Source organism: Glandiceps talaboti, chromosome 20 (genome assembly GCF_964340395.1).
Source record: "Glandiceps talaboti chromosome 20, keGlaTala1.1, whole genome shotgun sequence".
Classification (NCBI taxonomy): domain Eukaryota; kingdom Metazoa; phylum Hemichordata; class Enteropneusta; family Spengelidae; genus Glandiceps; species Glandiceps talaboti.
Window position 1 is genome coordinate 8,370,859 of NC_135568.1, and position 135,421 is coordinate 8,506,279.

The 135,421-nt window shown below is 35.9% G+C and overlaps 7 protein-coding genes across 16 annotated transcripts; 5 read left to right on the plus strand and 2 right to left on the minus strand.

Annotated features, from left to right (window-relative positions):
• Window positions 1-224: 224 nt before the first annotated feature.
• LOC144451043 (1-phosphatidylinositol 3-phosphate 5-kinase-like) lies at window positions 225-46,252 on the minus strand. The gene is made up of 44 exons (XM_078141801.1): window positions 46,060-46,252; window positions 45,104-45,372; window positions 43,950-44,130; window positions 42,919-43,105; window positions 41,602-41,734; window positions 40,201-40,358; window positions 34,736-34,847; window positions 34,347-34,485; window positions 33,830-33,961; window positions 30,807-30,899; window positions 30,428-30,539; window positions 29,516-29,630; window positions 29,061-29,201; window positions 28,438-28,542; window positions 27,688-27,828; window positions 27,098-27,221; window positions 26,563-26,657; window positions 25,483-25,613; window positions 24,602-25,055; window positions 23,951-24,283; window positions 23,277-23,377; window positions 23,097-23,168; window positions 22,546-22,717; window positions 21,966-22,144; window positions 21,410-21,523; window positions 20,561-20,669; window positions 19,630-19,744; window positions 19,098-19,188; window positions 18,254-18,353; window positions 17,301-17,604; window positions 10,743-10,961; window positions 9,979-10,080; window positions 9,340-9,484; window positions 8,712-8,804; window positions 8,368-8,555; window positions 7,588-7,629; window positions 5,908-6,105; window positions 5,163-5,414; window positions 4,864-4,967; window positions 4,209-4,337; window positions 3,204-3,300; window positions 2,770-2,931; window positions 1,884-1,958; window positions 225-1,243 (listed from the first exon to the last, which is right to left on the minus strand). The coding sequence occupies exons 1-44, from the start codon at window positions 46,250-46,252 to the stop codon at window positions 1,122-1,124; spliced, it is 6,633 nt and encodes a 2,210-aa protein (XP_077997927.1). The 3' UTR covers window positions 225-1,121.
• On the plus strand, window positions 36,629-39,191 carry LOC144450438 (E3 ubiquitin-protein ligase TRIM45-like). Its single transcript, XM_078141039.1, has 2 exons — window positions 36,629-37,347; window positions 37,579-39,191. Exons 1-2 carry the CDS (start codon window positions 36,629-36,631, stop codon window positions 39,056-39,058), a joined length of 2,199 nt encoding a protein of 732 aa, XP_077997165.1. The 3' UTR covers window positions 39,059-39,191.
• A 1,844-nt stretch (window positions 46,253-48,096) lies between the features above and the next one.
• LOC144450857 (NEDD8 ultimate buster 1-like) lies at window positions 48,097-57,933 on the plus strand. The gene is made up of 11 exons (XM_078141600.1): window positions 48,097-48,484; window positions 49,314-49,555; window positions 50,083-50,194; window positions 50,775-50,889; window positions 52,436-52,622; window positions 53,361-53,470; window positions 53,922-54,106; window positions 54,524-54,765; window positions 55,162-55,357; window positions 56,415-56,571; window positions 57,240-57,933. The coding sequence occupies exons 1-11, from the start codon at window positions 48,353-48,355 to the stop codon at window positions 57,398-57,400; spliced, it is 1,839 nt and encodes a 612-aa protein (XP_077997726.1). The 5' UTR covers window positions 48,097-48,352; the 3' UTR covers window positions 57,401-57,933.
• Window positions 57,934-60,951: 3,018 nt separating this feature from the next.
• LOC144450412 (thioredoxin domain-containing protein 3 homolog) lies at window positions 60,952-94,731 on the plus strand. 10 transcript variants are annotated; one of them, XM_078141000.1, is made up of 27 exons: window positions 60,952-61,048; window positions 61,973-62,082; window positions 62,799-62,902; window positions 63,573-63,761; window positions 64,383-64,479; window positions 66,050-66,132; window positions 66,584-66,676; window positions 67,143-67,297; window positions 67,858-67,932; window positions 68,083-68,201; window positions 68,526-68,670; window positions 69,354-69,461; window positions 70,573-70,724; window positions 76,096-76,240; window positions 78,161-78,399; window positions 79,010-79,066; window positions 79,986-80,060; window positions 81,172-81,237; window positions 82,406-82,462; window positions 84,285-84,560; window positions 89,254-89,292; window positions 89,417-89,473; window positions 90,263-90,316; window positions 91,063-91,110; window positions 92,151-92,204; window positions 93,676-93,717; window positions 94,514-94,731. In XM_078141000.1, exons 2-27 carry the CDS (start codon window positions 61,992-61,994, stop codon window positions 94,585-94,587), a joined length of 2,694 nt encoding a protein of 897 aa, XP_077997126.1. In that variant the 5' UTR covers window positions 60,952-61,048; window positions 61,973-61,991; the 3' UTR covers window positions 94,588-94,731. The 10 variants fall into 10 exon arrangements, with proteins under 10 accessions (XP_077997126.1, XP_077997127.1, XP_077997128.1 ...); XM_078141001.1 differs by lacking the exon at window positions 70,573-70,724 and adding an exon at window positions 71,086-71,231; XM_078141002.1 differs by lacking the exon at window positions 93,676-93,717.
• A 1,490-nt stretch (window positions 94,732-96,221) lies between these two features.
• On the plus strand, window positions 96,222-104,252 carry LOC144450748 (uncharacterized). Its single transcript, XM_078141451.1, has 4 exons — window positions 96,222-96,313; window positions 98,695-98,824; window positions 101,910-102,628; window positions 103,230-104,252. Exons 1-4 carry the CDS (start codon window positions 96,290-96,292, stop codon window positions 103,548-103,550), a joined length of 1,194 nt encoding a protein of 397 aa, XP_077997577.1. The 5' UTR covers window positions 96,222-96,289; the 3' UTR covers window positions 103,551-104,252.
• A 1,226-nt stretch (window positions 104,253-105,478) lies between these two features.
• Window positions 105,479-110,425, plus strand: LOC144450727 (uncharacterized). The gene is made up of 4 exons (XM_078141419.1): window positions 105,479-105,682; window positions 107,310-107,439; window positions 108,134-108,852; window positions 109,395-110,425. The coding sequence occupies exons 1-4, from the start codon at window positions 105,659-105,661 to the stop codon at window positions 109,713-109,715; spliced, it is 1,194 nt and encodes a 397-aa protein (XP_077997545.1). The 5' UTR covers window positions 105,479-105,658; the 3' UTR covers window positions 109,716-110,425.
• A 16,753-nt stretch (window positions 110,426-127,178) lies between these two features.
• LOC144450443 (tripartite motif-containing protein 2-like) lies at window positions 127,179-132,421 on the minus strand. Its single transcript, XM_078141044.1, has 2 exons — window positions 132,093-132,421; window positions 127,179-128,799 (listed from the first exon to the last, which is right to left on the minus strand). Exons 1-2 carry the CDS (start codon window positions 132,419-132,421, stop codon window positions 127,179-127,181), a joined length of 1,950 nt encoding a protein of 649 aa, XP_077997170.1.
• Window positions 132,422-135,421: the final 3,000 nt, after the last annotated feature.

Here is a 135,421-nt window from a genome sequence, read left to right on the forward strand (position 1 = left end):
AAACCTGTAATTGTCTTGTGCAAATATAGTAGCATATAACATCTTAGAGGATTTCCCCATACTATCTGTGAACATACTTTGCAATACATGTGTTAGTATTAGTTATTCACATATTTATTTTCTATTATACTGTCTCTAAATCACAATAACAACATGACCTATATAAATAATCATTTACCCCCCCCCCCCCCCCCCCCCCCCCCCCCCGATAACTGTGCCACATAAGAAACCTGTGACTTGTGTATATGCAGCAGACAAGTATGCATGTACACGCGCTTAAATTCCAGGGTTTCAATCCCAGGTTCTCACTTTAGTGTTATCTTATCAGTGGAGCTTAAAGGCCAGGGTTTCAATCCCAGGTTCTCGTTTTAGTGTTATCGGTATCTTATCAGTGGAGCTTAAAGGCCAGGGTTTCAATCCCAGGTTCTCTCATTAGTGTTTTATCTTATCAGTGGTGCTTAAAGGCCAGGGTTTCAATCCCAGGTTCTCTCATTAGTGTGTTATCATATCAGTGGAGCTATGAGGATTACATAGGAGTATTTTTTTGTTCTGGGCCAACTTTTTGGTCAGACAACTGTTTTTCACACCTAATGTTTAATCCTTTTTCAAAGTGGGTCTTTAAAGTCCCAGTTCAGATTAAGATTAAAATGTATGTGAAAAACTATTATCTGGCACAGCTATCGAAAAAGTTGGTCCAAAACAAAAGAATAGTCTCGCATAATCCTTATTAAGATCACTCTAATGTGACAACCCAGGACTGAAACACAGCCCTTTAACACCCTAATGGCTATAAAATGGCCATCTAGAATACTCTAAATCTACACAGCTCCAATCTGTTTTGCAGGCTGCCGATACAATATGCACTGTAAATAAATTCTCCAAACTTTCAGGAAATAGTCACATATTATATCTTCAAGACATCACATTCCATGTAGTAAATTTCTTTACTTTGAGGTAAAAATCACAATTCGTTCCACTGATTACATCACTGGAGTACAATGTTCTGGTATATACAGGTAGAGTAGATTCTTCTCGGCTATGTACATGATACAGTACTTAGAATTCTACAGACTTTCGCAGTCTTCCTCGTCTGTATACTATCCATATAACTTTCCTTGAAATCAACAATCAACATCTCTTCCCAGTCCTGTCCATCTATCTGGTACCATCAGGAAGTACTTTCCCATGGCTTCCAGGAATCGGGTTCTGTATAATTCCGGTGAAACTACCGTAGGCATTTTACCTGCAATGTGAGTAACATGATATACAGCACTTAAAAAAAAAACATAAAGTATATTCCACCATACAATATAATGATTCTATAGTCATCATGCCTTCTGTTTCCAAACCTTTTCATTTAATACTTCACCACAGGTCAAAGGTCATGTCAAAGGTGACCCTATCAAGAACTTGATGTTAAAATTCAAGGATGCTATCAAAGCGAAATAACTTGTTCACATCTCATTACACATATAGATCGTAGAATGTAAAATAGATGTATGTAGGTGTGCATTGTGTAGAAGTAGAAGTTGGATACTTTAGGTTATGTGGTTCAGCTGAGTTGCCAAATAAATATATGAAGTTTTCTGGAGATGTACATACAAGTTATACTTTCAGAATACAGTAAATTTCCTACTGGAATATATCTACATATGCTCTGTATGATCTACTTTCGCATCAAATCTGTTTTGTATTGAACAATTTTCTCAGGTGTTTTTGCTACTCAGCTCTCACAGTCAGACATGTCTACATCTACAGCACATTTAATTATTGATCATAAAACTAATATATTCTTTAGAATAATATTCGACTAAGTATCCTGTGATATTTTTAAAACTGCACAGAGCATGTCAGATCAACAGAAATGAAAAAGAAAATGTTACCTTGTCCTCCAAGGATTCCTGAAGACTTAACAACCATCTCAAGTTTTTTATCCCATGTAAATGTACGAATATAGTCTATAAAAGTAGTCAAAATAATAGAAATGGAAATATTATTTGTATTGAGCTGATAATACAACTGTTGTATGAAAGCTGGTCAATAACTATTGAGGAAGAATGTGTCTTAGTGTCCAATTGTTTTGAAAATAGAAGTTGTCTGAATCACTCAAAACTTTGCAAAAGGAAAACTTGTTTGTGGTCTTATTGAAATCAGTACAGATATTTGGTTATTCACTGTCTTGTTTTCAAGGAAATTATCAAAGTATTATTTTTCACAGCCATTTTGAACTGTAATATGGGTAAAAAATATCTCTAGTATACACTTAATTGCCTGGCTATGAGGGCACGAGTAGTTTATTATCCTGTAGGCTGTTATGTAGCAACTAATAGTCTTTCCCCGAGGCTGAAAGCTGAGAAAAATAGTTGCTACATAACAGCATGGGGGTAATATGATGTCTACTAGTGCCCAAATAAGGCCAGGGAATAAGTGCTTTATAACACATTACATTCTCAGACACATATTCTTTCCATTGTCAAAGCAAATCACTGAAAAGGCTCTTGTGCTACATGACCCTAGGGAAAATATAACATGACTAGTGCCTTGCTCTATGCAAATTAAGGTCACTCTGGGTCACTAGCCCATATCATGTGATTCAATCTAAGCCAATCACTGAAGGGTGTATGGAAGTGATGTGTTATAATCAAAACTATAGAAAGGGGACCCATCATTTTTCTTGAAGACCCACTACTGATATTTGTTGTGCAGCTAGAATTATACAGGAACTAAAATATGTAATGGTACTCAGTAAATTTCTACTACGGTACTCACCAATGATTCCGACCACAAGTTCCCTTTTACTTGTATCAATCCCAACTAACAAGGAATAATCCATGACAAGACGACCGGATAAAAATAAAGTATCGTTGTAAATGGCAACGGTCAACGCTGTCTTGGAGTGAGTACGGATATACAATGGATAGTCCATGATATCTGTAAGGCAAATGTAGGCAAAGTTAGCAGAAAACAAAGGCGAGGCTGATTTCATATTTCTGTGTGCTTACATTAAGGGACCCCAAAAAAGCCATTTCCATAAATCCTTTCGCTGTGCGAAATCTCTCAAACAGAGTAATTAGAATTGGCAAATCTGGCTGAGATGATGCCTGCGCTACATTTGGGTGAGGCATTATGGGAACTAAATAATGTTAGGAGCTTTCTTTTATAGCACATCCTTATAAGTCATATTAGGTTTAAAACAAACTTACATTTGAGAAGGTTCTCATCCAATAGCACCAGATCTTCAGTTTCTTCACCGGATACTTTAACATGACGATTGCGTACAGAACCTTTCAGATCAAACACCTGAAACACATACAAAGATAACGTTGACCATTTAAGCATCACCCACCGTACCATGGATATGTTTGATATGAACATTAAAATACAGATTGTAGCATTCTACACTTCTGTTGGTTAATATCACATGTTGGGAGGTTGGGAGGTTGGGAGGGCTGAATAGATAATTATTAGCAGACTGGTTTGGATACTCAATCAGGCAATACATATTTTATTATTGCTACAGGTTCTTAATTGCAACAGACTGTCGATATCTGACATACACATATATAGTAGCTAGCAAACTGGTCAAACTTATCACTTGAAGGCCAAATTAGCATTTACATTTAGGTGTAAAAATCTGTTGTCTTTTGGGGGCTATAAAAAGTTAGTTCTGAACAAAGAATGGTTCTATAATTATAATCCATATGGTTCTAATGATGAGATAGTATCATAATGTGAAAATATGGGAATGAATCATATGGAGACTGTGGGCTTAGGACCTCAGACAAGGTGATATTCTAGTACTGTTCAAGGACTGAATCATGGGCCTTTAAGGGATGGGGTATTTGGACAAGGTGACATCCTAGTAACGATCTTTATCTAGGATTGAATCATAGGCCTTTAAAGGGGGTGGGGGTGATGGGTGGGTGGGTGTTTGGACAAGGTGACATTCTAATATCTTTAAATCTTTATCTAGGACTGAATCATAGGCCTTTATGGGGGGGGGGGGTGTTTGGACAAGGTGATACTCTAGTACCAATCTTTATCTAGGATTGAATCATAGGCCTCTATGGGAAGGGGGGGGGGGTGTTTGGACAACGTTATATTCTAGTACTGATCTTTATCTAGGATTGAATCATAGGCCTTTAAGGAGGGGGGGGGGTGGGGGTGCTCACATGAGGTGACACTCCAGTTCTGATTTTTTACCATACCTGAGCCATCTTCCTGCCATAGAATAAGTTTTCCATGACCAGTAAATCCTGCTTCATTGTATTATTAGTTTGTGAGTTACGGAATCCAACTCTATAAACACCAAGTATTTTAGCCAAAGCTATAGGTTTCTGTAAGAATAAGTTAAGATATCAGGTAATCTGGAAATCTATCACATGTAGTTGAAATCCTAAATCATTTGAGAACACTCACGCTTACAATTAGCCAATGACAGATTGATTGAATGGTCAACAACAACAACAACAACAACAACAACAAAAACAACAACAACAACAAACACAAACAACAACAACAACAACAACAACAACAACCACATTCATTAAATTTCCGACTGGAAATTGTTCACTTTATTTTCATTATTAGACATATTCTCTAAACATACTCTGTCATGGAACCACTACATTCATCGGTTTGTCTAAAAAGAAAGACTGCTGCCAAGCTCGAGTGATCTACATCACCTCAGTCCACCCAGTAAAAAATTACATTTTTAACACTGACATACTCTGGGCTAATTATAGCTATAACTTCCAAAGAAGCAGATAGCCTTAAATGTAATTTAACTCCCGAGTCATAAATAAATTTGACAAAATCATATGTGAACTTCGAGTCTAAAATGCAGTTTGAACTTTGACCTACCTTATCTTCAGATGATATCTGGACATACTGGAAATAGTGTGGCGCAAACTCCGAGAAAGACTGAACTTCCAGACGTGACATCTGCTTCAAGATGAAACGATCGTCTGAAATGAAAATACAAAAAGTAACACTGAAGTAAAAAGTACTTTCTCTATTTGCTACACTCATTTATAGCATTCATATCAAGTATAAAAGTATTGGTTTATTTCCAAGCCAAGTGTTATCAGTCCAATTCAGTTGTTTACTTTGTAACAGGTTCCATTCATATACGGTCTGATGTCAGCAGTTGTAATTCTTACCTGAAGTTTTCAGAAATGTTGATCCCGATTTTCCACCTCTTGCTATCCATTGTATACAGTGGGAAAGAGACCGGATATAAGCTTCCTCTCCGGCAGGAAAGATAGTTTTCCGAAGAAGTCTGAATTGCTCAGCAAAGTAAACCCTACAATAGTACTTGGCCGTGTTATCAGAAAATTGTAATTCTATGTGTGGATTGGGTGGGTGATGTCGTGACTTCTCTTCTCGGCGAAACAAACTAAAATCTGTCTCATCTGTAAAAAATAGAGAAGAATAAAACTTTCTTTGGATGTTACTTATTATAATCAGCAATAAACAAAACTTTTGGCTCACACATGTAATGGGTTATTGCCATTTTCTTTGTGATTATTTCTTATTTGGCCATAGAGGGCGCATTTTAAAAAATCGGTCAGGTTCCATTGGTAAATATAGGGTTGGTTGGGTCATGAGAAGCATAGGGAAAAAAAGAGCAGGGCTCAAATTTCACTTCAGTCTATGTTTGGTAGTTAGATTTAGTGAACTGTTTCAGCTACAACTAGTAATTCCCATTCGTTTAACAAACTACTACCTTAGAAATTTGGTAGTCTAGATACAATGTTTAATAGTCTATGTGTCCTGGACTACTGCTAATTTGGTAGTCTAGATACAATGTTTAGTAGTCTATGTGTCCTGGACTACTGCAATTTTTTGAGCACTGAAGGCCCACCATAATTTGCATATACTGCCACTAAGAATCTGATAACTCACCTTTCTTATCTTTATTACTATCCTTGCCATCATCAGATGGCGAATCTACTTCATCATCAACTCTGTAATAAACTCTATCAGCTCCTTTTAACTGATTGCTATCTGTAGATACTGTGTTCTTAGCTTTACTGAAATGTGGTAACTCTGATTTAGATAAACTGCCTTTCAGGAATGCCAACACTTTATTGCCTCTGTTACCTGGAATTAAAACATATCAAGATCATCACCATTATGATCATCTTCATCACACTGCAATCACCGTTCATCATCATGATCATGATCATTGTCATCATTGTCATCTTCGTCATTGTCATCATCATCAATCATCATTCTCCTCCTCCTCCTCACCACCACCACCACCACCACCACCACCACCACCACCACCACCACCACCACCACCACCACCACCACCACCACCACCACCACCACCACCACCACCACCACCACCACCACCACCACCACCACCACCACCACCACCACCACCACCACCACCACCACCACCACCACCACCACCACCACCGCCCCACTGCTGTCGTCGTCGTCCTCCTCCTCCTCCTCCTCCTCCTCCTCCTCCTCCTCCTCCTCATCATCATCATCATCATCATCATCATCATCATCATCATCATCATCATCATCTCAAATCAAAACATGCTTATTAGCAAATCAAACCACCAGATTAACTTGAAAGAAGTGGCAGAGTGGCCCATGGCAGTGACAGAAAATTATGCAAAATATTTGTGTATGTCTTGCCATTCAAATTATATATTAGAACAAAACACTCTGTAAGCATAACAATAATAACAGAATGACACAGAGTCAATCAAGGTCACAGCATCAAAGTATCAATATAATATAGATACATGCAATATAATCAATGGTATGGTTACATGAATACTTTGGTCATAAAAAGATGGCCAATATTTTGGCGAATGAAAAAGTAAATGACCAAACATCTGACATTCCATCTTTATTGTTGATAAAATGGAAGAAAGATTGTACAAAGATGTAGTAATATCTTGAATGGACCTCCATGCATACAAAGGTAATGCTCTATTCACTTTGAACATATTAAAGTGGAATGCCACTCCAGGAAATTAAACTTTAGGTTCTGAAGAGTCATTTTATGACTTCACATCACATAAATTTCACAAAATTGCCAAGAAATATCAAACTGAAATTTGTCTTCAGAGTCACTGTCCTAGCAGTGGTCCAGCATTGCCCCATGGGAGTAGGCCGGCATGCATATGTATGAGATGAATAATGAATATTAATGATTCTCAGTGCTTAGTACCTTCAGATAAATAGTTACTGGACCAATGTTTGGACAATGAATGTGAAAACAATTTTTAATTTGGTGTTTCTTTGTAATCGTGCAAAATGTATGTGGTGTTAAATCATAAACTGACTTTCCAGAATGCAAACTTTATGAACATGCCTTCTGGAATGGCATCCCCCTTAAAGTTATAGTGAATCTAGAAGTGAAAATTCTGACAGCAGTTCACACAGTGTTCTGGTGAATAGTAAATTGAGTTATAGTGCAATACTGTATGTAGTCTGAGAGGTCCAGTTATTGGTCCACTTAGGTAACCATTTTCTATCCATGTTATATAAGTGGAAAAATTCCTAGATCTTTCACACTATACTGTATTATGACATAAACATGTCATAAAACTCACTCACCCTTTTCATGGCTGTTTTGGAGTTTTCTATTGTATTCTAAATCTAAAACAGTAAGTGTGAATATACTCTTCTATCACTGATAATTGTATTTGTCATATAATAGAGAACAAGTTATCTCAACTATCATGCTTTGCAAAGGTAAGAGGATCTGCACTTTGAAGTTTGCCAAACAAAAGCCAAGGATGATAGTACCTCTGGTGGGTCTCAGGCAAGCCCTAGACAGAGCCCTTGACACTATTTAAAGTTAGTAGAAATGGCTGAGAGTTTAGCATCTAGACTATATAAGGTATAGAGTATCACTAAGAGATACATTTTTGCATTTTCTTTCTGTGTATTTATACATTTATGGATTGAGAAGATACTAAACATACAACAATGGCAGTTGGACTTTCAACAAACTAAAACAGACACAAACTAAAATTATCATCATGACATGTTGATATAGTCTATTATTAGACATTAATGTAATTACAGTCATGGTAGGGTGGCCTCTCTGTAATACTCTCAGAGCAAATGTTTCCTCAAGTAGTTGCACATTCTGCCTCATTCTGTGTGTACACCATTTTGAATACAAGGTGACTATATCCACATAACCACACCATCTGATGTCAGTAATTTACTACATGCAACAGCAATAGTTTAGTTTGTGTCTGTCTTATTTTGTCGATACCACATTTGCCAAGGTAATATTATGCAAATAAGTACAAATGAAACTGCTAGGTTAGGTCATAGGTCATAGGTCATAGGTCATAGCACATTCAAGGATCATTAGAAACTTACCAGTTACTGGTTTCTGAGTTATGGATTTTTCTAACTCTTCTGTGTTTTTCAGTATTGATGGTTTTTCTGATTTGAGTCTCTGCTGTGGACTGGAGTTTGTTGAACTGGTTGTTGATGTAGTGGTCAGTTCTTTGAACACCTTCAAAGTTTGTTTGAACTCTCCTAACTTCTGGTCATACGTCTTGCAGCTAAGGATGAACATTAAGAATGTTATAACTGTCATTTGATGAGCTTTTCCTGTGTACAAAGAGCACAGTTAGTCAGGATAGTAAATGATAGAGTTCAATTCTTAACTGTCCATCTGTGATATAGAAAAGTCATAACAGACATCCATTGCTACTTACCTCAAGGCATAGGCAATAATTGAGCTTGGTTCCGTATCTATGACGACAACTGGTATTTTGAAGGGTGGAAGCATGTAATGTTCATCTAATGAACTAATAATAAGAACAAAATTAAACATTCTGTTAGGAGTATGAATGATATATGATTGCAAATGACATTAACCCATCATTTTGTATGTGTACCATGATGGACAAATGGTCTAATACTAGAATGACAAGCCTGGAATCTGCAAACAGCTTGTTTTATCCCTACCACTTGTTTATAAATGGCTATACATGTAGTACGTGAACACAATTTGAACCACGATTGTGCCCTTGTCAACCAAGCTGTATAATTGGGGACCTGGTAGGACAGTGGTTGCTAAGTGAATGCCTTAATCTTATGTCCTTACATAGGCTGCAGTCAAGTGTATTCTCCCAAGAGACTTGAAGAAACATACAGAGAGATATTATGTCACCCATAGATCCTTGCAAGGGGTAATAATAATTAATGTAAAGTGCTTGGAGCACAGTGTGGGAAAGTACTATCTTACATTTATTGGGTAATTTGTTGAGAATATATTCTTTCTTTTCACTTTAAAATATTCAAAAAAAATTTTGTATTTAAGAAAATATGTTTCAAACTTACTATGGTCCAGTAAGTGGTGTAAACATTGGTCCTGACAGTAAGTTTTGGAATAATGTTTTCATAATGGCTCCCTTTTTGTCACTTTGTTTGGAAGATGTTGAATCATCTGAATTAGTGATAGCTTCTGTGAAGTCACTACTGGAAGCTGTGGATAAAATATAAAATGTCTAAATTAGTGATACTAGCTTCTGTGAAGTCACTACTATTATTATTATGGAACTTGTCAATGTATTATTGCTACTAGAAGCTGGTTTTATAAATGTAAAATTAACAGTCTGGAGCAGTTCATTATGTTTTCACTTGAAGCAGCTGTTGATAAAATGTAAATCATATGAAACACCATATTTTCACTGGTAGAAGCTGGTGATTTGCCTGGATAACCTGTCTTATTCTCTGTCAATAATATCAGCAGAGTTCCAATCGGTGATGTAATTGTTTTGTGCGACATGGTTCATGATAGCGGATTTGTTGAACACTTTTGATGTGCCTAGCCTAGCAGTAAAGCCAGCAAATGGACAGTTTTGGCAAGCCAGTCAACTTGAACAGGTGAAACATTACTATAAAGTAATAAGAACACTTGGTTGTTGTTGGTTTTACCAACCTGATGAAAGTGTTTAAGGATATTTGATATTAACTTACATTTGGTGAAGTTGTGTTTACCGTCCAGAGATCTAACTCTTCTATGACCTGGTTTATCACTTACTGACCTCTCAACTGCTTCATATAACTGTCTGGAAGATTCTGAAAACAAATCAGAAAGTGAACTAAAAATTGAAACAGTGTGTAGTGCTGTGTGGATCCTAATTTGAATGAAACCTGTGATTTCCATTGAAACTTATCGATGTTACATAACTGGGGAAATTGATCATTATACTGATGTGCAATCAGACTAAAATCTGATATGGGAAAGGTAGTGATCATCTGGAGAAAAACAAACGACACAAAACAATGGAAATAGAGGTACATAGCGACATCTAGGTGCTTTCACCATATCAGATTTTAATCAGATTGATACATGTATTGTTGATTAGAATGTTATACAATTGAAACTATAGTCATACAAATAGAAACTAATGTATGTGAGTGACGTCAAATTAGTTATGACGTCACCCTGTTATCTTTGTTTAGTACAGTGTTGGTATTTTATATTACAATGTGTTTATTTTGTGGTATATTATTTGGTATATTCTTTGTGTTATTAATGAAGGTGTTCTGTACAGAGTAAGGCGATGACATTGTAATGACACTAAGTTGACTTGGAATACATGATGGTGTAAGTTTATTTCAAGAAACTATTTTAAGTTGAAACAAAGCGTGACCTGCTTTGACAAAAATGTAACTAACATTGCAACATTTCATCATCTGGGTCATCAAAATTACATTTGAATCTTTGAACTACTTACTTCCATTTGAACCAGGCACTTCACATATATCATACTCTGATAAATCTGGTAGTTTGGGTGTTTTGTCTGGTACACTTGCTGGTTCTGATATTTCCTCTGGTTGGCTTGTTAGTTTTATGGTTTGTTCTCTTCTGGTTTGTCGTGGGTTGTTGTGTAATACAGCCTGTATACCAGGTGACACACCATACTCTACAGGTGCTCCTATACTCGAGATTCTCCCTACATCATGTGAACAAATAAAAACGCACCATTTTATTTTCTGGTTTGATTGTATAATTTTGATAGACTACACAGGCATGTAACACCACTGTAACAATGCTAAGACAGAACCCCATGATATGCGAGTGCAAGTATGGGTGTACTTGGCATAATTGCATTAGTACTTGCAGCGTTCTCTGTGGCAGTATGTTCACAAACAAAGTGAGTGAAAGTGCAACAAAAAAAATAGCACCAATAGCATTGTAGCACAACTGTTTCATTTGGCTGTTGCTATGGGCATGGTCTTGGTGCTAGGTATATTTGCATATATTTTTTGAATGTTTATTCATTTGTCTATTAATCCCTGTTGTTATCTTCGCAATATACATGATCATTTGGCTGTTGCTAAGGGCATGGTCTTGTTGCTAGGCACATTTACATACATTTTTTGAATGTTTATTCACTTGTATAAGAATCCGTTATCTTTGTGAAAGACACCATTATTTGGCTGTTGTATGGGCATGGTCATGGTTGCTAGGGGTATTTGCATACATTTTTTGAAGGTTTACTCACTTGCCTACTACTAGATGTTGTTATTTGACCAAAATATACTGCTATTTGGTTGTTGCTAAGGGCGTGGTTATGGTTACTAGGGCCAATTGTGTCAAATATTTTGAAGAAAATCTGCAGAATAACACTTATAGAAACATCTCACCAAGTTTCAGTCTCATTAACAAATTTGAGATAAGTTTTTTAACCAAAAATCACATTTTTACACCTAATTTGCATATCATTGATGAGATCATTATATGCTGAATATGTCTTCATCTATACACTCCTAGATGCATCCCCATTAAATTTCAGCCCAACCTTTTTAGTAGTTTTGGAATTAAAGTTTTTTGACCAAAAATCACATTTTTTTTACCCAAATCACACACCGATGGTAAGATCATTTTGATTTGAACAAATTTCCCAACTAGACATCCAAGGTAATACACCCACCAAATATCATGGCAATTGGTCCGGCAGTTTTTGACATAAGTTGTTTACACACACACACACACACACACACACACACACACACACACACACACACACACACACACACACACACACACACACACACACACACACACACACACACACACACACACACGCGCGCGCGCGCACACACACACACACACACACACACACACACACACACACATACTTTGCCATGTATAACACTACTGAACCTTATCAGTTCAGTTGTGCTAAAAAACACACCTGTCCACCATACAGCAGGAAGTAAGATATACATGAATATACCACGCAGAAGTAAAGAAAATGAAACTTCACAAAAAGGGCACATATCTATATGAAAGCCTATGTGAGAGCCATTATTACAACGAGTCAGATGATGAAAACACCCAATGATGTCATTGTTTCATAAAAGAAGTGACCGGAGTACAGCTTTGCACATAGTCAAGATAAAACTGTGGCTTACATAAGTAAGGAATACAAGATCTGGGAGATTTATTTTTCATACAGCCTATGGTGTTCTCTTTTGAATAACCAATGTGACAAGATGTGGATAATGTACAAACTATATGTTGTACTCCAGCTGGGGTTCCTACTCCTGACTGTTGATATTCCTGTGGTCTCTTCAGATGCAACATGTAAGGTGTACAACCAGTCATATGTGGACTGTAGTGAGAGAGAATTGGATAGCATCCCTGACAATTTACCAACATTCGTCACACATCTTAACTTGTATGATAATGTGATTGTATCTTTACCACCAGGCAGTTTAGCAAGTCTAAAACAACTGGAGTACCTCAAACTTGAAAGCAACAATATACAAACTCTCCATTCTGGCTCTCTACAAGGACTTCATCAACTGAAAGAACTGATCATGGCAGACAATTCTATTTCCTGTATTGAAGCACATGCTTTCAGAGATGTCCCTAAACTAGAAATTCTTGACATGTCTTTCAACTATGACCTCAGAGGAATTCCAGATTTTGTGTTCACACCCCTGAAAAACTTGGTGACACTTGACCTGAGTTATACCGGAATTGAAATGTTGTCATCTACATCCTTGCAAGGACTTGTCAGTTTACAAGAATTATATCTTGCTAGAAGTCCAATAACTGAAGTGGCAGATGATACATTTAAAGACCTGGAGAAATTAAGAATATTAGAATTCCTTGATCACAACTTTGTCTGTTTTCCAGGTCAATCACTCAAACCTCTGAGAAATATTGAAACGCTTCTTTTCTCACGCATGGACATAACATTTGATAGTAATTGTGGGGACATTGATCTGAGAGACTTTCAAAAACTAGAAGTAGTTTCTCTTGATCATAACAACATCAATGATTCAAATATACAGAGTATAACTTTTGGGGATATCCAACTGCAGAAGTTGGATTTATCAAGCAATAATTTGAAATGTCCAATTAATGGTACATTTAATGCAGTTAGAGCTACAATGCTGGACCTGACTGAGAATCCAATTAATGGTGAATGTCTGGAGAAGTTATTGTATGACCTTGAACATTCTGATATCAAAACTCTGCATTTGGGGATCAAGCAACCAGAATTAGCAGTAAGAATCACAGGTACTACTTTCAAAGGTTTACGAACATTAAAGTTAGAAGAACTGTTGATACAAAATATGTATGTTAAAGAAACCAACTTGTCTGCTGGAGTTTTCCAATGGATGCCATATTTAAAAACCTTAAAAATAAGTTTTCAATCTAAACTTCCAAGAACAATCTTCAATAGATTACAAAATTTGAAAACTTTGGCACTACATAATAATGACTTTGATGACATTGCACTTGGAGTTTTTAATGATTTGACATCACTGACTACACTTCAAATACAGTGGAATACCTTTAAAGGTTCACATGCAAAACAGACACAGGCAAATGTGTATGCAATGAATGACATTTTAGAAAATTTACAGAATCTCACCACATTACGATACCTGTATCTAGATAACAACTACATACTATGTGGAGATCTTTCATATTCTTTAAGTCACATGACTTCCCTGATAGAGTTGCGTATGTTCGATGACAGTGCAAATGTATTATTTTCTCCCCAAAGCATTGGTGTGGAAACACTTCAAACTCTCCAAGCATTATCAATAGGTGTTTATCCTTGGGAAAAATTTGCTCCGAATCCATCACTTAAAGTGTTTTCTTTAACCAGCATATTACAAACAATTGTTCGTTCAAAACTTGCAAAAGGTTTTACGCTTTTTTTTGACAATACAAGTTTGGAAACTTTGACTATCGAGAATATACAATTTGAAACTATTCCAAAAATTTCAGTCCCTTCTTTAGTATCATTAACACTTAAGGATGTCTATTTTAAAAACCCAGCTGATGTTTTTGAGTTCATTAATCTATTCCCAAATGTAAAAAAATTGTCTCTGACTGGTGTACAAGGTCTGACAAATAAATTCATGGTGGACTTGCTGCCGACATTTTCTCATTTAGAAACACTGACAATTATGAATACAAAAATCAATGACATTAATACACAGGCAGTGAGAAATTTACATAATTTGACAAATCTTGCTTTTGAGGATAATTACTTAGACTGCTCCAAATGCAAAATGAAGGAATTTGTAGATTGGATGAAAACTGACAGAAAAGTCCATGTTAATCCATCCATTACCAAATGTATAGACCCATACAAAATGAACGGAAAGTCTGTCTTAACTTTGACCTTTGGATGGGAATGTAATCTAGCATTTATGATTTCAGTACCTGTTACTTTTATTTTTGCCTTTTCTGCAATTTGTATTGGACTTTGTGTTCATTTTCGTTGGTATATACGCTATGGTTGTTTCCTCATCAAACTAAAGCGTGGCGGTTATCAACGCCAACTCAATGATGAGGAGCAACCATTGAATATCAGATATGATGCATTTGTTTGTTACAATGAAAATGACAGAGATTGGGTCATGCAGCAATTAGTTCCTCATTTGGAAAATATTGATCCACCTAATTTCAAACTTTGTTTACATGAACGTGATTTTATGCCAGGTATCGATATTTTTGACAACATTCTTGAAAGTATAGAGACTAGTCACAAAACTATGTTGATACTGTCACCTGGCTTTGCACAAAGTGAGTGGTGTTATTTTGAGATGAGAATGGCTCAAGATAATTTATTTCGACAGAAGAGAAATCTTCTCCTCCTTGTGTTGTTACATGAAATTCCAGATAATGACATACCAAGAGTTTTACGAAAGATGTTACTGACCCAGAAATATATCAAATGGACTGAAAATGCAGTTGGTCAGAGACTTTTCTGGGAGAAATTAAAAGTTGCATTAAAATCTGACAACAAAGTTAACAGAGTGGCAAATATTTGAGGTTTGGAAAGTGTCTTTTTTGCCTTTTAAACATCTAGGGGTGATTTTAGACAACATTTTTTACGCAAGTCATTATATAGTCTACAAAATGAACTATGTTAGCCACCTATAACTGATAAATTCTGGAAAGGCATTCAAGGAAAAGTCGAGCAAGACTTAAAAGTCCAGTCAGACTTATTTCTGTCTTTAGTAAGCTTGTATTGATTGCTGCTATCAAGTTAAAGTAAAAGTCCAGTCTTATTTATGCCTTAGTATACTTGTATCACATTATTAGTAACTTATATATAGTTTGGTCACTTTTTCAATTTTGAACCTTGTAAAGGAGAACTGCTACACTAAATATGTTCAACTTCACCCATCTTGGGGATTTCCTGCAAGTTTGTTCAGTAACTTCAATATTTCTGTGGACTGAGTTCAGATATTTCAAAAATATTTCTGATTGATTGTGATTTACTGTTACAGTAATATCAGCATAAAATGTCAAATATTTTTAAGAACTTGAAAAAAATAGTAATTTAGTTGAATTCATTGGAGTATTTAATATTAGTATAAACAATTATTGTAAAAAAAACAAAACATTTCACCGACACTTTTTTTAACAGTGATTTTGTTGCAAATAGTTTGTCAGCGATTTGGTCAAATTTAGAAAATAAATAATTTGATAATAAATAATTTGATAATGGAACACAGTGTCACCCATTGTTTGTCACCTTTGTGTCAGGTTTGAATGAAATCATCATTGAATGTTAGAGGTATGGCTGTGGACAGACAGTAGACCCTTTGTAATAGCTTCCTTTCTGATGTATATCATGTGTAGATTGATTCAGAAATTTTGCAGGCCATGTCAACATACTCTCATGGCTTTATCATTGAGATTGTGTGGTACAGAATGATCACATTTCCAGAATATTGTCAGTGTAAATTTTTATGACTTTCAAAAAATTTTAATGCATAAGATATTCTACTGACATTCATCCAAAACTTAAAGACCAAGGATTCAATCCCAGGTGTTTTTGTAAATAATGCTACATCATCAATAAAGCCATAAGGATTACATAGGATTATTCTTTTGTTTTCCCAACTAGACACTCAAGGTAATACACCCACAAAATATCATGTCAATCGGTCCAGCGGTTTTTGACTTTAAGTTGTTTACACACACACACACACACACACACACACACACACACACACACACACACACACACACACACACACACACACACACACACACACACACACACACACACACACACACAGTGACACACACACACACACACAGACAGACAGACAGACAGACAGACAGGCACTTAGCAATGCCTATAGCACAACTGAACCATATCAGTTCAGTTGTGCTAAAAACTGCAAGCAGACTTAATATCGGCAGATCTCAAAACTGATATTTTGAATAAGCAAATGATTTGGCGATCACAAGTAATTTATTATACGTAATTCAAACTTTGTGCTAACAGCAGAATACGATTTCAGTGTCATCGACAGTATGCACTGATATCAACTTTATCCTGCACCAAATATAGTTTATTTATATGGTGTATATTTTCACTTGAGTCAAACAACTGATAAAGCTAAACCAGGCAGGGCATGCCAGAAGACTATATGTAACATTTACATTCACGATCTGAGTGAATAGTTTTGCAAGTTTAGGTTGTTGTTTACTTGATAGATAACAACAGTTTTACTATCGAACACAGCATGAATGTTATTGAGGGGAGTCTAAAATGCTGAATTAACGTAAACAAAACTCATTCTTCAATCACATCCTGCTGTGTTCAGTAATCAAAGTGCCCTTGTCTAGCAGGTAAAACAACAACTTCAACTTGATATGTTATGTATAGGCTTCTGGGGAACAGTCCCTGTTTTAGATGTAAACTCAGTTTGTGCCACTTGATATGATATTATTAGTACAAGGTCAAAGGTTATGACATATATTTTACATATTTTAAAGACAACATTGATAAATGTACCTCGAATTGGTACTTGTTGACTAGAAGCCTGTGGTCCCCATGTTGATGCCCTTTGTAAAACTGGTCTGGTAGAACTGTTCACAGATTCCTCTTGTTGTACATCGCTTTCTTCATCTGTAGTTGCTATGGTTTCATTTGTAGCATCAGCCATGACTGATGTAGATGTTGTTGAGATGTCATCTGTCAGTGTACTGCTGTTTTGCCTTGTTGCTTCATCTGTTATGCTTGGCATGTTAACTGTAGTCCCTGCATCAATGGTTTGTGTAGATGATGACATTTCCTCAGTAACAACAATGGTGACAGGCTATAAATAAAATTTAAAAATTCAAACATAAGGCAAAAAAAAAAAGAGAAGAAGAATTGTGTCTGGTTACCACGTGCATCACTTAAATACCCTCACGTCAGTCTATTTTTTTCATGTTTGTCCAGCCCATGCAGTCTGCAGATCCGTGGGGAAGCACAAAAATAACCCTCCCTACTTCAGTGAAGACAACTCCAGAGCCAATCATAAACAAGCAAATGACATCTGACCTGCCCCACTTACACACTTGCTCTAAATTACTAAATAACAAGAACAGTAACTGCCATAAATAGTAGATTGAGTGACAGGTTTGTTGAGAATAAAAAAAAAAAAATTGTATCCTCGTACCATTTTAGACAAACTGTCCTGATCAAAACAATTCTTTTTTGGGGTTGCCTAAGAAAACCCTATGGCCTCACAATGGATGGTATGGCATAAAGAAGTCATTTCATGAATAATGTGGTGTATCCTGTGTCTGGATTTTAATAAGTAAATTGAAAATAAAGCAGAATACGCCACATCACCAGAAAACAAGAGACAATCACATGTTTTCTACTTCTATGCTAATTCTTGTCAAAGCCTATTCAGCAACTGGACAAGGATGTTACAATATTTGTTGTCTGACTATCTGTAAAATCTTGCATGTACTTACAATGTCTGTTGTTTGACCATCTGTACCATCTTCATTCTTCCCTGCATTGGAACTTTTATGTTTCTTGGCACTTCTTTCCTGTTGTTCTAAGTCGTACAGTCTGATGGATTAAATAAAACATTATCAAGTGAGACATGTAACATGTTAAAATGTTCTTCATCACTGCATTACTTTCCTGATTCAAGAGGTAGAACAGCAGTAGCAAAATACAAATTCAAATGAATGGTAACAAAAATATTGCAGTACTTTTCCTAAAGTTTAGAAGCCCAATAAGGAGGGGGAGGGGGAGAGAGAACTGGTCAAGCTTTTAAAAATTTTATAAAGATTTTAAAAATTCATTAAACTACAATTTTGTGGAAACCCTGGTAATAAACTGAGGAAACTCTGGTAATAAACGGAGGAAACTCTGGTAGACATTACCTACTGTTGGTTCCCTACCTCAGCTCTTGATTCATGTTCTATAGTAGTAATGAAGTCAGAATGTAGATGAGGTAAAGAATCAAAGCTCTCAGTTCAGAAGTATTATAGAATACCTTTAAACTACCCTCACAAAATACTGGAAACTATGAGTATCTACTTTTTAGATACTTAATAACAGCACCAGGTTTGGGTGTATGTACATGTAGATCATGGTTGTATGACACAGTCACCAAACTACAACAATCACTGAGGTGGTAAAAACATATTCACAACCTACTTTTCCATTTTCTAACTTTCTCTTCACTATTTTCAGCCATTTTTGACCTTACACAGTTACCCCTGCCCTGCCCCTCCCCTCCCCACACATTTTTGATACCACCCTATCTCTATCTTCGTTTCTTGGGTTACAACTAACAATGCTTACCTATCATTCCACAATGCAATATCTTCACATATTAATTTCTTGACATGAAATACATCATCCAATAATTTGTGAATAACACTATGGATTTCAGCTGTAAGTAATAAACAGAAAACAAAATATTATTATATTAGTGAACAAGATGGAATGCATATACCCAGTAGAAATGAAAGTTCATGACCTCCTGATTTCCTGAAAGTATAGCTGATGTGGCAAGTTATTTAGGCATTAGAAGATAAAATCCATGGCTGCTGGTTTCTACAAAATCACAGTTGATATACAAAGACTTTTACATTTCACAAAAACCCATGGCCACCTTGTTACTGCAGCATCATAATTGATGTACAAAGTCTTTTTGGCAACACAACTTTTCTGTGTCTTCCTTTTTTAACAAGTTTTGAAATGACTCCTTTGTTACAGCAAACTTATGACAACACAATTGCATGTAAAATGATACTGTACATTGCACTTTACACATATACACACTCATAATGTTCTAATGTACATTCACACCACGTTACCAATGTCAACTCACTTGGGTAGTCATCTCTCAGTTGCTGCTCCTTATCTTTGGCATAATATTCCAACTCTCCTGTTGTTAGGGAAGTTTGTAGTTTGTCTATCATTTCTCTGAAGTGCGTTTGGTCCAGCTAGAAAGGGTGCAGAAATAGAATAGAGAGCCACTAACAATTAATTCACAATGTATGGTTGATTATTTTTACAATATTTGGTCATGGTTTATAGGAAGTTTACATAAAGGGAGTAGAAAGTCAGATATAGAATATTCATATTGTAAAATAGTCAAGACATGATGGGTGAATGGTTAGCATGGTTGGCTTGGAGTCTGCAGGTTGCAAGTTGTGGAGTCATGATGGGTGAATGGTTAGAGTAGCTGGCTTGGAATCTGCAGGTTACAGGTTGTGGAGTCATGATGGGTGAATGGTTAGCATGGCTGGCTTGGAATCTGCAGATTGCAAGTTGTGGAGTCATGATGGGTGAATGGTTAGAGTAGCTGGCTTGGAATCTGCAGGTTACAGGTTCAAGCCCTGTCACGGCTATTTGTTTCTGAATGGCTAAAGTCCTTGGGCAAGATTTGAACCACAAATGTGCCTCAGTCAATGCAGCTGTATAATTGGGGACCTGGTAGGATAGAGGTTGCAATGTGAATGCTTTAATCCTATGTGCTTATAAAGGCTGCAATGGATTGTATGCTCCCCAGGGAGTGTAAAAGAGCTACCGTACCACTATTGAGCCATACCGAGGGTAATTTTGTCAATATGATAAGCATTGTCAATGATTATCTATTTCACAATGGTGATATGTTGACGATATTTACAAGTTTTATGTTCTATGGTTGGGGTATGTATACATGATGTCGCTGTTCAGATGGGGGGGGGGAGCTGATTTACATATTCAGGGAAATATATGCAGTACACACACGATTGTCAGTTTGTGTATAATCTTACCGTCTGTTGTGTGATGAAATCTTTAAGACGTCTATCTCTACTGGTTGATCCAGATTCACTTTTCAACGTCATAATTCGTTCTAAGATATCACTATACACTTTATGACCACTGAAATATATAAACAATCAAGTATGAAATACTGAATAACCACTGAACATGTATATGAAATACTTTATGGCCACTGAACATGTATATGAAATACTTTATGGCCACTGAACATGTATATGAAATACTTTATGGCCACTGAACATGTATATGAAATACTTTATGGCCACTGAACATGTATATGAAATACTTTATGGCCACTGAACATGTATATGAAATACTTTATGGCCACTGAACATGTATATGAAATACTTTATGGCCACTGAACATGTATATGAAATACTGTATATGAAACGACTGAAATGTATTCTCAAACTAAAATAACAAATCAAAACAAGTCTCTATAAATAGAAGACATCCTCCTCAATGTTTTGTGGTGTCAATGGTACATCAACCTTGGTGACAAGTTAGAATAAAACTGGCCAGTGTGTGTCTGTGGTATGACTGCATGGACCGATGGACAGAAACCATTACAACAGCCCCCTCTCCTTCCATTTGGCTGTACTGAATGGACCGATGGACAGAAGCCATTATAAAAGCCCCCTCCCCATTCCATTTGGCTGTACTGCATGGACCGATGGACAGAAGCCATTATAAAAGCCCCCTCCCCCTTACATTTGGCTGAACTGCATGGACTGATGGACAGGAGTCACTGTAACAGCCCCCCCCCCCCCCCCCCCCTTACATTTGGCTGTACCAGAGGGAGTTGCTAACAATAAAGTCAAGAAAACAGCAAGACTTACTTGAATGCTAGATGTTTCACTTCTCTGTAGTAAGCTTTCCAACATTTGAAGGTTTGGGAATAACTAACAATGATAGGTGGCAGGGCAATCTCAAACAGAGAGATACGACTGTACCTGTATACAGAGGGATTAACATTTTATTGGCATCAGTTCATATTAGTGGGACATCTTTTCTCATATTAGTGGGACATCTTTTCTCATATTAGTGGGACATCTTTTCTTAAAAATACTACTGCTTAGTGCTTTAGAAACATTCAGTTCTTTGAAGTTAATTTTCATCAGTAATTTACAAAAAAAGAATTCTTGATATTAATATGTGTCAAGACAAAGAGATTGCAGTAGATGTGATGTCATCAGCAGAGATTTTCCTGTAGACTCTTGCTACAAAATGACCGAACACATGTCAAGTGGAGTAGAGCTACATACATGATGTCAAAGTTGAATAAATTTACCTTAGTTATTTTATTACCCCAAATCATATGTAAATCGATAGCAATTATCAATGAAAATTTACTAAAGGCAGAAATAAGATTGACTAGGAGAAATTAGGACTTACTTGAAAGAAGCCACCATATTCTGCAGACCAAAGTACTGATAATGATCATGATGTAAAGAATGTGGGCAGGGATCTAAACAGGCACGGCGGCCATATTTGTCACCATAGAAACGAAGTTCAAGATACTTAGCAAATGACAGAGACCAGCTGTCTTGAGTCAAGGGAACAACAGGTGTGACCTACAGGTAAAAAACATTGTTGGATTGTTCAGTTCAGGCTTTAAAATTAGTTTTTTAGGTTCCATCGTAAGAAAACACATTCAGAATGTTCATTAGCCATTTTCTTGTAAATGTAATCATGCTTTACAATTTGCCATTACCAGCAGAAACTGGGAATAGCTAGGTCAAGCAATGTCTCTATAATTATGCAATGCATCATGCATGACAATGCACCAACATTGCCATTTTAGTTCTCAAGCGAACTAACAAAAGAGGTGAACTGAAGAACGACTTATAAACTTATGACATATAAACTTTAAAAGACTTAAGTTAAAGTATAACTGATCTGTCAAAGTCGATAATCCTCTTCATAATGCCAGGAGAGAAGAAAACACACTATATGGTAAGCAGCAATCTCTTACCTGTTTACACTTTCTACACCAGCTCCACATCAAGACACTATCCTGGTATCCTGGTATTGGTGTCTCTAGACTACGTAGTACAATCTGGATAGACCCATTACCATGGGAAAATCGTCTGATATGGTCCACCATAGGAGTATCGCAGTTAGGGTTGGGACACATGTACGAAGGTCTGAAATATCACAGAAATAAAAGAAAAAGTAAACGACTGATCTGCACACAGATTATGTCAACTATTCAAAGGCTATAGAGCTAAAACTTATTCAGGTCATTTGGATTTTAGACCTCTGTGACGAATTGAGGAAACTTAATTTTTCTCTCTTAGCTATGATCATAATCCTACCAGGCAAATGAGTCACAGTTCCTTGAAAAAATTTCAATGGTGAAGGTAAGTGGGGTCTAGATCATTTCCCTGATTATCAGTTTTCTTGATAACATTTTTATTTTGACAGGGAAGTCAATAATTGAGACGCAAAAAATATCAAATAATATTATCCTGCCCAATCCACTGATGAAAGGTACATGTATTCCACCATTTCCATGTAACTTACCTAAAGCAGTATCTTTCTAAGAACGCTCCCAAAGTGATATCATTCCTTCCACAGAAATCCATAGACACGACCCTGAATACATTAAAACAAAAAATATGTTGTGTTTTTTCATTACAATTTCTTTCACAAACTTGCACCTGAAGTTAACTCACAATAATAGCTAACTGAATTGTATCTTACCATGGAGGTATACAATAATTGGGTGCATTTCTTGACTTGCTTGAGTGACTACCAAATAACACAACTATGTGTTGATGAAAGTATGGATCCAGACAGTCCATCTAAAAAAACACAAAATAGAATTTGGAAGACAATGTTAAACAATGAAAATTGAATCCTTTCTGTATACAGGAAACATGTGAACATGTGCTATTCTGAGTTTTTAAGAGATTTGTAGAAGATGATTCATGTTTGGTTGTATCTAATCATGTCATTGGCTATCAGTTTATCTTTATGACTTTGTCAACCAATCATTAACACCATACCAATGTTGTGAAATAGTACCAGTTCAATAGTTAAAAACGTTTAAGCCTATATCCAAGAATTTCAAAATAAATCTAATATTGGGTACATCTGCAAGGATGGATTGAATATTATTAGCAGGAAAACAGTAAACAGGAAAACAGGTCCCTTAAAATTTAAGTGTGAAAAACAATTGTCTTGAAGCTCTACAAAAATTTGGTTCAGAACAAGAGAATGATTCGGTCTAATCATTATGGCACCACTGATAAGATATCACTAATACAAGAACCTAGGATTTAATTATGTTTCAACAGTAGGGCAATTATGCAAACACTTTTTTTTGCAATCTGCAGCATCCTTTTTTATCAGATGATTGATAACCAAGTAAATACCTTTCTTGGGTAATATGAATCAGATTCAGCTGTGTCTCCATCTACTTCATTTTTATTCTCATCCAGATTATCTTCTTCATCAGTTTTGTTCCTGTTATCTCTCTCAAACTGATAGAGTTTCATCCTGCCTCCTCTAGCTCTGAAATCAGCCATCAGAGATTTGGTATTGTCATCGGTCACTGGACATGTCAGACTTTCTACCACAAATTTATGTGATTGGTCAATTTTGACATTGGTGGGGTTATATTTGTGTCCGAAATATACTCCATAATCTTTGTATAATGCATTGTCATGTGGAGACATGACTGTTATGCCATTCGGTGTACTGTTCTCCTGTAACTCATTTTCATTGTGTGGAGATGCGACTGTCATGCCATTTGATGTGCTGTTGTCCTGTAAGCCTTCCTTGTGAGATGTGACTGTTACACCATTAGATGTGCTGTACTCTTGTAACTTGTTTTCATTGTGTGGAGATGTGCCTGTCATGTTATCTGAGATGCTGTTGTCCTGTAACTCATTTCCATTGTATGGTGATGTGACTGTCATGCCATTAGATGTGCTGTTCTCTTGTGTCCCATCACTGTTGTCTTGTGATGTCATGACTATGTCATTTGATCTATCTGGAGACGTGACTGTGATACCATCTGATACAGTACTGTCCTGTTCTTCAAACTTTGCTGACCAGTAGATTTGGTCTGGGAAGAACTGTCTAACTGGACACTTCCGGCCATGTGGTGTGATAAGGTATGGCACTTTATATGTCAAATAGGGTGAACTTGATAAGTGTACTTTATTCTCCAAGGCTTTCCCAAACATATGGCTTTCTAGACCATCATCAACATCAAAATCTCTCCTGGCATCATCTTTCCTGATATTCTTGTCTACTTTGTCTTTAGTATGTAGAACTACATCTGAGTTTACCTTGTCCTTTTTAGTAATGTTAAAGTCAGTAACTAGTTCTTCACTACTAGAAGCTCCACTCTCATTTCTCATATCGACATTAAGCACATTTTCCAAGCTGCTATGTTTTGATAACACTCCATCTGTCATGTCAAAGATTTCATCAAGTTCACCACTGACGGGAGAATTCAGGTTTCCATCACTGCTACTCAAATCTGTCAGAAATCAGAAACACAAAAGTTCTACATTGGTGGACAGTTTTTTCTCAAATAACCAAGAAAACTAAGTTACAAGTTAGCTACTTAGCTAGCTAGATTGATGTTAACAGATAGATTGATGGAAACAGACAGATACACGGACAGATAGGTGGAGATAGACAGCCAGACAGACAGACAAACAGCCAGACAGACAGATGGAAGGATGGACGGACAGACAGACAGACAGAGAGACAGATAGATAGATAGATAGACAGACAGTTAGCAAAGATTGTAGCAACTATATAGTCATTTCCTGCAAGGTTTTCCCACACTTCCTTGCAGAAATCCCCAGAATGGCTCAACACATCTCAACTGCAGTTGGGCTTCTTTACAAATTTCAAAGTTGAATAAGTTACCAAGACGCTGTTGGTATACTTACTGTCATCTACAGATTCTCTATCAGATTGTGGTGGTGGCGGTGGCATACTATGTTCATCCATCAAATATGATATCTCCAGTCTAGAATTACAGGCAGCAAACAGTACAAACTGCATCACTTTCTTCACCTATGTGTACAATGATATATTCCAATATCAATGAAATCATGTATTGATGGGACAACCAGTGGGTAAATCTTGGTAAGTTTCTGGTAATACACAGGGACCAAAAAATAACAAGTCTCAATCACATATTAAAGTTATCCTCATTCAGAAGCTCCAACATCAAAGGAAAGTTTTGTGTTTATCAAATGGAGAGTAAATGGTATCATAGAGACTTGCACACATGATAAGTTTGACATTTGAATTAGACCAGGTTATTCTCTGAAAAATTTGATGGGGTCCTTCAGTTCATACCATACACACATCAACACTGACATCTCTCAAATTTAACTTTTACTTGAGGAATGTCTATCTTCAATTTCTCTTAATTATAACTAACTAATAACTATGATAGACACAGATTGCCACTTCCCCTTGCCTTTACTAACCAGTAACTATAACATAAAAGGAATAAATATTGCTAGTTTTCCTAACATTAGCAAAGTATAGCTAACCAGTTACTATGTTATAATAGGAATGAATATTGCTCGATTCGCTTACCTTTAATAGCTAAGTACAGCTAACTAGTACTAGGTTACAATAGGAATGAATATTGTTAGGTTCACTTACCTTTAATAGCTAAGTACAGCTAACTAGTTACTACGTTATAATAGGAATGAATATTGCTAGGTTTGCTTACCTTTAATAGCTAAGTACAGCTAACTAGTTACTACGTTATAATAGGAATGAATATTGCTAGATTCGCTTACCTTTAATAGCTAAGTACAGCTAACTAGTTACTACGTTATAATAGGAATGAATATTGCTAGGTTCACTTACCTTTAATAGCTAAGTACAGCTAACTAGTTACTACGTTACAATAGGAATGAATATTGCTAGTTTTCCTAACATTAGCTAAGTACAGCTAACTAGTTACTATGTTATAATAGGAATGAATATTGCTAGGTTCGCTTACCTTAGCTAACTCTGTCCGAGATCCACCTCTCAGTATAACAGAACAACCTAGGTGAGTAGCACAACCTTCAAAGAACATCAAAGTCTTGGTACAACCTGTAATAATTATAGAAAGACTGACTTTGGAGCCGATAAATCCTTAGCTATTAATGTCAATGTTGAAGCTATAAAAATATGGTAATTTTACAAAATGTACAAATGTTATTGCTATATAATTCATTCACCATGACTTGGTAATGGTTTGCATATTAGCACTAACAATTAACTGATTAAACTTGTAGCATATACAACCACTGCACATTTGAAATGTGATATTAACTGTTATGAGTGTTACTTTCTGAATGTTCAATTCCTAATCTGTAAGGTATTGTCAGGGTGCTCTCATACAAGTTTGCCAACCCCTTTCACCAAGTCAAATGAGAATGTAGCAACATATCTTATAGTCTACTACTAGGCAATTTTCTTAATCAGCACCTGAGGAAAGGTGTGTTTTTTAAAACAGTGTAATACATAATGCATGCATGACACTAACTCACCGTCCTCCATCTTGAAACTCTGTAGTCGAAATGAATGACAGAAGCCCAGTCTTGGTTTAGTTACTTGTTCTATAGACGGTGTTAAATCTGCTTGTGTCATCCGTGCGACTCTCTGCATCACTTGCTACAAGGTACAAGGTATAAATGGATTAATACTCTTTCTACCTTGGGGTATTTGAAGGTAGACAAAAACTACAAGTTGGGAAAAATATGATGTAAGTCTAGTTTTAGGTTTTAATAGATGGTGACTGTGTTACATCAGCTTGCGTCATCCGTGTGACTCTTTCCATCACATGCTACAAGGTACAAGGTATTAAAATGGTATGTAAATTTATATCTCATGCTCTTCATTGATTGGGCTAGATAATGACAAATGGGTATCTAGGTCACCACAGTTTCCATGGCTACTATGAGAGTATTTGCAATGATTGATGTCATAATATACAATATAATCTATACAGTGCACAGTGACTAATGCACAGTGTTACCATTCCATTGCATTTTAGCAGCCATGTCATTGCTTCTGGTGGTTGACACAAAAAATACAAATCACCGAGATTTATAATGAAATGAAGGATATATAGACTTACTGGTTTGACATTGAGTACAAGAGTAATACCAGCATGGTGTAGGAAATCTTGAGCCAGTCTAGCCACACTCTTCTCTACCAGTAATATCTCTGGCTGTACATTTGCTATCTTAGCTATACAGTTCTTTAGATATTCATGTTCCTACAAAACAGACAGTAGAGTTCATCATTGCAATGTTAGTATATGAGATGTCATAATACAATGTACATGTTTCATCACATCTTTGATAATCACTTACAATTTGTCCATCATTTACAATCATATGGTTTTTAAGGAGATATCTTAGTCTCTAGTCTTCCATTGTCCAGTATCTCTCCTTCCCTGTGTTTCCTTCACTTTGATATTCCAACTTGCCCCGTATCTTCCTTCTCATCCTTATTTTTGTCATCTCCCTTGCTTTCTCCAACTTCCACCAACCATCAACCCTTCTCTTCTTTCCCTTCTCCTCCCTTATCTCCCCTTTTTTTTATCTCTCTACCCTCCCACCTTCCACCCATCCCCTACCTCCCCCTCCCTGTTCCAGCACATTCAGGCACTAACCTATCAGCACCAGTTGCTCCTAATAGAAGACATATTGTCTAGCCCCTTCTTTGCTCTCCCTATCTTCCGTTTCCCTTATCCCTCCCCTTCCCAGCACACTCACCTGTAGGACGAGTGGATCCAAGGAAAACATCTTGTTTTCATTTCCCCTCCCCTCCCTTCCTTATCTTCTCCCTTCCCTGATTACTCTTTCCCTTCCCAGCCACTCACCTGTAGGACAAGTGGATCCAAGGAAGACATTTTGTTTTCAACACGTTGATACTCAATAGCAGCTGTCAGTAGTAGAATCTTAGGATTAATAATGTGAGTTCTCATCTAAAAACATAAATCATATGAAATGGTTTGTATCATAGTTAAGATTATTAAGATTTGTTTTGTACTTAATTACGACATTAAATGATTTCAAAAAATTAGTTCTCAGAAAAGTCAAGTCATCAATTTGTTTGTTTAATTCACCTTTATAAGATAGTATAGTATATTTTTAGATATGTACCTGTGATTACTTGCACTGGTGTGCATACATACCAGTGGTATTTGCACTGTAGTGCGATACCAAAAACACTGCATACCATTATGCAAATGATATGCAAATGAGGGTTGGATAGTTTCTTGTGCATGAAATTGTGGGGTCACACAGAATGATTTTTATATAAATTTGCTGTTTTGCATAAACATTATTATGTACTAAATAATAACAGAACCCTATGCAGTGTGAGCGCCAGTATGGGTACTCAGAGGCACTTGCAAACTTATAATTACTTTTTGTTCCCTCTAAGATAGATGACACTGTCTATCATGATCAAATCAACATTTCAGATTCTGTATTTACATACCTTTTTATGTGCAACATTCTTAGTACAGACGACACCATTCACCATACAACTATCCGTCTTCTGACCACCTGGTACTTTCTTAAACTGGACATATTGTCTTATATCCATATCATCATCATCATGTCGTACATCTGGTTTCACCTATCAATCGACCAATGAAAATTAAGTCTTTATATCTTTACAGCTAAAGTGCTTAAAATCATACAAAAGTTTATGAAACACTCCAAAAACTGATACCAGGATAGATATTTGCTATCAAGTTGAAAACTGTACGCCTGGTTTCACCTGTCAATTGACCAATGAAAATTAAGTATTTATACAGGTGCTTTGTAATCATCCAAGTTTATCAAACACTTAAAGAATTGATGTCAAGTAATTGACCAATCAGCTCATGACAGACTATACTGTATACATGCCAGTATCAACCAATGAGCCTGAGAGCCAGTACTACTTACCAATTCACTTATCTTTCTGACCAATGGTAAGACAATATCAGCCCACGACAGACATAAACCTTCAGCGTTGAGTTGTTGTGTCAGCAATGCCACCAAGTGACTATAGTGGGCAGTACTGGTGAGAACAAGATAAAAACTTATAACAGACAATGTCTATATCATTATTTACCTTCTAAAAAGAAGTTAAAAACGTCATTTTATTTCACATATTAATATAATAATGCATTGATAGTTACACAGCGCCCTCTATAGACACTCACTCTATAGACCTCTACATATATCCTTAAAAATTAGTCTTTGAAATTACCATATGACGTCATTTTCATCGCATATTAATAATTCTAACATTTTTATTGCATAATGAAATATTGTGATCACAGCATCATACAATTATAATCCCAAACACAGATATGTAATGATGACACTACATTTCATACTCTTGATTCCTTGCTCACCCAGAGTACTGTGGGATTAAATCCATAACGTAACAATTTCATCCTGCCAGGTGCCAATTGATACAGTTGTATAAACCAAAGTACATCTTAGTACCCAATGAATGGCCAATTGGTAACAAATGCCAGATGGCATTTACCAGTAATGTGGGGATTCTATGTAAATTAACCCCCCCCCCCCCCCCCCCATACAATTCTTGGTACTTGCAATAGCTTATCATGCTAGAGGGTCAAAATAGAACAAGAAGGTGACGCACACCTATAATAATACATGTGAAGCATGTGGAGCTGAAGTTATGATGTTGACCAAGAAATTGAATGTTTGTTATTTTTATGATGCACCTAGGCAGTAATATTCTATTTCAGGTACTGAGAATTTGACCATCATAACACCAGTGTTGTGTATCTTTGCTGATTGTACTTACAACCTTGCCAGTAAATATACTAATACCCTATTTACCTTAGTCTTTCCATAGCTAGTCGTTCACCACTGTCTTCTCTGAGGTGTTCCATGCAATGCCAGCCTTGAGGAGTTTTTTTAGCTTCAGCCACAGTCACAACTGACAAAGCACCTAGCAATGCAAAAAAGGTAAACATGGGGTGTATCACATATTAGCTCTTTCATCACAGTGATATTCACTAGAAATTCTAAACATAGGCATTTTGAATAAATATGCAACATGTAGTTTGTCGATGGCTAAAGATCACCTGCTTTTAATTTCCTGGAGTAAACCACTTTACTCATACATGTATATCAACATATCAAATAAGAGTAGCCAACAGACAGACATATAGCTAGATAGATAGATAGACAAGAAAGAGGTAGTCTGAGTGCTTACCTTTTAAATCATCTCCCATGCTGGTGGATACTGAAGAATCTTGCTGAAAGTAAATATCCCATGATCCTCCACTGTCTCTTTTGTTATCCCTGACTGTAAAAATGACAAACAAAACAAGATAAGTTAAACATCAAAATCACCAAACGATCAGCTTCAAAGTAAACTTGAAGCACTGCAGTATTACCAATTAAGATAGCTTATCTGACTCTTGCATACCACTGTGTCTAGATGTAGATTTCTTAGGTCTGTAATTGACAGTAGCTTACCTGATTCTAGCATACCACTGTGTCTAGATGTAGATTTCTTAGGTCTGTAATTGACAGTAGCTTATCTGATTCTAGTACACCACTGTGTCTAGATGTAGATTTCTTAGGTCTGTAATTGACAGTAGCTTACCTGATTCTAGCATACCACTGTGTCTAGATGTAGATTTCTTAGGTCTGTAATTGACAGTAGCTTACCTGACTCTAGCATACCACTGTGTCTAGATGTAGATTTCTTAGGTCTGTAATTGACAGTAGCTTACCTGACTCTAGCATACCACTGTGTCTAGATGTAGATTTCTTAGGTCTGTAATTGACAGTAGCTTATCTGACTCTAGCATACCACTGTGTCTAGATGTAGATTTCTTAGGTCTGTAATTGACAGTAGCTTACCTGATTCTAGCATACTACTGTGTCTAGATGTAGATTTCTTAGGTCTGTAATTGACAGTAGCTTATCTGACTCTAGCATACTACTGTGTCTAGATGTAGATTTCTTAGGTCTGTAATTGACAGTAGCTTATCTGACTCTAGCATACTACTGTGTCTAGATGTAGATTTCTTAGGTCTGTAATTGACAGTAGCTTACCTGACTCTAGCATACTACTGTGTCTAGATGTAGATTTCTTAGGTCTGTAATTGACAGTAGCTTATCTGACTCTAGCATACCACTGTGTCTAGATGTAGATTTCTTAGGTCTGTAATTGACAGTAGCTTACCTGACTCTAGCATACCACTGTGTCTAGATGTAGATTTCTTAGGTCTGTAATTGACAGTAGCTTACCTGATTCTAGCATACCACTGTGTCTAGATGTAGATTTCTTAGGTCTGTAATTGACAGTAGCTTACCTGATTCTAGCATACCACTGTGTCTAGATGTAGATTTCTTAGGTCTGTAATTGACAGTAGTTTACCTGACTCCAGCATACCACTATGTCTGGATGTAGATTTCTTAGGTCTGTAATTGACAGTAGCTTACCTGACTCTAGCATACCACTGTGTCTGGATGTAGATTTCTTAGGTCTGTAATTGACAGTAGCTTACCTGACTCTAGCATACCACTGTGTCTGGATGTAGATTTCTTAGGTCTGTAATTGACAGTAGCTTACCTGATTCTAGCATACCACTGTGCCTAGATGTAGATTTCTTAGGTCTGTAATTGACAGTAGCTTACCTGACTCTAGCATACCACTGTGCCTAGATGTAGATTTCTTAGGTCTGTAATTGACAGTAGCTTACCTGATTCTAGCATACCACTATGTCTGGATGTAGATTTCTTAGGTCTGTAATTGACAGTAGTTTACCTGATTCTAGCATACCACTGTGTCTGGATGTAGATTTCTTAGGTCTGTAATTGACAGTAGCTTACCTGATTCTAGCATACCACTGTGTCTGGATGTAGATTTCTTAGGTCTGTAATTGACAGTAGCTTACCTGATTCTAGCATACCACTGTGTCTGGATGTAGATTTCTTAGGTCTGTAATTGACAGTAGCTTACCTGATTCTAGCATACCACTGTGTCTGGATGTAGATTTCTTAGGTCTGTAATTGACAGTAGCTTACCTGATTCTAGCATACCACTGTGTCTGGATGTAGATTTCTTAGGTCTGTAATTGACAGTAGCATACCTGATTCTAGCATACCACTGTGTCTGGATGTAGATTTCTTAGGTCTGTAATTGACAGTAGCTTACCTGATTCTAGCATACCACTGTGTCTGGATGTAGATTTCTTAGGTCTGTAATTGACAGTAGCTTACCTGATTCTAGCATACCACTGTGTCTGGATGTAGATTTCTTAGGTCTGTAATTGACAGTAGCTTACCTGATTCTAGCATACCACTGTGTCTGGATGTAGATTTCTTAGGTCTGTAATTGACAGTAGCTTACCTGATTCTAGCATACCACTGTGTCTGGATGTAGATTTCTTAGGTCTGTAATTGACAGTAGCTTACCTGATTCTAGCATACCACTGTGTCTGGATGTAGATTTCTTAGGTCTGTAATTGACAGTAGCTTACCTGATTCTAGCATACCACTGTGTCTGGATGTAGATTTCTTAGGTCTGTAATTGACAGTAGCATACCTGATTCTAGCATACCACTGTGTCTGGATGTAGATTTCTTAGGTCTGTAATTGACAGTAGCTTACCTGATTCTAGCATACCACTGTGTCTGGATGTAGATTTCTTAGGTCTGTAATTGACAATAGCTTACCTGACTCTAGTATACCATTATGTCTGGATGTAGATTTCTTAGGTCTGTAATTGACAATAGCTTACCTGATTCTAGCATACCACTGTGTCTGGATGTAGATTTCTTAGGTCTGTAATTGACAGTAGCTTACCTGATTCTAGCATACCACTGTGTCTGGATGTAGATTTCTTAGGTCTGTAATTGACAGTAGCTTACCTGATTCTAGCATACCACTGTGTCTGGATGTAGATTTCTTAGGTCTGTAATTGACAGTAGCTTACCTGATTCTAGCATACCACTGTGTCTAGATGTAGATTTCTTAGGTCTGTAATTGACAGTAGCTTACCTGACTCTAGCATACCACTGTGTCCTGATGTAGATTTCTTAGGTCTGTAATTGACAGTAGCTTACCTGACTCTAGCATACCACTGTGTCCTGATGTAGATTTCTTAGGTCTGTAATTGACAGTAGCTTACCTGACTCTAGCATACCACTGTTTTCTAGATGTAGATTTCTTATATATATAGGTCTGTAATTGACAGTAGTTTACCTGACTCTAGCATACCACTATGTCTGGATGTAGATTTCTTAGGTCTGTAATTGACAGTAGCTTGTTGTACATCAAGTGAGAATTGTGATGTTTCACTTTCTTTGGTGGTAGTGGAAGAATCACTCCCAAGACGAGCCCTCATACTACCCTCTGCAAACAAAACACAAAGCCATATACTATCCATGAATACACAGCTACCTTCACCACACATTGCAGAAATACAATACAACCTGCAGAAAACAAACAGTTCTTAAATTATTTTCATTTTAAACAATTTGCCCTTTCTTAAACCATGTCAACAGCAGTATGCACTGTATGTGAATGGCACCAGTCACTTATAACCAGCACTAAAAATGCAACCCTTAAAGGTTTTACCATGTCATAGTTGATTTTGAGTATGCCTCTATCTGAAGACTGTGATTGACAGCATTTGATATTCACACTCTTCATAAGTATTAATGTACATACAAATATCAACGACTGACCAGCACACCTTTGAGGCTGGGGAGCACCCTGATAATAAATGTTTGTTTACCATCTGCCTCGTCATCTTCTGAACTATTGCCTTTTTCTTGTAGATCGATCTCCTTAAACCAAGTCGGTTCCCAGTAATCTTCAATAGATACAGTATCATCGTCTGAGACAGAGTAGTTTTCTAACTCTTCCCTGGCAGTCTGTACAAACACATCAATATCAAATTATATCATTCTCATACAATCAAGCTATCAATCATAAATTACATAAATCAAATTATATCACCATATTCTCAGAGCAATAGATTTGCATATTGCATTTATCAATGGAAAGCTTTATATTCAACAACATCTGAAAATATTTATGGAAAACGAAAGTGACATACAGTGCACATCTTTCTGTCTAGCTATGTCTGTGAAAATAAGACTTAAAGTTTGTGGTTAAACTTACCTTTCCTGGTCTATAGAGGGCATACTCATCTCTGAATATCCGGTCTGTTCCAAGTACACTTTCTAACAACATGGCATCCACCAATGCTTGACCAATAGCAATGCCCTGATATCTGTAAAACACACGCAATATTTGGCTGTATTCTGGAAATAGATGTCTCAGTTTCCTTCCCTATTTGTATTACAATACACTCATACTTTGTGATAGGATTTGGGGTTGTAGGTGGTTATAAGTGTTTAGCTCATCTGCCTCTTACCACTACAGTCTGGGATAGTTTGATCCTGTCCATGCAGAGTAGACAAGCGGTTTGGTTAACATCCACTTGACCTGTTTCACCCAAATGAACAATGCAGGTGTTCACACTGTACTCAGATCTGTACTCTGGTTTCATTCTGCTTCAACACTACGGTACTTGGAGTATTGAATTTGGATTTAATAGTATATATTAAATTATCATATACATAGACCCTCATATTATTGTTATATATATATCATGTTCTTAAAAATAAAGGAATATATGCAACATGACTGTACACATGATTCATACACTGTTATAATTGTCATTATACCATGCAAGATCCAAGTTGAACAAAAAATATGGAATCATATACTCTGGTTGTTCTACGTCACAACAACGCACGTCTATATCACTGGTTTTGCTGTGTTAGAAATATGAGTCAAATTGTTCAAAACTGTCATTACTTTCCTTGATTTTTCTTTGATATTACTGGCACTGGTATAATTATGTTATTCTCCAATATTTTTCTTCATTCAGTCAGAAAATACTCATGACCTAAAGGTTATCACTACAAGTCACTAGATGAGTAGTGACAAAGGCCCCTTAGGTCAAGAGTAATTTCCTTGGCTGAACAAAGAAAAATATTGGAGAATAACATCTAATTATTTTGTCATAAGGAATATCATTTTATAAAAATATATCATAGTTCTGTAGTCCTTGGTATGATTAGAAGTAGTTTGATTGTTGTTGTTTACACTAAGTGTATATGGCATATGTTGATTGTAATAAATGTAATAATAGTCTAATTCTATACGTTATAACAGGACTATAGTCAAGCTTACAACTATCTCATTATCAGGAAATCAAAGAAGGACACAGACTGAAATTTAATATATTTCTATTTGCTTTAAAGGGGAACAAGCTGAGTTTATTCATATTTGGGTATAATTGTTGCTGCATATTTTAAAGATACTTGCAGTATTATACGTACTGAAGCATGCTTAACCATCTTGCAATTGACTGAACTCAAACCAGGAATCAAGATATAACCATCTACGTGATCCAATGATGTAAGTTATCATAAATTATTGTAGGTATCAAAACATATTAAGCAAATTCCTACTATGTATTCAACTGTTCTAACAAAGCAAGAAGAGAATCATAAGACAAGCATCAACATTAATGTTACACTGCAATCTGACATTTTTACTTGAGTAAACAGCTTATAAACTCAGCTTGTGTCCTTTTAATTTATAGTGTATTTAAGATCATATAAAACAGACTTTGTACATGTATAGAATACTTCAGGTGTGTAGAATAAATTGACTTCACACCATGCCATGCTTCAGTTATTATGCAAGCAACTGAATAGTGCAGCTTTGTTGTACAGATAACCTTTGACCTGTTGGGATATGTTGACTGCATTGTTCAATTCCTAGAAGAACATTCAGTCCCACAATTCTTTGCAGTGTGAGGTCTGCCATAGAGGAGCCCCTAGGTTGATGAAATATCTATGATCAGAATTCAATGTATTTACTTGTAATAATGGAATGGAACTTTAAGATAAATAATGGTATTAATTTAGAACTCACTAGGGAGTTAAATGTACTGACTTAGTAGTACACCTACTTGTTAAGTTCATACAACCTAACAACATGGCTGTGTCCGTTGAATCTAAAATTTTGGATGAAGTTGGTGAAGAATTCCTATGTTGTACAATCTGTCTGGATCAGTTTAAGGATCCTAAAAGTCTACCATGTCTGCATACATTCTGTGAGAGTTGCTTAGAGACACTTTATAAGAAGAAAGGGTCCCTGGAATGTCCCTCATGCAGAAATGTATATCCTCTCCCAATTGGAGGCGTGTCAAAACTGACGACTAATTTCTTCATGAACAATCTGATTGAAATCTATCACAGACTACTGGAGTCATCTAAGGGTGGTCCAATCCAGTGTGATGGATGCGAAGAGAATACAGCCACTCACAGGTGTGTACAATGTCAAGATTATCTTTGTAGAAGTTGTATGAAAGTACATAAAAAATTGTCAATGACAAAGTCACATCAACTTCTCACCATTGAAGAATATAGAACAACAGAGTTAACCAGACCAATAGTTCAACAAACAGAGTGCTGCAGTATCCATCCTAAGAATGAGATTGAATTCTACTGTGAAACTTGTCAGGTACCTGTCTGTACAGCCTGTACTATAGTCAATCACCGTATACCAGAACATTGCCACAGAGACTTGAAAGATGTGGCAGATGAATATCAGAAACAATTGAAAGACATGGTTGACAAATTGAAAGTAAAAGAACAGGAAGCAGAGAAGAGTAAAACTCTAGCTAAGATGACACACACTCATTTGAAAGATAAGTGGAAAGGTGAGGAGGTCAAAGTGAAAATAACGGCAGATGAGAAAATGAAGAAAGTGAGTACGAAAGCAGATGAAGAAACAAAAAAGATGACGATGACAGCAAACAGGGAAGAGACGGAAGTGAGAATGAAAGAAGATGAAGAAGTCAAGAAGTTGAGAATGAAATTTGAAGAAGATGTGAGGAAATTGAAAATGAGAGCAAATGAAGAAGTGACGACATTAAAAATGAGAGCGCAACGAGAGGAAAAGTGTCTCACAATGAAAGCTGAAGAAACCATTAGCAAAATGGAGGAAGAGAAAAAGAGATTGGTAGATGAGTTGAACAGAGACTATGGAATGAAAATAAAAAGTGCAGCAGTGGACATTGATGAGTTGGAATTAAAACATGGTAACATTAAGAGTACATGCAGTTATATAGAAATGCTGATGCATCATGGGAATGCTGTTCAACTTCTGTCTACCAAGAAAGAAGCTACAGATCGTATCCAACACCTCATCACCATGGAAACCAAACCACTGCCACAGGAGGGAATGGCAGAATTCCATCCTAGTACTGATCTTGTTGAACAAGGAATTCTGGGATTTCTGAGATATGATGTCTGTATGTCACACTGTACAATTGAAAACATTCCTAAACAACTCCTGAAAGGTGACTCAGAAAACCTACTAATCACAACCAGAGATTCTAAAGGAAAACAAGTCATACCCAGTCTAGAAGTCAAAGCCAAAGTCAAGAAACCTAATGGATCATGGGAAGACATCCAATTAACAGATAACAGTGATGGTACACACAGAGTGACAATGCATGGACAGATGGTTGGTAAATATCACGTTGCCATGACAATAGGAGATCAAGAAATACCAGGCAGTCCTGTCATCATTCCTGTCATCAAAGGATTGGTGAAGACTATTGGCAGTCAAGGAAGTGGGGAAGGACAGTACAATGATCCCTGGAGTGTTGCTATTAACAGAGACAGAGACATTGTCACAGCAGACAGGGGGAACAACAGATTACAAGTAACAACCAGAGATGGAAGATTTAAGAAAATCTTAACATTTACACAATTTAAGAACAGTTACAGACCATGTGACATTGCTGTATCAAGTGATAATACATACTACAGTGTAGATGATAGTAACAAACAAATAGTAGTTAGTAGTGAGAATGGAAATATCATCAGATGCTTTGGACAAAATGAACTGAAAAACCCCTATGGTGTAGCTATCAGTCCTGTAGATGGTAGAGTTTATGTCACAGACTATGGTGGGTATTGTGTTAGGATGTACACACAGTATGGCAAGTATATTGGGTCATTTGGGTCAAAGGGCAAAGGTAAATGTCAATTCAATTACCCCAAATGCCTAGCTGTAGACAGCACAGGATGGGTATTTGTAGTAGATGGTGAAAATCATAACATCCAGGTGTTTACACCAGATGGCAAATATTTGTTTAGTTTTGGTTGCCATGGTAAAGGGGGTGGTCAGCTGAATTCCCCACGAGGGGTGGCCACTGAGAATGATAGATATGTGTATGTGAGTGATGAGCATAGAGTACAGAAGTTTGACATCACTGGTCAGTTTGTGTGTCGTATTGATAGTGATAAGGATGGGTTGAAATGTCCCTATGGTATAGCATTGACAGATGATGTCCCTTGCAGGATTGTTGTCGCTGACAGGGACAACTGCTGCATCAAAGTGTTTGTACAGTAATAACACAAAAAAGACAGTGTGTACAGAAATTGTACTACACGTGTAAACTGACTGAGATAAAAAATATTGACAGATGGTGTACCTTGCAGTGTAACTACGGCAACCACTGCATCAAAGTGTTTACAGTACAGTAATACCATGACAAAATAGGTATGTAAAGCAAAGGTCAAAAAATTGGCAAAGTGCTCGATTAAGTGCTCGATTGAGCACTTTGCCAAAAAAATGACAAACTGTGCATCAAACTGCTCGATAAAGTGCTTGATTGAGCAGTTTGCTAAAAACAGCAAAGTGCACATACAAATGTATGGTGCCTCCAATAACATGGATGGGAGATATCTTTTCAAGTCAAATTCCCATGCGATATTACAACTGTAATGGGAAACTCACCATATGTTAGACAATTTATGAAATAAAATACATTATACGATGAATAACCAATGTCTGAACTTGTATCCCAATTAGACACATTAAAGATCCATCGAAGTAGGTTATAAGCTAATATAATAATTACTGGTGGATAATCTTTGCAGTTTCTGAAAAAAATCTCTTTTCTCCTCCAAGAATGAATGTGAATTCATTCAATTGTGACTAATCAATGAATTTAATATTCTGATCGGCTTCTGAACATTATCAAGTATCAAGTAGAATCATAAGGAGATCCAGAAAAATCATAACTAGAACTTTTTGAGTAACTGTTCCTCAATTACCTGTAGAGAAACATGTACAACTTTAGTGGTGGCAAAACCCACCATTGTCTATGTTAAAACCAATGGTAACTCCTTATTTATTTGTACATGCTATTAAAGTGTTGGGAGTTTTATCCCTTTGTATCAACCAATATAGCCCAAAGACTTGGCTACTCAGCTTGACATTGTCACTTGCCAGGAAAGCCAGTATGTTGTGTCAGGTAGCCAAGTCTCTGGGCTCTAAACCATAGACAGTGGTGGGGGAACTCTATATTGTTTATGTTATAACCAACACTACAATCCACTCTATTAGTATGCTACAACAATTTTATCTCTTAGCAGTTTTATCTCTTTAAATCAATCACAAACTAACAATACAGCTTCATTAGTATGTTGTGCCAGGTAGCCAAGTCTGTGTGTTATAACCAACAATATAAACCTTATATATAGATTTACCTGTTAGCAGCTTTATCACTGTGAATCAACCAATCAACCAACTCACTACCAACGATACACTCGATATAAGTACGCAGACGGTAGCGATGATTTTGAAACTGTATTCCATTATGAGGGTGTTGAATTTGTAACCATATCTCTCTCAGCTGGGCTGAATCCTAAAAGAAAAGAACAAAAAAATATAATTAATTCAAGATCTTGTTTGAAGTTTTCATATTATATTGGATAGTATTATAACCCTTTTCATCAAAAGTTGAAAATCTGTCATTTGAATTCCAAAGTTTTCTCGTTTTCTTTCCTAAATTTTACAACCATTTTACATGCAAATCTCGACAGAAGTTTTTAAATTCAAATCTCGTCATTAAGTTTAATTTGTTTTACTATACTATGGTTTTAAAGGGAGACAGGTAAAATATGGTGTCAAATCACATTCACTGAATGTTCATGTGATGAACTTTGTAATATATTTGAAAATATTTTACCTTCAAAATATTCATTGAATTGTTAATTTTACTATAGTCTGGAGTTTTAAAGGATGTGTGAATTTTCTTTTACATCTAATTCATTTACTAATATATGACAATGAGTACTTTGATGATTATACCATGCATGAGCCAAGGTTAACAACACTGGTCGTTTTATGTCATGACAACATGCGTCTATGTAATGATAACGCATGTCTATGTCACTGGTTCTGCTTTGTTCTAAATATCAGTCAAAATGTTCAGAATTGCCATTACTTTCCCCGCTTTTTCTTTGATATTACTTGTGCTGGAATAATGATGTTATTCTCCAATATTTTTCTTCATTCAGCCGAAAAAATACTTGTGACCTAAGTATATTTCGCTTGTCCAGTGATGTGAACATAGTGAATAAATCATTTCTCAGCATCTAATGAAATCCTTCCACCACTAATCATTAGAGATTCCTCATTCTGGAAAATTAGATTCTAATTCTATGAACATTTAGTAGATGTGCCCTTCAACTGTCTTTAATTCAATAAATGTACAAGAAATTCCAAAATTTAATTGTATTGTCATTCTTGTAATGTATTAAATTTTATGGAGAGAGAGAGAGAGAGAGAGAGAGAGAGAGAGAGAGAGAGAGAGAGAGAGAGAGAGAGAGAGAGAGAGAGAGAGAGAGAGAGAGAGAGAGAGACAGAGAGAGAGAGACAGAGAGAGAGAGACACAGAGAGAGAGAGACAGACAGAGACAGAGTGACAGAGACAGAGACAGAGACAGAGAGCAAGAGAAAGAGACCGGGACAGCGAGAGAGACAGACAGAGACAGAGAGAGAGAACGAGACATAAACAAAAACAGAGACAGACAGACAGACAGACAGTAGTGTAGGGAAGGGACGTGATCCATGGTTCATAATTTGATATCTCTAATTTATCAATACCTGAATCAAGAGTTTTCTCTCTGCTTCTGCTGTGACAGTATGTTTCCTTTGGTAATCTATCATAGGTGTTATAGCTATCTCAAATGGATTTGGTCCACCACTAGGTGAGTCAAGACTAGCACTGCTATGTGTTCTAGTGAGAAGAGAGACAGATACATAACATTAGTCAAATATGTTAATAATTGCTGTGTTGCCTTAGTGGAACAACAATGCAGAGTCACTCAATAATGCCAGTATAGACACCAAAATGCTCACTAAATAATGGTATAGATAAACAAAATTATGGTACGCTTTCATTTGATTCTCACCTCCAGTTTTAGTCTCTATGCAACTGTAATAGGTCAGCATGAAGAAAGTTAGACATCAACCATAGGCCCTCTAAGTTGGTGAAGGGTCTATGCATCAACTGACGTGATCATGTGACTCTGGTGGGACGTCATTGTAGAGTCAATCAATATTGCCACTATAGACAGTTTAGTTTTGCGAAGTTTCACTTTTATATATTTTGACAAAAGAGTTTATTCTACAGTGCATACTTGACATGTGGTTTACAACCTACAGGAGTAATGTAGTTGTTGATTTGTGTAAGTGTCATAAAATGCCTTATTTATCAAAACTGATTTTTTTTTTCTGTTTTAGACTGATAAGCTATGTCAATACTGTCAAAGAAATGTTCAAATGCCAGTCACTGATAAACTATTACATGGACTGGAGCAAACCTTTGATAGACGAGCTGAGTTTATATATTTGTGGGTTGTAATTTTAATGGCTCAGCTGCTATACGCCATTGACACAAAATGTGAATCAGCTGTTACAGAAAATGCATTCTTTGAACAGAAAATACAGGATTTATTTCTGGTCAATTCTACATCCTGAGAATACATATCTATGTCACTGGTTCTTTGGTACTGAATTACATTCAATAGTTTTAGTTTATGTGTATCACAGTTAAAATGGCACAAACTGAGTTTTGAGCTTTATACTCAAGTGAAAACACTTAAAAAACTTTGATTAAACTATTCAAGTATAATGTTGATGTCAATGCATACCTTCTGGCATTGTTAGAACTGTTGATTCCATAGTAGTGAGTTCCGTAACATTTTTTTTGATATGTATAAAAAATTACGTCATCAGATCGTTTATAACTTATATCCTAATACCAGGTTTGAGTTCAGTGAAATGTAAGTGATGGTTAAATATACATCAGTGAGTAGAATACTGCGAGTACCTTTTAATATGCAGAAAATATTGCATCCCAAAAATGAATAAACCCAGTTTGTTCCCCTTTAACTGAAAGTTTTAATTATTCATTCTAACCTTGTTCTTGTGAAGTCTTCCTCTTTGAACAGAGTACCTCTCTTTCTAAGAGATGGCGTAAATGCAGGATCAGTTGACATGTCTTCTACACAACTCAAGTCTTCTTGTAAAGCCTTCAGTGTGCCATCAGCTGACTGAGCATAACTTAGAACCACTTTACAACAATATGTGCACACTCTTAGATTACCTGTGAAAATAATAACCATTTAAGACTTACAAAAATATCTGACTTACCAGAATATCTGACTAACTAGAATATCTGACTATTAAACAAGAATATCTGACTTACCAGAATATCTGACTTATCAGAATATCTGACTTACCAGAATATCTGACTAACTAGAATATCTGACTATTAAACAAGAATATCTGACTTACCAGAATATCTGACTTATCAGAATATCTGACTTACCAGAATATCTGACTAACCAGAATATCTGACTTATCAGATAATCTGACTAACTAGAATATCTGACTTTAATACCAGAATATCTGACTTACCAGAATATCTGACTTACCAGAATATCTGACTAACTAGAATATCTGACTAACTAGAATATCTGACTTACCAGAATGACTTACCAGAATATCTGACTAGAATATCTGACTTACCAGAATATCTGACTAACTAGAATATCTGACTTAACAGAATATCTGACTTATCAGATTATCTGACTGACTAGAATATGACTTACCAGAATATCTGACTTATCAGATTATCTTACTAACTAGAATATCTGACTTACCAGAATATCTGACTTACCAGAATATCTGACTTACCAGAATATCTGACTAACTAGAATATCTGACATCAGAATACTTGACTTAATACCAGAATATCTGACTTGTCTGAATATCTGACTTCAAATATCTGACTTGCAAGAATATCTGACATATCAGCATATTTGAGTCATCAGAATATCTGACTTTAATACCAGAATATTTGAGTGTCATCAGAATATCTAACTTACCAGATATCTGACTTATGAGAATACTGACTTACCAGTCAGACAGAGCAATGTAATGCTTACCTGAATATCCCATAAATTTTCCAGGAACTTCTTGATTACAACATCGACTACAGAATATCTGACCACAGACCCTACAATGATGTCTTCTTCTAAATGTAGTAAATTTATCACCACAGTCATAGCACTCCTTACAGTTACTATCTGGCATCCAGTATTGTTTGAAGTCTATATCCCTGTACACCTAAACCATTATGATAAGACAAAAGGAGTAAACACGAAATTTCTGTCTGGTATATATATATTAGATTTACATTGCATTAATTTTGGATCAGAGGCTCACTAAGTATGTTAGAAGCAGCATCGGCAGAAAAATGAAATTTTTTTTTCTCGACTTTCATTAAATTATAAAGTTAAACATAAAATTACTGTCTGCCTGGCATCTGCTTAAAAATGTCCAGACAGACATAGAGTAAACTGTCATGTCAACATTGATTTGAGATAGTAATGAACACAACTTGCTACATTTGTAAGCTATATAGTAACTGCCTCAGTGCCTGACAATACTGTTTAGTAACTCTCTCAGCTATATAGTAACTGCCTTAATGCCTGACAATACTGCTTAGTAACTCTCTCAGCTATATAGTAACTGCCCCAATGCCTGACAATACTGTTTAGTAACTCTCTCAGCTATACAGTAACTGCCTCAGTACCTGACAATACTGCTAAATAACTCTCTGAGCTATATAGCAACTGCCTCAGTGCCTGACAATACTGTTTAGTAACTGTCTCAGCTATATAGTAACTGCCTCAGTGCCTGACAACACTGCTTAGTAATTCTCTCAGCTAGTTACTAACTGACATTTATTGCCAGTCATTTCCTCTATTATTTGTCATATTCCTTGATTCTTATCAATTTTTTTCTCTCACAGCAGTTTTGAGACCTCATCTTCGTTTACAGTGAATACAGAGTACATATTAATCTTGTACAGTTTCACAATGAGACTCACTCATTCAAACGAAAGCTGTAGTACAGTACATATAAATTCTACATTGCAGTGACCAAAGACAATAGACAGCTTTTGAAAAGCGTATGATTTTGTAATGATGGATCAATGATTTGAATGACTATGGAATATCTAGAAATTAAATATTCATAAAGTATCTGAAATCTTGTGGCAAAAAAACCCCAATATCTAAATCATGCTTCAGCTTACCTGACTTCTACCATCCACTAGATTACTAAGTCTCTTTAAAACAGTTGACAAAGTTCTATTAGGTCCTCTAGGAGTTTCACCCTGGCTTTCACTACTACTAGTACGTTTTCTGTCATAACCACTTGTATCAAAGTGTAGTTGTTTTGGTCTTGTTGGTATGTCTTGCTGTGTTGGTGACAGAGGATGAGATTGAGACTTTCTTTTAGTATCTGGGGAAGGTTCATCTTCAGATCCTGACACTACATTATGAAGTTGGACTTCCCTTGATTCTGTAACAAGATGATAAATTGATGAATGTATATTATGAAATATGTATCAATGTGTAGCAAATTAGTATTCCTCTTACAATATACATTTGGCAATCAAAATTGAAACACAGAGAACCATCAAACAATAACATTATTGTCTGTGCTCTGCACTCAAGCTCTTTTTGAACAGAACATTCTGAGGTACTAGCTGTACATGTACTCATATGTTTCGGAGACTCACGTACTTTGCATTCTCATTGGTTGAGTAAATCCACTCACTGCATGGGATTTGAATGTGAACTCATATGGTATCAATAAGAAACTTGTCTGTGGTCAGATGTAGGAACAAGGCATCCACTCACAGAACAAAAACGAACAAAAGACAATAAAAGTAGGAAACAGGCGCTAGGGGTAATACAGAAATTGTGCCAGGTTCACTACAACAGATCATAATCAGATTGAATACATTCCTAATATTTAATACAATACAGCTGGTTACTACGATAGTGAAATTTGTCAATCTGATGTCAATGAAATAGATACTGTTATGCAGTACAATAAACTTTATTTTGTCATTTTTATGACTAGCTATCATATTACATTTGTCTTTATCATGCCATAGATGTTTGAGAAGCAAAAAATTCCTCTTCAATGTCTATGATTACGCTACTCTTTTTAAAGTATACAAGATAGTTTTGTTGTATCTACCTTTCTTTGTCTGAGTGACAAGCTGTGGTTGCTGTTCTTCTTTCTTCTTGAAAAGATTAACAAAAGAGAACGGATTCTGATTCTTCAGATCTGGAGACAATGGTTTAAATCTTGTCAGTTGTTGTTCTGAACTCCAAGCTTGTTGTTCTACTTTGAGTGATTTGTCTCCCGGCTTAGGTTCAGCCTGTGCCATATTTTAAATAAAATCGACAATGGTGACTGAAATGACTAGTTGCTAGCAATTATAATCCATTGTGCGAAGAACATACAAATTCCATTGTAATCTGTTGGAAAGAAATGATAAATTAAATGTTACATATCTACTGTACATTCTGATTACCATCTTTTAAAAGTATGTCTTCTATTTTGTGACTTATCAAAACTACAAACCTAATCTTTATGACACATCTGCAGTAAGTCTTGTAGTAAGACCTCAGCTTGGAAGGTCGGTAAAAGGCGAAGTGTGACACTGACAGTACCTCTGTTTACAGTCACACAGTGTGGAGTGTATGTTCATAATCCCTACCAGCCCTCAGATTAGTCTTGCTGCTAGACCCCTCAGGTTATTCTGCTCACTGTGAAGGTGACTGAAGGTTGCTAGTGAGGGCGATAGCCACCCTTATATCTATCATAAGAAAGCCTGAGGTCTAGCAGCTAGACTACCCTTGGACAAGTGGCCCTTGGCTGCTTCTAAAAGGAAGCCAAATTGTCAAACAGCTAGATGCGGCATTTACGGTATATTCCGTTCAATCTCTCATATCTTCAAATCTCATAGGATAAGACAGTTTGAACAGAATTTATCATATACACTGTAAATGGACTACAGTTAAATCAAAAGATATTTGTTGTGTACAACTATGGAGGTAGGAATAGAAGTACACCACTTCTTCTCACTCATTAAAAATGTACAGTATACATATGGTGAAATTAGCTTGTGACATAGTCATAGTTTGATTGTAAATAGTCCTGTTTGCATACAGAGGAATTCGGGACTCGATTCTGACAATTGTCCCTCCCCCTCCAGTCAAGTCAGTAATACAGACTCGTGCACCGTCATGTAAGCAGGACTAGATTGTAAATAAAGCCAGATCCCACACACTAAAGATGTGTAGGTAGTTAAACGTAGTCCTGCTTGCACAGACAACTGTCATTTCTGCCTGCTTCCAATGTCCGCTGTCTGTGTCTGCCTGCGTCAACTTAGTGTGTTAGGACTATGAAATATTCCACAGTTATAATATGACAGCATATAACATTTACGATTTAGGAACAAGTCATTTAGATCGTCAAAAATCAAAGCAAAAATCTGCAAATCATACACAGTCACCGTGGCAAGTATTCCAAACTTCACCCTACCACAAATAGTCCATAATATGTAAGTTTTCACTTCACCACATATTATAAACATTGAGAATGTCCAGGTACTACACGCGTTCCAATGAGTCATTTGTGACAGCATGCAGCAGTGCTAGTACTAGTACGTGTGCTACATGGGTGCACTTGATTCTGCAGAGATTCATTCTCTGGATTCGGGTTTGTTTACCATGTCCAAGACGTAGCGTTGACTGTATTTTGTTCCGAATATACCTGCATATCGTCGCATTGGTAAACAACAGCTCCTTTGTTCTAACTTTTTTTTCGCACCTTTAAATCGTGTGAATTTGCACAATGTACACTTACATGTATATTACAATGAGCTCATTGTTACTTCCGCTCTTCGAAGTGGGCTGCCATATTCCGTCAAGTGACTAACCTCGTTCTAAACACTTTAAGAATCGACAACAGAAAACACCAACTAAAATGGTTAAATGAATATTTAGGGGTATTTTGTAACATTAACATGTTATTAATAATATATTTAGTAGTTTTAATCTTAATCTTACTGATACTTTAGGTAAAATAAAGGTACATAAAATTACCTTTGACTGAGGCTAGCAGAAACCTCTGACCTAGAGTTGACATTAGGTCGCTCGTGATGTTTGTTTCTAGCTGACTGCATTTTTTTCCTGCAATTCAACCTTTGCGCATGAAAACTGAACAGGTAGTACTTATAAATAATCCTGAAGACAGTTATTTCAACGACTATATGTATACAGGTCGTTGACACACGTTAGATGTTTATTTGCGAGGCGATCTGAAGAAATTCGTCTGCAATATATTACGACAGTCGACACCGCATTTGTTTTGATTTTGGCAAGTCATCACCGCCGCCATCTAGGTAACTGACTCACCGATAATTTTAAACCCAGTGGTGTAAGATAATTCGAGATTTGTTCAGCGTGCTAGTCAGACGAAAATGGCAGGTGGTATAAATTTACCTGCGGAAGAAGTTCAGAGATTAATCCGAGAGGAACTTAACAAGGAGAAAGTGAAACTGTGGTTGCCACCATACACCAAAGAGAACGGTCAGGCTGACCAGTTTCCAAAGGTACGTGTTAAGTTATGATTATGTATGGTATATAAATACAGACGTAGTTTCTAGATTGAAGATCGTCTGGGAGGAAAAAATATAGAAAAATACTCCAGTATTCTGTGAAAACTTTTCAAAAGAGGAATACATTTGTGTACATGCAGTACACAACACTTGTGAATCGCGATCGTGACCCAGTATCACTTTCAGTTGGTTACCGATACATTTTCCCAATTATGACGTAATTACTCTATTTCGCAATCACTAGTAAAGAATATTATATAATTTAGAATATTGTATCAAATTAAACTTACAAATTAGGTTTGTGCAAAACAGAACATTGAATATTGGTACCTAAAATTTGTGACTCTACGAGTTACACGTCAGTCATGGTCAGCAGAAATTGAGAATGACAGGTGAATTTTGATTTGGAGATGACCTACAACCTTGTTAATGTTGCATGATGGGAATGTTTCACATCTCATGAGATGAACCAGTTTGCTAAAAAAATATTAGAAATGAAATTAATTCAATATTATATTTTTCTTCGTTCACCTAAGGAAACTATGAGTGACCTAAGGGGCCTTGTCAATATGAGTCACTAGTCATGTACATGTACTATGTAGTGATAGAACACTTGGTTATAGAGATTTGGAAGACATTGACTTGTGTTTGAGGAACCACAGAACCAGTGATGGAAACGCAGGTTGTCATGATGTAGAATGACAAGGATATATAATCCATATTTTCTGTTCAAAGATAATAACTTGGCTTGTGCATGGTATAATGTTATTATCTCTATCATTCTAAATTAATACTTGTCTTCTTCTCTCATCCCATAACATAGGAATTGGTTGACAGGTATTCTGCCAAATTAAACCTGTCTGCAGAGACAGTGGCATCAACTATAGAGGAGTTACGTCAACATGCTGTCAATAAACTTGCAGCAAGGCAGAAATTCCAGCAGTCTGGTATTGCTACGTTGAAAATAAAACTGGCTGGTAATATACCAAGTACATGTAGTCCAGCTGACTTAATATTTGATCTTGAAACCAAACTGGATATTAATGGACTGGAGCTCAAACAAATGTAAGTTTTGTTGACAATGAATTTCATTATCAGGGTCAGGGGTCAGGGGTCAGGGGTCAGGTGTCAAGTGTTATTAGTTCCTGTATCCAGCACATGGAAGTAGAAGGACCTCCTTCTCATCCAAAATCCAAGCCTGGATTTACTATTCATGTATAGGGGTGGTCAACCCTCATTTAAGGGACACAATGACATTTGGGTTTGCCACCCCTCTGAGGTGGTAGTAGGGTCCAGATCTCAGGCAAGGTTCAGGATACACCCATACCAAATCCAATGCCTGGTGGAGGTGCTTTTGCTTTTTTTATCAGAAAATTGAAAAATAAATTTTTGTTCATTTTCATTTTTTGTTGCCATTTGTATATGTGCTCGCTGTTTTTTCAAGAATGATGTGCTGTCACTTGACTCATCTGAATTGCTAAATCAAAGATATACAACAGTTTGAAATAATTTCAAAGACAGGTTATTTATTTTGATTCAGGAATTTAACAATATGTTTTACTGATCTTATAATCTGATGTTTTATTTTACAGAGTGTCAACAAAGACAGGGGCCCAGGGTGATCATCTGAAAATGATAAGTTGTGGTCATGTTGTAGAAGATGATAAACCACTCACAGCTCAGCATATAAGACACCAATCACAGGTAAGTCACATGACAGTCATATGACCAATCATGGGTTAGTCACATGTATTAATCATATCCAGTGATGTGACTTGTTGTCTCGTTATGGTCACCAATCTGCATAAGTCATGAAAATGAATTTTATTGAGAAAGTGTTCATTAGTATATTTACTATTAACTTTCATATTTTCATATTTGGCTATAGTGTGGAATGCAAGAAAAATATACACCCCCCCCCCCCCACCACACACACACACACACGCAAACACTTTTGCATTGATTTAAGTGGTTTGAATGTCAAGCAAATGTAAAATGTTGAAATTTGTATCTCTATAGACACTTTGTCTGTGTCAAGGTTGTTACTCTTAAAGCCAACTTTTAGCCTTTCAAGCAATAACTTCCAAGCTTTACAAGACAGCACCATCAAGTATCAGAAATTAAACTATTCTTTATGTGTAGACATCATTATAGTAAAAGTCAACACATCTGATCATTGTATCATTGGCATATCTTTGATAATATCAACTTTGATACTCGTTCAAGTCCACCAGGTGCTGATGGTTACATGTTTGTCATTGTCATTGTATACTTATTCTTTTAGGTGATGGTTATATGTCTGTCAGAAACTGAAATAGAAGTTCGTAAGAAAGAACATCAAAGAACTCAAGTACAGAAAACTAGAGAAGCTGCAGAAGTTCTTGTCAGGAGAACGGAAGGTTTGTTACAGACTAGATTACTGTATTTGTAAGAATTTTCATCAGGTTGGTAATTCTTTCTAGTAATGAATAATTCTTTTTTACATTTCATGACCAAGAGTTGTAAATACATGGTAGTAACATTAGTGGTAAAAACCAGAAAACGGACATTTTGACACAGCCTGTCAACCTAAACAGGTGAAATGTTACTCTAGATACTCAGAACTCATTGGTCTTGTAGCAAGAGTTGTTCATTACTAGATTAACTTAAAATAATTTTGAACTGTTATCTGTGATATAATTAATATAAAAGTTTAAGATAACTTTCCAAACTGGTGATAGAGAAAGTATATCAACAAACACACTTAGCAACTTAAGACTGAAGCATAAATTTACATGTACTGTAGCTACTGTTTCTGAATATATCCTCAGTTATAATCCCTAATACTATAATGGAAAAGTCTCATCTAGGACTGAGAAACAAGGCTGTTATTGTAAGAATGGAATATTCCATATTAAAGGAAGGGAAGGTCTTTGTTAATGTTGATGTAAAGGATGAATTCACAATTTTGCAAAATTTCAAACTGAAGACAGTATGACTTGTATACAACAAATGACTAAGAATTATCCTGCCACTGTACAGTGTGTATAGTTATATTTTAATGAAGCTCTTTTAAATTATCACAAATTCATAGCAAGGAATCATATGAGTTGAATTGTGTCAACATGTAGTGATACACACAATTTTATTTTGCACAGTTAGTAGGAGGTATATAATCTGTGAGTTATTAGTTTTGTGTCCTGCTTAAAATGGCATGTTTGAACTAGAATGGAGTTTTGTCATTTTTGACTGATTTATTGCAGTACTGTTTGCAAACTGTTTGTTTTATTAATAATAACTGAAAAAATGGACTCATGGACTCTGAGTGCTGTATGATTTTGATAAAATCAATTTATTGTCACAAAAGTCAGAATTGTTAGGAAATAAGAATCCAAACTTGTATTGTCAGGTGTAAAATGGGTGCTATCTTGTGCCATAAGTAGGGTTGATCATTCTTTTGTTGATGACCAACTTTTTCCATGGACTATTTTTTTTTCATACCCAAATTTTCATCCTTATCTGACACATGCCTTGAGTTACAATCAGTATTTATTATGTCAAAGGTCATGGAACCAAATTGTACCCTGACAACCATGCCAATACGCAATGTTTGGATTAGTGGAAAAACAAAAGGTTGTATCATTTGACCACTAGGAGTGCTATTTGTAAGCAGCTTGTGGACCAGACATCAGGGCTGTGATAATGTAGTACTATAGCCTTCAGCTAACTTTGTTTCAGATCAATCATGTTTTTTTTTTTAGAAACTCAGTTGTTTCAGTCACATTTTGTTGACTGCTTTATGTACTACCATGTGATTTTAGCCCTCATTTTTCTTCATGTTTGGCGCCCTCTTGTGACACTTCTTTAGAAAGTGACCACACAGTGGCTATTTGGAATTATGATGTATTATGAGATGTGAAACTAAATTTTTGGGATGATACTGAAATTATGAGAATTGTTTTACAGATGGTGTTCATGATGACTACTACCTACAAATAGCTGACCATACTGGTAAACCAATTCAACTACCTCCAGGAGAACGTAAAGCACTAGCAATGGCCATGACACTCAATGAGAAGGGTAGAGCAGCTGTCAAAAGAAAACAATATGGTGAAGCTCTTCTGTACTTACTAGAAGCAGATCAAGAATTCAGGTATCAACATTTTGTGAGAATATATTTCTTAAACAGAAATGCCATGTTGCCTTGGGTTATTATCTTGACTGCAGACAGTGATGCAGGGTAGCATGTACTCTTGACTAGGTGACGTTTTTGCACAACAAACTTTAACATGTTATTTTCATTGCAAATTTATATCTATTATGATCATGGTGATTAGGCTAATAAAGTTATGTTATCAGCTATTGAAGCAGAAGTTTTCAGCCCTGTCTGTTAATGCCAACATATATTGTCATACAATAGCCATTTTAGAAAATGAAAAAATGTTACAAATACAGTATGGATAAACACTTAAAAGTAAGTTGAAAGCTCATCAGTGCAAAAGTTCAGTCTAAGGTCAATGGATTTAATTTCGTATTGCACCAAAATTTAGAATTAGCTCACTAAAGCTTTCGGCAGGTATCCACCATGGCATGCATTTCGACTTCAGAAAACACTGATGAAGCCATGGTGGATACCTGGCGAAAACTTTGGTGCGCTAATTTTAAATTTTGGTGCAATACGAAGTTAGATCCATCGACTTAGACTTAAAGGAAGATTAATGTGTAATATCCGATTATGATCTAATTTAGCTTGATATAACGTAATTTAAATTTATTTGAATTGATTTGATGTGATTTGATTTGTTTTAATACAAATTCATCTGATGTTATTTGTTTTGATCTGATATCATCTTTTTTTAATCTCTTTTTTTTTTGTATTGATTTTTTCCAGGCAATGTCGGTCAGATATTTTAAATGCAGTTGATAACTATGCAGTATTGTGTTTAGATATATGCTGGTGTTATCTATGTCTTCAAAATATCAATGATCTACCAGATGCAGGTTAGTACACCTATATCAACATCTGTAGTAATCATATCACATTGTTTCTACCATCAGAATTTACAGTGGTTGCCAAGGAAACAAATTCCTAGTCATACCATCCATTTATTTAATTTTAACTTTTACCTTAAAAAGTTGTAAAACTTTAAAAGATATTAATTGAATTAAATTATATTAAATTGAATTTACTGTAAATGTTAAGGACTATTAATATCAATAGATTATCTATTATCCAATTACATATATGGAATTTGTTACACAAACTGTAAATTAAGCTGCACAAGCTTTAACTGGAATTTTATTTTTTCAATCAGACAAACAACAATATATTCACAGGAAATTGTTGAAATACCATTACAAGTAATTAGACATTGTACATGTTAATGAGGAATCATTTCAACTTTGTAACCCATACCAGGAATTACAATTCTTGATCTGTTCTTTGATCTAGATTCCAGACTTAAGGCATGTGAGCAGTGCTTAAAGAGAAGTTATGGTGAAAATCTAGAAAGACTTACAGCTGTCAAAGGAGATAGTTTCCGTGAAATGGCATTGTTTGTTCGACTTCATTTACTCCAGGGAGTTGTTGCATTTTACCAGAATAAAAGGGACGATGCATGGTTACTTATGGAAAAAGTAAGTTTGGAATGACCGATAGTTTGAATTACAGCTGAGTTGACTGGGTTTTTTTGGAATCTCTAGTTCTTTGCTAATTTTTTACTGTATGTTTTCCTGTTGTTGATGTGCTGTAATGAAGAGAGAACCAATACCAGGTATCACTTTCTCCTGGTTTCATTGATACAATTATAGTCCTAATTTACATCAATTGTGATGTAGTTCCTCCTCAGTGTGCCATTTTATGCTCACAACACGTGAAATAACCTCGCACTGAGACAAGTGGTATAAGGCTGTAGACTTGTGAACAGACTGTTTGAAAATACACCTGATTATTTATAAGCAAGGCATTCTTCAAACACTGTAGTGACCAAGAAAAAATTCAAGCAGGAGTTCTATAAATTTGTTATTTTCTCTTTCCTTATTTGTGACTACTAGGCAGAGACAACATGGAAGAGATTAAATGTTGACAGTGATAAGTTATCAGAAATCATGGCTATGGGATTCTCTGAAGCTGAAGCCAGGCTTGGTCTGAGAACATCTCAGGGTAACATAGAAGGTGCTGTGATGAAGATTACTGATAAAAGGGAAGAAAGAAAACAAATAGCAAAGAGAGAATCTGAGGAGAGAAAGAAGAAAAAACGTTCCAGAAAACTTGGTAAAACTGCTAATGGTGAATGGTAGGTGTTAATCTCACATGGTGATTAGAATTTATTGAATGCAGATATCATAATTAAAGTATGTTTTGTCTTTGAATGGCAATTTAATTTCAGGTTCAATAGTCATTCCCACAAATAAACTAATCAATTCATCAGCAATCTATCCACCAATGATTGGATGAACTAGAAAAACAAGCAGTTAGTCGGTTTGTCAGAAAATTGATTGATCTTTCAATCAATCAATCAATCAATCAATCAATCAATCAATCAATCAATCAATCAATCAGTCAGTCAATCAAGTCTTAATATCTTACTGGTGTCAATAGAGTGTCTAAAATATGTCTTACTTACAAATCATTTACTATTGTTAAAGTCAGTCATATTTAACCCATCATTTATCACATTATACATATACAGGGTGAATGTAGATGTATATGAGACACTGATATCAATGGGATTCTCCAAGTCAGCAGCTTCTACAGCACTAAAACAATCCAACAATGATATCAACCTAGCAATACAGACACTTAATGAACACCCTGAACTTTTAGCATTACCAGATATAGACCCAGAACAACAAGAGATTCCTATAACAGATGAACTTATAGCAGGGGTAAGTGACTGTGTGTGTGTAGATATAGACCCAGAACAACAAGAGACTCTGATAAACAGTGAACACATATTGCCTGGCCATGAGGGCTATAGCACCCGTTTATTACACCCGAGGGACTGTGAGTTACCAGAAGCACAAGCTATTTCCCTAGGCCAAAAGCCGAGGGAAATAGCATGTGATTCTGGTAACTCACAGTCACGAGGGGGTAATGAACGGGTGCTATAGCCCGAATATAGGCCAGGCAATATGTGTTTTATAATATACCTCATGCTGTGAACTCGCGGTGGCAGACGACATCATCAGAAGCTGTCATTTTGACCTGCTGTGAGCTCACGGTGGTCACGTGACCATGTAATAGTTGATGGAACCATTCCCCTAATAGTCATTCTATTTTCCTATCACGTGACTGATTCTAGCGAATCATGGCACAGCATTATCACTAGGTATATTATAAATGAACTTATAGCAGGGGTAAGTGACTATGTAGATAAAGACCCAGAACATTTGATGTTCCTTTAATAACATATAAACTTATAGCAGGAGTAACTCTGAAGCCTTTTTTTCATTCTTCATTTGACTATGATAATTTTGTTTAAAAACACAACAACTGTGAAATGTTAACCTGAGTAAGTGATTATGAAATAGTCATGTGAATGCATAGAGCCCTAAAACTACTAGTAACTGGGAATTGTTTTTTAAAAAGCCAAGGACATTTTTTTTTTCCAAAACTAAAAATTGACAACGAACTCAAAATACATTTGAAAGTTATGACTAAAACAGTAAAAGATAAGGAACTGGTGCCAGTTTAGGGTACATCACCATAATTATATTAAAATTCCAAAATCAATGTTTTGTGTTGTTACATGTACATTTATTCTATCTTTAGCGGAAATAATTTGTAGGTTTAATTTGTAATAATTGCTAAGACCAGTGTAATTATTCTTGTTTTGATACTGATTTTAAAATATGTCGTGCAGAATTATTTTGTAAAGTAGGTTTAATGATCATTTTCCTCCCATGACATCAAATAAAAACATTTGGTATTATTTTCTTTTAGGTAACAGCGTTAGGTTTTGCCTTTGATATGGCCAAGAGAGCATTACAGCGTCACCATGGTGATGCACAAAGAGCAATAAATGAGTTACTTGCTAGAGGAGGAATTCTACCCCCAGAACCGTCATCATCAACATCAAGTTCAAATTCAACTTCACCAGGTAATAAAATCAAACACTACAGTAAACATTGCATTCTTTCACTGTCCACCCTCTATATAGTGTCTAATAAAATCAAATATTCGACTCTCAATAGCATTAAATAGTTTTAGCTTAGATTTCTAAAGTGAGCCATGCTACACAACCTATGTATATGCAATATACGGGTTACGGAAGTTTAAGCCATATCACCTGAAAACATTGCAAAGGGGTAGAGAGGGGTGAAACTTTGGTCATAGCAGCTGATCATATGGCAATGCTTGAAAATGCATTGTTATGCAAGAGAATTACAATAGTAGTTAGGTTTATTTTAATTACTGGTTATCACTGACAAAAATATTGTAGGGGAAACAGCAAATAAAATGAATGGTAACTATGTGTCTGCTGTCTTTATGCTCCAATATTCAACTATTCTTATCATACTTTCAGCTGCAGAACTGCTTTTGAACAGCACTCCTAGTGGCAAAAACCATGAATTCTTTTGTCTTTCTGATAACATGAATATGGCGTATTGGGGAAAGTGTTCTCCAGCCTTGCTATGACTCAGCTCATTCTCAAATAAAAATATATACAGTTTCATATGTTCACTGCCACATTAGAAAATGTTGAAATTTATGGCATATTACTCAATATTCATTTTATTATCTTTTTGTTAAAAATTTGAATACCAGGTGGTACACCAGCCAATGAAACAGAGGAAGAGAAACAAGCTATCAAAGATTTAGTTCCTGATATACCGGAACATGAAGAAGATTATCTGGACTTGTCACTGGAAGAAGAAGGAAAACTTATTGAGGAGTATAAAACTAGATTGTTATCATTAGCACAGTAATGTGATGACAAGATATATCATGTGGAGATATGTACCAGGAAGTAAAAACCAATGAGGCCTTTCTATCCTGTAGATTAATAGTTCCATGGTGTATATCTACACCAGTAATCTTTGCACTATAGTATGATTTGTGAAGACAGCAATGTGAGAATGGAATTTATTTGATACTGTGTTACACACTGAGGAGGTCAAATCAATGAATGATGCTCATCTGAGTCTTTTTATTAGGGGGGGGGGGGAGGATTGTTTTGTTGAATCCATGTATGATAATTTCTGATTTAGAGAAAATACTTGATAATGATATTGTTTAGAACAGGGGTCTCTAACAGTATTGACTTGAGTGCAGGTGTCAGTAATAAAAAATATTGGTTTAGTTCAGGAGTTAATAATTAATAACAATATTAGTTTAGATCAGAAGTCAGTAATACAAATATTGACTTGAGTGCAGGAGTCAGTCATATAAATATTTTGGTTAAGTACAGGAGTTAATAACAACAATATTGGTTTAGTTCAGGAGTCAATAATAACAATATTGGTTTAGTCCAGAAGTCAATAATAACATTATTAATTTGAGTGCAGGAGTCCGTAATAAAAATATTGGTTAAGTACAGGAGTTAATAACTTAACAGTATATTGTTTTTAAACTGGAGTCAATAATAAACAATATTGAATTCACCGACATAGCATAATTGTGTTATTATACTCCTATACTGTGTGCCTTATTTCAACTTAGTTTGTAGCTATGCCAATTAAATGTAACCAGTGGAATGATTTGAATATGACAGTACATGATTACAAATTGGTTATAAAGTGTACTTTTAATACAACAATCTATTTGTAGCCATGGAAACATTAGCATATGTGCAGCAGTATAAACAAGAGCTGAGATTGAAAAGATCACAAAAGGGAAAAAAAAGTTTTTGACATCAGTACAATACAGTATTATTTCTCACCAGATGTTAATAAATAATGATTTCTCTCTATAGAGATTTTGTTTTTGATATTTATGCAGCGCAGGGAGTCACTATGACATAGTTCCTCAGTGTAAATTTATGCTTGACACATATTATAGAGTATTGTGTAAGATTAATCTGTCTACATATTGGATCTGTGATGCCTCTACACTTGTTTACCATCCATAGCAGATAGTAGATTGTGAATGAATATTGCACAGTCACAGATCCAGCAAGCAGACAGTCTAGTGTACTATATATGTGTGACATCTTTCTCACATGACTAAGTGGCCTTAAACACTTCTGAATAAACTAAGTGGCCTTACATAATTCTAAATGAAAACATATGCATATTGTTATATTTTGTAACAAAAAAAATCATATCTTTATTTTGTGAGTTGCAATTAATAGGAAAATCTTCATTTTGATACGTAGGTCATTCATAAAAGATCACAGTCGTTATGCTGTGAATATGTCAGGTGTAACATTAGTATGTATAGAATCTAATTTACCTGTAATTACCAGATATTAGAGGTAATTGTTTGCAGGTGTACCAGTGTTAGTGAGACTACTAAAACCCTACAAAGAATGTATAATGGCATAAAGAATGAAATATGTGTGTGGTTCCTATAACCTGTCCCTACCTAGAATTCCTACTCATATATTTTGATACAAATGAAATTGTCTATTCACACTCAAAATAGTCTATGGAAGCATTTAGAAACTGAAAATTTTTGCAAATAGTGCTAAAGCTTTCAAATATTTGCACAAAGTTTGCAAATTTTGCAAATTTATTTTTCCAAATAGTGACGACATTGTGTGATTTCACAAGTGAGAACAGTTTATGTGCATTGCATTCAAAACAATGCAGCTGTTGATATTCACATATACTTGATTAAAATCACCTAAGTATTGTAGATATTTGCTTTAAAAAAATTGATAAAATTTATGAAAGGGGTAGTTGTTAGAAAGCTTTTTGCCATAACGTTGCCATGCATGTTATGAGAACCACACATATGATCTGAATTGTCCCAGTAACAAATATTGACTAAAAATCAGATTATTGTATGATTTGGAGACGTTATTTTATTTTATCCACCATAACATGTAACACAGTTTTATGTTATTTTAGTGCAATAAATATTTATCAATTATATTGTGTGAAGTTTGGTGAGTGTTCAACAAATGATGAGCATTTTACTTTCTTGTTTTCAATAGTTCAATCTAGGATAAAAACTAAATTCTTTTAGTTAGGTCTCAACCCCCCAATTTGATCGCATTTTTTTTTTTTTAGAAATATTTGCATTTAGGTGTACAAAATAGATTCATTAAAATTAAAATTGATTTTGTAGGATGAGAACTATTAAAAATGGCTCAAAAAATACCCCACCCCACCCCAGACTTTAGTTTTTTTTATCCTACATTGAACTATTGATCTCACCCCTCAGACTCAATTGCACATGTATAAAAATTGAACAATGACTTGAGTTTTTATGAAGATTTAGTCAACTGACCATAAAAGTGGTATAACTTGATTCACTATTAACCCAGTCTACTAGTATGATGTACAGGACTCTAGTTATGTGATGGTGGTTTGTTCTAGTACAGACCATCCACCCTGGGTGGAGGGTCTATGGTTCTAGTGATGGTTCTTGTTTTTTACACATACTTTTTGGGATACCCGTATAGTATATGACTAACTTTGATCAGTATTAGACAGTCAAACATAGCCCTGAGAAGCAGTGAACAAAGGAAATTTACTTGTGTATGAAGTAAAGTATTTAAATATGATTTTAACAGTAGCTGTGTAAGTATTGTATAAGTGAACGCTGTCAGCCATGGCCAGCCCTATAGTTTGGATTCCCTTGCTGAATGTCCCTATTAAAATTCATCCATAGCTCCCCCATTCATGTGACCACAAGCTAGTCATGAACGTAGCATATTACATGTAATAGATCTGTGTACTCAAGTCTACCCACTCATTTATTTCCATAATTGACTGAATTTAAGAGTTTGGTAATTTTTTGAAATAAAGCTGTGTACTTTCAAATCACTTTGTAGTATGTTGTTTGTTTGTTTGTTTTTTTCTTCTTTTAAAACAGTTAAGGTATTCCATTATCTTTTTCTATTTGCTCATTATTTGAAACGCTTTTGACCCCCCCCCCCCCCCCAGTAGTTTATTCTTGGGAACATGTATTCATTACATTTTTTACATTTGATACTACGCACAATCACTCAAGTGACTTTGGTTTGGGGTTGGCAGACTACTTTTACTAGTTGATTTAGACATTACAGAAGATGCCACCAACTGTAATAGTCTTAAACTTCTTTCGTTTTAAAGTATCATCTTGAACAGCGCCCCCAATCATAGTCCCGTTAAACGTACCAGCAGAGTCTATTATTTTGCAGGTGGTTAACGCTGAAATTGTTTTGATTCATCTGTATTTTCTTATAATTTATTCTCTCGATTGTATCATTTTCTTAATAAAGCTACGATAAAATTAAACAACACCTCACTTTCATAATTGGAAAACCTAAAAAGACAATTTTATTTGAATGTGAAGTTACCTCCTGGATTTACGTCACCTGCAGACAAGGTATGGGAGTCTTTGTTCACGTGATCCTGCCAAGCAACAGCGAGCGGAGTATAAACATATAAGTGGTCTACCTGACATCGCTATCGTTTACGAAATAGGTATGTTTTTTACAAATTTTATTGGTCCACATACTAATTAATGCTGATTTCTGATACATTTATATCTGAAGAATTATAATGTAGTGTTACTTTGTGTCAAAAGTTTGCTGATTTTGGAAAAACCGGCAATGTTTTCCTGTCGCTGACTTCCGTAACCGTCAACCACCGTTGCACTGCAACGTGAGTTGACATGAATGTAATATGCATAAACTACTGACCATAGAGTTAACTAAAGCTAAGCTAATGAAAAGTAAATGTTTTAGAGTCGCGAATATACTTCTGCTGTCATGGTGGAGTGTTTACAATATACGCAGAACAACTGCAGCAGTCCAACAACGACTGGGCTCTCCTCGACATATTTGCAAGTGACCATGGCAAAATTGCAAATCTGTACAGTTTACATCATATCACAATATATTGTCATTGACGGTTTCTCATAATACTTTTTACATTTGATTGCATTTCGTATGATCATCAGTTATTTATTTATTCCATTATTAATTAAGTAATTATTTATTTATTTATTTATTTGTGAACCATTATTCATGGATTATGGATCCCATGGCCCAAAGTCATTGAGTGTATATCCTTGAACATGGTTGCATATTAATTCATGTGTAATACAGTGTATGGGTTGGGAGTATGGGATTCAAAAATCATCGGCAATTTTGCCATTTGGTACACTATTGTAGCTAAATGGGGTGGGGGGGGGGGGGTCGTCAGTCAGTCTTGATGTTATCATGGATGTATTAGTGTCTCACTAATACATCCATGATGTTATGCAGCAAAGGTTAAAGTTTCTGCAGTTTCCTTATAGTCTTATTGATTGTAATTACAAGTGCCAAATTTTATTGAATTTCAGTACTGGATATTCTCTTTTGAATTGTACTTCTGATTTCATGATAATGAACATTTCACTTTCAGATTCATCTAAGTTGTCAATATGCCACCCAAAAAGGAGGCAATAGCCTTACAGAAAGAAGTCCTCAACCAAGAACAATGGGATGAGATAATGAGTACAGAAGGTCTAACAGGTAAGAGTTCTATTAGTGATCAGTGATATTAGAATGGCAGTCTTTCAGTTATCAGATGAGAGATACATTATGTATTTTTGTAGGGAAGTTTTCATTGTACAGGGGTAGTTGTGCATTCAATTCTAGCTTTACACTCTTTAGTCGCTTTTAGTCTAGTTTAATTCTAAGCATGAAGATGTTTTCAAATGAAAGTGCCACCAGAAGAAAGAATAAAATCTAATCATTGAATAGACAGAAGAAAACTTGTCAAGTCAGTTCAAATATCACTTTTAGCTGATATACATGTATAATGGTATTGTTATTCCCCAATATTTTTCTTCGTTCAGCCAAGGAAAATACAAGAGACATAAGGGGTCTTTGTCACTATGAGTTGTTAGACAAGTAGTGACATTGTACCCATAGGTCACGAGTATTTTCCAGTTAAAAGAAGAAAAATAGTGTAGAATAACATAACTCTACCAGCGCCAGTAATAACAAAGAAACGTCAGGGAAAATAATGACAATTTTGTACGCTTTGATTATATTATTTCGAACACAGGAGAACCAGTGACATAGACACCCATTGTTGTGACATAGATACACGTTGTCATGACAGAATGATCAGAGTATATATTTCGTACTTTTTGTTCAACTCGTCTTGTGCATGGTATTTGTTATCAGATTGTACAGTAAATCAGATCAGATTAGTTTTCATATTTACATATATTCCATTGCAGTTGTTGACGTTTATCAGAAATGGTGTGGACCTTGTAAAGCAGTTGTAAGTCTCTTCAAGAGAATCAAGAATGAAATTGGTGATGACCTTCTACACTATGCTGTGGTAAGTACTAGAAGACTTATTATAACTTAGTGTGTATATACTCTTTTATTAGAGTACCGGTATTAGTTTTTGTAGAATTGAAGATGTTATGAAAAGGCATGGGCTGCAGTGTAGTTATGATTGTATCTGTATGGATCTGTCTTGACCATAAACAGTAGAAGGCACTACACTGTCTATGCCTTGACCTAATAAACCACTGACCGTCATCTATTCAAAGAGGTCCAAGCCCTCACCAAGAATAGAGATCAATTGACTGCCTACAGCCATAATATAACTTCACTAATGTTGTGCTCATTTTATCAAAGCATATCAGATACTCCTTCCATAGATGGCATCCGTGGATGTGTGTGTGTTAGTGGGTATGTGTGTGCATGTATGTGTATGCGTGCATGTGTATGTGTGTGTGTTTGTTATATGTATTTATATATGTATGTACATACATACTTACATATGTATGGATGGAAGGAGGGACGACACATATATGTACGTACGTATAATCATGTATGTGTATGTGTGTGTGTGTGTGTGTGTGTGTGTGTGTGTGTGTGTATCTATGTATGTATGTATCTATATATGTATGTATGTATGTATGTATGTACATGTGTGTATATGTGTTTGTTGGCAGTTGCAGTTCATTAAAATCTATGTATTTATTTCTTCTCTTTGGCAGGCTGAAGCTGACAGTATTGAATCACTAGAAAAATACCGCGGTAAATGTGAACCATGTTTCTTGTTTTTTGGCCAAGGTCAATTAATATCAGTTGTAAGAGGTGCCAAGGCACCCATCCTGTTAACAACAATTACAGACCAACTAACAGCAGAACACAAAGTCTTAGAAGAAGGTGCAGAAAGGAAAGTGGTAAGTATAGATATGACCTAATTTAAGAATAGTGAATCCATTAAAGGAGAACCCAAGTGAGGTTGATTTTATCCTAGTTGCATTTCTCAAATGACTAAACATAATGCTGATGATGTCCTAGTGATCCCGACAAAAGCTACGTAGTCGCTTGAAAAACTAGATTCCAAAAAAAGTAACTTTATCACAATTACTAGAAAACATGGAGTCAAGTATCATTTTCTGTTCTACTATGCATTTATGCTTATTGCACCTAAAATTGCACTACTCCTATACCCAGCTACCTTGCTTAAATAGAGTTATAAAAATTGGCAAATCTGGCGAGGAGAGGCTAGCTGGCACAATGCATTATGGGAAATAAACAAAATAAGAAGCTTCACATCTTTTGAAACAATTGTTTTGGTAATGTTTTAACAATGGCTCAAGAGATGTGTGAATTAGCTCCTAGTTTACCTGCAAATTTTCACAGCTTCATTTTGGAGAGGCCAGCATGCAGTGCAGAGTTGGTAGAAATGTTTAAATGTTAACCAACGTCAAAGAACATTCACTTTTGCATAATCAGTTACGATTCATTGAATATTCCCACACAATTGTAATCAAAAGACTGGGTATCTTGTCTTGTAGATCAAAGATCCACTCCTTGCAGCTAAAGAAGAAGAAGAAAAGGCTGCTGAGATAGCAGCAGAGGAAGAGAGAAAGAAGAGTGAAGATGATTCACTTAGTAAGTTCATTGTTATCATTAATGTTAAGTCAGACCCGTTTCTATTGGTCTGTTTGATATTAATGTGGTATATGAGTAAAAAATTAAACTCTTAAAATGTTCTGTTACTTTGTTCAAGAAAACTGAAAATCAATTTTTCGTTGGATGTAATTATTGAGTACTTTTACTCTTAATCGACTGTGTACTCTGATGTAGCAGTATATATTTTCAGTGTAGATAGTTTAAACTGATAACATGTAGTCTTGGTTACCCAGACTCTCCCACATGGGGGCGCTGCCTACGAGACCTCCCCAAGCGAGAGTCTGGGGAAACCCCATCTCAACTCGCCCACACAGGAAGTAGCTCCTAGAGCAATGCATGCTGGGAATACTTCACATCCAACATTACAGGCTGAACGATTTAGGTACTTGACAGGTTATGAACTTATCACTTCTCAAGCGAGTGATGCATCTATATTACAACAGACAAGCCTTACTGTAAGTCCATTTTTTATGCCTTGGAAGAAATTTACTGTGGGACTTCCAGCGCAGGGTAATCAGAATGTGGTTTCCCCAGACTTTTGTCTTGGTGGTCTATTAGAAGAACCCCCGCAGTGAGAGTCTGGGTAACTGAGATCAGATAATGTTATCTGTAGTCAGTTCTTACTTTGATAGTCTGATGTATGTTTATCGTTAGCCAGTTATTACTTTGATAGTCTGACGTATGTTTATTGTTAGTCAGTTCTTACCTTCAATTCTTCTCCATAGACAAAGAAATAGGTGATGTGAGTAGTGAAGTTACTATCACAGGTGTAGATAGGTCAAAGGTCAGCGATGCAGTGTCTAGGGTTAGAGATACCCATGGTGGTATGAAGAGTACAGGTGTAGTATAGTATTACATAGTGTAGGCTAAATTATTACTCTACCCCCTCCCCCAAAGATATGAAGAGTAAATGTTAGTATAGGCTAAATTTACAATCTACCCTCCCCCTCATATCCCCTTCCCATCCCCAGTGATAACAGGAGGATAGGTACAGCATAGGCAAATCCAACCTACCTTCCTCAATAACCCCCCCCCCCCCCCCATCACCACCAACACCACCTCCCAGTGATATGAAAAGTGCTGATGTAAGCAGAAATTACTGCAAATTTGAAATGAGTACATATCCATACCTACAGTCATCATTTGTGTCACCCATAGTCAACCAGAAAGCATGCACATCCAGATTTAGAGGTTGGCTACAAGTTCAGGGTTATCCCAAATTTCTTTAAAATAGCTGAGAATATCAGTTATCCTATGATTGTGTGTGTACATGCGCTATGTTATCAAAACGTTCCTTTCCAAAATTATAGGGAAACGTTTTGATAGTAACAAGGTAAATGTTACCACTTTGTTTCTCAAGTTCAAAAATATTAGACAAATACAGTACTAAATAATCACACAATTTGTAAGGATATTAATTGGACTTATGCAGAAAGTTAACATTTTATGCATGGAAATATGTTATGCTAAAGTTGACCTTAACTACCAATGTGAGATTGCTAACAGAAACTTATTTTGAGTTGTGATGTAATTTTCTCACTCCTAACAGAACCAGTACCTAAACAAATCACAGTTGCTGTTATCAAACCTGATGCTGTTGCAGCTGGTCATGTCGGTTCAATTGTTGAAAAGGTGAGTTTTCCTTCATTGAACCATTTTTGTATACAACTGTATTAATTACTGCTAGCAACTTAAATGTGATTTTGGATGATAACATAACACCTCAGTATCTTGAATTCTCAAATGTAATAAAGCTGGTAATAAAGCTATACTGCGAATGTGGTCATGTGACTTGATCAGCCATATTAGGATTTCCTGCAAGTGTTTACGGGAAACCTCTTGTAATGACGTGACAAATATTTTAGTCTCTTTGTCTTGAGTTTAGACTTGAATTGCTCTTCATCTGAATAGCAATACATGTATTTCAATTAAGTGCAGTCAAAACTACCAGTATACAAAATGTAAAGATTGAATTTTTGTAGAAGCAGGGCCCTTCGAGAACACCACATTGCAAATGATATAATTGTAATTAGTCAAGTGTCTTCATTGTAGATTGACATACCTCATTTTGTTGTGTTCGTAGATGACTGGTGCTGGCTTAGAAATCCTAGCACAGGAAGAAAGGACACTCACTGAAGATGAAGCCAGGGAATTCTATGCTGTTCACAAAGAAGAGGTTTGTCATTGTCAACTTTTATAATCTACAAAGTTCAGTTCTGAATTTTACTACATTTGACAGTCCACAGTCAAAATTAACAGTAGTCCATGGCACATAGACTATTAGTAAAACATTGTATCAAGACAACCAAATGAGCAGTAGTCCATGGCACATAGACTACTAAACATTGTATCTATACTACCAAATTTATGAGGTGGTAGTCTCTTAAACTAAAGAATAGTGGTGAAATTTGTAACTGCAACAGTTCACTTGGCTAAATCTAACTGCCAAGGGTAGACATTAAATTCAAATCCAGTAGTATACATGTAACTGCCTTGTACTTTGTAGAAATCCATTAGTGTTCAGAAATCACGTCAGATCTCAGTCTTTTCCAACCAAGATGTGTTATTTCCAGTGTGTAGACCTGTAGCTCCTCAATCGTAAGCTCTTTTACTTACCATAATGAATGACTTTCAATTATCAGGAACACTTTGAACAACTGGTTCAGTTTATGGCCAGCGGTCCTGTCCATACACTGGTATTAACAAAGGGAGATACTGGTGAAGGTGTGGTTCCTGAAGTCAGGGCATTGCTTGGTCCTGCTGATGTATTGATAGCCAAGGAGGAAGCGCCAGAAAGGTAGGGTTCCGTCTAACAGTGCAAAAGTCTTAGATAATATAGTCCTTAAAATTAGTACAGTTGATGACAATTTGATTAAAACTTCTTGAGCAAGGGAAAATAATTGTAATCATTCAGATTTATTCTGAAAAACTTTTCAAATTAGTATAAATTGTTGTTACACAAGGTTGAACCAGTGGTACAAATTCCATACAAGGAATGTTTCACCTGTTCAAATTTGTACTTTCACTGGCTTTACCACGGCGCTATTCAAATTGTTATCAACATTGAACAAACTAATTCTGTTATTTTAAAATATTAGTTACAATTAATTAACTCCTTGGGGGAGAATTTGGATTTGAAGCCCCATTTTTGTCACCTTCTGAATCTTAACACCATGTGTGCATGAAGCTGATGATCAGTGATTGTATTTGTTGCCAAAGTTGGGGTATGGTCATTTCAGTTTATTTAACAGACAATTTTTAACCATGGCCTTTTTTGTCAATGTTTATTTGACTATTTCAGCATTTGGAAACATTTTATTAATTAACATGTTATTGTTGAATTTCTTGCCCTTATAGTTTGAGAGCTGTATATGGTACAGACACAATAACTAATGCACTCCATGCAGCAGACTCTGAGGAAACAGCAGCAAGGTGAGAATAGAATTTAAATTTTCCTGTTTACACATACCAGATGTGCACCCCTGTAGTTATATCACCAACATACATCTACCTGTACTTTTAAAATTAGTGACATCCCAGATTAATTTAAACATTTTCTCGGACCCTTTCTTATTTCTGCAGAGAATTAGCATTCTTCTATCCAAGCTTCTCAGTACCTGTAGTACCTGGTACTGGCCCACCACCTAAAATGGAAAGAACTCTTGCTATTATCAGACCAGATGCCCTTAGAGAACACAAAGGTAAGAAGGAAAACAAGTCATATTCATTGTTTCTGTTACAGGAGATTTCATCTTGGCTAGACTGTAAGATATGTCATGTTGTTCAACCACTGAGTGATGAGTGCTCACTGTTAGCGTGGCACGAATGTCTTGATCTTACAGACTACGTCTTAGCTTGCAAATGCATATACCAAGATGAGAGAGACTGATCACAATAAAGTTTTGTGCGGAGATAGAGACAATAAAGATAACATACAAACATCTCTTACACATACTCTGTGTCATTATGCATTAAAACAAGCAGTAAATCAACAGATAATAATTTTATCAACTGTTTTATTTTAGATGCCATTCTTGACAAAGTACAAGAAGCTGGTTTTGAGGTGGCACTACAGAAAGAGATCCAATTAACGGAAGACCAGGCCAAGGAATTCTACAAAGAGCACGAAGGACAGGAATACTTTGATGCACTTGTAGCAAATATGACCAGGTCAGGTTTACAGTTATAAAATTGATCCATTTGCCGTGAATTTTGTCAGGTTGATTGTGATATTTATAAAACCCAAGACACAAAATATAGAAACTGGATGGAGATATGTAGTATAAAGTGCAGATATATCTACTTCATCTACACTAATTCATGCCAATTATGGACAGTTACAGAGACATTTCTTCTGCCTAGCAGTTATTTTATTTATCTGGAGCTATAATGTCACAATGTGTGTAGTTTATATCTTAATGTGTTTTAGAATTTGTGTAAGTGGACTTTTATGTGATTGTCGATTTGATGTACGAGAGCCTCAATGGAACGAAGCCGACCCTGCAACACTCTGCATTGTTTGTAACACTTATTGAGTTACCCTGAATAAAGATATTTTAAAATAATAATAATAATGATAACTAATTCATGACAGAATCTATATTCTGCTACTGGACAACTTTTGAAAGACTGTAGTACAGCCAATCAAACACAACTTGAGACCATGGAAAAGAGTGATATTTTGAATAGTCATAATTCATTATGTTAAAAAGACAGCTACTCATTTTTTCAACTTTAAAACTACTCACATTTACTAGAACTTTGACAAAGGACAGTTTTTGCTCAGCATGTACTATAGTATTCCATATGTTGACATGTGTTACTGACATGCATTGCTTTGTTTGTACATACAGTGGTCCAGTATTACTTCTAGGCATGGCAAAGGAAGATGCAATACAGACATGGAGAGATATGTTAGGACCTAAAGAACCAGAAGATGCTAAACAACATGCACCAGACAGGTAATGGGATGTCAGTGGGTGTCAGTGAGAGGGTAAATTGTGTATAGTGGATAATTTTCAACTGCCAAATTTCTGGTTGGAGACCAAGTTTTATTTAGTTGTCCTGAGTTAGTAGCTCGGTTACATGTATCTTAAAATTGGACTCTGAGTGTTTACGTGTTCCGAGTTAGTGGCTCAGTTTTCTTAGAATTGGACCCTTAGTATGTAAGTGTTGTGAGTTGGTGTCTCAGTTTTCTTAGAATTGGACCCTTAGTATGTAAGTGTTGTGAGTTGGTGGCTCAGTTTCCTTAGAATTGGACCCTTAGTGTGTAAATGTTGTGAGTTGGTGGCTCAGTTTTCTTAGAATTGGACCCTTAGTGTGTAAGTGTTGTGAGTTGGTGGCTTGGTTTTCTTAGAATTAGACCCTTAGTGTGTAAGTGTTGTGAGTTGGTGGCTCAGTTTTCTTAGAATTGGACCCTTAGTGTGTAAGTGTTGCGAGTTGGTGACTTGGTTTTCTTAGAATTGGACCCTTAGTGTGTAAGTGTTGTGAGTTGGTGGCTCAGTTTTCTTAGAATTGGACCCTTAGTGTGTAAGTGTTGTGAGTTGGTGGCTTGGTTTTCTTAGAATTGGACCCTTAGTGTGTAAGTGTTGTGAGTTGATGGCTCAGTTTTCTTAGAATTGGACCCTTAGTGTGTAAGTGTTGTGAGTTGGTGGCTTGGTTTTCTTAGAATTGGACCCTTAGTGTGTAAGTGTTGCGAGTTGGTGGCTTGGTTTTTAGAATTGGACCCTTAGTGTGTAAGTGTTGTGAGTTGGTGGCTTGGTTTTCTTAGAATTGGACCCTTAGTGTGTAAGTGTTGTGAGTTGGTGGCTTTGTTTTCTTAGAATTGGACCCTGAGTGTGTAAGTGTCCTGAATTAGTGGCTCAGTTTTCTTATCATTGGACCCTGAAGCGTGCATGTGTGTGTGAAGGGGATGACTGCTGTGCAGTTCAGTATGGAAGGTGTATGTAATACACGACCTTTGATGGCCTGTCTTTCCTCCACAGATTCAGGGTGCAATTATATATAGGTGTTCTTGTTGATACATTTCACATGATCTTCAATGATCTTTGTTGGCCTGCCTTTTCTCCACAGTTTGAGGGCGCAATTCAGTGTAGAAGGTGTTCCTGTTAATACATTACACGGTAGTGATTCACCGGAAGAAGCTGAAAAAGAAATCAATTATTTCTTCCCCTTGCAGCAAACACTTGCTGTTATTAAACCCGATGCAGTAGAGGAACACAAAGGTAGAAACTTTTGTATTTACTGTAAACGTAGGAAAATACAGTCATGTGAGTAAAAGAAGGGACAGAGATTATGACAAATTAAAGTATAGAGAGTAAGAGTAAAATCGCATATTTAAAATTTGCACAATGAAAATACCAAGTTACTCAATTTGTTGGCTTGGAGGGTAAAACATTCTGTCTAAATTTGTCTAATTGTGCAAAAGTTTCTACACATTTGATCTTCAATATATACATCGCAAGACTTTGGTTTGACAGTTGGTTTTTGTTTCCCTTCTGAACTCAGATGTCTGTATTTTCTACTAATAACTCTTGAGTACGATAATCACAATCCATGTCTGTGTGTGTATTTTTTTCTTTTTAGTTTACGTGCCCAATTTACAGTAGGTGAAGTCAATGCACTTCATGGTAGTGACACCGTAGACAATGCCAGCAAGGAAATTAACTACTTTTTCCCAGTTGAAAACACGTTAGCTGTGATCAAACCTGATGCAGCAGGCGAACAGAAAGGTAGACTAACAGAAGCCTGGCTTCTGACATAGCATAACAGTTCTCCATGGCTTCATCCTTGTCGGCTACCGTAGGCTTTACTTCAGTCCATCACATTTTCCATTGCTTTGCATCGCTTAATTGTACCAACTCAAACTTGATTTACAACCAAATAACTCATTTCTTTGTTTTGGAATCATATTATGTCGTAGTTTTGAACTCAAAGCATTGATTCTCATATATTTCAACTAAATCACAATGCCGTCATCAGCTGTTAATCACCCGTCCCTGAACGGTGTGAGGGGAGGGAAAACATGGTAGTATACAATGACTTTCTGTTGTTACTGGCCAAGTCTCTGCCTTCAAACAGTGTACAAAACCTATAACGTCAGCTGTTATTTGCATCCCCTTGGATGGGATGAATAGATGGAAATACTGGTAGTATTCACAACACCATCCTGCTGTCATTGGACAGGTCTGCATCATTGTGCAAAAAGTGTTATACAACCAGCTGTTATTTGCCTGCCCCAGTATGGGATAAGGGAATGGAAATACGGGTAGTATACAATACCTTCCCTCTGTTATTGGACAGTTCAGTTTTGTCATTGAAAAGTGTTCAGTAAACAGCTGATGAATGCTAGCTTGGGGATTTAGTTTGAATACACAAGATATCAATATTCTGAGTTCAGAACTACAACATAATACATAACATAGACGTCATCCCTGCATGAACATAGTTTAATTACTAGTTCTACCTTGAGTAGACACCAGATAAAAAAATTTGAAACCTGCCAAATGCTAAATACTCAATGCACTACACAATGGTAAATGGCGTAGAAATGTCCTTCATGCCTCAAACCACTATAGTGGTCTGAATTCACGCATAGCATGGCAAATTGACAGTTTCTAAAACTCTTGTATGAAAAATTGATCAATATAAGTGACAAACACATGCACTGGCTGTAAACTGACAAAATTTGGCTTATTACTATTAAAGTCTATCTGCTCTTTAGTGTGAATCTGCTTTCATTCTATGCATGTGGTACAGAAATTATCATCAATATATCACTCGGAATGTCTAGAATTGAAAAAAAAAAATCATCTAAGCACTAGAAAATTCCAGGATTCCCCCCCAAAATCCACTATTAACACAACATCACAAGATGTATGTCTTGTCCCCACCTTTCATATACACTTTACAAATAGTTTTTAAAGCATGAGACATTGGATGAAGCCATAGAGAAATCAACTTCACAGAGTGACAGCATAACATGACAGGCCATGGCTTGTGTATCCCGCAACTAATAAAATACATTAACCCCCGCCACCAATGCCGCAGAGTTTGCTAAAATGTACTATAATATAATGCACATGGTGTTTGTTGTATGCTATTCTGTACTCACACAGATAACATCACCATTGAGTGAACAGGAACACCTAAATTATGAATGTATCTCCTAAAATAAGGAAAACATCACATAAAATTTACCTTTATTTAATTTTATGCCAATGAATTAAGGGTTGTCGGTGGCCGAGTAGTTAGCTCGTACGGCTCTTACCTCTGCAAACTGGGTTCAAACCTGCCAGGCGTTGTTTACCATGCTGAAAGTAAGAAGAGTGTCATTCAGTTTGACTCTACCATACAATGCAGGTTTTCCCCGAGTATTCCGGTTTCCTCCTGTACTAACACTGAACTAAAGGAACCTATAAATGGGGCTAGCTCCCATTGTTCATTCAATAAATGAATAAAAAAATGAATACTCATAGTTTCTAGTGACATTGAGAGTACTGCAAATAGCTAAGAAAGACACATCATACTTTTGTTTTGAAGAAATCAAAGTCCGCTTCAACTACAGCATATATGTAGCATGTAGCAAGCACTCTTGAAACTAGAACTAACGTGAAACAAACTGAGCTTTAAGCCAGTGTGGTTTACAAAAGAGACACTTACAACAACTATATAAGCTATTTTTTGTATCATGAATAATAAGAATGAACATGTTTTGTACCTTTGATGGCATAAAAGTATAAAGAGAAAAGGTTTAAAATTTACAATAAGCAGAAATCTATTGACTAAATGGGACAGGAATGAAAAGAAAAGTGTCTATACTGCTATGGTATAAAAATTTGAATGTACTACACATGGTTGTGAAACAAATTGTTACTGTATTACATTCAATGCATAAAGTTCAAAACAAAATGTACATAGCGTAAATTTATTTAAACTTTCTGACTTTTGGGTATACTCTGTAATGAAAAATTGTTTTATTTAGTCATAATGATGGATAATATGTTTATTTGTCAGTCACAACATAGTAAGGGAGGGTAACATCAAATTTGGGTGTCATAGGAAATGGCTGTTTGTCAGTGTTGTGTCAAATTGGCATAGAGGGCACACTGTTAAAAGTGAGGTTGGCCTAGGCATTGCTAACCAGGTGACGACAAAAAGGGGCAGCTCAAAAAAAGATGGGGGGGGGGTGTAGCTCAATTGACTGTCATGATAGTATACTTAGTGTTAATATAGACTAGGATAGCATACTCTGTTGGCTGTAGTGACCCTCCATTCCCCCCATAACAGCCATGGCCTGTCTAATCTGCTTGCAACAAATCAATCAAATTGTTCAAATAAAAAGGCATATTATCCAGTTCCTGTTCTCCAATAGCTGTTCTTTCAGTTCCTTGCATGATTCCTGACCCAAAAACTTCATGGTTGCTGCATGAAACCAGCTCCCCTAGTCTACCTCTGAGTCTAATACCCAGTACCCCCTAGTCGTAAATTGTTCCTTGTCACAGGAATACCTCTTCTGTGTGCTGTGTGCATCTTGTTATCTTGTCTCTTGTTGCTATGTGTGTCCCATGCATGTAGTGAAATGTCACCCATAGTTTCTTGTCACTTGTCTGTGTCTGTTTTTGAGAAGTAGTATTCCTAAAATTGCACCAGTCATGACATGACTTATTTTAAAACATATGGTCTTTAGATCATACACACTGTGTGCAGTGATGTGAACATCTCAGAAAATTGAATTGCGTACTAGGTATATTACAAACACAAATTTTGAAAGTACCAAGACTGAAATTAATAACATTATACCACAGACCCTACATGGAATTCTATATAAATTATACACACAAATAAATACTTCTGAAAGCACCATGATGGAGAATTTTTTTTCAGAAGAGTCATAGGGTCAACAATCAACTTTAAAACCAACTGTTTACTTTGTCTTATAAACAATATATACCTAGAAAATACATACTGAAACATTTCAGGATTTACATCATGAATTTGTCAAAACAATAGATTTGAAAAAAATGAGAAATTGATTGGTGTAATATATAATTATATATATATAATTATATATATATATATATATATATATATATATATATATATATATATATATATATATATATATATATATATATATATATATATATATACATATATATTATATATATATTTATGTAATCAGCATGCATATAAGAATATATTTTTTTCATGATGAATAAAGTGATATTTTCTGTTTTAAAAGAGGCTGTATTCTAAGCATACATCTCATATATCATGCTGTTACTTAACCTTTGCTATTCATTTAAATTCATAAATTTACCATTTTTCATCATTAATATTATTTTAAATATTTTCATTTTGAAACTTTTACCCCATACTTTGTGTTTAATTAATTATACTCTATTGAGACAAAACTCTCAAAAGATTTTTTTTAAAGTTAACATAGAGTTAGAATATTTGAGATATACTGGTATCTCTCTTATGAATGATACAATATATTATGAAATTTATTTCAAAGTGTTTAGTTGTGTGTAAATTCCTACCAATGATGTATCAGCATAATTATTTCACTGGTTCCTTAGCTTTCATTGTGTTGTATATCATCTTAGCATTTACAAACCACAATTTATGTTTCTTTATACATTCATATGTTACAATGTAATTGGTGTTGTAATTCATCTCGGCTTAGAATACAACCTTTCAGTTCGTAGTTTGTAATCTATTTTGTAGCAGACAGTATACACATTCTGATAGTACAAATTAATATCGTTGAAAAATCATACGATTATGAATGTAAATTATATAGAAATCGTTGAATTTGTATTTATTAGTTTATGTATAGTGCTAGTACCTATTAGATGTAGACTATGTGTGATATCATTTTCTGTTCTTAGCTTCCTCTTTATTGCCTGAAAAAATGTAAATGATATTACAGTCTTTAAATCTGTTAATGTAAAATTGGTCAACTTTTTCCAATTTATGTATATTGTTAATGTAAATTATGAAAAGTTGGTAGTGAAAATGCAACTGTGTAGAATTTTATAACTGTAGTGTTATTTAGAATGATTCCTTCACCAAATCTTCTGTCGTGTTAGTACATAACAGTAACAAGGTAAGTTCATGCAGGGACAGAATGGTGAAAGAGTTGATTTGTAATGAAAATTGACAAAGAGACCTTTCCAGTAAATCATGCCCTCTAGTGATGTGAAAATTGGTAAAGATACCTTTCCAATAAAGTATGCCATCTTGTGGTAATTTATGGAGAGGTGAGGGGAGTGGTCACACATGAAACATAAATACTGAACTCTTGTCATCTAGTACATAATGCCAGACTATTTCACAGGTATATTTCTGAAAGGTTTCGTACCTCAGCAGGCGTTTTTGGCAAACTTGATTCAGGTTCTTTGCATTAAAACTATAGAATTTATAATCTAGTAAATCAAGACTTTGTACCAGAAAGTACATTATGCACAACACTGATTTGTTTGATAGAGGGCATCATTTACTTGAAGGGTCTATTAAGTTTACATTTCTGTTGAAGTTCGCTTTCTTAGTGACATACTCATCACTATCTTGTATATTCTACCTAAACAGAAGCCATCTTAGAAAGGATAAAGGAAGCAGGTTTTAATATCGCCGTATCTAAGGAAACACAGCTAACAAAGGAACTTGCACAACAACTTTATAAAGAACACGAAGGCAAAGAATTTTATGAAAGTCTTACAGATCATATGTCAAGGTATTGTACAATAATTAGTGGATAACTTTCCACTTAGTGTGGTCCGTTAGGACATGTTATACAACCAAGATAATCATTGTGTCCAAAGTAAAGTAAACACATCATGATATGAAACATCATCACTCCAAACCCCCTCCCTTCTCTCAAGTCCTCAAGTGAAAGCCCCTAACAGTTACTTATGATTTCCTGTGCTGAGCAACTTAACAAGTCAAAACAATAATCCACATCTTAAACAACTTGCTCTGCTTAAGCATAAATTGACCTGTTTCCCAATGATCTACTGTATAGAGAAATGTGCAAAAACTTAGATTCTCAGTTAGCTTTGTAAGTAAATGAAAACCAAATATTTGTAGGTAGGAACAGGTTTACAAACTTACAGCGATTGTTTTTCCCTCCCTGCATTACATTTTATATTCCATATCAATTATCACTAATTTCTTATAATTTGCCTGCGACAACACTACCATGACTATCATAGTTGTCTGTTACAATTACAAAATACCCCATGATTTGATTAGTCTAAAAAAAACCCTTAGATTGAACACTTATGTATACAATTTACTTTGAACTCAGTGTTTAATGATCTTGGTTTCGTGTGGCATAGAGTTAAAAGTGTGTTCATAGCTCTGTACACTACTGTTTTAAAGTTTTGCCACACAGGTATGATTTCACATGTCTTCTTCATTATAAATTTTGTATATTGTCTTGATAATACACTGGCCACTGAGGTTACTCTGTGTACGTTGAGCGGGTGGGTGTGTCAATACCACGATTACTGAATGTTTGTATTCCCACATAGATATCACATCACTTTTAAGTTACTTTTTGTCACATTTTGATCACCTGACAAAAATAATGACACAAAAGCACTATTTTATTATTCATGTCCAGTCACAGTTGTGGGGTTTTATTTTTTCATGTATTATGGAGTAAAGGTTTTTGTGCAATATTCACCATTTTCCAACATTATTTTGAGGCACTGAAATTGTTTTTTTTTTTTTTTTTCAATGGTCATTTAACGGTAACCTATCACAGTATCAGTTGTTAGTGATAAATCCACTCATAGAAATTTTCACAAGTAACTACCCATAAATGTTTGTCTCAACTGTCCAAATGTTCAATTTTTATGCACTCCATCAGGGCACTTAGTTAAAAAATATGTAAAATTTGAAAGTTACCTGTTCTAGTCCCCATGCACAACCAACACAGTATAACTTGGCATTGTATTAATGGTGTAATAGTCATGGAAAGTACAGCTAAATCAGTAACTGTTTACCAGAAGACTGTACATAACATACACATTTACGATCAGAGTCAATCATTTTGCAATTTTAGGTTGTTGTTTCACTTGATAAATAACAACATCTTTACTACTGAACACAGCATGATTGTTATCAAGGAGAGTCTATGAAGTTGAACTCATGTAAACAAAATCCTCCCCTCAATCACAATCCTGCTGTGTTCACAGTGAAAGGTATTCTTTATCTAGCAAGTAAAACAACAACCTCTCAATTTGTCAATCATGAGTATACATTTTTTTGTATAAATATGTTACACATATGTACATTTTTCCTGTGAACACATCCTGTTTTAGCTGTATTTAACATGAACTGTATATCTTGTCATAATGTTTATATATGGTGAAACGAATATATTAGTTTAAATATCACTCACTGTTAGCAATTGCTTGTACCTTCTTTCTTTCCTGTCTGTCAAATTTCCTTTCTTAAACATAATTTATCATCTTTTAGAACTTTTCCATTGATAATGAACTTTTGTGTCCTTTTAATGTAATCCTTGCTTGGTGTTGATGGTAGGAAAGTTCATGATTGTGATGGGTGTTGTTGAGTGCTTTGTGTGTAAGGTTACCGTCTTATTGGTATGAGAGAGTATGTTTTGATGTGAGTGGTGTAATTACAGTGGGCCGTCAATGGTCATGGTATTATCAAGAGAAGATGCTGTATTAGGATTCAGGGACATAATGGGACCTGTGGATCCTGAGGTTGCGAAAGAACAGGCACCGGAATCACTACGAGCTTTGCTTGGCAAAGATATCCTACAAAATGCCATCCATGCTGTTACAACCCCAGACCAGGCAACTGTCAAAATCAAGGAATTCTTCCCAGATGCAGAATTCAATCCAGATGGTACAATCAAAGGTAAGCTTTAGATCATGTTACTAGTAGGCAATGTTTCAACCTTGCACAGGCACCATACTTTCATGTTCACATTACACTGCTGAACATAACAGGTGTAAACATAACTAACCGAACATAACAGATGTGACGTCATGTCAACATAACACATGATATACAAATGTAGTGGAAATATTGTGACACTTTAACTTGTAAAATATGGTACGTCTACAACACACTTGTACATAAATATGTCCTTTCAACATCGCACAAATGATCAGCTGAAGGTTTGAAATTTATACACACACATACACACATACATACATACATACATACATACATACATACATACATACATACATACATACACACACATACATACATACATAAATGTGTACATGTACACAAGAGTACATACATGTCTTGGCATAGAGACATCCTCTGGTCTGTTGACTTCTATGTTGAAGTAATGTCTGTATGTCTGTTCTCAGGAAGCTATGCTAGATCAAACAATCAGTAGGTACTGTTTATAACTCACAGTCTCTCTCCTTTACTTACAAACTTTGACTTACATGTACATGCATTCACTACATGTTTGTTGTGTGATGTCAATGTTAAATTTATCTTGTCATAGGAGCGGAAGCAGATGATGAGGAGGATGAGGGTGGAGAAGAAGAATATGAGGATGAAGGTTGTTATCTATTTTGATTTCAACACTCTGCTCTAAATGGCTGTCAAATGTAATGCATGCAAACTGATGCTTCAAGCTATCTTATGCCATATGATCATGGAAAGTGTGAAAACATTGTAGTCCATGTCGTAAAATGTACTTTTAGTGATTTATCAGATGGCAAGGCAAATTTTCATTATTGAAGTATTCTACAAGTTTATCATTACATTCAGTTTTATGTAAAATTTAATACCACTTAAAATGTTACCTGCAAAAATACAGAGTGGCACAGCAATTCTTATTTTGCAATATCATGGAATTAGCTTGAAACTTTATTGCATGCAATTCACACTAAAGAATGTTAGCATCATGGACTTCAATTTTTTTCACTGTTTCTTATAATTTAACTGTCAAAATTCTGTCTAATTTCTCATATGCAGTCATGACCATCCATCCTGTCCAGACAATAAAGTAGATGGACATATCAAACTGACCCTGTCCAGATCATAAAGTAGATGACAACATGCCAAGGCCTCTAGCAACACACTCTTTCAAAACCCCATATTTTGTAATGGCAAGAAATGAAGAACATTTCACAGTATTGCAATTATCATTTTTTAACAAAGAAAATACTGCTTGAGATTTTAAAAAAAAATATCCATGTTATGGACAGGAATGTTGTACCTTTAAACTTTTAACAAACTTATTAAACATCTGCCTATGTTTATTGATTTCTTCAGTTTCTAACTTTGCTAAGATACATACATACATTTTACCTTGCAAAGTCTAGAACTGCTGTTGAGCATGGCCACTCATATTACTAGATGTCAGTCTCTCATTTATTCCTGCTGCTTTGGTAACATACAACTCTGCAATTCTTCTAACAGCACTCTTTCTTGTAGGCAGACTTTTTGATTGTGTATTAATTTGCTTTTTAAAGAGGAAACAGGTTCACAGGAGGAGGGAGAAATGGCAGAAGGAGATGATGAGAAACCAGATGAGGATGAAGAAGAAGGTTGAATTGATTGCATAATTTGAAACATCATTGTCCAATCATTTTTCTCATATTACTCATGGCTTCATTCCCATTGGTGGAGGCGATGCTAATGTCAACACTATTTCCATGTCAACACTATTGCCATATATGGTCAAACACCTACCAAATATAGCTACTGACCATTGATAACTGTAACATTGTTTACTTAGCAAGATAGTCAATCATTATGACATTTGATCTCTCCTTGCTAAGTTCACAACCCTCTATCGTTATGCTCATTGCATGGACCTCATCACATGTGACTTAGTCAGGTTCAGCTATATTACAACCAAGGTTTTTTGACCATAGATGGACTGTCATTTCATATTACAGCATTCCTTACCTCTCTCTCCTCACAGCAGATTCCATATGTACTTGGTTAAGGGCACCACTGTCACTGTGTCAGATATTACATTGCATGCTACATTGTAAATATGTCTGGGTCTTTGCATGACCTGCTGTCTCATTTGTTGTGTTGTGTTTTGTTGTGTGGTATCGTATTGTATTGTATTGTATTGTATTCTATTCTATTCTATTCTATTCTATTGTATTCTATTGTAATGTATTGTAGTTTAATGTATTGTATTGTATTGTATTGTAATGTATTGTGTAATGGTGAAAAATACATGAATTGCATGTCATAAAAACAACAAAGTTTGTTTGCCCCCACAACACTGTAATTTAAAGCCTGACTCACTATTATTTTAATAGGGGAGTTAATTCATAGACATGTGCATGACAATCAATTCTTCATTTCAAATGCTATCATTTCAGACATTTTTGTCTTAAAATTGTATTTCATTCATTTTGTGTAATTTCAATATTTGTTAAAGAATGTCAGAGTAAAATATTCGAAAATATTATCATCAATTGCTTAACTAAAAAATCAGTATAATTGATCTGGGGTGATAAACTTACAAAAAACAATTTGGAGTCCTTTCCCTAAATTTTGACAAGAATACATTAATTTTGACATCTGAAAGCCAAGATATACAGACAAATTTAAAGTTCAGCTATTATCACTTCAGTTCTTCTGCATTACAAGAGTTTAGGGATCTAACCTTTTAAATACCTGTCAACACTCTTACAGTCAAAGAAGAGAAGAAAGAGGAAGATGGGGAGGCAGGAGCTCCAGAAGAAGAAGAGAAACCAGAAGGTGGGGTATATTGTGAAAATATCAGATAGTATATAATATAGTACATTTAATTTTATATGTAAAAAAACCATGTCCACCATGGCCCGTGGTACATATTATGTTTATATTAAGGGTCTATACATACCCCTTTCCATATCCTTACCCTTTGATTATTGCCAAAATTCACCCCTAGCTTGAATACAACTATGTATTCATTGCTAATAATTGAGTCATTCCTATGTCTATTCATGGCAATATTGTGAAATGTTGTAAAGCTATCATGTTTAACTCTCACCCTATAGTTCATACCACAGTGTGCAATACAACATAATGATTTGCTTTTAATTAAAGTAATTATTACAATTGGCCCATTTCCTAATTGAATCCCTCTCATTTTTGAACAGACATCATCTTTTCATTTGTAATTACTATTTTCAGTTCTTTCAGAAAGTCCCCCAGCGCTTACTTGTAAAACATGAAATTAGAATACTGTTCTTACTTTGGGTATTAAATGTATATGAGCTAGTATGTGGAGAACACTGGAGGGTTTTCATCTTACATGACATTACCATTGATGGCATAAAGATGAAGAAGTGTGCCACCAATGTGGAAATGATCAACGACATACTCTCTTAAAGATTCTGCAAGCATGAATTCATTCTGATTAAGGTGTGGTTAAACTATGACAACAAATCTAAGAGAGCTGTCTTGGTGATGACAACTCAAAGAGAGTTGTCTTGGTATGAGAGATTAGGATAACAAATTTCAACATAGCTGCCTTGTCTAGGAGTCAAGGTCAAATAACAAATTGCTTAATAAATCTGGATATGTTAAACCTGGAGACACTGCTCAAGTGTTGGCACCCACAGCAATTAGAGGTCAGCTTTCGATGCAGACACTGACTTTTGACCTTGACCTTCATCGTCAAGATCAAAATGAAATTTACAAAATAACCTTGGAAGTTTTGTTTTTAGGGTCACCATTTAATTGTCTACACCACTATCAGAGATAACCTTTCTGATAAGACACTGACCCATGGCATTGACCTTCATATTCAAGGTCAAATAACAATTTACTCCCATACTTTTGAAGTAATGCACAAAAAAGTAGATCAATACTTTTAGAATGAGCTTTCTTTTTAAAAACTGACCTTGATCTTGAACATCGATCTTATCAACTCTTAACCCAGGATGGGGAGCATTGGCTGACGGTGATGAAGATAAAGCTACAGAACAACCTGCTGAAGGTGATTTATAATGTGCACTACTATGTGATGTCTCTGTTATGAGATGTCCTAGATGCAGACCTAGTCACTGTAATATAGAAATGTAGTACTAGTAGTCACATAGCCACAGTAGTATTAGGGCTAAATGAAAATAAGCACCAGCCTCTGCAGCCATAGAAATAAATGAGTTGCTAAAGTCTACAGCAATAGAAATAAATGTATTGCTATAGTGTACAACTGTAGAATGAATGTATTGCTATAGTGTACAGCTGTAGAATGAATGTATTGCTATTGTCTACAGCTGTAGAATGAATGTATTGCTATTGTCTACAGCTATAGACATAAAAGTCTACAGCTATATAGACATATGTGTTGCCATAGTCTAGAGCTATTGACATAAAGTGTACAGCTATAGACATATGTGTTGCCATAGTCTACAGCTAGTAGACATAAACATATTGCATAGTGTACAGCTATAGACATAAACGTATTGCTATAATGTACATACAGCAATAGACATAAACGTATTGCTATAATGTACATACAGTAGTAGACATAAATGTGTTTCCACAGTTTACAGCTGTAGACATGTATGTGTTGCTATAATGTACAGCTGTTAACATACATTGTAAATGTGTTGGTATAGTACAGCTATAGACATGTTTTGCTATAGTGTACAGCTATAGAGAAATGTGCCTCTGAAGTATATAGCTATAGACGTGAAATGAATGCATTGCTACAGTGTACTATTGTAGACGTGTTGCTATCGTTGGCAGTTTATTTACATCAAATTCAAAGCTGGCCAGTCACATTTGAGGCCAACATACATGTAGGCATTTATTAACACACTTTGTTCATTACTATGTATTGTTATAATTAATACTTGCTAAACACATAACGGCTGATTAAGAGTAGAATGTAGGAATTAGCCATACTAATACTAATATCACATCATGTAGTTTCAATCATGTACATGAAAGCTCAGACCACTATGGAAACCATGTGTGATGTTATGTCATGGTAAATTGATTGGTAGTGTAGAACTATATGTGTTGGCTTGTCTGTAATCTCATTCTGTCCACATCAAATGGGCAAACTCTACCCAAAGTCTAGCTAAATCTGCTGAGGAAAAGGTGAGCATCACATGTCAGCAGTTACCATTTCACACAGACAGGAGGTTGTCATTGGTTACTTTGTTCAGTTTTACAAACTCAACTTCCATTTTTAAAGTAAGTCACATGAGAATGCCATAACGTTATCATGCTTATATAAACACTCCAACAGCATTAAACTACTGATGTTGGGTGGTAAGAAGGAATGTCATGCAAAAGAAAGCCATTTGACTATATGGTGTAGAGAGAGTGACATCATTAATGAGCCCACACGTATAGTTCTGTACTAATCGATTACTGGTGTGAATTACAAAGTCTAGAGTTGTGAATTATATTAAGGGTTCATACATTTGTACTGTCACGTTTACAATCTGACCTGAAGACAATCATGTGTATTACCATAGAAAGGTTCATGTTTCTGTCCTTGCATTCTAGAGAAACATGACATGCTAAATCACACAAGTCAAACTCTCAGATTTGAAAACTCCATTGATTATCATATAATATGTTATACATATCATTTTGTCATCTTGTTGGACCATTTCCTGACTTTCTTGCCACATTCCCTAACTTCAAAACATCAGATTCTCTAAATTGAAAATATACCAACTATATATTACCCTTCTTGTTCCCCATGATTTGTGTCACTTGGCACCATAATCAATAATATAATGAATATACATATACTAAATATATGTGGTGAGTTAAAGCATCTGTCCACTATTTTGCAGAAGAAGGAGCAGCACCAGCAGAAGGGGAAGGAGAAGCTGAAGGTGATAAGCCAGCAGAGGAGGCAGCTGAAGGTGAAGCTGCTGAAGGAGAAGCAGCTGAAGGGGAGGCAGCTGAGGCAGCTGAAGGGGAAGCAGCTGAGGCAGCTGAGGGTGAGAAGGCTGAGGGTGAAGCAGCAGAGGGTGAGAAGGCTGAGGGTGAAGGTGAAGATGCTGCACCAGCAGCTGAGACTGCAGAAGGAGGTGGTGAAAGTGAAGAGAAGAAAGAAGACGGTGAAGGTAAGCAATTTAGTTCATCAAAGCCGTCAGATATGACAACCTGGACTAAGCAGGGCTGAAGGTGAAATGATAAAACAGGTCTGTGTAGTAAATACTATCCCACAGAGTATTTACAGTTGCAGGACTTATACTGGGTGTATAACAAGTGCTGCTTGGCACATATTGTCATATCAAGTTGCATGCTGCAAGGCACAAATTATTAATAATCATCTTTAGCGTCAATTACCTTTGTCTCAGATGAGATGAAAACAATGAGATATCCAAGCCTTTATATGGTACATGGTTTGATGCCTTGAAATACTAGACACCAGTATGCATGGCTGAGAGTTAGATAGTCGCTGTTTAGTGCATGTCACACTTTGTTTTGGTTTGCAGCACTTTATCCCTACTTTATTGCAGCATTCATTTAGCCTTTCATTTCATGGAGTATTTCTTTTCTAGGTTTAGAATGCATGCAGTGGCAGGTTTATTTGCATGGCTTGTAGCCATCACAGTTCATCAACAACTCTTAAGCACTCCATTACCAATAAAACAAAACAGTGCATACCAGTATACTGCATGCATGTTAGAAAGTACATTGTCACATACCTGGTGGCAAAGAGTCACGTGGAATGGCAAACAGTCATGTGTGTGGTGGTAAGCAGTCACATGCATGTTGGCAAACAGTCATATAAATGACTGCAAACAGTATGTCACATGTGTGCTGGTAAAGTCACACGCCAGTAGTTGCATGCATGTTAAAAAGCACACTGTATACCTGATGCAGTGATAGCAAAGAGTCACATGCACAATGGCAAACTGTCATGTGCATGATGGCAAACAGTCACATGCGCAGTGGTAAAACAGTCACTTGCCTGATTGCACTTGGTATTAACCCTAGTATGTGATATGATCAGTGATTCAACAGCATTTGAATTGCACTATTTTTGAAATATTTTTCATAATTTAGGTCCAATATGTTCACATGATATATATAAATATAATTTGGTTTATCTTACTATACCTTTCTACTAACTTTTATCCTGTTTTTAGTTCATTATAGATTTCTCTTTCAAGTACTTTGTTCTATGATTTCCTGGATAAACTCTGTTTTACTATACTTGAAATTTCCAATCACAACTTGCCTCGCACTGAGTAAATCTTCCCCTGCATAGTAGTAATGTGTTCTATCTTCAACACTGATGCTTACCTATTTTGAAACTATTTTAAGTGTTTCCCTGTAATCCCTATATAATCAACTGATCTTTGTGATGTGGCCCTTGTCTAGCTGTCTGCCCAAAGCAAACACAATCAGTTCATGAATTAGTTCATGATGGCATCCTTTCACCACTGGTATAGTTTTTGTAAAAGTTATCGGGCATATATCGCAGTTGATATTAGATATGGTTTCCTATGATTTCCCCGGTTGTACCCCAGATCCATCCCTGGTCTACCCAATTGATACCCCAGCTCCATCCCTGATCTACCTAGTTATACCCCAGCTCCATTCCTGATGTACCCAGTTGTAACATCTGCTGCATTAGCAATACAAATACATGTAACAAATTAGTTATTACATGTAAGTTGTCTGAAATCTGGCTCATGAAAGCAACCATAATGGAAAGGAAGAATTGCTATCGTGATTTCAGAAGGAATAGAAACAAAGGCAGATGATAAACAGGGAGAGGAGTCGAACTCAAAACATGATGAAATTAGCGCTAATGGGGAAGAAGAGATGAGTAAAGAAGGAGGAGAGAAGAATGATGATAATGAGGAGGAGGAGGAGGAGAAGGGTGGGAATGATGTATCTGACAATGATGATTATGAGAAAGCTAGTTTTGAAGAAGGTAGTTGTAATATTCTTACAACTAGCATGCAACAATGTAATTCTGTCAACAATGTAATGGTAGAGCATGAAAAAAGGTAGCATAAGTGTCTACAATGTAATAATGGAACATGCAATAGTGTGCATCTAATTATTATTATAACAAATGTTCACAATGTACAAAAAAATGTAGCAGTAGCGTAGATATGCAACAATGTAATTCAAACAAAGCAAGCATGCAATACTGTTTTACAAATGTCTACAATGTAACAATATAGCTAGCATGTGACAATGTAATACAAGCAAAACAAGCTGGCATGCAACATTGTTGCGCAAAAGTCTACAATGTAATGATAATGCTAGCATGCAACAATGTTCTACAAATACAGCTAGCATGAAACAATAAATGTCCATAATGTAATAATAGATCCAGCATGAAAACGATGTCAACAGTAGTCATGTTCTAATTTAACAATTGAAATATTTTGACTTTGAGTACATTATGTGTACAATGTAACACTGTCATAATTGTGATGTAAGCATGCAGTAATGTCATAATTCACAATGTAGTAATTATGAATATTAGGTATTATGTAACAGGTGTAGTTTGTGGGTTCTGAATAGTGTCTTGTATATAAATACGTATCAATGGATGTACAAAATTTACATGTACAATTGGCCTAGGTTTAATAGCTACAGTACATTCTCCTAATCCAATTGATATAACCATCAGCTTCAATACTTCTGGTCAGTTACTGTCACTTGATTGAAAATATGCAAAGTGTGTTGAAAGTAAATAGTATTTGATTTGGCCTACAGTTAACAAAAATATAATTTCTATAATTTTTTTAATTGTAAAATTGTTTAATTGGCAAGATCTTTCATAATCATTCCATTTACTGTGGTATTGGAATACTCTTTGTAAATATATGATAAAAATTTAAACATCTCAAAGAGAATGTAGTAGAAAGGGAATACTGTTTCTATATAAAACCAGATTTCTGACTGAAAGGAAACAAATAGGGTTTCCTGAATATTATTATACTGTTTGCTCCACATCCTGTCCAGACTGTAGTTACCCTATCATTGGCCTACATACCATACTGAGCCATTGTTTAGGCAAGGGCCCAGTGCTTATGTTTCAGCCCTAGCCTAGGCAAGGGCCCAGTGCTTTTGTTTGAACAAGCTCCGTGTTTTGAACAGGTTCTGCTTAGCGAAGCCAACCCCCACCCTTCCCATTATGTATTTACAATGAAAGGAAATGTTGTAAGCTGACAATAGTAGACATAAGCTATTTGTGGTATTGCAATTTAATGTCTAAATGTTGGGTCCTACTTTCATACATGTGAACCAGTCCTGCCATGTTATAGCTGAACTCTACAAACTTTCAGATAGTTCATCTGAGGAGAAGCAGGGAGAAGAAGATGATGATGATAATGAACAGAGTGGTAGTAGTGATGACAATGATGAAGTTGAGGAAAATGGGGGAGGGGAAAGTCAGGAGGAACAAGATATGCACGATGTTGATGATGGTAATGCTGATGATGATAATGATGATGGGGAGGAGCAGGAGAAAAATGAGCAAGAGGAGGAGGAGGAGGAGGGAGGTGTTGATGAGAATGAAGCAGAAGGTACTTTCAAGATGATGTATGAACTGATGTGTACATGTGGTCCAAGATTGTCTGTAACAACCCAGGAGATTTTGTTTATGATTGTGTAACTTTAATATATCAATGTTTGCTGACATTCAACTTTTTGAAATTTGTAATAATTACCTTTGTACAGAAGTGAAGACTGTAAAACAAAATAACATATTTTAATTGTAGTAACTCATCAAAAAATTATTATTTTTACATTAATTATAATTTAGAATTCATAACGAAAATAACATGACACAAAGTACAAGTATAGAATGTAGATAATTTAATTATGTCTTATAGGGCGAAAGATCAGCATACAAGTAATGTAACCACGGTGATGGTTTTGAAAAATTTATTTTCAATAGTCCAGCTTTACTAGTGAAGTAATGTTGTGTGGTTTTACACTGACAGTGACAGCATCCCAGTTGTGTTGGGTCTATTTGTAGTCTTTCAGTGTATGTAATCCTAAGATTAATGAACTCATTGTAGAATTGGCTGTGGATTGACAAGGATACATGTACCTGCTTTCTGCATGTGTAGTGGTCTAACAGCATTTTTGTGTTGGTGCTTGTCTTGTAATAGCAGCAAACAAAGAGGTGTAGATATGTTCATATGTTATGACAGTAAACAAATGGGTGTAATCCTCTGTCTTGCAATCCATAAACAACATGTCATCATTTGTCAAGTGAAGTTGTCTGATTACATTTTGATATCCCAATGTTTTGATATCCTGATGGGATGTCACGTCAGTGTTGGTAATGTGTCCCACTGGAATGTTATCAGTGTTTGTATTGTGTCCTACTGGAATATCATGTCTGTTGGTATTGTATCCAAGTGAAATGTCATGCCAATGTCAGTATCATATCCTACTGGCAGTCATGTGTTTTGAATAGAAACTACATCAGTATAAATGCATGTTGACTTAACATATATGCCATGTACTTAGTAACAACCCCATCCCCAGATTAATCTTTTCCAGCTCCGTGCAACTAAAAGAGCTCGTCACTGTGCTTAACTTAATATGTATTGCAAACCCCTCCTAAAGCTCACCCCAGTCAATTTTCATCTGCAGTTCACACTTAACAGAACTTGATTGTCTTTTGTTGCTATTATCCAAACTGTCTTCTGTTTTTCATCTGTACGACTATTCTTCACATCTGTGTCTTTCTATGGATTGTTTCATGTGAGATTCTTTGTAACTGTATGTCATTTATTTGTTATTAATTCATATATATTTCTTTTTCTCAAGGCAATGACAGTGAAAGCCAAGCAGAGGAGACAGTGCAGGGTGAGAATGTCTGTCTTTTGTGCCTGCATGCTGTTCGACATAGAGTACTTAGATGCTTGATTCTGTGTTTACTATTTTGGTATCGATTTTGTCATTTTAATACCATCTTTGCATCCATTACTAGGGGAACAAGCAGAGACAGCCGAGGATGGTGAACAGCAAGATGAAAGTAGCAAGGAGGGTGAGAACATGCAGAGCATTATATAAGAATGTACTATTGGTTGAAGGGGAAATTTGCAGAGTTGCCAGTGTGATGCTTTCATAATCTCATCCTCATGATTTCCTACAAGATAAAATTCCAAAACAAAATTGATTTGTTTGTAAATATTTACATTCAGTTGTTCATTTAAAAAAAGGGATTTGAAAAATTTCTTTCTATGTTTGAAAAATTGTCATTTCATTTCATATGTACATTTTGATGAGAAATGTAAATTCATAACATTTGATGAAAAAATAATAAGCATTTAAATATTGCTACAATACTTTTTATGAAAGTCATTCTCAATTGACTGCAAGTTTCAGATTGTTGCATGCTTCTCAGGGTAGAGGGTGTGCATCTTGGGTGTCTTAATTTCCTCATATGGAATTATGTCCTTGTGGTGTGATCTAAGGATACATGGTATAGTCAGGTCAGAGGTCAGATTTCCATGTACCACCATGTAGTGGTAGATTATTAACCATCATTACTTCCCTTCCATCATTAGTGTCAGTTGATTCCTACAAGCATGGTGATGCATGCCGGTGTACTTCCATCCTGTTCATCTTACATTATCATGCTGTCTATGTCATCTGTCTGTCTGTCTGTCTGTCTGTCTGTCTGTCTGTGTGTGTTATTCCTCAATTTCTTGTAACATGTGCATGTTTATAACCCAAAACTTCCTTCGTAGTGAGATACAGTGTTTTTACATTGCTTTTAATGAAGTACATTTATATATTATATGGTAATTTTCATTAACCATTTGCATATTAGCTGAACCAGATGAAAAGCCTGCAGAGGAGGAGGAGGAGGGAGAAAAACAAGATGGTGAGCCATTGTGCACTGCATGACATCTTGTGGTCATAGTTATCATAGTAACACTTGATCACAGTCACCATAACAACCTGTCTAAATACACCGTATTATAAATTTCTTGTTAATGTTTCATGTTATATGTCTTACACTTTACAGAGAAGTAACTGCAATCGCAGCTAATTATTTCTGAGATAATTTGTAGGAGATCTGTTTGATAAATCTATAACTTAATCTTATCCATGATTAGCATATTATCTTAGTGCAGTTGAAAGGAATTGTGTTATGTTAAAATGATAGACTTTTAGTTTATTGTACATTCTCTACAGGCTTCATTTACAGGTACTAGCTTCCATGATTCAATCCCAAATATTAGGTATTATATTGGAAAAGGCCAGTACATACTGAATGACAAAGCAGTGACATATTCATCTTACACTTCATCAACACTATATCAATCCATGGAAGCTCAAATAGATAACTGATTTAAATTTATTTGCTTTTAAGATGATTACAACTGTATATTATTCACACAATTGAGGGTTTGTTTGTTGTTTTTCTTGTTGTGAACATCACCATGTGGTGTTTCCATCTATTACCCAATTTTCATACTTTTACAGTCAACCAGGGTATTCTCTTTTGAAGTATTATGTTGTTGGCATCACCATTAGCTTTTTTGTATACTATTACAATCAATGATTGATTTCTCAGTTGAATTATTCCGTTGTTGACATCTTCATGTGGTGTGTGTTCTTTATTAGAAGCAGAGAAACCAGCAGAAGGGGAAGCTGAAGAAGAAAAGAAAGAGGGTGAGTATACTCACTCTGTCTTATCAAGTGACCATTAACAGAATTGACATTTCACATAGACTGACTCTTACTGTGTGCAGTGATGCTGCAACCGTGTTTCCCACTAAATTATGAAACTAAGGTCAAAACATGTTTCACGTAGTTCTTACTTCCCCACTAAATGACAACTTCTTTTACTATTACATATAATACTCTGCTCAGCTCGATTCAAACTATTTACCACATGGCTATCATACAAACTCCATTTGAAAATGTATGTACACATGATTTCAACACCAAATCATACAAAAACAGATAATTTAACTCTAAAATTGGCCATATGGATGATCAGTGTATTTATTTTGGATTTTTAATTTATAAACAATTTTATTATGGCTTCCTACTGAAGAATCAATGTGAAACAACATAGACCAGGTCCGTTTTCGTAACTCAATAAATTGAAAAAGCATAACAAATGTGTAAAATGTTTGTTATTGTGCTTTTTGTACTTACAATAACAAACTTTTTACACATTTTTTAGCTTTTTGCAATGTATTGAGTTACAAACACAGACTTGGTCTATGTTGTTTCACATTGATTTTTCAAGTAGGGAGCCATGATAAAATTGTTTTATAAATTAAAAATCCAAAATAAATACACTGCTCATCCATATGGCCAAACAACAAAAGCTAAATGGAGCCCCAGTTCATGGTATTAAAGGATCAAAATGAAATGGAAACGTGCAGGGGATGATATGTAACAGTAAGGAGATAAGAGGTATTAATAAACAAAGAGTAAAACTTTCCCACTAGGTGTACTTACTATTATGACAAAAATTACCTTGTCATAAACACAATGTATGAAATTATGTTTTGAATGTTGTGTTTTGTATTTGACCGTGGTTTTGAACTTCACTGATGTAACAATTGTACTGTGTTCTAGATAATGTTATTAGATTTAAACAGAGCTGATAACAACATATTAGACTATGGTAGTAAATATTAACAACAACAGTGTGTGTTTCAAAATAGGGTGTTAAATGTTAATAATTGTGTTTTCAGAAGCGCCAGCAGAGGCTGCAGGTGAAGAACAAAAAGAAGAAGATAAACCAGAAGGTGCTGAGAGGAGTAGATAAATACAGTGCATGCATTATCACAGTTTCATTTCATACCCCCTCATATAATAACATTATTACCATTCCAGTTGTCATTAATTCATCCATTCATTCCAGCTAACATACATGTTACGTCAACTCAAATCATTTCACACACATTGACAATCATGTATGTATGTATGTATGTATGTATGTATGTATGTATGTATGTATGTATATATGTATGTATGTATGTATGTATGTATATATGTATGTATGTATGTATGTATGTATGTATGTATGTATGTATGTATGTGTGTGTGTGTATGTATGTGTATGTATGTATGTATGTATGTATGTATGTATGTGTATAGGTGTATTTAAACTGTATGAAACCCAGTCACAGACCTGTTCACTGTAACATTGCAAACACAGTCATCCATTGTTATACTACCAAACCATAGTGACTAGAGTGTACCAATCTGGCAGCATGATGTTTTTTTACATCTCAAGCAACGTTTTTTGTTAGAATTTACAGATTCAAGCTGTTTTCATACTGAATTACTAATGATAAAACAAACACAAGATTCAAACACAAAACTTTATTTGTGTTCACAGCAAGATAAATATAACATTTGATGTGCCTGTGCACTATCAGTGCATGTATTTTGTTCCTGTGATTCATTCAAAAAAAAAAATGGAGATGTGAAAACATGGTGGTGCCACATCATTAAAACTATAGTCTTTCTGGTTTGGTAGTAACTCCCCATCCCATACAATAATGTTATAGTTTCAGCATGCATTCTCACCAGTTCCAGCTAACACATTATGTTAACCCGTGTCACTTCACTAAGTTCACTCATTTGGTTTCCATTTATCACATCATTAATTTCAGCATGTAACTGTTTATTAGTGTAATGTCAATTTTTGCATGTATACATTATTTACTACATGAATAGTGAACACTTTGATATCATAATAGCTGACAATTATAATACCCTTTGACATGTACAGTATAAGATACACATTTGTGACCACACCACACAATTTTACAAATTAGATTATCATATACACTATGTTTTAACCAGTGGCATAAAAATCTACACAGACATTAGAACATAGACACTTGGTTGAACACATTGGTATTTACGTTTAACAATCATATATATGTCAGATTATTGATTGCCATTTCATTTCAATCATTCTATCACTTTGAGTTCATTCACTTACCTTACATTGCAATGTAAACTGCATGATCATGTCAATATATGATTTTCATTGGTAAAGGGTCCTATTTGTTATCATATGCACAATAAGTGTCTCTAGATTTCTATATTCATTATACTCTCAAATATCGTCCAATTGGACATTCTAAGGTGTTATGTAGTCTAGTATTTAGTGTATTGTTTCAGCAAATTAAGTATAATTTATTTAGTTCAGTATTGGATTCTGTACTTTGTGATGCTGATGATAGTTTTAAATGATTACTTTAGGATGGACAGCTGTTGCTGAGGGTGATGAACCACCAGCAGAAGGTGACATGAAACTTCATTCAAAAAAATAAACTAACAATGACACCTATGCCTTAGGTTTAGTCACTGTTGTAAAGGGATTCCTGGTTGTACATGTAGTGGTGGTAATAGCACTCTTATTGGTACATGTAGTTCAACTGGTGGTACTTGCATGTAGTTTGTACATTGATGGTTGTTGTGGTGATGGTTAGGGTTAGTTACATGTTAATGGTAATGATTTTTGGAGGTGGTAGTAGTTAGCTGGAGGTTATTGTGCATAAACATAAAATAAACATGCACTTAGTGTTAGATATAGTCACCTGTAGTTGTTGCTTATGTAACTGGGTTTTGAGTAATGTTATAAAATGAAAAAACTGATGGGCATTCCCACTAATTTCAATGAGGACAGTCTGACAGGCATTACGCATGCCACATGTCAAACATATGTACTGTACATACATACATACATACCTACATATGTACATGTACATACATACATTCATGTCACTACATATATATGTTCATACGTATGTACATATGTATGTATGTACACAATCACACACACACACACACACACACACACACACACATACATACATGTGGATAAGTTAGGCACACATGCATTTTAGGTAAACAAAATGTCCTAGAATCATTCACCATATCACTACTACCATATGACATATGAAATCCATAAGTTAGGTCATGTTACTACAACTGCTGCCCACATTGCAGCATGTGTATTGTAGATATGGTTAGAATACCTGGAGGAAACCATTTGTGATAATGATCTCATATTTTGTTGTCATGGTTTTATTTTTAGGAGAAGAAAAGAAAGAAGATGAAGAACACAAACAGGACGTTGAAGGGGGAGATCAAGGAACAACTGACGCATAAATTAAAGACATGTGTGACCTTTGACCCCTTCTCTGTAAATATTGGATTTTACTTGATGGAACTTTTTCACTGTGTTGAAATCATTGTACCACAACTGATTATATATGTGTTATGTATTTACATGTATTGGGTTTGTGGAAGCCGTCCAATTGTGCTTTCTTCAGGCACAGACAAATTCCTTTCACATTTGTTGATTGATAACTTTGAATTCTGTAAAAAGATACATTGATTTTGTGTATAAAATATGAATTTTTTTTTGGTCTATAGTTATTTCTATTTGTATACAATAAATAATAAAGTAATTTGTTGTGTGTATTACTTAATTTCACAAAGGAAAATAAAAAATAAATAAAAAAATAACACAAGGCACTAACACTGCCTGCCTATTTTTTACAAAGTACATTCTATTCACAACTTAGATGCTGTATGTAAGAATTGAAAAACGAAAAAAAAGTGATAGATAATAAGGGATTTTGTAATATTTTTTGCCATTTATGCTAAGTGTAATGTTGCATTTCACTGGTACCTTGTACATCATCACAATTTCTATTGAAATTGTTTATTTTAATAAATTATAACCACAAAAAGAAAGTCTTGCGAGTTTTTCTTTAGTCTAGATGCTATATGTGGCATCGATTCTCAATATTTCTCTTTATGTCTGTCTAACTCAATGTGGTCCTGAGATGAAATTTCTGAATCGATCACAGAATTCTGCCCAATGATAAAGTTGCTGTTTCTTAGGTCAGTTGTGTAATGTCTAAATATTGTTTGTTTGTTTGTTTGTTTGTTTGTTACTTATACACTTGACATTCTAACAGGTGAAGGTTTACTCATTTGCATGGACAACATTTGGTTCATTTTTTGTCACTGAGCTAGACGGTGGTAATGAGATGCCAAGGACAGCATCTCGACTAATTATTCTTTGATTCTGTCTATATGACAATTTGCTAGTTGTATATATGACAACAACCTGGTTTAAAAGAAAAGAAAATCTTGTTTGAAACATGTCTGTTTCTCAATCAAAAGTTTTTAAATATATCTAAAGTGCATAGACTTCAATTGAGTGATTCTCATAATCAGATACAATCAGTTTACTTGGCAAATCTTTTGTTAACGCAATGACATTGGCTTTATTTAGTTTATCTTAATCAACATCCATACAACTGATGAAATCATTTTTCAAATTGAACTTCGATTCTGCACTCGATTACTGTATAATTCAGATACGTACATAAGTATCTGTCGTGACCCTATACCATTGCTATTGTGAAGTCGCAATAACACGTCAACGAATGGTTAGCCCTATGTGGTCGATGAGGGCGCACAGTACAATGATATTCGCGTACAAAATGCGGTAGATATCGGGGGATATCCGGTGTCCATGCAAAAACAGCCCTTTTAACGTTTCGAAGCTCCGCAGACTATGAGAGAGTCTACTGTTGCCTTTATCACAAATAGAATGATTGCTTCATAATCAAGACTCACGTAAAAACAAAGGTACACAGACTCCGTCTACCACCTCGGTAACCCGGAAGTAACATTGTGATGACTCGGCACTGTGACGTTGTCAGGTGTGATGTTGTCAAACATGACGCATATGTGACGTCTGATCTAAATATAAAACACCACACAACTCAGACAAATAAATTGCTGACTATAGTATTCAAACTGACAAGTTTACTCTTGGAAGGAGAGGGACAACATGGCTTTTCAACGTAACCTACAGGTAGGCAGTTTCTCGCGAGCTCGGTAAAGGGCCTAGGGCTACTTGGTCTATATCTGCAATAATTGTAGCGTTTGATGTTATTTCAAGTTTTTTTTCGTCTGTTTTTGTGCCCTTTTTCGTTCCGATGTTTAACCCGAATCAAACGCTAACATTCTCGGAAACCAGAGACTTTATTTCTTCCGCTACACTTCGAAATAAAAGTGGGGCGGCGTAAAACAGGCCATGGTTTGCGACGATGAACGCTATGTAAATTGTAATGCAAACGAGATCACGTTGAAAACGTTTCAAAATGCTGCATGCGTTGCTACATTAGCCGATTTTGACGGAATTGGGGTACCTCTGACCACTTCTTGGGTCATGAAGGCTCCTTGATTAATGTTGGTGCTAGGAAATGTCCGAATTTTTGCCAGTTAAGGCAGCTTTCACAAAAACTTGTTGGGGGGGGGGAGATTTTAGGGGGGGGGGGGCTTGAAAATATATGGATAGTGTGGGGGAGGGGTACCTGAAAAAAATGTTATGGGTTGTACCTGAAAATAAATTGACATCATGACTTTTCAAACATGGGAAAATAAGCTTTTAAAATGTTGGTCTTCCTTTTTCAACAACAACAACAACAACAACAACAACAACAACAACAACAACAACAACAGCTACAAACAACAGTTGCTCACAAGCTAGTAAAATGAAAAACAAAAACAGTCAAATTTTAATTTTCTTTTAATAAACTGTTAATGTAATGATAAATTGAAATGGGCGAATTGAGTGGTACAGATTGTTTTTTGTCTGAAAATGCCAGTGTCTTTCATGTACACTATTATCTACTGAAATTTGGTTCATTTAATGTGTGAAATTACCTTTACACTGTACTGAAAATATTCTTTGTGACATGACTGTGTATTGGTTTGTGGTTATCACAATGATATGTAACTTTTTCATGTAAATTCTTACTGGTATTAAATGACAGACAAATATGACAGACAACATTTTACATTTGCAGCTCTTGAAAGTTAAAAAAAAAAAAAGAGTTGGAAAAGGTTCATCTCAGCCTGCCATCAAAATGTAAAAGATGCACCTGCACTAAAACATACTTGACAAGTATCAAAAACTTCTGTGCAAGGTATTTTTTCATCCTATAGATATGACTATAATTTTCAACATAAACTTTTAATAACACATTCTAAATATTTCCTAAAATTAGCATATTGGCAACGTCTGCTACATGTGAAACAGAAGACAATATTGTCTGTTATGACAATTTTTTTTTGTCAAGCCATTACAGGATCAAATATTTTTTTTTCTGGTCCACCTGGAAACAATTTTTTTCTCTCAAAATCCTCCATACCCCCCCTCCAGAAATCAAATGGTTCTCCCCTTATCTTTTCCAAATGCAGAAGTAATGCAATTTTTTTCTCGGTTACCAATTTTGTAACGTGCAGTTCATAACTACATGTCACTGGTACACAACTAACTTGTCAATTTGAAGGATTTTATGATCAGACAATTTTTTGTCACACATGTATTAATTTGTTAAAACATTTATAGTATTTTTGTTGTTATTGTTGAAAAAGGCTGACCATCTATTAAAAGGTTAATTTACCCATGTGTGAGCCTGAGGAGTCGGCATGGAGTGAATTTTTTTTTCAGGTAACCCCCCCCCCCCCCATGACCCACATTATTTTTTCAGATACCCCCCCCCCCCACTATGCATATCTCCCCCCCCCCCCCAACAAGTTTTGTGAAAGTAGCCTTCTATCAAAAATGCTTGAAAAAAAACATGGGCTCTTTCCTTACTGTAAGTGGAATTCGTAACCGATCTCTCATCAGTGACCTAATCAACATCCCAATCAATCAGATTAAAATCTGATGTGGTAAAAAAACTAGACTAAATCTTTGCTTGATTGCAATGAAACACCAAATCTAAACTCTTTTTCACCTATGTTGTTCTAGCAGTGTCACACTGTTGCCCCATGGGTCTCATCAAATATGAATATGTATTAGATGAGCAGTGCCTGTTCATGACCATTTATGAGAAGTCGCACTATATTTCCTGTAATAAATGAAATGAAATGAAATAAGTATTTAGGAATCATTGATAAGAATTGCTGAATTACTATTCATGAATACTATTAGGAAGATATGTAGAAAGTTTCATTAGAATTCAAGGGATGCAGTAGTTTTTAGCATAACTAAACTTAGGCCATATAGGGTTATAGACATGGTAAAATATTTGTATGTCAGTATGTGTGTGTGTGTGTGTGTGTGTGTGTGTGTGTGTGTGATAAATGAAACCTACATTGGTATTTTGTTGGGAAATTGTTCAAATGAACTTTGTTACATATTAGCTATCATACAGACTGAATCCATGCTTGTTTATCCTGCAGGGAAGAGAAACAGATATGAAACTTATTGAAGAATGGGGATATTTGGACAGTGATGTTATAAAGAGAGGACAGGAACTTGAGGAAGAATACAAGACTTTGCAAGAAGTGTGCCCTACTACAAAGCCAGCTGGTATGTTCATTTGTGACTTTATTTACTAAAGTTCTGATAGGAAATCATGCAATGAAAATTACACAACAAAACTTGGCACAATATAAAATATAAAACATTGACATTGATTCCTTCATGATACAACTATAGGTTTTTAGCCCCTCCCCCTTATAATAGCTTAGCCCCTCCCCCTTATAATAGCTTAGCCCCTCCCCTTATAATAGCTTAGCCCCCTCCCCCTTATAATAGCTTAGCCCCTCCCCTTATAATAGCTTAGCCCCCTCCCCCTTATAATAGCTTAGCCCCTCCCCCTTATAATAGCTTAGCCCCTCCCCCTTATAATAGCTTAGCCCCTCCCCCTTACAATAGCTTAGCCCCTCCCCCTTACAATAGCTTAGCCCCTCCCCCTTACAATAGCTTAGCCCCTCCCCCTTACAATACCTTAGCCCCTCCCCCTTATAATAGCTTAGCCCCTCCCCCTTATAATAGCTTAGCCCCTCCCCCTTACAATAGCTTAGCCCCTCCCCCTTACAATAGCTTAGCCCCTCCCCCTTACAATAGCTTAGCCCCCTCCCCCTTACAATAGCTTAGCCCCCTCCCCCTTACAATAGCTTAGCCCCCTCCCCCTTACAATAGCTTAGCCCCCTCCCCTTACAATAGCTTAGCCCCCTCCCCCTTACAATACCTTAGCCCCCTCCCCCTTACAATACCTTAGCCCCCTCCCCCTTACAATAGCTTAGCCCCCTCCCCTTACAATAGCTTAGCCCCCTCCCCTTACAATAGCTTAGCCCCTCCCCCTTACAATACCTTAGCCCCTCCCCCTTACAATAGCTTAGCCCCTCCCCCTTATAATAGCTTAGCCCCCTCCCCCTTACAATACCTTAGCCCCCTCCCCTTACAATAGCTTAGCCCCTCCCCCTTATAATAGCTTAGCCCCCTCCCCTTACAATAGCTTAGCCCCCTCCCCTTACAATAGCTTAGCCCCTCCCCCTTACAATACCTTAGCCCCTCCCCCTTATAATAGCTTAGCCCCCTCCCCCTTACAATAGCTTAGCCCCTCCCCCTTACAATAGCTTAGCCCCTCCCCCTTATAATAGCTTAGCCCCCTCCCCTTACAATAGCTTAGCCCCTCCCCCTTACAATACCTTAGCCCCTCCCCCTTATAATAGCTTAGCCCCTCCCCCTTATAATAGCTTAGCCCCCTCCCCCTTACAATAGCTTAGCCCCCTCCCCTTATAATAGCTTAGCCCCTCCCCCTTACAATAGCTTAGCCCCCTCCCCCTTATAATAGCTTAGCCCCTCCCCCTTTTAATAGCTTAGCCCCTCCCCCTTACAATAGCTTAGCCCCTCCCCCTTATAATAGCTTAGCCCCTCCCCCTTATAATAGCTTAGCCCCTCCCCCTTATAATAGCTTAGCCCCTCCCCCTTATAATAGCTTAGCCCCTCCCCCTTATAATACCTTAGCCCCTCCCCCTTACAATAGCTTAGCCCCTCCCCCTTACAATACCTTAGCCCCTCCCCCTTACAATACCTTAGCCCCTCCCCCTTATAATAGCTTAGCCCCCTCCCCCTTACAATACCTTAGCCCCCTCCCCCTTACAATAGCTTAGCCCCTCCCCCTTATAATAGCTTAGCCCCTCCCCCTTATAATAGCTTAGCCCCTCCCCCTTATAATACCTTAGCCCCTCCCCCTTACAATAGCTTAGCCCCTCCCCCTTACAATACCTTAGCCCCTCCCCCTTACAATACCTTAGCCCCTCCCCCTTATAATAGCTTAGCCCCCTCCCCCTTACAATACCTTAGCCCCCTCCCCCTTACAATAGCTTAGCCCCTCCCCCTTACAATACCTTAGCCCCTCCCCCTTATAATAGCTTAGCCCCCTCCCCTTACAATAGCTTAGCCCCCTCCCCCTTACAATAGCTTAGCCCCCTCCCCTTACAATAGCTTAGCCCCCTCCCCCTTACAATAGCTTAGCCCCTCCCCCTTACAATAGCTTAGCCCCTCCCCCTTACAATAGCTTAGCCCCTCCCCCTTACAATACCTTAGCCCCTCCCCCTTACAATAGCTTAGCCCCTCCCCCTTACAATAGCTTAGCCCCCTCCCCCTTACAATACCTTAGCCCCCTCCCCCTTACAATAGCTTAGCCCCTCCCCCTTATAATAGCTTAGCCCCCTCCCCTTACAATAGCTTAGCCCCCTCCCCTTACAATAGCTTAGCCCCTCCCCCTTACAATACCTTAGCCCCTCCCCCTTACAATAGCTTAGCCCCTCCCCCTTACAATAGCTTAGCCCCTCCCCCTTACAATACCTTAGCCCCTCCCCCTTACAATAGCTTAGCCCCTCCCCCTTATAATAGCTTAGCCCCCTCCCCCTTATAATAGCTTAGCCCCTCCCCTTACAATAGCTTAGCCCCTCCCCTTATAATAGCTTAGCCCCCTCCCCTTACAATAGCTTAGCCCCTCCCCTTATAATAGCTTAGCCCCTCCCCCTTTTAATAGCTTAGCCCCTCCCCCTTATAATAGCTTAGCCCCTCCCCCTTATAATAGCTTAGCCCCTCCCCCTTATAATAGCTTAGCCCCTCCCCCTTATAATAGCTTAGCCCCCTCCCCTTATAATAGCTTAGCCCCCTCCCCTTACAATAGCTACCAAAAGAAATAATATTTATAGCCACTAGCTCTTATACTGATTGCCAACTGTCAAAACAAATCAGATTAAATGTAAATAAAATCTGTGAAAGTTTGTTTATTCAATGTTTACTTCCCTGGTTACTATTCCAAAGCACAACTTTATAAGGCAAGATCAAACAGATGATTTCCTTCAAGAACATAATTAACATTGTGCAAAACTTTTCTATGTCTACGTCATTGTTTGTGCTGTGTTTGAAATACGAGTCTTAACACTTATTTTCCCTAATTGTTCTTTAATATTACTGGTGCTTGTATAATTGTGTTATTCTCCAATATTTTTCTTCATTCAGCCAGAAAATACTCGTTACTTGTATTTTCATTGACTGAAGAAAAATATTGGGGAATGATATCTAAAAGTGACCTCTGCTGTTATAAATATACACACATACTTTTAATATTTTCTGTTGTCTTCAATAACAGGATCAACATTTCCAGTTGACAATGTTGAAATCTGCCAAAAAAAGCTCCCAGCAACATCAGCTGTGAAAAGCATAGTAAGCCGTCTTAATCAGAAAGTTGAAAGTTGTTTCCATGGTAATGCAAATATTGTGAGTCAAGGTGACTTGCATGGTTTGGTTGGAGCTGTTCATCGGGCTTACCACAATCATTATCCTCTTGTATTGAGTCCTGATATGATATGGCTGTGTATCATGCAAGGGTTGTCGACACATATTAATGAAAATGCTGAGAGATTAAGAAAGAAGTTCGTTGAGCATGATGGGAAGAAAACGATAACAGTCAGACGAGATGATTTCGTGAAAGGTTCAGCCACCAATCCTTGGCCTGAGGTCTTTTCTGAATTCTCTGACAAGATCAAAGATGAAATTGGAGAGAACACTTACAGTTTGATTACTCCTGATTTCAGTACCACTGGTCCATTGGAGAAGGCAGTCACTGATATTGTCTTAATGGAAGCAATGAAGTCCTTCTTTGATTACAGAGTTCGCACTTGTTGCGGTATACCTTCTATTACACTGGAAGGTACAACTGAAGACTGGATGGCTATAAGAGACAAGACTGCAAAGTTGGAACAGTATGATCTGAAATGGTGGACTGATCATCTCTTACCAGTTTTGGATCAATTTGTCAATGCATCCAAGGGAGAAGTGGATAGGTCTTTCTGGTCAAGTATTTATAAGGTATGCTGTTACTGATTTTCCAAATTCACATTATCCTTGTCCAATGTAATTAAACATTTCCAAATAGTTGGCTCTAATTCATTAGCTGGTACTCTTATAGAAATTGTATTGGTTCTTGTCACTATTTATTCAAAATATGAAAATGTGGTAAATGCAAGTATCTTTGCATAATACTTGATGTGATGTGGCCAGTTCTCTAGTAAATGAAATTAAAAGGGAATGAGGGGGAGAGCGATTTTATCATTCCATTAGGTTTAGGGGACACATGCACAGAAAAATAACTTTCACCAAGTTTGCATGATTAATTTGTCAAAATTTGTTTCCCAGAATGTCTCACCCCGATGTACAGGAGGCCACTTCTAAAAACATACAAACCAGATTTGCCAATTTCCATAACTCTATTTCAGAGAGGTTTAATAAACAATGCATAACTGGTGATAATGAGTTTCCTAAGCATAACGAAATACAAACAGCTACCATGATAAAATCAAACTCATCTTTGATCCGCTTTAAATGACCATCAAAACACTAAACTAATGTTTTCACCATTAAAACAAAAGGTCACCATTACATTTTTGATGTCTTTGTTCTTTATGTACAGTATTCTGGTGGATCAGGAGGGCCGTATATATCTGGTTGGATTGCAACTTTGTTTCCATACACCAGCCACACCAAACTAAATACATGGCTCAGCAGGTGGTCAAGCCGTGAGATGTTTGGAGGAATGACTACAAGTAGCTTTCCCACTGGTTTATCTGCAGCCCCATTCATATGGGAATACTTTGATAAGGAGTTCAAGATGAAGTTCATCGGTGGTTTCATGGGTTTCTCCCAAGATACAGAATCGTTGGCTCTGAAACCCGAGTTAGGCTGGGCTGTGGTTGAAAACACAAATATAAAACATGGACCGCCAATGTTTTAAAGTCTTGTGGCAGAGTAGTTGTCACAAAGAATAACCTGATGCTTAAATAGACACCATTCAGTCTTTTTTCCATTGTTAGAGTCATGTTTTCAACAAATACTTGTCATTTCCTATGAGATAAATTGACACTAAACCTCAAGATCAAATCTCCTAGCAGCAGACAGTCTATAACTTCAAAGAAAAAACTAAGTCATCAAATGGATAGTCATTAATTACAAATGCAGCTAACATCTTTCAAAACTTATACAAAGATTATAACATATATTCTGTACATAATATCCTCCTTTTTGGTGCAACAATTCAATTTTTACAATAACCATTCAATGATGGTAACTATATAAAAAAAACTCTTGTCATCACCCTGGTTATGAAACTTCTTCATGAAATGATAGTTTTCGATTTGATATCTAAGCCTAGATGCAGTACAATAGTAGCATCGTATTTGACTTCTATATCTGTCAGTCATCACCATTGAGAGTTCACAGGTCAAACACTAAAATCTATCTGTTTGTTTAGTATAACATGTATAGTCTACGGAAGTGTAGAATTTATAATATGCAATATCAGAATATTGTTTGTCTTTTATTTTAATGTGTGATTTTGTAACATATAGCAATTGCTCCAGAATGATTACGTGTTTGAATAAATATACTAATACTATTATAAAATTATAAACCACACGTGCAAACATATATACATACATACTTATGAACAAACAAACATACATACATACATACATACATACATACTATGTATGTACGTATTATGTATGTATACAACTATATATATATATATATATATATATATATATATATATATATATATATATATATATATATATATATATATATATATATATATATATATAATAATAATTTTATTCCGTACTGTAGGCCATGGGCCTTAAATGTACATAACTGAACATAGAATAATGATCATGATTACAGAGGTATGTTCAACATAGCTAAATTGACAAGTCAGCTTATGTAGAGAGATTTTCTTCCAAAAGCTGTTTACGTATTTTCATGGCAAAGAAAATAAATTTCGCAAGGTTTTGAATGATGAAGGTATTTGTTGACTGCATTAATAAGATAAATTTCCAATCATATGCAGGTGAGTAATAAAATTCAGAAATAAACTTAGATCTAACAAGTTTGTACTTGGGGCACACAAGTACAAAATGGTACTCGTCCTCAATATCGTTGCACCCAAATGGGCAAATTCTTTCCTCGGGTGGTGTACCAAGATGTCTACCCTTTTCAATAGCAAGGTCGTGGGTTGACATTCTCAAACGTGATAAAGCATTTCTAAAGTGAGACAGTGGTATGCATTCTAAGTATTTTTCACATGTTAAATGTGTTTTAAATCTACAATACATTCGTAATTTAGGTGAAGTGTTTACATCAGAATGCCAATCCTGCATGTGAATATCATGACATCTTTGTTTAAATAGCTGTAGAAAGTACTTGTCATTTTCAGTACGTTGCTTTTGCCAAATCTCAGCAAATCCATATATATATATATATATATATATATATATATATATATATATATATATATATATATATTACTATTTTTTTTTGGTAGTACTGGAACTCTTTCTTGGTTGTAACTCGGAGTTTCACGCATTGTGCGATCATCAGACAACCTGTCTATTGCGCTCTGCCACTGCGGTATACAGCACTCTCTTAGCAGATTGATTCTCACCGAGTTATATATATATATATATATATATATATATATATATATATATATATATATATATATATATATATATATATATATATATATATATATATATATATATATATATATATATATATGCGAAGCTCCGAAGACTATGAGCGAGTCTACTGTTACCTTTATCACAAATAGAATGATTGCTTCATAACCAAGACTCACGTAAAAAACAAAGGTACACAGACTACGTCTACCACCTCGGTAACCCGGAAGTAACATTGTGATGACTCAGCAATGTGACGTTGTCGGGTTTATGTTGTGAAGCATGACGTCTGATCTAAATATAAAACACCATACAACTCAGACAAATAAATTGCTGTCAGTGGTATTCAAACTGGCCAGTTTACTCTTTGAAGGAGAGGGACAACATGGCTTCTCAACATAACCTACAGGTAGGCAGTTTCTCGGTAAAGGGGTACTTGGTCTGTTTTAGCTGCAATAATTGTAGTTTTTGATTTCGAGGTTTTCTTCTCCTGTTTTTGTGCCCTTTTTCGTTCCGATGTTTAAACCAAAGCAAACGCAAACATTCTCGCAAACCAGAGCTGTTTATTTCTTCCGCTACACTTCGAAATAAAAGTGGGGCGGCGCGTTAAGAACCCTTATATGTTGCTACATTTCCCGATTTTGACGGAATTGGGGTACCTCTGATCACTTCTTCAAGTTCTTGGGTCTTGAAGGCTCCTTTATATAATGATGGTGCTAGGTAATTTAGCAGAAAAATCCGTCCAAATTTGCGAATCAGATCTGAATCGCTTCCGTCTATTTGCGTTTGAGGAACCAGGAAGTGGGTATGGCAGCAAATTTCTTTTACTATTGTCAGTCCTGCATCAAATTATTTTTTCCAAATGCATAAGTAATTCAATTTTATTTTCTCGGTTACCAATTTTGTAACGTGTGGTTCATACATGTCACTGGTTCACAACTAACTAACAGACATTTTTTTGTTACATGTATTAATTTGTTTAAAGAAATTGTGGTATTTGTGTTGTTATTGTTGAAAAAGGCTGACCATCTATTAAAAGGTTAATTTATCCATGTGTGAGGAGTCAATTTATTTTTCAGGTAACCCCCCCCCCCATGACCCACATTATTTTTTCAGACACCCCACCCCCCCCCAACACTATGCATATTGTTTTGAGTACCCCTTAAATCTCCCGAACCCCCCCCCCCCAACAAGTTTTGTTACAGTAGCCTTCTATCATAAATGCTTGGAAAAAACGGAGGGCTTGCTGATTTCAGCACATTGCAACAATTTTTTTTCCTTCTGTTTGTTGGAACAATTTTTTTCTCGAGCCATAACAGGATCAAATTATTTTTTTTCTACTTCACCTGTCGACATTTTTTCCCACAATCCTCCACACCCCAGAAATCAAATGGTTCTCCCCTTAGTGTAAGTGGAATTCGTAACCGATCTCTCATTAGTGACCTAATCAACATCCCAATTAATCTGATTAAAATCTGATGTGGTAAAAACTAGACTAAATCTTTGCTTGATTGCAATAAAACACCAAATCTAAACTCTTTTTCACCTAAGTTGTTCTAGCAGTGTCACACTGTTGCCTCATGGGTCTCATCAGATATGAATATGTATTAGATGAGCAGTGCCTGTTCATGACCATTTATGAGAAGTCGCACTATATTTCCTGTAATAAATGAAATGAAATGAAATAAGTATTTAGGAATCATTGATAAGAATTGCTGAATTACTATTCATGAATACTATTAGGACGATATGTAGAAAGTTCATTAGAATTCAAGGGATGCAGTAGTTTTTAGCATAACTACATTTAGCCATATAGGGTTATAGGCATGGTAAAATATTTGTGTGTCAGTGTGTGTGTGTGTGTGTGTGTGTGTGTGTGTGTGTGTGTGTGTGTGTGTGTGTGTGTTTGTGTTTGTGTGTGTGTAAATGAAACCTGCATTGGTATTTTGTTGGGATATAGATTGGAAATTATTCAAATGAACTTTGTTACATATTAGCTTTCATCCAGACTGAGTCCATGCTTGTTTATCCTGCAGGGAAGAGAAACAGATATGAAACTTATTGAAGAATGGGGATGTTCTGACCGTGACGTTATAAAGAGAGGACAGGAACTTGAGGAAGAATACAAGACTTTGCAAGAAGTGTGCGCAACTACAAAGCCCGCTGGTATGTTCATTTTTGACTTTATTTACTAAAGGTCTGATAGGAAATCATGGAATGAAAATTACACAACAAAAATTGGCACAATATAAAACATAAAACATCGACATTGATTCTTTGATGATACAACTATAGGTTTTTAGCGCCTCCCCCTTACAATAGCTACCAAGTGAAATAATATGTATAGCCACTAGCTCTTATTACTGATTGCCAACTGTCAAAACAAATCAAATTAAATGTAAATAAAATCTTTCAACGTTTGTTTATTTAATTTTACTTGGTTACTTGGTTACTATTCCAAAGCACAACTTTATAAAGCAAGATCAAACAGATGATTCCTTCAAGAACATAATTAACATTGTGCAAAACTTTTCCGCATGATTAGCACCAGCCAGGTCCAACAAAAAATATGGAATATTACTAACGACAATGCGTACATATGTCACAACAACTCGTGTCTATGTCTACGTCATTGTTTGTGCTGTGTTTGGAATATGAGTCTTAATGCTTAAAATTGTCATTAATTTGCTTAATTTTTCGTTAATCGTCTAGCAACTCCTAGTGACAAAGACCCCTCGGTCACTTGTATTTTCTTTGGCTGAACGACGAAAAATATTTTCGAATAATATGTAAATGTTACCTCTGCTGTTATAAATATACACACATACTTTTAATATTTTTCCGTTGTCTTCGACAACAGGATCAACATTTCCAGTTGAAAATGTTGAAATCTGCCAAAAAAAGCTCCCAGTAACATCAGCTGTGAAAAGCATAGTAAGCCGTCTTAATCAGAAAGTTGAAAGTTGTTTCCATGGTAATGCAAATATTGTGAGTCAAGGTGACTTGCATGGTTTGGTTGGAGCTGTTCATCGGGCTTACCACAATCATTATCCTCTTGTATTGAGTCCTGATATGATATGGCTGTGTATCATGCAAGGGTTGTCGACACACATCAATGAAAATGCTGAGAGATTAAGAAAGAAGTTCGTTGAGCATGATGGGAAGAAAGAGATAACAGTCAGACGAGATGATTTCGTGAAGGGTTCAGCCACCAATCCTTGGCCTGAGGTCTTTTCTGAATTCTCTGACAAGATCAAAGATGAAATTGGAGAGAACACCTACAGTTTGATTACTCCTGATTTCAGTACCACTGGTCCATTGGAGAAGGCAGTCACTGATATTGTCTTAATGGAGGCCATGAAGTCCTTCTTTGATTACAGTGCTTGGTCTTGGTGTGGCATACCTTCTATTACACTGCAGGGTACAACTGAAGACTGGATAGCTATAAGAGACAAGACTGCAAAATTGGAACAATATGATCTGAAATGGTGGACTGATCATCTCTTACCAGTTTTGGATCAATTTGTCAATGCATCAAAGGGAGAAGTGGATAGGTCTTTCTGGTCAAGTATTTATAAGGTATGCTGTTACTGATTTTCCAAATTCACATTATCCTTGTCGAACGTTATTAAACATTTCAAAATAGTTGGCTCTAATTCATTAGCTGGTACTCTTATAGATATGGTATTGGTTAATATTCACTATTTATTCAAAATGTGAAAATGTGGTAAAAGCAAGTATCTTTGCATAATACTTGATGTGATGTGGCCGTTTCTCTAGTAAATGAAATTAAAAGGGAATGATTAATTTGTCAAAATTTGTTTCCCAGATTGTCTCACCCCAATGTACAGGAGGCCACTTCTAAAAAGATACAAACCAGATTTGCCAATTTACAGTTGTACATAACTCTATTTCAGAGAGGTTTAATAAACAATGCATAACTGGTGATATTGAGTTTCCGAAGTATAACGAAATACAAACAGCCACGATGATAAAAATCAAAACTGATCTTTGATCTTTGATCTTTAAATCCACTCAAAATTACTTAAATAACGGTTTCACCATTAAAACAAAAGGTCAGCATTACATTTTTGATGTCTTTGTTCTTTATGTACACTCAGTATTCTGGTGAATCAGGAGGGCCGTACATATCTGGTTGGATTGCAACTTTGTTTCCATACAACAGCCGCAATAATCGAAATACATATCGTATCAGGGGGTCAAGCCGTGAGATATTTGGAGCAATGACTACAAGTAGCTTTCCCACTGGTTTATCTGCAGCCCCATTCATATGGGAATACTTTGATGAGGAGTTCAAGATGAAGTTCATCGGTGGTTTCATGGGTTTCTCCCAAGATACAGAATCGTTGGCTCTGAGACCCGAGTTAGGCTGGGCTGTGGTTGAAAACACAAATATAAAACGTGGACCACCAATGTTTTAAAGTCTTGTGGCAGAATAGTTGTCACAAAGAATAACCCGATGCTTAAATAGACACCATTCAGTCTTTTTTCCACTGTTAGAGTCATGTTTTCAACAAATACTTGTCATTTCCTACTAGATAAATTGACACTAAACTTGAAGATCAAATCTCCTAGCAGCAGACAGTCTATAACTTAAAGTCTTCAAAGAAAAAACGAAGTCATCAAATGGATAGTCATCAATTACAAATGCAGCTGACATCTTTCAAAACTTATACAAAGATTATAACATATTATGTACATATTATTTTCCTTTTTGGTGCAACAATTCTGCCACATTTGATTAAAATATTGTTTTTTTTTTACAATAACCATTCAATGATGGCAGCTATAAAAAACTCTTGTCATCACCCTGGTTACCAATTTTAAATTTCTTGAAATGATAGTATTCGATTTGATATCTAAGCCTAGATACAGGACAATAGTGGCATCGTATTTTACTTCTATATCTTTCAGTCATCACCATTGAGAGTTCACAGGTCAAATGCTAAAATCTAGCTGTTTGTTTAGTATAACATGTATAGTCTATGGAAGTGTAGAATTTATAATATGCAATATTAGAATATTGTTTGTCTTTTATTTTAATGTGTGATTTTGTAACATATAGCAATTATTACGTGTTTGAATAGATATACTAATAATATTATAAAATGATAAACCACACATGCAAACATATATACATATATACATACTTACATATATACATACATACATACATACATACATACATACATACATACTATGTATGTACATATTATGTGTGTATACAACTATATATATATATATACTAGTATATATATATATATATATATATATATATATATATATATATATGTATATATATATATATATATATATATATATATATATATATATATATATATATATATATATATATATATATATATATGGTCATATGTATATTCGCTTATAACACATAGATAGAATGTCAGGTGGTATCCTTTGAACATTCATTTGAAATGTCAGGATTAAATTTAGTCATCAGGACTGTTCTAGTCATTACTTTTGTACTCCAATGTATGTATATGTATATGTTACACAGATGTAAGTCAGGCTGTGTATCAACTCATATCTTGTTCATCCTTGAATTTGAAAAGTTAGATTGCAGTTATTGATTGAGACTTTTACTTGTTACTTATGCACTTCTACATACATACATACATACATACATACTACATACGTACATACATACATACATACATACATCCATACTACATACATATATACATATATACATACATACATACATACATACATACATACATACATACATACGTACGTACATACATACATACATATATACATACATACATACATACGTACGTACATACATATATATATATATATATATATTCTCACACCAGTCATCCGGTAAGGTGCATTCTGGGTTATTGTATATCTCAGCATAGTATAGTATAGTATCATTGTTTATTATAGTGACATGAGGTTTACCTGAAAAGATTACATTGACAAAAAAGAACAATAAATAATAACACCTCCCAGCCCAACAAGTGGACTTATAAGTCACCTCAACAGTAATTTACAAAACAATGGGTCGTCAAAGAGGACAAAGCACAGAAATTCAAATAACAAGTCAGTTGTATCATATGGGTTTCCATATACCATACAAATATTGACTGATGCCATAATGAAGAAGGAGGCTGCCGGTATCAGTGTTAGACAACTTCTCCACATGCTATCCTCTTGTTATGGAATTTGAGAACTTGAAAAGCAAAATGATATTGTCTAAATGAATGGACACAAATAAGAAGCCCCCCCCCCCCACCCCTTTAAAAGCAACGGTATGGAATGGTGTAAGTGTTGTATTTGTTTACTATTATACTTCCATTCTGGCTATAAAATAGATTATATCTTGCTTTGCCATTGAAAGCAAGAGATACCTCTATTCGGAGATCACCATACCATCTCTGTTTTAGCCCTTTCAAATAAGACAACATGTCTTTATTTTTAGTACTTTTATACGTGTGCTATTCACCTTATGTGGGCTTTAGGAATGGGTTCAAACTCCTGAGCATAGACCCGTAGCATATACGAGTCCAGAGCTAACATTTCGCAATGGTTGAGTCAGTTTACACCTGCATGGTCCAAATATTAGATAACAAAGTGAATCTAGCTAGCTTTAACATTTGACGAAATGGCCACAAATTTGCAGTAAAAAAACATAACTATACCTTTGGTGTAACGTAAGCATCAACAATTGTTATAATGTATTTTTGATAATCTATTTTCGTCCACTCGAAAATTTGTTGAATGGTCGCCACAGGAGCAGCGCCAACTAGTTCCCTAGTATTGGAGAAGCATGCGGAATACCATTGTTCGGTTGGGTCAAACTGAATACCAGTGCAATGTGTTCATTATATCCGAAATGACGAAAAGCTCAAGAACCCCCCAAAAAATGGCACAATTATGTCCCCGTAGAATTTTCCCGATCTACATCCCGCGGGGGGGGGGGGGGGGGGTGCGGCGGAAGAGACGTAGACGGGGAAAATTCTACGAGGATGATTCCAAACATGCATGTAATTCAATGTACTCACTTTGTGTTTCAAGTAGATGAACGGTTTGCATTTGCTTGTGAATTTTGTATTGGCAGCTAGAATTTGACAACTTTTTTTTTTATATCAAGTCTGCACCAGGTTCCGAATAAATAAATACAAAGTCTACTTCTGTTGTGTGTAATTTAATTTAATTTAATTTAATTTAATTCAATAATTGTAATTGTATTTTACGTCAATGAGCCGATTTTTGTTTGATAATGTGGTACCTTGGCATAAAGCCAGGTTTCTTGTTTTTTTATTTTTATTTTTATTTTGACTTCATTCTTGTCATTCTATAATATACAACATTACGGGTATAGTAAATTAATGTACCTTCGCACATGCGGTACAGATTAATACAAAAATTGCCAAACGATTGTTTCCTACACTTCCTTTATTACATACATCCACCTGTTGTTCTGCAAGTGCTGTTTGAAACATCACCGATGCTTTATTCATACACTGCCTTCTGTAGTTGACTGCCCATTGTCATTGCTTTCATCATGTGATGGAGATGGCCAAGTCTTCCAAATACTTTCACTTTCAGTACTTTGTTCTGCACAACAGGTGCTTCTGTTGTTCGTGTTACCCATTTCTCCAATGTCAGAGCGAGTTTCTGTAACGTTAGCTATCTGTAGCCATCAATTCCATGCCAGCCGCTGACGAGGAACCCAGTTTGAAATGTGGTTGAAGCAGCTCATCGAGTACAGAAAAGTGGGACAGAAAGAACAAATTCAAGACTATATGTAAATATACTTCTCAACATGCTTGAATCTACCTTATATAAACGCATATTAAAGTCCTGCTTGCAGACGGTGCACGAGTTTAGGAGAAGGAAGGGACGACTTACTCCGTATGCAAGCAGGACTAATAAATGCCCTGATGATTTTTGTTTTATGTCGCATGGTTCTTTAACTCTCAAGAACACAACTGCAGCAGCTAGCTACAAATCGGTGCCCATTCCAGTCTTTACTACCTTAGAATAGGACATATGGATTTCAGAACATTTCACACCTGTGTTGCTTCATGGATGTTTATGTCATTGTCGTCATCTTTCTCTAGATATGAGAATAAAGCATACATCAAATGCTTCGTGTTTCCACTTAGGTGAATTCACATTGAATAAGTACAGTCTGACTTTGCGAAGAAATGAGCTGTTGTTATAAAAGTTTGCTGCTTATCCAACACGTGCAGGTGTTTCATTAAACACATGCCACCATACCTGCGACAGCACTGTTGACCTGGATGACTCGGAGATCTGCCTCAGTAATAAAGTCTAGTGCAATCTGCTCTTTGAGGTGAATTTTTGGATAACATCGTTATTATATTAGTGTCTGTATTGGAAGTGAAATAAACCCACAAATTAAAATGTGAAAAAAAGGTTCAAGAATAACAGACAATACAAAAAAGGAACAAAGCCGAAATGATTCTTACTCGGACCCATCATCTAGTTCTGTAGCTATCATTTATTATGAAGTAAATTCTTTGTGTATAAACAAAACGTAAATGTCATGGCAACGCAAGTTATAGATAACTTATAACATTTTACAAATGTTGGTGATAGCCTTGCCTTGGTTTTTATGAATATAATCACTCTGTAATCAAGAGAGTGTAAACACTGAATGAAATTAAATGAATGGCCATTGAAGGAAAAATGTAGTTGCCGATACCATGTTATAATGCAATAGCAATGTATATATACAGTTTATCACAGTCATAAATTATTGGGATGACAACATCCGGGATAAATGCTCACAGTCTGTCAATTTGTACATCTTTCACTGTCAAACTCCCAATTACATACTAGTCGTGCTTGTGTCTTGTCAATGCGTGATAGGTAAATACATGTTAGCCCATCACAATGAATATGCGACATAGCCGCGGGTGGCGCTGTTCAACACCTTGATTGTCTGTTTGTCGTCAACATGGTCAAAGCTGCAGCAGACGACTGCGACATTCTTTGTATCAACTGTCATGATACAACTCCGAGAAAAACTCTTGATATAGATTTCAAACTTTTGAGTGATATCAACATACACCACTGCACATAGGACGAAGTAGAACACAAAATAGAACTGCTTCAAAGTCAGTGCATGTACTGTACTCCGTGGAAAGTCTGAGCAAGGTGAGTTTACGATTTTTTTTTTATTCTGTCGTCTGCAACTTGTGCAAGTGCTGCATGCAACTTCTGCTTCAACGTTTATGGTTTATTGACAATAACAAGGCGTAAACAAATAAATTGTGTGATTCCGATTACATTCAATTATAAAATAGGTGGGGGTAGGTAGATTTTTTATTTTATTTTATTTTTATTTTTCATGTGTGAGCGAGTGTCTAGTTCAGGTTTTCCATTGTTTTCCAAATGGTCTCTGTGTTGTTTATTTCTTCCTATCACGTATCACTATCAGATTAGTCCTGCTTGCAGACGCTGAGACGGTGGTGCACGGGTGAGGGACAATTCAGAATTGGGTCCCAGAATACTCCGTATGCAAGCAGCACTAGTATCTGATGAACAGCCATTATAGATGGGAAGAACAGTGTTATTTTGTCTTTTTAAGTCGATGTCAGTTTCCGCATCCACTATTTCTTGCGAGACTTCACGATTTTCGCGATATTATTATTATTTTTCTTCTCGAATACTTAAAAAAAAAGTTTAGGGTCTGCGTGAAAAAAATAGGTGGGGTCTGGTAACAGGAACCAAACAACTTATTTTATTTGGCCTATTATGAGTGCTAAACTGAAACATAAAGTGAAATTCTTCTCAGAAAATGAAAATAACACTGATACAGACATATTAAAACAGAAATATAGTTGATTTGTTGGTACAGTTTTATCCTATCTTTTGTGGTATTAAAACAAACCTTTAAGTTTCAATTTTTCTGTATCCATAACTTAAATTATATTTATACCTCCTGAATCTGAAAGCAAACCGAACTACACCAGAGAAAAACAACACATTAAAAAACAAACAAAATACTCACATAGTTATACAATTCAATTTGTAACACAGAATGAGAGGAATAATCAATGGTACCGTAAATGTGAACAGACTTCAGCACAGATCCGAACAGTGCACCCTTTCTACAGCGCCGGACATTCCACTGTATGTATATTCCGATCCGAACTGAAGTTGCGAGTGTATGCTGATGATTTTTTGTCAATTGTAAATAAAAATGATAATAATCATTCTAAAATTACGTCATTTTGAAAGGGGAAGTACTTTGTGGTTCATTTATGGAGTTTTGATTTCATACGATCAAATTATTGGTGGTGAAATCGCCACGTCAAAATTGCTAATCAGCGGTTGTTGCAGCATCCATCACCACTATATGTACCACTACCAGTCGGGGTCAAAGTTCTTGATGCACAAAATATTGTTTTAGTGTGTGTGAACTTTACCCCCCCCCCCAGACAAACGACCCTCAGACAAATCCCCCCCCCCCCCCCCCCCCCCCCAGACAAATCCCCCCCCTCTCAGTTTATGGGCTCCTTTATGTATTCTTTAAGGTATTTTGCAGCAGTTTCATTTCCTGGTTGTAATCTTAAAACTTCTTGAAACATACTCCGCGCAATTTCACAAATCTTAAGCCTCATAGCTGCAAATCCTACAAGCATCAGGGTATCTGATGCAATACATCTATCGCTGTCACTGTCACTTGTAGTCTCATCACCTACTTCGCCTAACATCATTCGCAATTTCTGGACAATACCTTTCATTTCTTCTAGGTGTCCGTGACTCCTCCTTTGGTCATTTTCACCATGTTCTGACTTTCCTTCTAATTCTACCATAGCAATGAAGTGTGCCAAAGCTAATGAAGATACTTTGATATTCCCATTTGTCTTGATAAATTCTTGTAGTTCTGTAAATCCTGACAGTAGTGGCTCTGATTTTCCAAAGTAGGATGTCACAGAGTGGTAATCTGCTGACTCCAATGCCATTTTAAGATAATGGTTGAACTTGAACACATTTCTCTTCTTCACAAAGAGGAGGAAATCCACAATAACCGAGACATCTACCTGTTGTTCTGCAAGTGCCGTTTGAAACATCACCGATGCTTTATTCATACACTGCCTTCTATAGTTTACATTACTCATTGTCATTGCTTTCATGTGATGGAGATGGCCAAGTCTTCCAAATACTTTAACTTTCAGTGCTTTATTCTGCACAACAGGTGCTTCTGTCGACCGTGTTACCCATTTCTCCAACGTTATAATGGTTTCCTGTAAGTTATCTGTAGCCATCAATTCCATGCCAGCCGCTGACAAGACACCCAGGTTGAAATGTGGTTGAAGCAGCTCATCGAGTACAGAAAGAACAAATTCAAGACTAGATGATAGTATGCTTCTTATTGTGTAAAATACTAGGAACTGGAAAGCGTTGGTGATGTCTGATGGAACAGTTTCCAATATTTCTTCAATGTCATTCTTCAACTCTTTAATCTTGACATTGTCTGCTAAGGCAGATGTTTCAATCTGGCTTATAAATGCCCTGATGCTTTTAATACCACATGTTTCTTTTGTAACTTTCTGGAACACAACTGCAGCAGCAACAAATCGGAACGTGTCCATTCCAGCACTGAATACCTTAGAATGGGACATGGATTTAAGAACATTTGAAACCTGTGTTGCCTCATGGATGTTTATGTCATCTTTCTCTAGATATGAGAATAAAGCATACACCAGATGCTTCATGGCTCCACTTAGGTTCACACCATCCAGAAAGCTGCATAATGTTTCCATCATTTCAATATGTTGTGCACTTGAATAAAGACGAAGTACAGTTGCTATAGCAACCTCCATTTCGTTAGCTGTGAGATTTAAAAGAATTGATATTTCTCTGAGACGTGACAAGAGAAAGTCATAGTCTTCATTACTTTCACACTGTCCACTCGTTAAAACCATCTTTTTTAAGGTTAGCATGAACATGTCGTTCCCACATCTTTCTTGTATTAGCCAATCACTTAATGCAAGACAACAAGTGCTAGTAGCCCCTGCATCTAACTTCACACCAATATATATTCAGCACGTCAGCAATAGCAGAACAGGTAGACAGAGCATCATCTGGGCCTTGAATGCATTGTTTTAGAAGCATTCTGGATATCACTGAAAGCTGTGGAAAGTGTATTTCACAGACAGTTGTGAAAAGAATGATCAATTTGATGTAATCAATGCCATACACCTCAAACGACAGCTTGAACAAACCTTGGGCAGACTGGATCATCTGAACCACACCTTGTAGAGTGTCATGCTCGTCCACTTTGTCAATATTCGTGATCAGAATTGGTACATACTTGGCAAATATCCACATGATGTGATGACACGGCACATAGTGTGACAGGACAAACTCCAGGATTATGTACAGGAAATTACTCTGAAGTTTGTGAAAATGGAAAGAATCTTTCTCACCATCGATGACATGACCAGCTGCAATGCTGCTCACTGAAAATGGAAACTGCTTGGCTGTCTTGATGGTAGAGCAAATTTGGAAGAAATCTGACATGAGATTTTGAACAGACAACATGACTCGATCGATGTCCTTTCTGGGTATGTGGCTAATCATGTTGTTGGATGGAATGAAGTAGTTGGGAACTGTATGCTGCCTGATATGGTCAAGAACAAACATTATGAACTCCTCAACATCACTTTCTAAGTGACTAACTGAAAACATTTGAGCACGCTTTCTTTCACAGTGCCAAAGAAATATTGTCTTTAAATGGTATGATGAAAGTGCGGAATCTTTGAGGACTGTTTGCTTCAGGATCAATTTTGTTGTGATGTACACCATTTTGATTTCAATTGGTATATCTCTGAGAAGAAGTCCTTCTTGTCGTGAGAATGAGTATCGCCATTCATTCTGATCATCCTGGTTCAAAGCATGGGCTTTTTTAACAATGTAGCAAGGAATCTGGAGGCATTCAGAAATGAGGTCTGTCCCTGGCCATTCAGAAGGTCTGTCACGTGATTTCCAGGCATCTGCTTCAATTGGCCACAAGTCACCTTCGATTGCAATAGCGTTATCGAACTCAAACTCATGAGCAAGTAAGTATTCTGGTTTCGCACTTCTTATAACAGGACCACAATTGAGAGTTTGTGTCACTTCTTGTAATTCTTCCGATTGTCTTCCTTGAACAAGTTTAACATATCCAGGATAGGAGCCATTGGTAACTTGAACTGTAGTGACATTATTAGATTCCTGGCCAGTTTGTGCTGTTGTGCTTTTTTCACCTTCCATTTTAGAAGTCTCAGTTTCAAATGGCTGCGTCTTTTCATGATCAGATTGAGCTTCTGAATTCAGATCAGAATTTGCTGGTGATTTCTTTGTAACATCCTGATGCACCTCTAGCTGTATTGTGGATTCACCAAGTGCATCTGGATTGTTATTTGTGGATGAAAGGCTCTTGTTTCCACTAGCCTCAGATCCCTGCTGAGAAAACTTGATGTTTTCTAGGACATTCATAATATCAGTATCCGCATACTCATCAGGGACAGCACACCCTATTCCTTCATATGTGCTACCAGTAGTGTAACTAACACATGGTTGCCCAACAACAGTAGTTTTCCAGGAACTTCCAGTTACCATCATCTTACTCTCGGAAGATCGGTATGTCATAGCACAACCATTGAACAAATTTAACATGAGCAAATGAGTCCAGTGTTTGTTTGACTTTGGAAAGAAGCCACTCTGTAAAGTCTTCTGTTGACAGACTCCTAACACATGCAGGTGTTTCATTGCATATGACATCATACCTGCTATAGCACTGTTGACCTGAATGAGAGCTGCCTCAGTAATATTGTCTGGTGCAATTTGCGCTTTGAGGTGAGTTTTGGATAACATCGTTATTTAGTGTCTGTATTGGGAGTGAAAGAGAACACAAATCAAGATGTGGCAAATGGTAAATAACAGACAAAACAAAATATGAACAAATGAATGCATTGTTGCTCTATCATCTAGTTCTGTGTCTAGTATTTAATATATTCTTTGTGTATAAACAAAGTGTAAATGTCATGGCAAATCAAGCTATAGACAAACTATTAAAGCTAGACATATATCTAAAACTTTTTGTTGACAATTATTTGATTACAAAAGTGGGTACTAGCAGTGCCTTAGTTATGTGAATATAATCACCCTGTTATCAAGATAGTGTAAACACTGAATGAGATTGAACTACAGCCATTTGAGGAAAATTGCTATCAGAGTGTAATCACACCAAGGTTCATTAATAGTTTTTAAATATCAATATGTTGCAAATATGGGTTTAATTTGTGTCTACCTTAGATGCAGATACCATGATGTTGTAATACAATCACAGTGTATACAGTCATATTGTACATATTGGGATCTGACAAACATCCGAGATAAATGCTCACAACACTATAGTCTCAGACTGTTAATTTGTACATCTTTCACTGTCAAACTTGAAGGTGGCATTATGATGTAAATATAATTTGTATATCACAATAATGTTTAAAAAAAATGAATTGCCCAATTGCATACAAGTGTCTGTCAGTGCGTGTTAATGTTGACATGACTTTTGTCAGCATGACTTGGTCAAGCTATGTTTTCACTCTAGAGTACTTTGACGATGTGTGAGAGATCTGACCCCCAAAGAGGATTGAGGCCACATATAGTATCTAGACTATAAATTCTAAAAACTTGTAAATGAATCTTGTCAACAACACCACTTTTAGATTAAGCTAACTTTAGTAGACTCAAATGACTTTAAATGAATAAAATCTCATAAATGACAGACCTGATATTAACTTCCTGGTTTGATCAGAAAATACCCTCTGCTCTAAAGTTCAAAGCAGGAAACTCACCTGTGATGGCGCTATTTAAAGGTTACTCATTACAAGTGGCCCAGTGGGTAAAATCTGCCAGGGTTCAAAAAATATAATATGAATAGTATCGATTTCTGGGAAATTATGCCATTTTTACCCCTTTTTGTTTCTGGGGTTTCATTACCTTTGAATAGCAGAAACACATCACAGTACACATGCCGGTATATTTTGAAACACGGACAAAGTGACACATCTATACATGTAAAGGAAATTTATTGATCTTCAATAATTACTCATGTACAGACAAGACTTTAAATCAAAGAACCATGATTAATTCCAGGTTCTTAAATTCATATATCAGTTGAGCCATATTCAATGATTAAAAAGTGATTTTGTTTTTGGACAAAATTTTTCTATAGCAATACCAGACAACTGTTTTAAACACCTGAATTTGAAAGATCAAATAGCCATTGCTTAAATTCTTACCAGTAGATAGACTGAAAGATTCATAGTCAGTTTATGCTTATGTAACCATAAGTAGAGTAGCTTGTGGTTACTTTAGAAGTGGAAGCAATGATAGATCTTTCAATGTAACATGTTTACTTGACACACATAGTATAAACAGATAAGTATATAATAACAACAGAGGTAGTTTTTATATTGAACTACTCATTTGTGTGACTTCATTAGAATCTCAGACCACTGTATATAGTGGTCTGAGTTAGAATGGCAGTACATATGAGACTGTAAGATATGTCGTGCCGTTCCACCCTCACCGGCCTCTTCTCATCGATGTGTGATGGCATTCCGTCATGGCGTACCTTACAGACTAAGTAGTACATACATGATGTCATGTACTTTATTAATTTGTAGATGCTTGATTCATTTGCATATGTTTGGTTTAATTAGCATGCACTTGAAGTTATTTCCACAAACTCCAGGTGTCATTTGCAAACAACATACGTCGTAAAGTGACAGGCCTCTTTATGACACCATCCAAAATGTACCCTCCAATTAACGTACATCTAAAATATACCTGCTTCATATTTTGTTACTTCAGCAGATACATATGCTTGGGCTTGCAAGAATATATCATATATTGACTCATTTGTATATATATACTCATTTGCATATAATGTCATTTCCATATACTTTACATAATTTGCATTTACTGGGGTAATTTGCATATGCTTAGTGTCATTTACACATACTTAATGTCATTTGCATATACTCTATCAATAATCATTTGCTCTGATTTGCATATACACTGTTATTTGCATACGATTTAGGTGCTATTTCACAAAGAAAGTTACCAGAAAATTAACGACTAGGTAAATACAATAGAAAAAAGTTTAAAATCTGTCTTAAAAAGCCAGGCTGAATATAAAGTATGCTACTGGTATGTATAAAATGAGTAGAGATTATAGAAGACGAATACATTTAGAAGTGCTTTCTATAAGTTAAAAATTTAAACAAACTTTAAGATTGTATTATGAATGTCATGCTTTGTGAACAAATGACTTATACAAAATTTAACTAAGGTATAGAATAGTAACTATGGCAACTCTGTATGTTGTCATTCAATTTTGGATGCAGACAATTAAATCATGTATTCAATATTGCTTTCACGATGACAGAATGCATAATTTTGGATTAAGCCTACTAAGTTTTATAGTAAAGCGTCTTTCAGTCAGGGAACTATTACCATGTTCATATTACAAATGTGACTGTGTCAACTCAAAGGCTACACAAGTCATAAAACTGATAAGTTGGTGTTTGGGTAGCAGTCACATTGTATTTTGTACCTGCGTCATAATTGATGTAAATCACAGTACCTTTCAACTTAAGTCATTCAATATTACATCATTAATATCTCCATTTGTTTCAATCAGTAATTGACACAAATGTGCTCACATGGAAAAAGATGTGTTGATATAAAACTTAGGTTGGTCCTAAACTTCCCACTTGTACCTGGCCAACCTTAACCCACCTCTGGACCGATTTACACTGTTCTCACTTGTTGTAAAGTCTGAGGTTAAAATTTGTGTGGCCTCTGAGTCAACATAACTTGTTCAATGTGAACTTGCCAATTGATATTACAAGACACATTATGTGGTGTGAAAGTCATAAATAGATTTTCAGACCCTATGACCTTTCTAAACTTGATACAATAGACTTTCATGGATGAGATCTTGACATTAAAGATCTTTCAATAAAAAATAAATCTTAAAATTCATGACTGAGTTTTCAGGCATCCAAGTGTTTTTAGTTTCTTGTAATACATAATATTTAGATATCGGTTAAAAATGTTGTAAGAACGGTGTAAATGAAATTAGAATAAAAATATAGTTTACTCAAACATCGCCAAAGCCTAAGTCTACAAGAGAGAGTGGCAAGATAGTTCTATATACATTGTACAGTTTGATAAGATGATTTATTTAAGGTATGTAAATTGTTGTAATGATTGAATGTTTAAATGGGAATACCACTCCAGGAAACAGTTGTATTTTCATAAGATTTTGGTTCTGTAGAGTCGTTTCATTATTACATAAAATTTCATGTGATTGCCAAGAAACTCCAAATGGAAACTCTATTTCACCTCTACTGTTCTTACTTGACTCCTAAGTGCTTATTACCTTAGATAGTAATGAACAATGTGCCCTGTAATGATAGCCAAATTTTGTTGTTGTGAGTGACAATGATAAAAACTGGCTTTTTAGCTCCGCTGTCAGCGAAAGCTGAAAGCGTAGCTTTAGGTATAGGTGGGTATTGAGGTATAGAGAGTAGAGTGAATCATAGGTGTCCGTCAAACTTTTATATTTTTACTATCTACTCCATAAGTGACAGTCGGAATTCTTCGATATTTGGTGTGCATGTTCCCTGGGGGGAGGCTATTCAGATTTGTTCATGCCAAGTTGATCTGTGCCATTTTCAATTTTTTATGATTTTTTTTCATAAAATGTCATTTTCATCAACTCCTTGAAAACCTCTTATTAGATTGCTTTGATATCTGGCGTGTTGATGCGCAGGGGGTAGCTTACTCAGATTTGTTAATTTCAAGTCAGCACATCCTCATTTTTATTTTTTATGATTTTTTTTTTGTAATTTGAAAAAAAAATGAATATGTTAATGAGCATAATGACCGACGCCATATTGGAAATCAGTCGACGAGACTTTAAGTAAACTGCCACTTTTCAAAAGACACTATTGACGTCAAACAAGCAATGTAATATGTGCTATAGTCATAATTCTACGCATTGGGCGCCCAAATGACAAGCGTTTGTTCGAAACAGGGTTGTAAACTTCAAATCCAATTCTGCACCCTTCTACATTATCAGCCAATCCGCAACATCCTCATTTGCATACTCTATCCTGATTCGACCAGAAGCTGAAGGTGACCTCATTCGACCGAGCGATTTTCCACAGCAAGTATCTTGAGTATCAACACAGGACGTTCTTAGTACTCACTAAAATCACACTTCAGACCCACTATAAAAGTGTGATGTTTTCAGATAACATGTAACTTGTGGTTAATTCTATATTGTCGTGCAATTTGGAATGACAGTGAACCAGAATTCAGACAACTTGCGTAAGGAAGGGCATGCCAGGCATGCGGTTGAAGTTTAAATATGGCCGACAGTTCACATGTAAAGTTAAACGACATGAACGTGTCTTGCCTTTCCAAAATGCAAATATTTGGCAAGTAAAAATAATTAAAATAATTACAACTTTAATTTGGCTTCAGACTTTGCATTATGTTTTGCGTATCTTTCCCCGTTTTACATGTAAATCCGAAAAGGTTCTCTCATGTCATCAGTGTCAGTGATCATACCGCGCGGGGTAGTCCTCGGGTGCACGAGTCTGTATTACTGACTTGACTCTAAACACCGGAGGGGGAGGGACAATTGTCAGAATCGAGTCCCGAATTCCTCCGTATGCAAGCAGGACTACGTGCGGGGCTGCTTTGAGTACGAGCGAAGTGAGGCATGTTGAGGTATTTTGTTGAGAATTATAAATATTGCGAAATGTCAAGTACAAGGTTTAAATACAATGGAATGATGAAAAAAATGGCAGAGTCTGCTGACAGGCGCCGGTCACAAAAAACACTGTGAATTAAAATATCAGACGATGTATTAATCGCCGACAATCCACCCGTATGCACGAGGGACTAACCCGGAAGCAAGTCGTTGTCAGCCATACGTTACAGTGGTAACATCGTCCGAGAAATCGCTGCGTTCAGAGTGTCACTGTCATTATTCACAGAATTGTTGTTTTCGAGTGAAAACCCGTCTTGAATTGTATAACTCTAACAAATGAAGACATGTCAAGTTATATTTTGAAAGTTGTATCGCTAGTTTGAGACGATTTTCTCACGTACTATAGTACTATCGAGGCTTACTTGGAAGTAGTAGGACCTTCCAGTTCATCGGGAAGTTTAGCCAGTCCGATAATTCTTTCTGGTTTAGTTTACAACACTTTTGATCACGCAGATTTTGTTGTTGTGATGAAAAGAAATTAAAAAAAGATCATTTCAACCATTTCGTTGTGTTTTCTTTGTGAAAGGTAACCGAACATGAACGAGTGTTACCACTGTAACGTATGGCTGAGAATGACTCTCTTCCGGGTAGTTGAGATTGTCGCCGTACGGAAACTAAGATGGCGATTAATACATTTCTTCCCTATATATATCTACCACAACTAGAACAAGTTGAATGTTGTTGACTTTGTAAATTTGTTAGAAAATTGAAATTCAAATTGCCTCAAAATTATTTTAGATCCCTAGTTTATTTCATTCTTCATTAAAATTTTCCAGGGTTACAGCTGTAAGACACTGGAATTACTTATAGCCAACCTCAAAATCCTCTTTTTTTCTTTTTCTTGTGTGCATTTCCCAGTCATTTTTTTCTGAGATTTTGTGCAATTTTTCATAACAGTAGATTTTTGTTATAAAATGGTGACTATGGTATAAAAGTACAATACATTACCAACTTCTGTGTAAAATGTGTTTTATAGTGAGACATCATATGAAACCACTAACCACTTTATTGCATCGCTAAAACAAAACTGCATAGTGACTCGAAGAGCTGAAGACCTGAACCACTTCTACATGTCACCAAAATAAAAAATTAAATTAAAAAAAAAACGGCGGAGCTATTCTGACCGATAGGTCGCTTGTCTTGTGAGTTGCCACATAGTAAGAGATAGGAGAACACCAAATTTTGGTGCGTCACTCGAATTGTGTGTATCAGTAGAAATTGTGTGCATCGGGGACGTGTCAAATTGGATTAGAGGGCACACTGGTAATGAACATCTGATAAATATGTATTTCTGTTAAAGTCCCATGAGAGGGGTGTTATCACTGAAAGAACAATTGCTGAAAAAGAGTTTCAATATGGTGTTTCTCGGCAATCTTGCAAAATTTATATGATATGAAATAACGATTCAGAAATGATTTTCCAGAACCAAATGTTTATGAAAATACAATGAAGTTTATTTCCTGGAGTGGCGTTCCCCTTTAACACATGCATGCATGATGTTAAATGCTGTATGGATGAATATTTATCTCGGCTTCTCGTTCCTCTAGACATGGTGAAGGATATCTTCAGATTCAAAGCCACGGATAGTTTCTGGACTAGCTATGTGCATTGCTATGGCTACTAATTTACATACGTATGACACTAACAACTAAACACTATCATTCTATTTCCTGGCATGGTGTTCCCCCTTATGCTAGATTATGCCCTTAGGACCAATTGGCCTGGAAGTCAAAGCTCTTAAAATCCTTTCAAACCAATGAAAACTTGTTCCTGCATGGTCCTTTTGAAAAATTAAAGGAAATTTGGGCTTTATCATCTTGTTTTCAAAAACATCAGAAATCTTTAAAGTTTCATTTCTGATGTATTCTGTGGCCATGTTAGATTCTAAGATGGCTTCATTTTGATGTATTTTGATATCTTTTTTCAAAAATTTGTATGATCAGACCTGATTTTTGACTTGATTTTAACTGAAAATAGCCAAAGTAATAGAACAAGTGTAAGATTTCTATATTCAAGTACTTAGTAACTTTAAGAGAGAGTTTTCAGTATATATTTAGAAAGTAAATTCATAGTGCAGGTTGAACTGAAATTTATTTTTTTCTCATTATTCCTAAGTTTATTCCAACTGTTGCTATTTTCACAATTGTATAATCATACTATCATGTTATTGTTACTATAAACTGTTATCATGTATTTATATTTATTGAGGCTAATAAGTTTGTTATGGACATCCATTATTTTATCACTTTTAACATACATCTTTCTGCTGAGATATTAGTTTCTGTAAGGTGGTTGTATTCCAACAGTATGTTCTGCAGTCATGGCAGTCAGTATTGCAATGTTGCAATGCTGTACGGTGTAAATAGTCCATACAGGCCCATTAGAGTCTTCCTGCAATGTGACAGTAATATGTGTATTTAAGGTCTGTTAGAGTCACTGTTACTGCAATGTCATGGTAAACAGTCAGGTTAGTATTACTGCAATGTCACTGTTACATGAACAGTGAATGCAGGCGTTACTGCAGTATCAGTGTTTACATGATCCGTAAAGAGTGCATATACAGGCCTTTCACTGCAATGGCACTGTATCAATAAACAGTGCATGCCTGATCTGCAATGTAACTGTATTCTGTAAACAGTGCATGCATACAGGCCTGTTACTACAATATCACTGTATCTGCAAACAGTTACACACAGGCCTGATCTGCAATATTAACTGAGATCTGTAACCAGTATGTGTGGCCTGATCTACAATTATATATGTGTTAATACTAGTACATACAATGATACATGGCTGTTACTGCAATGTCACTGTATCTCTAAACAGTGACCTAGCTGTTACAGTGTTAGTGTTACTGTTACTGCAATGTCACTATATCTGTAAACAGTGCAGGCCTGTTACTGCAGTGTAACTTTATCTGTAAGCAGCTGGTACATATAGGCCTGTTAGTACAAGGTCACGATGTAAACAGTGTAGTGACATGACCTATGTAAACTACAATGTCATTGTTTTCATGATCAATGTCAATTGATGCTTACAAGACAAACACTTTGATACAATGGTTTCCCTTGTCAGCCACAATCAGTTTTCTAGGAACATCATCCGTGACCACGATACCGGAAGGGTACGAGAGTCTATCGCTATGGCAGTCAACACGACAGGTGAATTCACCAGAACCACTAATCTTGAGGATTCTGTGTTCATCGCATACATAGATGTATCCATCCTCATCCACTGCGACACCTCTTGGGTTGTGGAACAGCTGGTCTTTGCCAATATCTCTAATCTTACGAAGATAACGAAAGTTGGCGTCAAAGACTTTGATGCCTTGATAATCAAGGACTGTTTTATCGGTAACGTATAGAGTTCCTTCATTGTTGAAGCAACAGGTGGTTGGTTTCCCTCTGCAACTGATGGAGGCAATATAGCTGCCATTTTGTCTATATATCCTGATGTATGAGCTATTATATGCTCTATCAGTGACATAAACAGCACTATCCAAAGGGCTGATGGCGATTCCTTTTGGTTTCTTTAGCTCATGCTGGCCAAAACATCGGATAGGGTTGCCATCCTCATCGCTTACGACAACCTGTTTGTTGCTGATGTCAAGACTGAAGTATGTGTTGTCATCGGATACAGCAACATCACACGGAATGAACGGTTTGTGGAAGTGAGTGAATTGGAACGTCTTCTTACATTTACCATCCCAGTCGATCACTTGTATTCTTTTGTTACCCCTGTCAGCCGACACAATGTTTCCATCCTTGTTTATCGCTATGCCCCAGGGATCATTAAAGTCACCTTGTGATGTACCGTACTTGCCGAGTCTCTTCACAAGTCCCTTTACGACTGGAAAATTGAATGGCGATCCCTTGATTGACTCTCCACCTAACCTTATTGCTAGTTTACACTTGCCTTCAGTTTCTCCACAAACTGTCAGTCGATAGGTACCATCTCTGTTGTCTGTGATAGCAATCCTTTCCCATGGTTTATCTGGTGTTTGTAACTTTGCTGTCATCTCTTTGTGTGTCATCGCAAGTTTTCCTTTAGAGTTTTTAGTGGAGATTAGTATAGTTGCTGATCCTCCTTTAAAGAGCTGAGTTGGAATATTTTCTACTGTGACAGTAAAATCAGATACAGACACATCTGATTCCAACACTCCCAGAATGCCATGTTCAGAGAATTCATCCTTAGGTTGAAAGGTCAAAAGGTCCTCATTGCTCTGTGGGGCTATTTCCATGGCGATGAGCTCTTCGATGCATTTAATAGTTGCCTGTTGTGTTGACAGAAGTTTACCAGTGTTGCCCTGACAAACCAGTGTTTCTAAGTAGCTGTATGTGCTTGTAATGTTTGTACGCAATTTCTCAAGTCTCTGGATGTGATCTTTTAAGATTTTTTCTTTCTGCGTGTAGTTACTGTTAAGTTGCTCCGTCAGCTTTTGTTCTTCTGTTCGAACTTTTCTGACAATGTCGTCTGATTTTAAAGTTACTTTACTTTCTTCAGTTTTTAATTTCTCTGTCAACTCTGACTGGATGACTACCACTGAAGTGATTGTGTCTTCTACCTCTTGTTCCTTAACCTGTAGCTCCTTGATCTTGCCTTTTAGGATGGTGGCATAGTTTTCTGGTCCACTGCGCTGCAGGTCATCTATCAAACTCAACCTATAATGGAGAAAGGAATATACTAATAGAATTAATAGTTTTGTTATGAAACTAGACTCTAGTCATCCAACTACAGACTGATGACAGTTTGTAAAGGCAGGTCTTCCGGAATGTAGCAGATTTGTTAAATAGTATGTGTTAATTAGGACCCTAAGCGATGTTTAGGCTAAGCTGCTTTAGGACAAATAACATTCCTGTTAAGATATATTGTATAATTGACATAATGTTCCACAGGAACAATGTTGAAAAGTTTCAGAACTTTAGGAGTGTCCGAGAGCGTAGTGTTATCTGCAGTATATAAAAGGATAGTAACTCAGTCTGTGCTGCCTTGATGCATAATACATTGATAATGTTTATAAACCAAGTTCAATGATGTTGTTTTGTTTTGTTTGGCATGGATTATCATTTTTTGTGACAAACAGAAGTGAATGTGGCTTTTCGGCAGACATTCATTTGATCCCTGAGGTGGTGCTTCATTTGCATTTTGGTATCAGTTGATATTCATTTACATATCTGGTGTTAGTTGGTGCTTCATTTGCATATATGGTGTAAGTTGGTGCTTCATTTACATATATGGTGTAAGTTGGTGCTTCATTTGCATATATGGTGTAAGTTGGTGCTTCATTTGCATATATGGTGTAAGTTGGTGCTTCATTTACATATATGATGTTAGTTGTTGCTTCATTTGCATATATGGTGTATGTTGGTGCTTCATTTGCATATCTGGTGTAAGTTGGTGCTTCATTTGCATATCTGGTGTTAGTTGGTGCTTCATTTGCATATATGGTGTAAATTGGTGCTTCATTTGCATATATGGTGTAAGTTGGCACTTCATTTGCATATATGGTGTAAGTTGGTGCTTCATTTGCATATCTGGTGTCCTTTCTCTTTTAAGAAGTTTCACTAGCTTTTGTGTATCTTATAAAATGTCCTTCAAACTCTTAAACATGTAAGTGTGAAAAAAAGACACTAGACATGCAGGTGAAGTGCTCTGGACAAATTCACTTCCCATTTTTACAGAAGCCTGTTTTTGTAAAAAGACAAAACAATTTATCTATGTTTTAAAAAATCTGTAATGTATTTATGTCAGCTCCTTTCACAAAAATCAAGACTTGTAAAATTCTAACTTTTAATGTATGGTCAAGTGTTCTTATTGTTTGCTGATAAACAGTGACCAATTTGTGGTCAAGTTGATTTTATACTGCTCAATACATCATAATAACCCTGTCCCCACACAAATTCTGATCCTGTTTCGATTCGGATCGAATTCAGTTCTCCTGTCCCCATATGCCCTTAAATCGGTTGTAAACCGGTTTAGTTGAACCGGTTCGAAACTACCTCAGGGGGGTGGTTTCGATTCGGTTCCATCCATTGGGAGCCAAAATGCTCTGGGGTAACACATACAAAATTCCTCTCACTCAGTAACTGCAATTGAACCAATTAATCACTTTTGTGGAATATGTCCTGTAAATAACTTTCCATGTTTGCATATACCATGAGTATCATTATAGTAAACACTTCTGGCAGCAAAACTAATCATTTGTGTTTACACATGAACAGGATTTCAGAACTGCTTTACAACTACAAATAAAAAGACTAGTTAACTTGAGATTTATTGATTTACTGTCAAGTGATTAATACAGTTTGGTGAAAGCTTTTTAACAATCTAACTTGATTGCTCTAACTGCAGGTTTACAAAAATTTCAAATCACATATTGACTTCTAACATTTTATTTTTTGATTGTGAACTTCCCTTTTATAGTAATCCTTGATTTTAGCAGACCATGTATGAAGTGACCTTGATGAAGATACAGCATAACATATGGTGACTCAAATTGTGTACAATCTTTGGTTGCTAAGGTGTGATTGTTGTTATTCAAGGTTCAAAGTACGACAACCACAGACACTTGTGGGCTGAGATTATAGCCTTTATAGCTTTTCCTCTGTCAGGTTAGTTAGTTGTATGCTCACCCAAAATTTCAGACAAGTGTGCAGTGTCATTATATACTATTGGAAAGTTGTGTAATAAATTTGGCAAAATTGTATAAATGTATATTTTTCTAAATACACCAGACAGATTGTAATATTAACAAAATGCACACATAGTTGTTTGTAGTTTTGTTCCTATACAGTGTCGTTACGATTTACGAGAGACCATGTTGGCATCCAGACTAAGTTGTTTGTGGATTATGGAGATAATATGCTACTGAGCAATCTTGGTTCCAAAATTTAGCATCTTTAATTAATATCACAGTTAGACATCAAGACACAAGCCTTATAAGCTGAAATATCCACTATTCATTTTAGTTATTCAGAAATGTACTCAAATGGAAATCTCTTCTGTAGGGACATTGATTGTGTTTGTTGTACCTGCTTGAATAGTCTAGTCCCTATACGGAATCATTATGATTTACACCTCCGTGGTTTGGAGACCATTGGCATGATCCAGACTAACAGCTAGAATGACTCACAAAGGCTATATACAACTCCCCATATACCACTTCAATGTAGTAAACAGCATTGAGCTTTTAATCTGTCTGCTGTCAATGATCCTCATCAGAATGACATTCCATAGTTACAGTAGAATGTTTAACTTGACAAAAGTTCTTTTTATGATAGTCATCCTATAGTTACCACTGTGACAGTCTCTGGTTATAAGAGTCAATACAATGGATGTCTTAGTACAAAAACATTATACATAATTAGCTATTTTTAACATATTCATAACTGACTTAAATACTATATAATGTTTGTCTGTTTTATGTGTTTCTTTTGGCCATATCTTATGTATAATTTATACGCAATTTTATAATAAATAATGAAATTTATGGCAAATAAAATATACTATCATGACTCTATGCACTTTGTGACTCATAGCTCATTGTCCTCAAAGTTGTGGTTATTGTTTAACATTTAATGAATGATCTTAAATAGGAATAATAATGCAATTGTTTTGTGCATGTAGTACATTTATGGATTACTCTTAAGCTTACAAGTGACTGCATGAATCCTACATTGCTATGCATACTCTGCTTGATGCTAGTCAGCTTGCAGGTGGAATAATTTAGTCAGGACTCGATTTTGACAATGCACCTTTCCTTCTCTGTCCTGCGAAATCCAGGTGGTTAGGGACGATGTCAGAATCGAGTTCTGTACTCCTTCTGCAAGGGACTTAGTCTAATTTGATGTATGCTATACATTCCACATCAATGACCTTTGCTCTCATCTACTTCTACTATACAGTTATCAGCATATCTTTCTCATTGTATACATAATTTGGTTGTTACCTTGAAGCACTGGTACTTGCTTCAAATCCCTCAGTTTGGCTTGTACTTTTGATCAGTTCCTCTCCTCTCCTGTTCAGCAACTCCATCAAATTTGTGATAAAGAAGTTAGTTTTCAGTTGAGAGACTCCACCCTTGGGTACTGACAATGGTTTCCGACATGTCGGGCATCGTAGTGTTTTTTTCCCAACCAACGGCAGAAGACATATTTCACAAAAAGTATGAAGACAGGGAAGAGTTTTAGGTTCTCTGAACTGATTAAAACAGATATTACATGTCAAGAAATCTGCTCCTATCTCGTTGACTAGCTTGGTGGATATTTCAGCAGCCATATTGAGGGTTCTGGTGGTGGTGTTGTTAAATAATAAATTCCATGACCTGGCTTTCGAATATTAATTCAGGGGTCACCAATGATGTCAGTGTTGGAGGTTGCTACTAATATTTAACCAATGAGTTGATTATTAACTACAGGCAAATATTTGGAATATTCAAACTGAAATTTGGTTTACATGTAAAATTTATAGTATGTGAACTGTCAAAGTTGAGCCAGTTTTGACACCCAAAAGATTTGCCTATCTGTCACAACATGCTGTTTTTTCTGGTGAATGCAAGCTAAGTAGCATTTAAAAAAGTCTCTGATCTAGCCTGAATATCACAAACTGAATCTTGAATTCCTAATTTTGAAACAGTTTTCAGTCTAGAAGACCCATTACTGTAGCCTTAGCCCAGTAGCCTAGAATCCTGGTGAATGGGATATTTTGATTTCCCCACATTGGAGAAATAACGAATATTCAAGACCTCATTTGTATGGATTCCAGGCAAGAGACTTATAGCTATCTGACACAACACATACTGGCTTTTGTGGTGAACAACATTGTCAGCCATATGCTACTTGCACAACAGCATAAACCTTTGATATAATGCTGATATACAGAACTATTTCATACACATAGTGCCAGTTGTTGTCTCTTAGTGTTTTACTGGTTTTTAAGTTTAGGGGGTGTGCTAAAGTGAAATGGAACAATATACATTCAGACAATTCTTGGGTTGCTCCATTTCACTTTAGCATATCAAGTCTTAATGTAAAGGTACCGTATGTTAGTACATAACAAAGACAGCTGTCCCCCCCAAAAAAAACCAAAAAACAAAAACAAACAAAAAAAAAAACAAAACAAAAAAACTCAACAACAAATTAAAAAAAAAAAAACCCACACACATGGTACATGCACAGACACATTTTTATTTTTACATTTTTAAAAATACATAACAAATTGACGAAAATGAAAAAAAAAATCAGAAAAGATATGGGTTCAGAAAAAGTACCTCAGGAAAGTATCAGAAATACAAGAAACAAAGTAAATACAAGAACAAAGGGATTTCTCTTTCACATTTTTATCCATTTTAAGTTTGTTCTCATGATTTATTTATCAATTATTACATTACAAACAGTTTGTAGGACTAAAGTATTAAATCAAACTGATATCAGGACTAAATTTTTAGGGGCATGATTATTGACAGACAGACAGACAGACTGAGAAAGAGACACAACTGAGAGACAGTGACAGTGAGAGCGCAAGAGAAAGAGAGCCAGAGACAGAGAGAGAGAGAGAGAGAGAGAGAGAGAGAGAGAGAGAGAGAGAGAGAGAGAGAGAGAGAGAGAGAGAGAGAGAGAGACAGACAGACAGAGTTTGTCTATACACACAAGAATAGAGCTTACAAATACACAATCTGAAGACATGTCTTGTATCCTGCAATAAACATGGTGAACAAATCAATTCTCTCATAATAAATATATAAAAATACAAAAGTGAACTGAAATTATACAAATAATTACAAAGTGAAGTTGTGGTATTCAAAAAAGTGAAACAAATGTTTAAGATTAAAGTCTGCATCTTTAAGTTCCAGTATCACTCTACATCAATGAATATAACACATGTAAATATACATATCACACTTTCACATCACAAAAACAACAATATATAAAAGAGATAAATTGATTCTAGATAGTGTTTGTCAATTTGACTAATTACACAAAGTCATGAATTTCATTCATAGTATTTCCCTTAATGTGATATGGCACTTATCTTCTTTTGCATAAATATGGTACCAAATATAGTGTAGTATTTACAAATAATCTCTTGTCAAAAGTTACACACAAAATAGCATAGCCTGTTTATGAAGCTAATGGTAGTCTGTTCATCTGTCACACCATGCTTGTGTTGAGAATGTGAAAATGTTGGTAATTACCATTAGAACTGATTCAGTAAGCCACACCTGTGTTCATCATCTCTGCTGTGTTCATTTACATAATAACTTCATTTGAATAATGCCATGGCTGTAATCAGGTTATTGGGTGCACACTTTCAAATTGTAATTAGCCACACATTTTCAAATCATAATTACCAACGTGTTCACATTCTCAACCCAAGCAAGGTATGACAGATAAACAGAGTACCACTAGAGCCAAAACAGTCTAAAAACAGCACTGCATTATTCATATATTAAAACACTCTAATACTCTCATATTTAATCAAAATGTGACATGATTCGTATTTTTAGAAATCTAAGTTTGCAACAGACTTTCAGAATAATTTTATAAACTTTGTAGATAATTATTGCACATTTAGTATCTACTTATTATAGATAAAGCATGGATTTACAGGACTCCAAATGAACTTTTTTCTTTGGTACTCTTTGGTAACCCAAGGATAATGACCAATAGTTTTATATTCCTGAACTGAAAACAGAGTTCCTATATTGAAAATATCTGTGTTATTAAAATACTTTCATGTCCGTAAATCTTCCTTTAAATCATTGCATAATCAATGGTACATTGTAGCCTGGGTGGGCTACCAGCTGCAAATTATGGTAGCCCCATGACATGAATTGGTAGTCTGTGGACATGGGACTACTGTTAATTTCAAGCCCTGATTTAATCCTTGGTACCTGTAATATCATTTTACATCATGCTAGGGGGTCAAAATAGAACAAAATGGTTGTTTTTATTTGCACATGCCTATAGTAATGCATGTTTATAACTGGAATAGAAGTCATGGTGTTGTCATGTCAACCAAATGATTGAAAGTTTGACCCTTGACCTAGATGTTAAATTTTATTTCAGGCAACAAGAATTGTTGGAATTAATTGAAAGACAACACACAAAAAATATTTCTTGCTAAAGATTACAAACAATGGAAAACATTTACTAAATGAAAATTTGTACTAATGTTGCACATTGTTCCAAGAAACAATAGAACAAAGAAATATAGTTAATTTGGTATGGAAAATATTAAAAACAAATGCAATGTTTTCATCTTGATGTCTGCATAATC

Bases quoted from the DNA above. Each gene is read 5' to 3' on its own strand.
- LOC144450438 (XM_078141039.1), top strand. From the start codon at position 36,629: ATGGCTGTGTCCGTTGAATCTAAAATTTTGGATGAAGTTGGTGAAGAA. The intron at 37,348-37,578 runs GTGGAAAGGTGA...ATTAAAAATGAG, and splicing joins CACACTCATTTGAAAGATAA to AGCGCAACGAGAGGAAAAGT.
- LOC144451043 (XM_078141801.1), bottom strand. From the start codon at position 46,252: ATGGCACAGGCTGAACCTAAGCCGGGAGACAAATCACTCAAAGTAGAA. The intron at 44,131-45,103 runs GTAAGCTGAAGC...ATAATGGTTTAG, and splicing joins TAGTGGATGGTAGAAGTCAG to GTGTACAGGGATATAGACTT. The intron at 8,556-8,711 runs GTAAGTAGCAAT...GTTCATCCTTAG, and splicing joins ATTATTGCCTATGCCTTGAG to CTGCAAGACGTATGACCAGA.
- LOC144450857 (XM_078141600.1), top strand. From the start codon at position 48,353: ATGGCAGGTGGTATAAATTTACCTGCGGAAGAAGTTCAGAGATTAATC. The intron at 50,890-52,435 runs GTTTGTTACAGA...ATTGTTTTACAG, and splicing joins TCTTGTCAGGAGAACGGAAG to ATGGTGTTCATGATGACTAC. The intron at 52,623-53,360 runs GTATCAACATTT...GATTTTTTCCAG, and splicing joins GAAGCAGATCAAGAATTCAG to GCAATGTCGGTCAGATATTT.
- LOC144450412 (XM_078141000.1), top strand. From the start codon at position 61,992: ATGCCACCCAAAAAGGAGGCAATAGCCTTACAGAAAGAAGTCCTCAAC. The intron at 70,725-76,095 runs GTAGAAACTTTT...CTACCTAAACAG, and splicing joins TGCAGTAGAGGAACACAAAG to AAGCCATCTTAGAAAGGATA. The intron at 89,293-89,416 runs GTGAGAATGTCT...ATCCATTACTAG, and splicing joins AGCAGAGGAGACAGTGCAGG to GGGAACAAGCAGAGACAGCC.
- LOC144450748 (XM_078141451.1), top strand. From the start codon at position 96,290: ATGGCTTTTCAACGTAACCTACAG. The intron at 96,314-98,694 runs GTAGGCAGTTTC...TTTATCCTGCAG, and splicing joins CTTTTCAACGTAACCTACAG to GGAAGAGAAACAGATATGAA. The intron at 98,825-101,909 runs GTATGTTCATTT...CTTCAATAACAG, and splicing joins CCCTACTACAAAGCCAGCTG to GATCAACATTTCCAGTTGAC.
- LOC144450727 (XM_078141419.1), top strand. From the start codon at position 105,659: ATGGCTTCTCAACATAACCTACAG. The intron at 105,683-107,309 runs GTAGGCAGTTTC...TTTATCCTGCAG, and splicing joins CTTCTCAACATAACCTACAG to GGAAGAGAAACAGATATGAA. The intron at 108,853-109,394 runs GTATGCTGTTAC...ATGTACACTCAG, and splicing joins TCTGGTCAAGTATTTATAAG to TATTCTGGTGAATCAGGAGG.
- LOC144450443 (XM_078141044.1), bottom strand. From the start codon at position 132,421: ATGGCTGCTGAAATATCCACCAAGCTAGTCAACGAGATAGGAGCAGAT. The intron at 128,800-132,092 runs GTAACAACCAAA...TTATAGGTTGAG, and splicing joins GCAAGTACCAGTGCTTCAAG to TTTGATAGATGACCTGCAGC.